This window comes from Euprymna scolopes, chromosome 1 (genome assembly GCF_053919585.1).
Source record: "Euprymna scolopes isolate OS-2025 chromosome 1, ASM5391958v1, whole genome shotgun sequence".
NCBI lineage: Eukaryota > Metazoa > Mollusca > Cephalopoda > Sepiida > Sepiolidae > Euprymna > Euprymna scolopes.
In genome coordinates, this window is record NC_136482.1 from 8,259,604 (window position 1) to 8,388,400 (window position 128,797).

The 128,797-nt window shown below is 34.0% G+C and overlaps 1 protein-coding gene and 1 long non-coding RNA gene across 3 annotated transcripts; both read left to right on the forward strand.

Moving 5' to 3' along the window:
* Positions 1–8,993: 8,993 nt before the first annotated feature.
* Positions 8,994–12,684, forward strand: LOC145277541 (uncharacterized). The gene is made up of 2 exons (XR_013868156.1): positions 8,994–9,128; positions 12,373–12,684. It is a non-coding gene; the product is annotated as an uncharacterized LOC145277541 (long non-coding RNA).
* Positions 12,685–12,984: 300 nt separating this feature from the next.
* Positions 12,985–107,533, forward strand: LOC145277299 (protein phosphatase 1H-like). Of its 2 annotated transcripts, none has more exons than XM_080128807.1 (11): positions 12,985–13,039; positions 50,313–50,493; positions 67,404–67,499; positions 68,634–68,753; positions 72,168–72,280; positions 76,364–76,448; positions 81,982–82,100; positions 83,669–83,732; positions 101,334–101,441; positions 104,220–104,368; positions 105,280–107,533. In XM_080128807.1, exons 1-11 carry the CDS (start codon positions 13,014–13,016, stop codon positions 105,455–105,457), a joined length of 1,239 nt encoding a protein of 412 aa, XP_079984933.1. In that variant the 5' UTR covers positions 12,985–13,013; the 3' UTR covers positions 105,458–107,533. The 2 variants fall into 2 exon arrangements, with proteins under 2 accessions (XP_079984933.1, XP_079984916.1); XM_080128790.1 differs by lacking the exon at positions 12,985–13,039 and adding an exon at positions 14,204–15,525.
* Positions 107,534–128,797: the final 21,264 nt, after the last annotated feature.

Below are 128,797 nucleotides of genomic sequence, written 5' to 3' on the forward strand. Positions count from 1 at the left end.
TTGCAACTATTCTTTATTACAACTATACTGTCACTATTTTCTTACAACTAAACAACTTTAACCCGTTGACAAACATAAGAACAATTGTAGTAAAACCAAGACTACTACTACTACTACTCTCTATCCGTCCCTTTTCTTTCCTTCCTTCCTTTTTTATTTTTTTTTTTTTACATTGCTAGATACAAAATAGTTGTGAATTTGTTGACACATTTACTAATCTTTTTCAATATTAGTTTTATTTTATTTATTTAGGTTTTATTTTTTTGCTTCAGGTTTTATTAATTATTTTGTGTTTTAGATTTTAAGTTTCTCTAACTTGGTTGAAGGATTCCAATATGAGTTTTTAATTCTTATATTTCTCATTGGTAGGTTCATGTGCGTTTTTGCTGCTAAATGACTTTCATCAGCGTTCGATTCATAGGAAAATCATGTTTAATTTTCGATTTTTGAGCGATTATTCCGAAAAATAGGTAACTTTACATGAATAGGGAGGATTTTTTTTTTTTTTTTTTTTTTTCATGTTTGAGTGATCGTCCGTGATTTTTCATTTTAATATATTTTCATAGAAATGTTTCTGTTATGTCAAAAAAACAAAAACAAACTATTTTCTTTATGTCACAAGTGTCACGCTCATGCATGAATTCCATAGCTAATATAACATACTGACCCAACAGGTTACCGGAAGTCTAGTGTATATATATATATATATATATATATTCAAACATTTTTTTTGGGGGGTACGGAATTTAATAATGGCTAAATACAGACCAATCAACATGATGATTTAAAAAAAATAAAAAATGAAAAATAAGTTTAGCTAACCAGGTTTTGTTCCTTACTCAACAGAGCTAAATCGAGGAATTGTTGGAATTCGCTTTCCTCCTCACTCTCCAAAGAAAGGAAGTTTTCACAAGAACATATGAACTCAAAATATTTTCACTCAATGAAAATCGTTTCAAATATCAAAAAAATAACACATATATCAGTAAGCGGATGTGGAGTTAAAAACTCCTCTAAATAAAAACAAAGACTAGAGAGAAAGAGATGACACCAGCTAACCACACCTAAAGGCACCCAACAGTGTCGCTGAACAACACTTGCTCACATACGTATATGTCATCTAAAATGGCCCTACCAACGTCAGGGATGATGCCACATTTCCCTTGCTCAGTTTGTGAAAAGGAAGTCAGATGCAATTCAATCTTTTAAATGAAATCTAACCAGTAAAGTTTGAGGATATGTGTTGCATGGAGAGAAACAATATGAAAATGATACAATGGATGTGCAATACGAGTCTAAAAAGGCTTAAATTTGATGACCTCAGATGATGGACAGTATAAGGAGATGAGTGTAGAATAGTAGACTTTGATGGTTTGGCCACATTGAAAGAATGGATAAGTTCTTTGGTCACTAGATGTTTAAGATTTTGTGGGGAGATTTTGTGTGTGGCATGTATATCTGATTTTGTCTCTCTTTGTCTGTATCTATATATGTAATTGTGATAAGTCTAGTGTCTATCTATGGCTGTGTTCATAATGTCTTGCGTGTCTATAACCAAACGTTGACATACCTTTTTTTCTGCCTCTTGGCTTCGTCGCTCGTAGCTGCAAAGGGAACCACATGCACAAAATAACAAGTCAAAGGCTTCTTTTAATTAATGCTTTATTTCTTTCTTAGTCTTGGCAGTTCAACATTCTTTCTTATCGGCAGTTTTTAACTCTTTTTTGCATTTCTTTCTCTGACGCATCCTTGCACCAGTCTCAACGCATCTGTCCCAATCAAAATCGGAAACCAGACTGACTTGCATGCAAGAGAAAAGATATCATCCTCTTTCTTTTATGCTCTCTTTCTTTCTTTCCACGTTATCTTTCACACACGCCCTAATGACCCATTTCAGGTGTTATCATCGATCCAACTACAGAGTTTGACATACTTCAGCAACTTAACCCTTGAACTCTTCTTCAGCCTTCACAGCAAAATCACAATTTTCAACATGCTGGCATAACTCGGGATAGATTACATATCAGATGTAGAACAGTTAAGGTAGCAGGTCCAGTTCACCAGAGAAGACCAAGGAAAACATGGAAGTAATGACACATTTAAGAGAAAGGGGAATAAAGGGAGACTTAGCCAGAAATAGGTTAGTTTGAAAGTCAATTTTTTAAAGCCGCCGAACACATACCAGCATGTAAAACAAATGTTAAAATAAAGATGATTATGATGAAAACAAAAGGTGGAGAGCTATCGTATAGCCAGAAATATTTTATTTTATTTTTTCCAAAATTTTCAATTCCAATGGTTTAAGCTAGATGTGGTTTTAAAATATAAATTAATTTGCATATTTTTTTTTTTTTTTTTTTTTTTTTTTTTAGTGATCACCACTTATCAAGGCCCGGAAACCACTCCGGGATAAGGGTTATTGCAAGTACATTATGTTAGTGTGGAGATTTGATGAAGTGTTTACTTAAGGGGGTGGTTCATTAGGAATTTGTTAACGTTGGACTTGAACACATCCAAGTTGTAGTCAGGTGGAAAGCAGGCAGACAGAACATTTCCAATCATAGCTGCATTAAGGACAAATGGAGGAGGGCAGTATGTAGTAGGCTGCTGAGAGAACACATCGAAATGAAAAGGTTGTAGCAGACGAAATTGCAACAAACACAAGAAAGAGCAAATTCTCATAGTTGAAGATTTTGAACATACTTCCTTTCTGGCTTATCCAGAGTTTATAAAAGGTTAAACTGGCAACACACTCTCTCTCTTCCTTCCCAGATCTTGGACTGACAACAACTTCATGTGGAACGAACCTGACCCCACCAACTTTTCACTTGGGACTTAACAGAACTCACCCGGCCTTTGGGCTTGGGGTTCGACTAAGACGTGAATACAAACAAGCCAACATTGCTACATACAGACCTCAAAGCGGCATACACACAAATTCTTTCTCATCCTACAGTATTGTCTCTAATCTTTCGTGATGCACGTTTCTACTACTAATTTCTAAGAGACAAATTATCCATCATGGTTACGAACCATAACTTTCACACATGAACATAAACTTCTCCCACAGGACTCTCTAATCTATTGTCCCTGTTCATACAGTCTAATCTTTAATTAAAGTCTCCACACTGGAACACTTTCCACGACTAACCCGTTTCCTTATTCTTATTAATGAGGATCACCAATGGAATTGTTTTTAAATGCTAGAATAAGATTTCTTATTTTCTTATTCTACAAGGTGGTGCAAGTTATGGTGTCAGTGAAAAAGTGTGCTTTCAATTTTTACTTAGATTACGAGATATTTCGATGAGAAAAGTAAAGTTGATGTGACTAGTTAGAGGCGTGTGGTTTAAAAATATAAATTCATTAATTTGTATTTGAGAGGAATAGCCACATTAAGGACGAATTGGAGAGGACAGTGAGTCAAGTGTTGGATAGCTGAGAGAAACCATCAGAATTGACCATTTATGATCTGGTGATTGAACTAATTCGTTCATTCGTAAATAAATAAAGTGGGAATTGTATGTACTTTTTTTTTTACAAATAATTCACCACTCATCAAAGCCTGGAGGTCACTCGAGGATAAGGGTTAATGAGTGAACGGTGGTTGTAGTCACCGTTAGTAGTGGAAATTTGGTAAATTGGATTACTGAAGGGGATGGCTCATCAAGAACTTGTTGATGTTGGACTTGAAGATGACCATTTTGTAGTCAGTTAGAAAGCGGGAAAACAGAACAGATTCCATAGGCACGCAGTTCTAAGAAATAAGCTTTGTTCATGGAATCTATGTTTAGGTTAAGGCAAAGATAAAGAGTGGAGGAAATTATTGATAGTGATTTAGACGAGTGTTTTCCATGAAAGTCAGAACAAAGCGGACCATAGATTGGAGCTCAGATGAGCACTTGCCATGAAAATAACAATAAAGCAGAGACAGGCTCGCAGCATCTCTTCTGTGGAGAAGAAGTCGCAGGGAAGAGAAAAGGGCATCCCAACTAGGCTACAAAGTCTATTTTGAAATCTTTCAAGGAAGGATAAGCTGGTTCTAGCAACTCCTGCCCAGATGTGGCAACAATACTCCATCCTTGGCTCTTGACTTGACTCTTATACAAGTAGAGAATTGCATCAGCAGTGAGATATCTACTGGAGCGGTAGAATGATCCCACTATTTTCCCAGCAGCCCTGGAAACAGATTTGATGTACGTGTTCCATCTCAGATCAGGAATAAAAGTCAGATCTAGAAGTTTGTCAAAACATGAAGCCTCGCTAAGATGAGAACCATTCATTTTGATTGATGCCAGACGAGGATCAGAGCATTGATGATGGAAAGATAGAAGCTTGGTTTTAGATGTATTAAAATTAACTAGCCACCTCTTTCCCCATTGTACCACGTGATCAAGATCATTTACGGCCTTTGAAGTGTTGCCATCAATGGTAGTGTCATCAGCATAAATGCCTACAAATTATCTTAGGATGTGATTAGGAAGATCATTAATGTAGATCAGGAAGAGAGTTGGGACTCCAGCATTAATACTACGAGCTTCTGACTTCTGCCCATCAACCACTACTCTTATGAACCTATCAGAAAGAAATGATTTAATAATTCTGCTAGATCTACAGCTGATGTGCTAAGTTATATCCCATAGGGTTAGTGAATCTCTCAACAAAAGCTTCCTTTCTAGGGCAATTGCTCTTGACATATCAAAGGCCTTTGATAAGGTATGGCATAAGGGCTTACTTCACGAGATTCCCAGCTACGGTATAACTGGAAATGTTTTCTCAGTAATTAAATCATTTCTCTCTGATAGGCTCATAAGAGTAGTGATTGATGGTCAACAATCAGAGGCCCACAGTATTAATGCTGGAGTTCCCCAGGGGTCCATCCTGGGCCCAACTCTCTTCCTGATCTACATCAATGATCTCCCAAAACACATACTTAAATCATTCGTTGACATCTATGCTGATGACACAACCATCTATGGCAACACATCAAAGGCCGTAAATGACAAAGCTCTGTCTGATTCTCTCTCCTCTGATCTTGAGCACGTGGTACAGTAGGGGAAGAGGTGACTGGTTACTTTTAATGCATCTAAAACCAAGCTCCTGTCTTTACATGATCAACGCTCTGTTCCTCATCTGGCATCAATTGAAATGGATGGCTCTCGTCTTGGGGAGGCTTCATGTTTTGATAAGCTTTGACCTTTACTCCTGATCCGAAATGGAACACGTATATCAAATCTGTTGCTTGGGCCGCTGGGAAAATGGTGGGATCCTTCTACCGCTCCAGAAGATATCTCACTACTGATGCAATTCTCTATCTGTATAAAGCCAAGTACGTCCAAAGATGGAGTACTGCTGCCACATCTGGGCTGGAGCTTCTAAAAACAGCCTATCCTGCCTTGACAAAGTACAAAATAGACTTTGTAGCCTAGTCGGGATGCCCTTTTCTCTTCCCTGCAACCTCTCTCCCACAGAAGAGACATTGCGAGCCTGTCTTTGTTTTATTGTTATTTCCATGGCAGGTGCTCGTCCAAGCTCCAATCTCTGGTCCCCCCTCGCCAATCTTTCACGATAAACACCCGTCTAACTAAAACCACTGTCAGTAATTTCCCCCACTCTTTATCTGTGCCTAAATCAAAACATAGATTTCATGAACAAAGCTTCTTTCTGAGAAGTGCACGCCTGTGGAATTCTCTTCTGTTTGCCTGTTTCCCACCTGACTACAACTTGGATGTCTTCAAGTCCAACATAAACAAATTCCTGATTAATCACCCCCTTAAGTAAGACACTTTATCAAATCTTCAATACCAACTATTACTACGATATTATCCCATTGATTACTGTACACACAATAACCCTTATCCCCAAGTGGCTTCTGGGCCTTGATAAGTGGTGATCTCCCATGTAAAAAAAAAAAAAAAAAAAAAAATTGAGAAGACATTTCCAGCTATACCGTAGTTGGAGATTTTGTGGAGTAGACCTTTATGCCATACCCTATCAAAGGCCTTTGATACGTCAAGGGCAATTGCCCTAAGGAAAGGATGCCTCCATCAAAAGATTCGCTAATCCTAGGAGATATAACTGTAAGCACATCTGCTGTAAATCTAGCAGAACAGAAACCATATTGCATGTCACTGAGATGGTTATTTTTGCTTTAACACAGATTCTGGTAACTTACTCCTGACACAGGAGACTTATTAGTCTGCATTGAGAATGAGCAATCACCTGAATTTTTAAATACTGATAAGATTTTCAAGGGTGTTGGGAAGCATTTCTCCATCAGACAACGCTTAAATAGCTTTGTAAGTATGACAGCTAGTTCTGGTTGAAGCTTCTTGAGCACTATAATAGGAATGCTGTCAGGGCCAGTGGCTTTACTGGAATCAAGGTTTCTGATTAGTTTGGCAACATCATGCACAGATATTTGTCAGTTGCATAGCATGTTTTCAGATATAGGAGGAAATATTGGGGGGGGGGCTAATCGCATAGGGTAGAATTAGCTGCAAAGTTCTTGGCAAAGAGTTTGGCTTTGTCTGATGCTGACGAGATTACCTCAGATCCATTGATAATGGTTCACTTCTATTCAAGACTGTTATTTGCCAAAATTAATGAGAACCAAGCCGTTGCTCAACTCCTTTGGACTTGACAGACTGAGCATACAACTCTTTTGTGTTCTTTATTACTCTTTTACAGTGGTTGCTGGCAGTCCTGAAAGTGACTTTAATCTCAGTACATCTGGAAACAATGGAAAAAGTGATTTCTGAATGCAATGGCAACAGCACATTCTGGAGAGAACCATGGATGGCTGTTAGGTTTTTGCTAGAATTTTTGGGAGGTATGAAGCGGTATATACCTACAATACCCATTCTATCAGGTCTGATACTATGGAGGACATTCTTTTTAAATATGGACCGAAGAGGTAGATCTATTATAAATGTATGAAATCTATCCCAGTCAGCCATAGAGTATTGATATACTGTACAATGAAGAGGCATGTTGGCGGACTTATCACATTTTGTTTTTATCTTACCGGACACAACCGGATGGTCGGAAGATCCCAGTGGGGACAGAACGGAAGATGAACATAGCTCAGGGCAAGTTGTGAGAAAAAGGTCTAGAAGAGTTGCATACTGACCATCAGTGTCAGGCACACGGTTATGTTCGTGAATAATCTGAATTAAGTTATAAGCAATGGAGAAATCGTGATAGAACCCCCCTTCATCATCTGTCTTGTTTGAGTGGGCTAACCATTCCACATTGACGTGAATGTTAGCTGAAAGATGAGTAGACAGAATGTGGTCAATTTTCTCAAATATGCTCTTAAAGATAGTAACTCCACTGTTATGGAAGCAATAAAGAACAAATATAAATGCAGTGGTGTGAGCAAGTGCAATCCGAAAGCACATATTGGACAATTTAGGGTCTCCTCTGGAGATGTCCCAACCACATAGAATACCATCTTTAATGTAGGCACATATTTCATGCCCATGGCGATCTTGAGGGTCAGATTTGGATGTTAAATTAGAATATCCTTTAATTACAAACTCATCTAGGGAAATAATCAGTCTAATGCCAGTTTCGCTTAGGAATAATAGGTCTGATTTGGTCTCCTGTAATAGAGAGTGAACCTCTGGTAGGTTGGAACGAAGACCCCTGATGTTAGAGAAGGTGAGATGATAGTGGGGGTCCATGTTGGAAGTTGAAGTTCTGAGTTTTATCGTGTATTCTTTCTGGAGACTTTTCATGATGGAGTTTTAGGATTTGTGGAATAGGTCGACAGACTTGGCAAGAGCAGGGCAGAGAGGGAAAGTAAGGAAGAAAAAGAAGTGAAGAAATATTTTTGTAAACCATGATAAGGTAAAGCTGTAACAATTACCCACTAATATGGCATTGAAAAGCCCCCCTCCAGAAGCTACTGCATGGTCCAGAATCCATTCACCAAACATCAATATAGCAGCCCCAGTACTTTATACCTTTTGATAGGACAGCCTTCTTAGTGGTTAGTCCAAGGCTCAGGTCCCTGACTATCAGGCGGATAACGTCAGCCCAGAAAAATGTTTACTTCCAACACCCTTATTAGTGACATGGTTACAAGGATAAAAATAGAAACAGAAATTTCCAACATCTCAGGCTACTGCTAACGTAAAAATTCTGTCGACCTAGAATACAGCTTTTTCTTCTCCCTTTGTCAGAAAAATCAGTCATTCTAAACGAGAATTGAGAGACAAATTAGGAGAAGCAAAAGTTAAGGGAACTGCCGACAACGCATCCACAATGCATTGTCTACTCTCTATTAAAAAAAAAGAAAATGATAATAATATTAAGTACTTATATAAGTTCAATTGACATGTTTAGGGGAAAGTATGGCGATAAGGTCCCCTCTCACTAATTGAAATAAAGAAAGAATTAAATTGAGAAATTTAATGTAATTCTTGAGCAACTCAGCTAAATTTCTTTGAGTCATTTTCGACTTGATTTGACTGAAATTGTCTACTCCTTTTGCTTACATTTGACGCTAGGTGGCGCATTTATTAGTTTGTCTATTTGAAAAGTATACTTAAAAATGGAACGGTGTCAGCATTTTTTTTTTTTGTTTTGTTTTTTTCGCAAAAGGAATGTGGGAAGACGTTGAAATCAAAATTGGAGAACATGTTTATTTTGAGAAAAAATAGCAAGCGAATTACAAGCCACAAATTGACAACAATAAATTCCAATAATAAATTTTAACACTATTTGAAGGAGGGGTGACCGGAGGGGGGGCAAGTGTTAGAAAGAAAAGCAATTGGGTAAATAAATTAATACATGATTGAAAGAAAAAAAAACTTTATGAAATATTTTCTTTTAAATGCTTACCAGAATTCAGTTATCAGGTTTACATCTGTAATTCTTGAGCAACTCGGCTAAATTTCCTCGAGTCAATCCTGACTTAATGTGAATGGAAATTTTCTACCCCTTTTGTTTACATTCGATGCTAGGCGGCGTATTTATTAGTTCAGTATCTGAGTAGATGCCTGATACCTCTAGATTGTACATTGATTACATTCAGTATGCCGCGATCTGTCTCTGAGAGTGGAGGGTTTCGTTTGTTGTCATAAACACACTTTTTTCAAGAACTATGGATAATAATCAAGGTAAGTTTATGAAATGCAAAAATTCTCAGTGGTAGTTTAACTATTGAACTTCATAATTTTTCCAGTTTGAAGACAATCATAGTATAATTACCCTTTTAAACTAACCAAAATTAACAATAAATAGTTTTTTTTAATTATCTACATTATAATTCACATCATAAATGATAAACCATTGGTGAAAATTACAGCATCAGTAAAAAGGAGCGCAGCAGATTTCTATTTAGATCACACTAGGGTAGTCTTTATTTCTTCGTTTAAAACACTGCGCTAACGTTAAACTGGACATAATTTTACCTCTATGCTGTCATAAACTGGACATCACTATTTTACCCCTATGCTATCATAAACGGGACAATACTATTTTACTTTTATTTTTTTTTACATAGGCGTCACCACTTATCAAGGCCGATAGGTCACTTCAGGATAAGGGTTAAAGAGTGTAGAGTAGTCAATGCTGTCATAAACTGAACAATACTATTTTACCCCTATGCTGTCATAAACTGGAAATTACTATTTTACCCCTATGCTATCATAAATTGGACAATACTATTTTACTTCTATGCTGTCATAAACTGGACAAAACTATTTTACCCCTATGCTGTCATAAACTGGACAACCATATTTTACCCCTATGCTGTCATAAACTGGACAAAACTATTTTACCCCTATGCTGTCATAAACTGGACAAAACTATTTTATCCCTATGTTGTCATAAACTGGACAAAACTATTTTACCCCTATGCTGTTATAAACTGGACAAAACTATTTTACCCCTATGCTGTCATAAACTGGACAATACTATTTTATCCCTATGCTCTCATAAACTGGACAAAACTATTTTACCACTATACTGTCATAAACTGGACAAAACTATTTTACCCCTATGCTGTCATAAACTGGACAAAACTATTTTACCACTATGCTGTCATAAACTGGACAAAACTATTTTACCCCTATGCTGTCATAAACTGGACAATACTATTTTACTTCTATGCTGTCATAAACTGGACAAAACTATTTTACACCTATGCTGTCATAAACTGGACAACACTATTTTACTTCTATGTTGTCATAAACTGGACAAAACTATTTTACTTCTAAGCTGTCATAAACTGGACAAAACTATTTTACCTCTATGCTGTCATAAACTGGACAAAACTATTTTACCCCAGTTCTGTCATATACTGGACAAAACTATTTTACTTCTATGCTGTCATAAACTGGACAACACTATTTTATTTGTATGCGGTAATAAACTGGACAATACTATTTTACCCCTATGCTGTCATAAACTGGACAACACTATTTTACCCCTATGCTGTAATAAACTAGACAAAACTATTTTACCTGTATGCTGTAATAAACTGGACAAAACTATTTTACCTCTATGCTGTAATAAACTGGACAAAACTATTTTACCACTGTGCTGCCATAAACTGGACAATACTATTTTACCCCTATGCTGTAATAAACTGGACAAAACTATTTTACCCCAATGCTGTCATAAACTGGACAAAACTATTTTACCCCTATGCTGTCATAAACTGGACAAAACTATTTTACCCCTATGCTGTCGTAAACTGGACAATACTATTTTACTTTTATGCTGTCATAAACTGGACAATACTATTTTACTTCTATGCTGCCATAAACTGGACAATACTATTTTACTCCTATGCTGTCATAAACTGGACAAAACTATTTTACCACTACGCTGTCATAAACTGAACAAAACTATTTTACCCCTATGCTGTCATAAACTGGACAAAACTATTTTACTTCTATGCTGTCATAAACTGGACAACACTATTTTACTTCTATGCTGTCATAAACTGGACAACACTATTTTTCTTCTAAGCTATCATAAACTGGACAACACTATTTTACCCCTATGCTGTCATAAACTGGACAATACTATTTTACCCCTATGCTGTCATAAAACTGGACAAAACTATTTTACTTCTATGCTGTCATAAACTGGACAAAACTATTTTACCACTATGCTGTCATAAACTGGACAAAACTATTTTACCCCTCTGCTGTCATAAACTGGACAAAACTATTTTACCCCTATGCTCTCATAAACTGGACAAAACTATTTTACTTCTATGCTGTCATAAACTGGACAAAACTATTTTACCACTATGCTGTCATAAACTGGACAAAACTATTTTACCCCTATGCTGTCATAAACTGTACAAAACTATTTTACCACTATGCTGTCATAAACTGGACAAAACTATTTTACTTCTATGCTGTCATAAACTGGACAACACTATTTTACCCCTATGCTGTCATAAACTGGACAAAACTATTTTACCCCTCTGCTGTCATAAACTGGACAAAACTATTTTACCCCTATGCTGTCATAAACTGGACAACACTATTTTTCTTCTATGCTATCATAAACTGGACAACACTATTTTACCCCTATGCTGTCATAAACTGGACAAAACTATTTTACCCCTATGCTGTCATAAAACTGGACAAAACTATTTTACTTCTATGCTGTCATAAACTGGACAAAACTATTTTACCACTATGCTGTCATAAACTGGACAAAACTATTTTATCCCTCTGGTGTCATAAACTGGACAAAACTATTTTACCCCTATGCTGTCATAAACTGGACAAAACTATTTTACCCCTGTGCTGTCATAAACTGGACAACACTGTTTTACTTCTATGCTGTCATAAACTGGACAACACTATTTTACTTCTATGCTGTCATAAACTTGACAACACTATTTTACCCCTACGCTGTCATAAACTGGACAATACTATTTTACTTCTATGCTGTCATAAACTGGACAAAACTCTTTTACCCCTATGCTGTCATAAACTGGACAACACTATTTTAGCACTATGCTGTCATAAACGGAACAAAACTATTTTACCCCTTGCTGTCATAAACTGGACAAAACTATTTTACTTCTATGCTGTCAACGTATGAAAATAAGATTCTATTTTGTTTTGAGCAATTACACATCAACACTATGAAATAATTTAAAATAAACATAGCTTAGACTTTGTTGAATTTTTTTTTTTGTGCCAATAATACCAATTTTTTATTTTTTATCTGGTTCTTGTATTTGATTTTTTGTATTTTGTATCTGTTTTGATTCTTAGTTTCGTACATTTTGGTTTTGTACGAAACTCCCTTTAATTGGGAGAAAAGGGAAATTCTAACTCCATGATGAGGTCACAAGCCCAGCGCCAGATTCGCTCTCTTTTTTTATTCCAGCGACGTGGAGATTGGACGTGTTCATTTCTCGCCGCAGGCAAGGAATTTTGGAGCCTCCTCCAAAGAAGAAAACCCGGCAAGATAACCCCGGGCATGCGATGAGGCATGCTTCTGAAAACTATCTGTGTGTCTATGGTATGCACGCAAATATGGAAGGAGAGAAATTTCTAAAAGGACTTTAAACAAGAAAAAAAAAAGAAAAAGGCACGTGCCTGACTAGCTTTCAAGTTGTGAGTACGCTCCTAAAATTTACTACATACGATAGTGTGATTAGGAGATACTATTTTGAATCTTATTATTGTATTCGTTCATGGATATGACATCTTCATTATAAGAACCAGCGTTATTTTTTCATTATATGTTACCTTGGCGTTTTTTAAATTTAATGCCCGCAAAGGAAAAAATTTGCAACTAATTTTATTGTAAATAAAATCTCTTCTTCGTTTCAAAGTAAGACCTTTATATTTTATTCTTTACCCACCCCCCTTTTTATTTCATGCTGTTAGTTTTTTTTTTTTAGGTTAGTTCTTTAGCGTCGAATTTATCTGGAAACAAGATAAATTTCCGACAACCTTAGAGTGGGGGCTCACTTTACTCTAATGTAAAACGATAACCCACTTCCTGACCAGAAAGACCTATTGATGATCTTCCAGTTTTTGATACACAGGTATATTTATTTATTTTTTTTTTTAAGGGAGTGCGCTATTTTCAAAACACCCGCCATATTTTAATAACAAAAAAATTAGCATATTTTAGATTTTTTTTTTTTTCATAATGCCACCTTATTTGTGTTCGTATTATCTCTCGCAGTTTCTTTCAGTTGAATCTTAGATGAAAAAAAAAAACAAACAAAAAAAAACTTTTATTAACGTTAACACTAACCCTAAGTCTGGGATAGAAATATGAAAAAAAATATATACATCTTAAATATTCTAATTAGAAATTGAAAAAAATTAAATTCGCGGTCATTTTGGAGAACTAAACAAAAATGGTTATTCGTTCTGTGGTTATTAAATTTATAATAAAGTGAATCCACAACCTCCCCCCCCTCTACAAAAAAATCACATTTTAATTATTCCATTGATAGCACTGGTGGGGGGGGGCAAATTTTACTTTTTACTTTTAATATCTCGTTTTATGTACTTTTTTCACAAAGTGTTCCTAATCGCGTGTTTCAAAAGGATATTTCCTTCTGATGTGACATTTTATATGAGTCATAAGTGCGTGCGATGGACTTGCCAATATCGCGCCCCCACCTCCTCCGTCGTTCTTTCTTAAGACATATTCAGTATTGAACAACAGAAAGACAAAGAAAAATTTTTAAGCTAAATAAATAAATAAATAAAAAATATTATCAGACAGATTTTAAAAATAAAAATTAATTTTAATATTTATATACAGAAATCTTTTTATATATGAGCAAATAATTACTTTCCTTTTTTTACTTACCCCCCCCCCCAAAAAAAAAATAAAACAAAAAATAAAACTGGCACTTCTGCAGATTACGGACTGTGCTAAAGATAGTATTTTCAAATTAAATTCAATTTTAAATGTATTGCTCTATTTATTAAATTGTTGGGTGAAAGTACAAAATAGTAAAGTGGTTCTTGTACCCTTCGTAAGAATGGATTAAATAATAACGTTATTATTTCAGTACGGTCCGTAAACAGTATAAAAAAAAATATTCAACTATTTTTCGTTAATCAGCTGTAAGAAAGGAAAAACAAACAAAAACTAACAAAAATCGGGTTCGTTTATAAACAAAAGAAAAGGTTGTCATTATGTTTATCTTTGAACACAAAAGTAATTATTTAATAAAAATAGATTTTTTTTTCTTTTCTTTTTACTTTCGAAAAAAAAAAAAAAATTAAATCCGCAAATTAGAATGTGGAAACTGGACAGAGATCGTAGTTCACGAGTTAAAACATTTTGAACTTTATTTTTAAAAAAAGATAATTATTGCTTTCGTTGTCTAGGTTTTCTAGAGTTGAGTGTTGTGTTTTTATTATGATTATTTTCAAGTTTATTTTTAAAATGTTGGCTACGATTTGATAGTTTTTCTCTTATTAAATCTCAAGTGTTTTTCTTTTCTTTTTTGTCACTTTGCGTTAAAAAAAAAAATAACGAGAGGAAGAAAGAATAACGAAATAAGGAAACTTTCAAAAAAAGGGGGGAGACGTAAACAGACAAGGCGAAATGAATTTCGTTCGTTCTCTGCTCAGTGCGCGTCAGCGACAAAAAACATCAAATTTCTACAAAGTGTCCCTTACTAACAGCTGCTAGGAAGAATAACGTACGTTTTAAAGAAACGTGTTTATAATAACAAGCTAGCCATTTACAAGTTTCGAAATAACTGAGTTTTATGATGTGTCGAAAAAGGTTTGTTTTGTATTCTGTTTTAATTGTACTCACGTTAATGGATACTTGAGCACAAACGCGCAGATGTGTTTAAATGTGTTACACATTTTTTTTGTTACTTTATTGTCGAGAAACACTAGAATGACACGCGTAAACACAGTTGTTACAGCTGGATTCACACTGTGGACACGTTCAGAAAGTGTGATTAATGATAAAAACGTGGTGTAGGGCTTTTTCAAAGATAGTAAAAAAAAAAAAAAAGTCGGGCAGATTGAGTGCAAGAGAGAGGAGTAATTTAATCTCGACGCCTCGGTAGTTTTTTTTTTTTTTTTTTATCTCGTTGATTTTACGTTATCCCTAAAAGGTTATACCACCTCCTTTATTTATTTTGCTCTCAAATTAAAAAAAAAAAAACCCACAAAAAAAAACCCGCTGGATATACGAGAAAATGTTAACTAAAGCTCGCCAGTTTGTCAGCAATTTCATGGGTGGCACGTCCATTCTGAAGTCAGAAAGTTACCAACGTGTCCGCGCGTCACGCCGTCAACTGGAAAACGAAGAAGCTGATGATTGTTGTATCTCAAACGTCCAGACTTCGTCGGGATTTTTCTCCTCCTCGAAACGATCGGCATCCGGAGATGATGATCCGGACACCACGACCGCTTATCCGTACACGCGACCTACATTCCTGTTCCTCAGTCCGGAACAAATAGAGCAAACCAGGGACCATAATGTCAGACCCGTGATTGGGCCCGGAGATGTACAAAAAATCCCCCTCAAAGCTGGATACGCCGAGTAAGTTATAATTTTTATATCGATTTTGTTATATAAATTTTTATTTATTGATATAAAAAATATGAATACTTGTGCAGTTTACGGACTGTTATTTTTTTTATAGATGGGATTTTTAAGTTTAATTCAATATAATAGGATTTCCTATTTGCTTGTCTCCTCATGAGAACAAAGTAAAACATACTATAAGTTTGGTGCTTGGGCACTTTTGCCACCGCGCTATTTTAAAATAGTTTTTTTATTTTTTTTTTTGTTTTTTTTTTTTTTCAAGTTAAATTCAAGCTTCACGATATCTTTTTTATTTTTTACTAATACTAATTTTTTAAATCAAATTGTTAGGTGGAAGCACCGAATGGTTACAAAACACCTTCCTCTCCCAATGTTAAGAATGGCTTTCAAAATAACGTTTCCCCACTCTTTATCTATGCCTAAATCAAAACGTAGATTCCATGAACAAAGCTTCTTTCTTAGAACTGCACGCCTGTGAAACTCTGTTCCGTCTGCCTGCTTCCCTCCTGACTACAACTTGGATGTCTTCAAGTCCAACGTAAACAAATTCCTGATGAACCGCCCCCTTAAGTAGACACTCTAAAATATCCACACTAACGTACTGTACTTACAATAACCCTTATTCATGAGTGGCCTCCGGGCCTTGATAAGTGGTGACCACCTTGTAAAAAAAAAAAAACGTTATTATTTCAGCACGGTGGCAAAAGTGCACAAGTAACCAAGTTTTTGCTCCCTCCCAAAAGGAAGCTCTGGAATGGAATCAAATATTTAAAAAAATGCGTTAGTTTAGGAGCATTTCTCTATTCGAACTGACTTGGAATTATTTAGTTGTCAAAAATATGATTTTATAAATTTTAGTCCCTGTGGCTTTAGTCACTGAAGACTTAACTGCAAACAGTTGCTTTTTAAGGGTATTACTCCCAACCTCCCCATGTAAGGAACGGCTTTTGGAATAAACACCCTTGCAGGTAAGTCTTCAGTGGAACAACCAGGCCATATTGACCTAAATGGTTAACAAATTAACACAAGATCCCCAAAAGTGGGGAGGTAGGGTCGCTGGTCATTTTTCTGTCTGTCCTACTCTTACCTTGACTTTATTCACTGACACCACAATACCACATTTACTCTTGGATCCTAACCAAAATGTCGGATTTGTTTATCTCTTTCCATCTCTAATTTTTGTTTATATAGCTATTTTTTATTTGCCTTCCATGAAAGCTAAATTAGACACAAGGCCAGTTTTGATGAGTTACAAAATATGGGTATTTCTCTCTCCTCCTTGCAACGCCTTTTTCAAAGAAGAGACGATACCCCCCTCCCTGTCTTGGAGCTTCGTTGGCGTCCAACCACTGAGCTGAGTGTCGCAGTTGTTGTTAAGAATCCACTTATCGAGAAACGGGTCATTCTTGTTGTGTAAAAGAAGGGAAGATGACACTTCATAATAGTGTTTTTTTTGGTTGTCATTCAATTCGTGAGACACCAATTTATCAAGTTTTTTTGTCTTTCCAATCTCTCACATGTGGTTGGGAATCGTATACGTTACGTCTAATTCAGAAGCAAGTTCTCAAACAGTGGTGTGTGAATTGGCTTCAACTAAGGCTTTTCAAGACTTTTGTCGCCGCCATGAAATTTCTTAAGCCACCATTGTGTTATGCGTTCTGTAGTGGTTCCCAGGCCAAATGTTTCCTTGATATCGCGAGCTGTTTCAGCAGCTTTTCAGCCTTTTAGAAGAAACACTCATCTCGCTACAACCACTATCAACAATTTCCCCCACTCTCTGTCTGTGCCTAAATCTAAACACAAGTTCCATGAACAAAGTTTCTTTGATAAAACTGCCCACCTGCTCCTACATCAGATCTGTTTCCCAGCTGACTACAACATGGTTGTTTTCAAGTCCAATATAAACAAATTCTTGTTGAGCTGTCCTCTTGAATAATCAAATTTTACCCAATTTTCACCACTGTCAATCATTACATTGTTGACTTGCTGACCATCTTACACTCATTAACTTTTATCCTGAATGGCCTTCAGGCCTTTATAAGTCACGACTTCCTTGTAAAAGAAAACAAAAAATGGCATATTTCACAGAGAACAACGGCAACAACAAAATTGTCTAGTCGGATCTCTCCTAACAACTCCTATGACATAAAGAAATATCAGATTGGTAAGAAAGGTTTTGCGGTTTTTAACTTTTAAATTGAGATGAACATATCTCGGCTCAAATAAAAATTTATTGGTCGGAAAAAGTACCATCAGAATGAACACACTTTTGCCAAAACGAATGTATTTATGCCAGTCACCTAAACATCTTGCATTCTGTTGGTGATGAAGTCGCTGAAGGCATTTATGTTTTTGAAGCATTTCTTGTGCAGAAAGTTGTCAAGATGCCTGAAAAAATTGTAGTCGGTAGGTGAGAGATCTGGAGAGTATGGCAGATGAGGCAGAGTTTTGTAGCCCAATTCGTTCAACATTTGCAGAGTCAGTTTGGCAACGTGTGGTCAGACGTTGTTATGGAAGAGAATTGGGCCTTTTCTGTTGACTAATGCTACCCAGAAAAGGCCCAATTGTCAAACTTTTTGATGCATTTCATCTATTTGTTAACAGCTTTCGCCTACATTAAAAAGCTGTAATGGATGAGACCAGTTGCAGACCACCAAACAGTCAGCATGACCTTCTTTTGGTTCAACTCTGGTTTCGGGAAATGTCATGGAGCTTCGTCGGCGTCTAACCACTGAGCTGAGTAAGCTGAGAACCTACTTGTTGAGAAATGGGTTATTCTTGTTGCATAAAAGAAGGAAAGATGACACTTCATAACGGCATTTCTTTTGGTTGTCATTCAATTCGTGAGACACCAATATATTGAGTTTTTTTGTCTTTCCAGTGTCTCACAATTGGTTGGAAATCGTTGTATATGTTATGCCTAATTCAAAAGCAAGTTCTCTAACAATGGTGTGTGGATTGGCTTCCACTAAGGCTTTTAATTAATCGTTGTCAACATTCAATAAGGGACCACTCTGCTCATCATCTTCAAGATTCTTGTCACCGCCACAAAATTTCTTAAACCACCATTGTGCTGTGTGTTTTGTAGTGGTTCTTGGGTCAAACGCTTCATTGATATCATAAGTTGTTTCAATAGCTTTTCAGCCCAGGTTAAATTGAAATAAGAAAATTGTGTGAATTTGCTTTTTTTCCATCTTGTATTCCACGTTCTGAAAAGAAAACATAATTGTTTTAAAACGATTGTAATTTAAACGATTAGATAGAATGAAAAACTTTAAAATGATATATAAAGTAAAGGTGTTATAACGAAAACTTATTTGAAAATATATCATTTGAAATAAAAATTTAAAATTCTGCAAGAACTTGTCAACCTAATAATTAAAAAGAAATAAAGAACACAGTAATTATTTTTTAGCAGTTGTCATTATAACTATCATCTTTCCGTTCCCCACGAGGGCAGGATGTGACACAATGTAGAGCTTCTCGGAATTTAGGCTGGAATCAAAGTGTAGTATCTGCGCCAATGAAACATTATCTTTGTATATATTTGTTTCTAAAAAACGTTTTCAAATTTGGGTTTATCTTAAGTAGGACTACCCCTGAAGTGAATGTGGTATTGTGATGATTGAGATAGTTCTAGTTAAGAGTAGGATAGACAATGTTAAGTATTTATGACGAAGGATGACAATGTTAAGTATTTATGACGAAGGATGACAATGTTAAGTATTTATGACGAAGGATGACAATGTTAAGTATTTATGACGAAGGATGACAATGTTAAGTATTTATGACAAAGGATGACAATGTTAAGTATTTATGACGAAGGATGACAATGTTAAGTATTTATGACGAAGGATGACAATGTTAAGTATTTATGACGAAGGATGACAATGTTAAGTATTTATGACGAAGGATGACAATGTTAAGTATTTATGACGAAGGATGACAATGTTAAGTATTTATGACGAAGGATAGACAATGTTAAGTATTTATGACGAAGGATGACAATGTTAAGTATTTATGACGAAGGATAGACAATGTTAAGTATTTATGACGAAGGATAGACAATGTTAAGTATTTATGACGAAGGATAGACAATGTTAAGTATTTATGACGAAGGATGACAATGTTAAGTATTTATGACGAAGGATGACAATGTTAAGTATTTATGACGAAGGATGACAATGTTAAGTATTTATGACGAAGGATAGACAATGTTAAGTATTTATGACGAAGGATGACAAACGACACTTATTATCCCCACACTTTTGATTGGCCTTACGCCTAATATGTTCAATTTGTATTTTTATATATTTTTTGCAAATAATATTTTAAAGTGTAGTATTTGTTCTATCTGCAGTCAGCGAAGGAAAGGTTCTTTTTAAACAGAGGCAATTTCATCCCGATCTAGAGTACCTCTTAAGGAGAAGCTGAACGATCCTCCCCTCTAAAGTAAATAGGGACACAGTGTCGAGCTTAATGTGAAATGTTGCCATTTCTGAATGCCATGAGAATGACTTAGGCCATTAACATAAAAATTGTCCCAGTCAGAGAAGGATTTATATTGACTGAGTACAAAACAAATAGTACACTTTGAATTATTTGCAAATATAAAATCAATTTCACTTACAAATTAGACACAAGGCAATCAAAAATGTGAACAGTGATCATTGGTTCATCCTCTGTTTTTCCTATTCTTAACTAAATGCCTTTTAACTCATTCGTTCAGCAATCACTAAGATACCACATTTACTCTTTGGACTTAAAACATCCCTAATATCCCCAAAGATCTAAAATCGATTTTAATTACAAAAAGATATTTACGATTTTATGAATATACTATACCTTAATCTCAAAGAGTTTGGTCGTAGTTCTTCAAAAGTTCAATCAAAGTTAATACTCACTAAAAGCCGATTGCTCATCATGTGACCCAACCACCATTACAGCGTTCACTCTCTGTTAGAGGAGAGAAATATTCATTTTTATGACTGCTATATATCAAACTCAACATTTATCTCCCTCGCACAGTGAGAAAATGTGATATAAGGTTGGGAAAGTGGGATTTGAAAAAGCCAATGTCCTGGACAGCCTCATCAGCATTCCCTGGTAGGGATGCCTCAAATAATTAACAATAAATTAACTTCTCAAAGGATGAGGAAGCAAAGCCTGGAACCTCTTAGAACTTCACAGGATCATACCTATACCAATGGAGAACCTGCCATTTAGCCTCTGATGACTTTCAAAAACTCATATTGTCCTTGTTTACCAACATGAGGACTTTGTGCTGCATAAGGAAGGGTTAATGAGTGCACTTTGGATTAGACAGACATTTAAATTGCCTTAGTCTAAAAAGATTTTTCTCTTCCACCTTAAAATATCCCCAAAAGTTTAAAATCAATTTTATTTACAAAAAATATTTACAAAGAGTGGAACAACAACAACAAAAGAAAATAAATAAAATCAAAAAATCAAGATTGGTAAAACTTTCTCAACCTTTCTAAGAGTAAACCACTTACTGTTTTTCAGTATATTTAGTACCAAAGACAAGCAAGACAGTCTCTTAAGTAGGAGTGGGGCTTAAGTGGGAGCAAAAGAAATAGGGGTGGAGTTGAGGGGTGGAGTTGAGGGGTGGAGTTGAGGGGTGGATGATATACTTCCAGGATAAATATAATTCAAGGCCAAAAATTTAATCAGAGAGTGGGCATCTTGGAGAATCTCTATAGAAAAGGCTAAAAAGGGGGTAGGACTCCCTCAAGTAGCTGAGAAGTCACCTTAATAAGGATGGATTTCAAAAGGACCCAGAACCCTATGTATCATGCTCACATAGAGAATATATACTAATATTTGACTTTCTTTTTTATACTTTGCAACTTGTATCCATCTTTTGTTGAATTCTATAGAATGTAGTTTTTTCTGCATTTAATTTTGATTTTAAGCTGATGCTTGAATATAATCAGATTCTTATGAGAAAAAGATTCACACCGCATGAAATTTCCTCATAGTTCATACCACCTTTCTAGTTATGGCTAGGATCACAAGAAAACATTCATTATTCCCTATGGCATGTCAATATTGTCAATCATGTATGCTACTTCCAGCATGCAACAAACTGTCAGGGATTAATGCGAGTCATCACCTTGTTGACATACTTTCACCAAACTTTATTACAATTGAAAAAGCATGCTCAGTAGTCTCTTCAGTGCCATTCCAGCACGGACAATCAGGCATGTGTGCTATGTTTGAACTCCTTTGTATCTTGCTGAAGGATACCATGCTTTGAACCAGGTCAGACGTTTTTCAGAATTGCTGAGATATCTCGGACATGGTGCCCAACTTCATTAAGAGCATCAAGTCTGTTGCCAAGGTCGCTGGAAAGATGGTGGGATCCTTCTACCGCTCCAGAAGATATCTCACTACTGATGCAATTCTCTATCTATATAAAAGCCAAGTACGTCCAAGGATGGAATACTGTTGCCATATCTGGGCAGGAGCTGCTAAAAACAGCCTATCCTGCCTTGACAGAGTACAAAATAGACTTCGTGGCTTAGTGGGGGATGCCCTTTTCTCTACCCTGCAACCTCTCTCCCACAGAAGAGACGTTGCGAGCCTATCCTTGTTTTATCGTTATTTCCATGGCAGGTGCTCGTCTGAGCTCCAATCTCTGGTCCCCCCTCGCCAATCTTTCACGAAAAACACCCGTCTAGCTGAATCCACTGTGAAAAATTTCCCCCACTCTATATCTGTGCCTAAATCAAAACGCGGATTCCATGAACAAAGCTTCTTTCTTAGAACTGCACGCCTGTGGAACTCTGTTCCGTCTGCCTGCTTCCCACCGGACTACAACTTGGATGTGTTCAAGTCTAATGTTAACAAATTCCTAATGAACTGCCCCCTTAAGTAAACACTTCATCAAATCTCCACACTAACGTAATGTACTTGCAATAACTCTTATCCCTGAGTGGCTTCCAGGCCTTGATAAGTGGTGATCACTGTGTAAAAAAAAAAAAAAAAAGAGCAAATCTCCATTGAGTATCCAATCGTTCTCCAAGTGGATCTAAAGCAGAACCTTCCACTGTATGTAACCTTTTTAAACTATAAAAAATGTCTGGACCAACAAAGCTTTCAGAGTGTGGCTCAGCATTAAATGAGGAAATGCGTTTTGTTGTTCAGTCTGTGTAGGATACTGCTTATTGTCTCAAGTGTATAAACATCATACGCTGTTAGATAGAAAAGCTGTTGATAGAAAACTTACTGGATTTGTTTTAAAGGTTTTACTTAATCAGAACAAAGACAGAAAATGCTTGTGTACGAAAGAGAAAATTGAAAAATGCCAATAACATAAAAGACATTACCTGTACATCAACATCTTAACATCTCTTCTCCCTTCTCAATGAGGCTAACCAGGATGACAACATCTCGCATTTGTTTGGATTGGTTGTCAGTAGAGCAAGGAAAAGAACCAGTCTCCTGGGTGGAAGTTATGTGATGTCCAACTTCCCTTTTTAGGCTGCCGTCTTCATTTGGGGTGCCCTCCACTCCGGGCTCTTCTTCACTATCCAACATGTGACAGCCCGCAACCAAAGGGCTGAGGATAAGGTTGGGAAAGGAAATCTCAACTCCAAGCCTCTATGCATGACTCTTCAAGGTTTCACTTAAGTCAGTCTGTAAGCACATAAATGATTTGCAAAGTCAAGCAAGCACAAACCTCTCTCACACAAACATTGGGCTGTGAAGAACAGCCTTACTCTCATCTTAAGAAATGAACACAGAAGGTGCTGTAAGTCCTTTATATCGTTATACAAGCAGAAGAACTGCAGTTTGTCAATAAAGGATGAAAAGGTACATTATACATGCTTCATCCCTACCATTTACCATTTAAGGAAAGTTTCCTTCAAAACCAAGTCTGAGTCGATGTTTTGATCTTTGACTGTACCTCTAACCAATTCCTCTCAAGGTCCCAACCACATGTTGCATATTCATACGATTCATCAAAAAGGATTTGAAAGCAAAGCAGTACAACTTGAGGCACTGAACTTTCGCTACATTTTATTTTGGCATTCATAATCATTTCCTAAGATGCTACACTTTGATCCTAGAAAGGTTGGATGTATTCATAAAAACTTAAAGTATTCTCTTAGTTTTTATTTTAAACTTTTGTTCATCTCTTAAATTCTGATTACTAATTAATTATTATTAACCTTCCGCAGACTATGCCGGCTTCCTCCTCTAGAGGAAGTTTACAGGGAATAACAAATTCATAAGCGGTCTCCACCTGCATGTGTATCTCGGCTATGGAAAGATGACATATAGTGCTTAGTATTTCCAAATGGTCACCCATTTTGTACAGGCCAGACTCCATGTTGCTCAACTTTAGTGTGTCAACATGATTATGCTGTGTATTTATCACCAAATCAAACTGAAATTATTGATCCAATAGAAGTCTTAGTTCATATCAAAGGAAGAGTCTGTCAGGCACACAATGTGATGATGTATGATGATGTGAAACCTGGCCACTGATGGTTGAGGATCTAAGAGTGAGATTTATCACTTAGTTATTACTAGCAGGGCTACCCGGCGTTGCTCGGGACCGTATAAACAATGAAAAAACAAAAGCAGATATTGAATATATGTTTTATTCTTAGGGGAGAGGAATCTTTCATCTCTATGTATTATTTGTTTTATCTACCTTAGGACTGGTATTGTTCATGTTTTATCCCTAGCGTAGGTAATTTACAGCATGTATATGAAATTGTTTTACCTTAGGGAGAAGAGAACAGGTAATATACAACATAATGTGTCTATATTACATCCCTGGCAACGCCTAGAAACCAGCTAGAACATGTATTTCAGTCAATCTTTATTACATCCTGGGCTATGCCGGGAAACCAGCTAATCTCTATTTAGTGACTTGACCACCAAAATACCTCCCTAAGTGTGTCCTTTCTTTTGAACTTATTAGATATAGGTATCTAGAAATGTGTGTGAAATTTTGTTGAATGCATTGTTCACTATGATTTTCTTATTGTTCTACACAATATCAACTGTAGCGAAATAACACAGTAAACTTAGTGTAGTGTTAGAATAAAGAGCAAAGGAAAAAATTAGAATCATATTCTGTAATTGCAAATCTAAATTTGCTAGCGTGTACCAGTATTTGCCAGGTTGTGGAAATTTGGGGCTTCAATATGATAGCAAATTTGTCAAGTTTGGTTGTGTCTGTCAAAAGTTTTAGCGTTACATACAAACCTACATACACACAGATGTTTGGGATTTGGGGGGCCCCCCTTGAAGAAAACTGATCAGTTGACCCACTTCTAGTGGTCCGTTTGACGTGAAATTTCGATATTTGTCATCCAGGTGATGGAGCTTAAATATGATACCAAATTTGTCAACTCTGGTTGTGTCTGTCAAAAGTTTTAGCGTTACAAACAAACATACATACATACATACATACATACATACACACAGATTTTTGGCTTTTATATATATAGAAGAAGAAGAACAACTCGTATATTTTATTAGTTTGTAATAAAAACTATTGCACAAAATGAAAATCAAAACCTTTTATAACAACAAAATGATTTCTTTAAATATGGGGAAGAAAGTTGGACTGTGTCCAGTGAAGAAAGGAAAGATAGAATTTTGTTGGGGTGCCAAAAGTCTGTCCTCAATTATCTTTAGCCAAAGATAGCCGATGCTTGAACGAGCAATGGACAGGAGAAAGAGAGGACGATTTTTTCATTGCTTTCAGGGTTCTCTTTGCTCACCAACCATGAATCCCAAAGGGGCTAAAATAGTTAAGACAAATGGAATTAATGCACCCTGAAAACTGATTGGTCAGTGTGTGACCAAATTGCCCAGCAGGGACATTCCTCTGTGAGAAAAAATAAGATTTTATTTATGATTGCATGGAGCGAAATATAAGAATGATATGATGGAGGTATTATGTGAATTAAAGACAGGCTTAGATCTGATGACCTCAGAAGATTAAGTTTAGATAATATAGGGAGATATATGTGCAAAGCAGGAGACTGTTGGTTTGGTCACATTGCAAGAATGGGTGAAAGTTCTTGGGTTAGTAGATGTAGAGCAGTTTTTCAGGGAAAGGACAAAGAAAACATGGAAGAAAATAAGTTTAGAAGGCAATTTCTAAAGCTGTTCTTGCCAGTGTGTAAGACAGATGGTAAACTGAAGATGATGATTATCGTTTTACCTCCCGTCTTGACATTTAAGACTTGATTCTTATTTTGTTATTTTCTCATGAAGACAGTAATTACTGTTTATGACAAAGCAATAAACGTTTTTACTTATGACAGTAAACACTCAACAAATTGAAGAACGTTTCCTTTACTTGACCCTCAATTCAACTTTGAAGATTTTCACTTTATAAAATCTCTACTTCAAATTACCTTTACGTGATGTAGCATAAGACTTAAAACTGTGTGACAGTTTCATAATATGTCAGTTTAGTTTGGTTGTTTTGCTTTCCGACATATCAACCCTTTTTTTAATGCTGAATTTAGTAATTTTTGTTTTTTATTCCGAATTTAGTCATTTTTTTTTATAATGCCGAATTTAGTCATTTTTGTTTTTATTCCGAATTTGGTCATTTTTGTTTTTTATTCCGAATTTAGTCATTTTTGTTTTTTATTCCGAATTTAGTCATTTTTGTTTTTTATTCCGAATTTAGTCATTTTTGTTTTTATTCCGAATTTAGTCATTTTTGTTTTTTATTCCGAATTTAGTCATTTTTGTTTTTTATTCCGAATTTAGTCATTTTTGTTTTTTATTCCGAATTTAGTAATTTTTGTTTTTAATGCCGAATTTAGTCATTTTTGTTTTTATTCCGAATTTAGTCATTTTTGTTTTTTATTCCGAATTTAGTCATTTTTGTTTTTTATTCCGAATTTAGTCATTTTTGTTTTTTATTCCGAATTTAGTCATTTTTGTTTTTTATTCCGAATTTAGTCATTTTTGTTTTTTATTCCGAATTTAGTCATTTTTGTTTTTTATTCCGAATTTAGTCATTTTTGTTTTTTATTCCGAATTTAGTCATTTTTGTTTTTTATTCCGAATTTAGTCATTTTTGTTTTTTATTCCGAATTTAGTCATTTTTGTTTTTATTCCGAATTTAGTCATTTTTGTTTTTTATTCCGAATTTAGTCATTTTTGTTTTTTATTCCGAATTTAGTCATTTTTGTTTTTTATTCCGAATTTAGTCATTTTTGTTTTTTATTCCGAATTTAGTCATTTTTGTTTTTTATTCCGAATTTAGTCATTTTTGTTTTTTATTCCGAATTTAGTCATTTTTGTTTTTTATTCCGAATTTAGTCATTTTTGTTTTTTATTCCGAATTTAGTCATTTTTGTTTTTTATTCCGAATTTAGTCATTTTTGTTTTTTATTCCGAATTTAGTCATTTTTGTTTTTTATTCCGAATTTAGTCATTTTTGTTTTTTATTCCGAATTTAGTCATTTTTGTTTTTTATTCCGAATTTAGTCATTTTTGTTTTTTATTCCGAATTTAGTCATTTTTGTTTTTTATTCCGAATTTAGTCATTTTTTTTTTTTATTCCGAATTTAGTCATTTTTGTTTTTTATTCCGAATTTAGTCATTTTTGTTTTTTATTCCGAATTTAGTCATTTTTGTTTTTTATTCCGAATTTAGTCATTTTTGTTTTTTATTCCGAATTTAGTCATTTTTGTTTTTTATTCCGAATTTAGTCATTTTTGTTTTTTATTCCGAATTTAGTCATTTTTGTTTTTTATTCCGAATTTAGTCATTTTTGTTTTTATTCCGAATTTAGTCATTTTTGTTTTTATTCCGAATTTAGTCATTTTTGTTTTTTATTCCGAATTTAGTCATTTTTGTTTTTTATTCCGAATTTAGTCATTTTTGTTTTTTATTCCGAATTTAGTCATTTTTGTTTTTTATTCCGAATTTAGTCATTTTTGTTTTTTATTCCGAATTTAGTCATTTTTGTTTTTTATTCCGAATTTAGTCATTTTTGTTTTTATTCCGAATTTAGTCATTTTTGTTTTTTATTCCGAATTTAGTCATTTTTGTTTTTTATTCCGAATTTAGTCATTTTTGTTTTTTATTCCGAATTTAGTCATTTTTGTTTTTTATTCCGAATTTAGTCATTTTTTTTTTTTATTCCGAATTTAGTCATTTTTGTTTTTATTCCGAATTTAGTCATTTTTGTTTTTTATTCCGAATTTAGTCATTTTTGTTTTTTATTCCGAATTTAGTCATTTTTGTTTTTATTCCGAATTTAGTCATTTTTTTTTTTTATTCCGAATTTAGTCATTTTTGTTTTTATTCCGAATTTAGTCATTTTTGTTTTTTATTCCGAATTTAGTCATTTTTGTTTTTTATTCCGAATTTAGTCATTTTTTTTTTTTATTCCGAATTTAGTCATTTTTGTTTTTATTCCGAATTTAGTCATTTTTGTTTTTATTCCGAATTTAGTCATTTTTGTTTTTTATTCCGAATTTAGTCATTTTTGTTTTTATTCCGAATTTAGTCATTTTTGTTTTTTATTCCGAATTTAGTCATTTTTGTTTTTTATTCCGAATTTAGTCATTTTTGTTTTTATTCCGAATTTAGTCATTTTTGTTTTTTATTCCGAATTTAGTCATTTTTGTTTTTTATTCCGAATTTAGTCATTTTTGTTTTTTATTCCGAATTTAGTCATTTTTTTTTTTTATTCCGAATTTAGTCATTTTTGTTTTTTATTCCGAATTTAGTCATTTTTGTTTTTATTCCGAATTTAGTCATTTTTGTTTTTATTCCGAATTTAGTCATTTTTGTTTTTATTCCGAATTTAGTCATTTTTGTTTTTTATTCCGAATTTAGTCATTTTTGTTTTTTATTCCGAATTTAGTCATTTTTGTTTTTTATTCCGAATTTAGTCATTTTTGTTTTTTATTCCGAATTTAGTCATTTTTGTTTTTATTCCGAATTTAGTCATTTTTGTTTTGTATTCCGAATTTAGTCATTTTCGTTTTTTATTCCGAATTTAGTCATTTTCGGTTTTTATTCCGAATTTAGTCATTTTTGTTTTTTATTCCGAATTTAGTCATTTTTGTTTTTTATTCCGAATTTAGTCATTTTTGTTTTTTATTCCGAATTTAGTCATTTTTGTTTTTTATTCCGAATTTAGTCATTTTTGTTTTTTATTCCGAATTTAGTCATTTTTGTTTTTTATTCCGAATTTAGTCATTTTTGTTTTTTATTCCGAATTTAGTCATTTTTGTTTTTATTCCGAATTTAGTCATTTTTGTTTTTTATTCCGAATTTAGTCATTTTTGTTTTTTATTCCGAATTTAGTCATTTTTGTTTTTTATTCCGAATTTAGTTATTTTTGTTTTTTATTCCGAATTTAGTCATTTTTGTTTTTTATTCCGAATTTAGTCATTTTTGTTTTTTATTCCGAATTTAGTCATTTTTTTTTTTTATTCCGAATTTAGTCATTTTTGTTTTTATTCCGAATTTAGTCATTTTTGTTTTTTATTCCGAATTTAGTCATTTTTGTTTTTTATTCCGAATTTAGTCATTTTTGTTTTTATTCCGAATTTAGTCATTTTTTTTTTTATTCCGAATTTAGTCATTTTTGTTTTTATTCCGAATTTAGTCATTTTTGTTTTTATTCCGAATTTAGTCATTTTTGTTTTTTATTCCGAATTTAGTCATTTTTTTTTTTTATTCCGAATTTAGTCATTTTTGTTTTTATTCCGAATTTAGTCATTTTTGTTTTTATTCCGAATTTAGTCATTTTTGTTTTTTATTCCGAATTTAGTCATTTTTGTTTTTTATTCCGAATTTAGTCATTTTTGTTTTTATTCCGAATTTAGTCATTTTTGTTTTTTATTCCGAATTTAGTCATTTTTGTTTTTTATTCCGAATTTAGTCATTTTTGTTTTTTATTCCGAATTTAGTCATTTTTGTTTTTTATTCCGAATTTAGTCATTTTTGTTTTTATTCCGAATTTAGTCATTTTTGTTTTTATTCCGAATTTAGTCATTTTTGTTTTTATTCCGAATTTAGTCATTTTTGTTTTTTATTCCGAATTTAGTCATTTTTGTTTTTTATTCCGAATTTAGTCATTTTTGTTTTTTATTCCGAATTTAGTCATTTTTGTTTTTATTCCGAATTTAGTCATTTTCGTTTTTTATTCCGAATTTAGTCATTTTTGTTTTTATTCCGAATTTAGTCATTTTTGTTTTTTATTCCGAATTTAGTCATTTTTGTTTTTTATTCCGAATTTAGTCATTTTTGTTTTTTATTCCGAATTTAGTCATTTTTGTTTTTTATTCCGAATTTAGTCATTTTTGTTTTTTATTCCGAATTTTGTCATTTTTGTTTTTTATTCCGAATTTAGTCATTTTTGTTTTTTATTCCGAATTTAGTCATTTTTGTTTTTTATTCCGAATTTAGTCATTTTTGTTTTTTATTCCGAATTTAGTCATTTTTGTTTTTATTCCGAATTTAGTCATTTTTGTTTTTTATTCCGAATTTAGTCATTTTTGTTTTTTATTCCGAATTTAGTCATTTTTGTTTTTTATTCCGAATTTAGTCATTTTTGTTTTTTTATTCCGAATTTAGTCATTTTTGTTGTTTTATTCCGAATTTAGTCATTTTTTTTATTCCGAATTTAGTCATTTTTGTTTTTATTCCGAATTTAGTCATTTTTGTTTTTTATTCCGAATTTAGTCATTTTTGTTTTTTATTCCGAATTTAGTCATTTTTGCTTTTTGTTCCGAATTTAGTCATTTTTGTTTTTTATTCCGAATTTAGTCATTTTTTTTTAATGCCGAATTTAGTCAGTTTTTTTTTTAATGCCGAATTTAGTCATTTTTTTTTTTAATCCGAATTTAGTCATTTTTGGAAAAAGCTTTTACACTTCAAGTTCTTTTATGTCTTCAAATATTTATTTAGTGTTTGGTTTGGTTGTTTTTGTAAAGGAAAATTGTTGTTTTTATTTTTGGATTTGTAGAACATGATTGAGTTTTGCAAAGAGAAAAACAAAAAACAATAACATCAATGTTTGGTGTATTTTAGGTCAGGAAACTGGTAACTTCAGACAGCTTAATCTGGTTGCATCAGATATGTCATTTTGGAATTGCTTATTATTTACTAGTTGGTTTTTCTTCCCGATGGTGTCTGGGTGGAGATATTGCTGGGTGATAGATTTAAAGAAAAAAATCGATATGTATTTATCAAAGTTACATAGAGACGAAAAAATACACACACACTCAGATGCACTGTTTTATTAATGCATAGATGAAAAACAGTTTCTTGAAAGCTGCATTTAACTTTACAGCCATAACAAATAAAAATCTTCCGTTCAAGAAACTGGTCGGCTTTCATGCTTAGATCAGTGATTTTTAGTATCTATTCTTTTCTTGGTTGGGGGACTGAGGGGCGGACGTCTAAGAAATTGCCCCCCCCCCCCATCTCTAAATTCCACAATTTTCACTTTTTAAGACTCTTTTCGGTTTAATTTCGTCAATTACAGACTTAACTTTCAGATTAACAACAACAAAAAAAATTGAACCCCCCCCCCTCCCCCAATTTTTTATGAATTTTATCGGGGATCAGTTTTCAATTATAGTATTCTACTAAATTGAACACACATTTTGTGATCATCGAGAAAAAAATAGGAACTCTCTCACATGACCAGTGAATATTTCCATCTAAAAAAGAGGTTACGAAGGGAACTTTCTTAAAGTGTGTGTTCAATTTAGTAGAACATTATAATTGAAAGCTGATCCCCCGATGATAAAAGTCATAAAAATATTTTCAATTTTTTTTTTTAACCTGAAAGCTAAGTTTGTAATCGATGAGATTAACCAGAAAAAAGTTTTAAAAAGTGAAAATTGTGGAATTTAGAGGTTGGGGAGGGGGCAATCTTGTAGACGTCTGGCAACTGAGGCAATTTTTGATGCTTGTGTATGGTAGCAAAATATATTTATAAAACGAGTAAAAACAAAAATCTTCTCCACATCTGAGTTTTCATCCATCTTCATTCTCTTACACTTCTTACACACAAACCGGTTTTCATCAATTTGTCTGTAATTTCACAGTAAAAGTTTATTCTGTGTAAATCAAACTTCATTAAAATACATTAAAAACAAAAGTGATTCAACATTAAAAAGTCTCTTAAAAGAACATGTTCTGTCATAAGGCATACAAAACACTTTACAGAACTGTAACTGTTGATGAGCATGTGGCATATAACTGGACACAAAAGCAGATCTAAAAATAATTTTATATATTTTAAATGTGTTTGGGTGGTGAAGTTACATACTTTGAGCCAGAGTTGCCTACCTTGGTCTGATTTTTAATGTTAGGAAACAGTTAACATACACTAAAGATATATTAAAACTATAATGATCCATGTGGAAAAAAAAAAACAGATTAATGATCAGACCTGGTTTGTGTTACTTTTTGTGTTTTATTTCCAGTTTTTCTGGTTTATTTAAAAAATAGTTCCCACTTTCTCTGAGTTATTTTGTTAAACAACATTAACCTTGATAATCGTTAGCCTCGTAATTGTTTTTGCTGAAATGCTTTGTGTTTGAAAAGAAATTTGCATAAGTTATCTTCTGGAACAACACTCCTAAAACCACAAGTCATTTGCTATAGTTTCTTAATTCTAGGATATAGGTTTCTTTTTGGTTTTTTTTTTTTTCATTAAAAAGAACAAACAATTTCAATCTCAGAGAATTTAAATGTTTTGAGTGCGTGATCATCCAAATGTTAAGAAAGTTGGTAAAAGCTCTAAGAAGCACTATTTATTGAAACAAGTGAAGCATACATGGTCCCCCGTGAGTGCACAGTGAATGAAGCATAAAAAAATGACTAAGTTTGGTATTTGCCCCCCACCCCACCCCATTTAACCCCAAAGTCCCTAGGGGATGTCAAATCCTGATGAAAATGAACAAACGGTGCAGTTTTAGGCCTTAATATATGTAAATTTGAGTTCTGCACCATGCAAAAACAGAAATGACTGTCCAGCATTCACCCACACATTTAGCCCAAAAAGTCCCCAAGGCCTCAACATATTTAAATTTGAGTTCAGCACCATGCAAAACTGCTAAATAAATATCTAAAGAAAATTTTGGACAAATATGGTAAAATAGTCCCCAAAATAGTCCCCAATATTAGCCCTAAAAGAGCCCCTGGGGCACATCCAAGAGTTATCACGAAGTATAGACAAACAAAATTATATAGAAATCAGTTACAACTTTTCAGAAAGTTTTATAAAAATCCAAGGCATCAATTTTTTTAATGAGCACAAAAGTGTCAATTTTAGCCATTTTAACCCGACAGGCACCTCTAGGGCGGCAACCAGAGTTTACCTGGAAAATCTATTCTGTTACTTTTTTACTCATATCATGTTTAATGTTTGTGCAAAATTTCAAAAAGTTCCAAGGCGTAGTTATTGAGAAAAGTGCAGACAAACAAACGGACAAACGAATAAGGGTGAATTTACAGATGCACCCTCCTTTTGTCGGGGGATCAATTAAAAATTTTAGAAAATAAACAAACAGCTCACTAAAGAGTTGTTTTTTTTTAATATAAATCGCTTGAGACAAGGCATGAAACAATTGGTGTAAGAATTAACAAGAACAAAAGATGATTATTGCAAACACAAAAGATGTTGATCTTTGTCATGAAAAGACCAAATCTGTTGGTAGAAAGAAAACAATAAGCAGAAAGAGAGTTCCACAAATGTGCAGTCCTTGGAAAGAAGCTACTGGAATAGGAAACTGTATTACAATGAGGTATTAAAACAATGAATTGATGGAGATCTCTAGATCAATGAGTCAAATGAGCTGGAACAAAGGAAACAGGGAATAGATCAGACAATTCTGAGGAGCACATGCCATAATAATATTTGTAGAAAAGACTGAGACTATCAACATCACATCTGTAAGATAGAGTTTTCAGTGAAGAAGAAAATGTGGAGCCAATCAAATTGCAGATACTTTTCTGCAATTTATCAAGAACCTTCAAATGAGATACAGATTCACCAGCTCAAATATGACAATACTTCATACATGGTTTGATAATCGATTTGTAGAGATAGAGAATAGTCTCGCATGTGAGAAAGTGTTTAGAGCTATAGAGACAACTGATTTTACAAGAATCAGAAAGAGCAATGGATTCAATATATGGACTCCAAGAAAGATTTGATAAGAAACAAACACCAAGAAGTTTTAGAGTTGATTTCTGGTTGAGAGCAGATCCATCGATAAGAATCTCAGGAAAAAAAAGGGCACGCCTACAATTGGAAAACCCAAACCAAATTCTAGATAAACTGCATATCGCAGCTGATCCGAGGAAAATGGGCGAAAAGCAATAGCAGAATAGAAGGTGGTGTCATCAGCATAAATGTTGATTCTCTGGATAATATTCACGGGAAGGTCATTAATATAGAGAAGATACAGTGGTGGGTGTAGAATAGAACCTTGAGGAACACCAGCAGTGATTGGAAAGAAAATGTACATACTCCATCAAGAGTTACTCACAAGCTTCGATCAGAAAGAAAAGATCTAACAATGTCAAGAACATTACCACCAATATCATAATTTTGAAGTTCATGTAGAAGACCAGAATGTTACATTCTTTTGAAAAACACTTTTGAAATGTCAAGTGCAATGATCCTACTCTCGCCTGAATTCTCAATAAACCAACAGATCTGTTCATTTACAACAGTTAATAGATCAGCTGTTAAACGAAAACCATACTAAACATCACTAAAGAGTTCCATATTTTCAGAAAATTAACAAGTCTGCTATTCATGAACCTCTCAAATATTTTGCTAATAACAGAGAGAAGACTAACAGGGTGATATTTAGTTGGATTAGACAGATCACCAACATGTTTAAAGATAGGGACAACAGAGGACTCCTTCCAGCAAGAAGGTAAACAGGACTGAGACAAACAGAATAATTTTGAGAGGATAGAAGAAAGTTCAGGTCCACAACATTTGAGAACAGGAATCAAATCAGGATAAGAAGCCTTAGATTGGTCAAGACCAGCAATAATTCTAGCAAACATCTTCGGAGTGATAATTATAGAACAAAGAGCCTAATCAGTTTTCAAAGGAAAATCCAGAATTATGAATAGTGGTTACGGATTGCAGAGAATATCAGTCAATTGATCCAGTTCCAGAGCATTGGAAGTCTGGCAGGCTTGATGTCACAGAAAACTGGAGTAGGATTGCAATGGATGTATTCCATTTTGGAAATGGGCTATACCTGACGTTAATAGACAGTGACCTCAGATGCTTGCCATTTGGAGGCCCTTGCCTCACCGAAACTCTGAGCATTATCAAGTAGTTGAAAATATTGTGAACAGGAGATATCAATTGAGCTTTGCAACGTTTTGTGAAGAGAGGTTTGTGTGCAGCATGCAGAGAGGATTGTGCTATCAGTGACCATGTGGCTTCTTCAGATGATGAAGCTCTGATGATGTAAGAAAGATCAGGCGAAGAACGCTCTCCAAAGAGTGATGCACCTTATGAGCCAGGACAGGATACACTAAGTGACATTTCTGAAGAAAGTACCACAGAAGAGGTACCTGAGACCGTACCTTTAAGATGGAGCAGCAGACAGAAGTGGCCAACCCCACATGGTTATTTATGTGATGTTGAGATCATGAAGAAGTTGACAGTCATGCGTGTATGCATGCTATTATTGGTCACCCCTTGAGATACAGAAATGGACGTGCCCAGGAGTGATACAAGGATGACACTTGAGTCACTTCAGAGTGACTTTGTAGGTTTTCTGAGTCCATGTCGATGTTACCGTTAGAGTTTGTATGGCCATTACTGGTCAAGTCTACGTTATTGTTTGAGTTAGTATTGGTGTTACTGTTGGCTACATGTTGGCGATTGTTCTGAATCCAGAGTTCTCTGGTGTTTTTTTTTTTCACTCTTTTTCTGACACAAAATACATGACTGAAAACAACATCTGATAGGGAGTTTGTTTACATTGCATGCATAAACAAAACCCTGAATAAGTCTTGCAATTGTAGATAGTCGTTGTTGTTGTTGTCAAGCATCGTTCATTCATTTCATATGAATCAGATGTGATTATTGTTGGCATTTGTTTCCTTGACATCTTTCTAGTTAGAATTTTTTCTAAAAAGATATTAGATACTTATGAAAGGAACCATATGAACATTTCCAACATCCTCAATGAAAGTGTTTCTGTCAGTTTTTTGTTTTTTTTATTAAATTTTCACCCCAAACAAAGCAAGTGCTACTTTGACGTAAGGGGCTACTATCGGGGACAATTTGCGGGGGCATTATGAAGGGAGATGAGTAGAAAGATATTTGTTCACATTACACTTGAACTTCTGCATATCAGTACAGTTGGGAAAGCAGTATCCCGGAAGAGAGTTCCAAAGATTTACAGTTCTGGGGGAGAAACTATTGGAGTAAAAGGTTTTCTTACACCTAGAGATCTCTACTGTAAATGGATGGGACTTAGCTGCTTGTCAGGTCCGTCGGGGGTAGTCGCGTCGAGGAGGTACAAGTGCTTGCAGTTTGTCAGAGCAGCCACCATTAAAGAATTTGTAGAACAGGCAGAGGGATGCAACATTTCGTTGATGGAACAGAGGCTGAAGGTTAGATGACAGTTCAGGACCAATCAGGTTGGCGACTCTCTTTTGAACCTTGTCCAGGAGTGAGAGACAAGCAGCAGATGCACCAGCCCAAATACTCCATACATGGGTGAATGGTGGCCTTAGAGAGGTACAAGATACTTTTAGACGTAAGTAATTTTTTGGCATGGTAGAGAGAGCCCACCTTTTTTGCAGCAGCCTTGGCAATGCTCTCAATGTATCTATTCCAGTTCATGTTCTCTGTAAACGTTGCGCCGAGGAGTTTAAAGGAAGTACTTTCAGGCAGTGTATTCTTAGCCATTGCTATTGGTGATAGAAAAGGTTTCTTGTAGTTATTGAAGGGAACAAGCTTAGTCTTGGCAGTATTGAATGTGACCATCCATTTTTGTCCCCATTCCACTACGGATTGGAGGTCATCCTCTAGTGATTCTGCCATTTCCTTGGATATGTGTTCATTTGTTTTCCCCTCATGTCTGTTATAGAGGATGGTGTCATCGGCAAATATACCCACCTCGGAAACAATTTTATCAGGTGGTCATTTATGAATATCAGGAACAATAAAGGTCCAAGGATAGACCCCTGGGGTGCTCCCGCATTTATATCATTGTTTAGATATACGACCATCGAGGACAACTTGGATTTTTCTCTTACTTAAGAAGGATTTAATTACATTATGTATTCTTCCAGTGATACCGTATGATCTAATTTTCCTTAGAAGACCATCATGCCATATCCTGTCCAAAGCCTTAGATATATCAAGGTCTACCGCTCTACCCTTCCCTGTTTTGTCCAGTGAACAGTATATACATTCAGAGACTACAGTTAAGATATCTGCTGTTGAACGGGCTTGCCTGAATCCATATTGTTTGTCGGTCAGGAGTTTAGAAGCTGTTAGGTGTTGGACTAGGGCTTGATTAACTAAGGACTCAAATGTTTTGGCGAAAAGTGGGAGGAGGCTAATGGGGCGATAATTTAGTGGGTCAGTTCTTTCACCAGAATTCTTGAAGACTGATACCACAGAAGTGGTTTTCCAGCAGTCGGGAAAGCAAGATTCCTTAAGGCATTTATTGTAAAGTTTGGAGAGAACTGGAGGAATCTCAGCAGAGCATTTTTTATTAGCATAAAGGATGAGATCTGGTCCACATGCTTTTGAGGTGTCTAGGTTTTTTATGATACCATGCACCAGAGAAGGGGTGATTTTCAAATCGTCTAGTGTGGCATCTGTCTGCAAAGGAAAGTCGGGGAGGGAGTTGTGTGCCAGGTCCAATGTGGAGTTTGAGGCAAACTAACTACTGTCACCTTCCTGAAGTTGTAGTGGGTATCGAAAAATCTTATAACAATGGGACTGAATTGTAAAAAAAAAAAAGGAAAACAAATGTCTAGCGAATGAAAGAGATCATTAATTTTCAACTTGTTGGCTCTATTTGTCACAACCAAGCAATTATATAAATTTGATGTTCATGATACAAAGTATTTGCTTATCTTATTTAAATTAATCACAACTAATCTTTCATATGATAAAATTTTATAAACAATTTTATTTCATTATTATACAAGTTGTGATTGTATCAGGAGCAGGAGAATGATCCAAGTGTTTTTCCAGCAAGCTTAGACACAGATTTGATGTTAAAAATATAAACGCAAAAAAAAAAAAAGAAGGTTCTTATCGGACCACCAAGGTTAAGTAACGTTGATCTTAGTACTTTAATGGCTGACCATTTTAGAATACCAGATGCTGTGAAAAAACCGCTTGTGCTTAAACTTTTTGAGAATAGAGCGAGATGGCAAGAGAAGATCAGGAGGATCCATGACATTAGCACAACTAGATGATGCTCTGTCTATATTTTCAGGTTGACAGGTGTAATTCTCCCTTCTGGCACCGTCCTCTATCTGTACAAGAGCCAGTTCCATCGTATGACGAACTACCATTGCGAGGTCGAGGAGAAGGAGAACACGCAAAGTACTTTTTCTTGCTTGACAAAACTGGCTTTGAAATTTGGTGTGGGTGGGGTCTCTTTTCTTCCTTGCTGCCCCTTTTTCATATATAAAAGAGACATTGCTTTTCTTTACCCTATCCTTATTTTCAACTGATTTATGTTCTCTCCACCCTCTCGTCTAGCTGCAACCACTGTAAAAAAAAACCTTCTTTATAACTAAATAGAACTAGCATGAACAAAGTTTTTCTCAAGAACTTCCTATTTGTGGAATACAATAACACAGGGCTGCTTCCCAGCTGACTACAGCAGGATCGTTTTCAAGTCCAATGTTAACTTTTTTGGCAAGCTATCCATTTAAATAATTCTGACCATCTAATCCATTATTTCTAATCCTCTCAAAAGGTTTTATTCATTACCAACCGATAATCTCCTTAACCCCCATCTTTGGTCTTCATAAGCGGTGACTCATTAGTGTGTGTGTGTGTGTCCAAAACCTCTGGCCTTGATGAAGGGAAGACTAAAACTTGCGGCTGTGGCTGAAATAACAGCAAGCGGAGACTTGATTCTAAATATTTCTCATATGTTATATCTCCCCTCTTTGGTTTTCATACATAAAGTAAATTTCACAGTGTATAAGAATTATTTCATACTGAAGATATTCATAATGATACCCTATTTCCAAAAGAATGGAGATATAACATATGAGAAATATTTGGAATCAAGTCTCCCCTTGCTGCTATTTCAGATCATTTGAAACCCTAACAGCAAGTTTTAGTCTTCCCTCCATCAAGGTTAGAGGTTTTGAAGAAATTTAAGATATTTTGTAATCCATATGCACAATTAGGAAAATAAATGACTATGGTTGAAACATTTTATGGCTGTAAAAAAGTGCCAAAAGTAGGCTCTGGATGATTCCCTTATTGTGCGACCTTAAAGGCAAACGCCACATAGCCCATTACACAAACCTGGTCATTACCTTTTCTTTTTGCTTGGTTGTCTCCCCTGTGGCTTTGCCAGGCCACTAATATATATATATATATATATATATATATATATATATATATATATATATATATATATTTTTTTTTTTTTTTTTTTTTTTTTTACATTTTCACCCCAAATAAGGCAAATTGCTACTTTGGTGTAGGGGGCTACTATCAGGGGCAACAACTACTGGGGTACTATGTAGGGATTTGGGCAGTAAGATGTCGGTTCACGTTACACTTGAACTTCTGCATGTCAGTACTGTTGGGGAAGCAGGGACCTGGAATGGAATTCCAGAGTCTAGCGGTTCTGGGGAAGAAACTGTTGGAGTAAAAAGATCTTTTACATCTAGGGATCTCTACAGTGTGGGGGTGGGATTTAGCAGCCTGTCGGGTTTGTCGAGGGTGCTCACGTCGTGGGGGCACAAGTGATTGCAGTTCGTCAGAGCATTCACCACTAAAATACTTGTAGAAAAGGCAGAGGGATGCAACATTTCGTCGATGGGACAGAGGCTGAAGCTTAGATGCCAGTTCAGGGCCTATCAGGTTTGCGACTCTCTTTTGAACCTTGTCAAGGAGCGAGAGACTAGTAGCAGATGCACCAGCCCAGATGTGGCAGCAATACTCCATACATGGGCGAATGGTGGCCTTATAGAGGTACAGGATACTTTTGGGTGTTAGTAGTTTTCTAGCACGGTAGAGAGAGCCCACCTTTCTTGCAGCGGCCCTGGCAATGCCTTCAATGTAATTGTTCCAACTCATGTTTCCTGTGAACGTTAGGCCAAGGAGTTTGAAAGATGGACTCTCAGATAAAGAGTCGTTGGCCATTGCTATGGGTGGTAGAGAGGGTTTCTTGTAATTATTGAATGAAACCAGTTTAGTCTTGGCAGCATTGAATGCGACCAACCACTTTTGTCCCCATTCCACTACAGATTGGAGGTCTTCCTCGAGTGTTTCTGCCATTTCTTTAGAAATGTGTTCATTCGTCTTCCTGTCGTGCCTGCCATAGAGTGTAGTGTCATCAGCATATATACCCATCTCAGAGACAATTTTGTCGGGGAGGTCATTTATGAATATCAGGAACAATAGAGGTCCAAGGATAGAACCCTGGGGCACCCCCGCATTTATATCATATTGTTTAGATGTACGACCGTCGAGGACAACCTGGATTTTTCTCTTATCTAAGAAGGATTTAATTATGTTAAGTATTCTACCAGTGATACCGTATGATCTGATTTTACTGAGGAGACCCTCATGCCATACCCTGTCAAAAGCCTTAGATATATCTAGAGCTACCGCTCTGCCCTCCCCCGCTTTGTTCAGTGAATGGTATATACGTTCAGAGATCACAGTTAGGATGTCTGCTGTGGAACGGGCTTGTCTAAATCCATATTGTTTGTCAGTCAGTAGTTTAGCATCTGTAAGATGATGGACTAGAGCATGGTTAATTATGGTCTCAAATATTTTGGCAAAAAGTGGGAGGAGGCTAATGGGGCGATAATTTGATGGGTCTGTCCTTTCGCCAGAATTCTTGAATACTGGTACAACAGAAGCAGTTTTCCAAAAGCCCAGAAAGCAAGCTTCATTAAGGCATTTGTTGTAGAGTTTGGAGAGAACTGGAGCTACTTCGGCTGAGCACATTTTTAATAGCACAGCTGGGATAAGATCGGGTCCACATGCTTTTAAAGTGTCAAGGTTTTTTATGATAGCATGCACCTGAGCAGGGGTGGTTTTCAGATCGTCTAGCGTGGCGTCTGTCCGCATAGGAAAGTCAGGTAGGGGGTGGTTGGAAGGGTCCAGTGTGGAGTTTGAGGCAAACCGACTGGCAAGCATGTTAGCCTTGGCAGTTGCTGAGGAGACAACCTCGTGATTGTTGGTTAGTGGGGGAATTGTTGATTGCCCATTATTTACTACACTGTTGTAGATTTTCCAGAAGTCTCGAGTTCCTAGTTTTTGTGCTTCGATGCGCTTTTTAGTTGTTTCCGTAAATTCTCTCTTAGCTGTCGCTATTTCTTTCTTAACATTATCCTAGCTTCTATATACTTCAGTCTGTTTGAACTGGACTTATGTCGGTTAAACCTACGGTATGCATGCTGCTTTTGAGCAATGGCAGTTGCACAAGTCGACGTAAACCATTGGGGAGAGTGGGGCTTACTATGAAATTTCCGCATGGGAACATGCGCTTCGATTGCAGTTTTGAACCAGTCAGTGGTCTCGTTTGCACATTGTTCAGCAGGGAGAGAGAAAATATTTCTCTATGGGGCATCTCTAATTAGTTCCCTGATGGCTTCCCAGTCAGCCTTTTTATAATATCTCGTTGTTTTGAGCACTGGCTCTTCAATTTTGGCTCTAGAGTTTAGGGCGATTTCAACCATTATCACTGCATGATCAGCTTTCCCAAGTGGGCTGTGAGCCTTTGTTATGCAGTCATCGGGAACTGTGGTCAAAAACAGATCTAGAAGTGATGCGTGTTGTTCTTCCTGGTCAGGGAAACGGGTTGGAAACGTAACAATTTGTGATAGGGAGTGAGATATAGTGAAGCTATGAGTTGTGCTGCCCGCTGCCTCTGTGTAAGTAGAGAATCCAAGCCAGTTTTTGTGGTGGACATTAAAGTCACCAAATACATGTATTTGTGCGCTAGTGTCGAGGGACAGTGCCGTGTCTATGCTGTCAGATACTTTGTTTATTATGGTGCAGTCCTGAGTCGAGGGAGAGCGGTAGAGAAAATAATAGTAGCTAATATTGTGTTGCATGTTTAGTCTAAAGCACATAAAGGCTTGATCATCTGTTTCTAGGTTTGTTTCTCTAGTCAAGGGAAGGGTATTACGAATGTAAACTCCAAGTCCGTGCATATGTCTGTCAGAGTCCTTACGGCAGAGTGGGAGATATCCAGGCATGTTAAAGTGGTTAGAGGGAATGGAGGAGTGTAGGTTAGTCTCACTTAGTGCTAAGATATCCGGGGTATTTGTTAAGAGAAATGCTTCAACATCAGCTAAGTTAGGATATTTGTGAATGAGAGCCTCAAGGGAGGAGGCAAGTTGAATTTGTTTGTCCCTAATCCTGGTTTAAGCTTATTTTTAGATTGTACTGTCGTCATATTTTTTTTTAGGAGTTTCGGTTTAGGTAAGGGGGAGCTAAACGAGAGGTTATGCAGAGCTTCAGACATGCATCACAAGTAGACCCTCAGCTGACCTTTCTCCAATTAGGATTGTGGCCTCAGGAAAGCCCACCGGGGATGAGTGCAGGGTCCCTTTCCATGCGCGTCATGGCACTACAAACAACCCGATATTATTCAACTGTTGATGGAGCAGCCGCTCTAAGCGCTACCAAAGAGTTAGGGCTCCTGTACTACCAGTTAGGAACAGCAGCCAGGAACTGTCAATCCGGTACCCTCAACCCATTAGAAGAAGGTCAACCCAATCTAATTGCTCAGGCATATCTCATACTCAAGCACTCCCAAATGTTCAGTTTTAGGGGTGGGGCGTGCTGGGAATGGGGAAAAACGGCGTTCGTTGCCCTAGCCAGGAAACAAGATCTACCGCTGGGTGTTTCTGTCGAATCACTGAGATAGTGTCTCTGCGCTTGACTAATAGGCAAAGAAGGAGTATGAAAGCCGGGCGATAGACAGAGTCTATCTACTCCTTAAATGACTTACTAGTGTCATCTAACTATGAAGATTTTTCGTAATATTTCGGTTGTTTTCATCAGTGTCCTGTTTTTGTATATCATTCCTCCTTCTGATTCCAATTTCTTTTCATCTTTTTGTTTTTTCCAAGATTTTAGTATTGTTTTCAGTGTTTCTATAGTTATTCGTATCATAATAAATTTCTTTGTGTTCCATAATTTGTTGTAGAGTTTGGAAAGTACAGGGGCTAGATCAGCTGAGCATTTCTTAATTACTATAGCAGGGATGAAATCAGGTCTACACACCTTGGAGCTTTTATGTTACAGCAGACATGAGAAGGAGTGATTACAGATCATAAAGTGTGTCTTTTGTTTGCATAGGGAAATTTGGGAGGGAGTTGTTGGCTGTAGGGTGGAGTTGGAGGCGAATCACCAGGCAATCAGTTCCACCTTCTCAGTTGCTATGCATGCGATTTTCTGGTTGTTGGATAGTGGAGGAATTACTGATTGTCCTTTATTCACTACACTATTGTTAAATGTTGAGATATCCTGTTGAACAAAGATGGAGGTGGAGAAGCAGTGCAGTCCCGAAAAAAAAAAGAAAAGTAATTGCTAGTAACAAAGATGGCGGCCAAGAATCAAATGTGGTCTGTGACGTAGTTAACGGCGAACTGATTGAGTCCAAAATTCGACAATTTTTATAGTAACTTTGGAAGATTTTCATTGGTTGGTTAGCACAGCCGGTGGTTATAAAAACTACTGTCGAAATCATTGGTCTCATACCCCCCATCGCTCATGTTGGGGGATGTGTCTCCTAGAGGCTTCGGCTGCAGGAAGATAGGGTAGAGTACTTGTCAAGGATTCGTTCTTGACACTCAGCTCAACAGGTGAGGGACCGGGAACAGGCCCAGCACCTGTCAGACTGAGATACGCCGCCTGGGTAATACCTATGAGGTCCACCCTCCCAGGCCTTGTCACCAGGCTTTCTGGTGGAGTAAGTTCATTGCTTACTGCCTGAGGCGCCCCGACCGGGGCATTCCGACGGGGTTGCAGGAGTGCCCCTCATTTAGGGGAGCCTGCTTTAATCCCCACCTTCCGGCCTTGTGCCAAATATTGCTGTGGTGGGCAGCAATTAATAATCGGGAGTCAAAAACATTTCACACACACCCTTTTGGATTCAATTTTGGTTTGACTTGAGAAAAGGAAAGAAAAATAAATAAAAATAAACAAATAAATGAACAAATAAAAATAAACCAATAAACTAATTGTTTTTTTTTTTTTGTTTTTTTTTGGTGGGGGAGTGTTTTGGGGAAATTTGTCTTTATTCTGATTGGTCAAAAAGAATTATTAATATAGTGGTATAATGTGTGAAAAAGAAGCCTTTTTTTTTTCTTTTTTTTTTTTTGTAAATCGGATACATATAAAAATAAACACTTTTCAAATATATATATATATATATATATATATATATATATATATATATATATATATATATATATATATATATATAAGCATACAAATAAGACCCTATTCAAATACATATATGCACAAAAATTCACAAATATATATATTTTTTTTTTTTTTTTTAATAAACACTGGAAACATTGTTAGGTATCAGTTGTTTTTTTTTTTTTTTTTTTTTTTTATTCAATTTTCACCCTAAACAAGGCACAGTGCCACTTTGAAGCAGGGGGCTACTATCAGGGACTTAATTAGCGGGGTCATTATGAAGGGAGATGAGTAGAAAGATGTTTGTTAACATTACACTTGAACTTCTGCATATCATTGCAGTTGGGAAAGCAGAATCCCGGAAGGGAGTTCCAAAGACCCACAGTTCTGGGGAAGAAACTATTGGAGTAAAAGGCTTTCTTGCATCTAGGGATCTCTACTGTAAAGGGATGAGACTTAGTAGCTTGTCAGGTTTGTCGGGGGTAGTTACGTCGGAAGTACAAGTGTTTGCAGTTCGTCAGAGCATTCACCATTTAAAGTATTTGTAGAACAGGCAGAGGGATGCAAAATCTCGTCGATGGGACAGAGGCTGAAGCCTAGATGACAGTTCAGGACCTATCAGGTTGGCGACTCTCTTTTGAACCCTGTCCAGGAGCGAGAGACAAGCAGCAGATGCACCAGCCCAGATGTGACAACAGTACTCCATACATGGGCGAATGGTGGCCTTATAGAGGTATAGGATACTGTCAGGCATAAGTAGTTTTCTACCACGGTAGAGGGAGCCAACCTTCCTTGCAGCAGCCTTGGCAATGGTCTCAATGTATCTATTCCAGTTCATATTCCCTGTAAACGTTAGGCCGAGGAGTTTAAAAGAAGTACTTTCAGGCAATGTGTTCTTGGCCATTGCTATTGGTGGTAGAGAAGGTTTCTTGTAGTTATTGAAGGAAACAAGCTTACTCTTAGCAGCATTGAATGTGACCAACCATTTTTGTCCCCATTCCACTACGGATTGGAGGTCATCCTCTAGTGTTTCTGCCATTTCCTTGGATATGTGTTCATTTGTTTTCCCCTCATATCTGTTATAGAGAGTGGCGTCATCGGCAAATATACCCATCTCCAAAACAATTTTATCAGGGAGGTCGTTTATGAATATCAGAAATAATAGAGGTCCAAGGATAGACCCCTGAGGTACTCCCGCATTTATGTCATATTGTTTGGATGTACGACCGTCGAGGACAACTTTGATTTTTCTATTACTTAAGAAGGATTTAATTACATTATGAATTCTTCCAGTGATTCCATATGATCTAATTTTCCTTAGAAGACCATCATGCCATACCCTGTCAAAAGCCTTAGATATATCAAGGGCCACCGCTCTACCCTCCCCTGTTTTATCCAATGAACGGTATATACGTTCAGAAACTACAGTTAAGATATCTGCTGTTGAACGGGCTTGCCTGAATCCATATTGTTTGTCAGTCAGGAGTTTAGCAGCTGTTAGGTGCTGGACTAGGGCTTGATTAACTAAGGACTCAAATATTTTGGCGAAAAGCGGGAGGAGGCTAATGGGGCGATAATTTAGTGGGTCAGTTCTTTCGCCAGAATTCTTGAAGACTGGTACCACAGAGGCGGTTTTCCAGCAGTCGGGAAAACAAGATTCCTTAAGGCATTTATTGTAAAGTTTGGACAGAACTGGAGCAACCTCGGCAGAGCATTTTTTTAATAGCACAGCCGGGATGAGATCTGGTCCACATGCTTTTGAGGTGTCTAGGTTTTTTATGATAGCATATACCTGAGAAGGGGTGATTTTCAAATCGTCTAGTGTGGCGTCTATTCACAGAGGAAAATCAGGGAGTGAGTGGTGTACCGAGTTCAGTGTGGAGTTTGAGGCAAACCGACTGGCAAGCAGATTAGCCTTGTCAGTTGCTGTGCAAGCAACCTCATGATTGTTTGATAGTGGGGGAATAGTTGACTGTCCATTATTTACTACGCTGTTGTAGATTTTCCAAAAATCCCGGGTTCCTAATTTCTGTACTTCGATGCGTTTTCTGGTGGTTTCAGAGTAATCTCTATCACTCTCTTACAATTATTTCTAGCTTCTATAAACTTCTGTTTATTTGAGCTGGAATGTCGGTTGAATCTGCGGAACGCATGCTGCCTTTGACAAATGGCAGCTGCACAAGCAGAAGTAAACCATTGGGGAGAGTGGGGCTTGCTATAGTATTTCCGTGCGGGAACATGTGCTTCAATAGCAGTTTTGAACCATTCAGTGGTCTCATTTGCACACTGTTCCGCTGGAAGAGTAAAGATATTTTGCCATGGGGCATCTCTGATGAGCTCCCTGATGGCTTCCCAATCAGCCTTTTTGTAATACCTCGTTGTTTTGAGTAGTGGGTCTTCAATTTTAGGGCGAGAATTTAGGCTGATTTCTACCATTATCACAGCGTGATCAGCATTCCCGAGTGGGCTGTGGGCATTTGTTGTACAGTCATTGGGAACCGTTGTCAGAAAGAGATCTAGAAGTGAGGCATGTTGATCGTGCTGGTCTGGGAAACATGTCGAAAATGTAACCAACTGAGATAGGGAATGGGATATAGAGAAGCTATGTGTTGCGCTACCAGCTACGTCTGTGTGATTAGAGAATCCTAGCCAGTTACTGTGGTGGACATTGAAGTCACCAAATACATGTATTTGTGTGCTAGTATCGAGGGAGAGTGCTATATCTATGCTGTCTGAGACTTTGTTTATTAGGGTACAGTCTTGGTTTGAGGGAGAGCGTTAGAGAAAATACAAGTAGCTAATATTGTGTTGCATATTTAGTCTGAAGCATATAAAGGCCTGGTCCTCTGATTCTAGTTTTATTTCTCTAGTCAGGGGGAGGGTGTTACGAATATAGACTCCAAGTCCATGCATATGTCTGTCCGAGTCCTTACGGTAGAGTGGGAGATAACCAGGCATGTTAAAGTGGTTAGAGGGAATAGAGGAGTGAAGGTTAGTTTCACTTAATGCTAAGATATCCGGGGTGTTTACAAGGAGAAATGACTCAACATCAACTAAGTTAGTTCTAAGCCCGCGGATATTAGTAAATGCAAGCCTCAAGGCAGGAGGCAGGTTGGTTTTCTTTGAGTTTGGTCCTGGTTTAAACATAACTTTTGCTTGAGCTGTCATTTCATTTTATTTAAAAGTTTCAGTTAGGGTGAGTGAGGGGGTGATGGACAAGTAGTTGTGCCTGAATACCAGACATGCAATACAAGTAGACCATCGGCTGTCCTCACCCACAGGATTGTGGCCTCAGGAAAGCCCTCCAGGGATGAGTGCAGGGTCCCTTTCCATGCGCGACATGGCACTACAAACATCCCGATATTTTACAACTGTTGGTGGAGCAGCCACTCTAAGCGCTACCAAAGAGTTAGGGCTCCTGTACTATCAGTCGGAAACAGCAGTCAGGAACTGTCAATCCGGTACCCTCAATCCGTTAGGCAAAGCCAGACCAGTCCAACTGCACCGACATATATGGCATTGAAGCACCCCACTGTGCCCAGTTTAGGGGGATGGGATGTGACGGGAGCGGGGAAAAGCGGCGTTCATTGCCCTAGTCAGAAAACAAGGTCAACCACTGGGTGATTCAGACGAGTCCCTGTGATAGTACCTCTATGCCTGGCCAATAGGCAAAGAAGGAGTATGAAAGCCGGGCGATAGACAGAGCCTATCTCCTCCGTAAGCAGTTTAGGTTTGCCAACCGGTGATTTATTTGAGTCACCAGCTCTAGGAAGGTTGTCGTCCAGGACTGAAGAGGCCTCCCTCCCCTAGGTTTAGTTTCAAAGTTTTCTTTCTCCTAGACGGATGACCTGGGAAGACCTACGGGTCCATCAGCTCCAAGGGGGTTCGCATGGGTAGTTAATATTTATTGGTTATTTAGGTTAATATCTCCTGATTAATTTGGTTAGTAAGATAGAAATGGTCGCAGTTTAACGTCCTGCCTGGGACAATTTACAATTTTTTGGTGTGATTTCGACTGTTCAAGCTTCTCTTTTTGGGTTTATTCATAATCAGATCCCAAAATGTTTGGTTATAAAATGTTTTAATTTTATTCTTTTTATAGGTTTAGTGAAAATGTCGATTATATTATTTTCAGACGTCACATAAGAGTAATAGATTTTTTTCTTATTTCATCTCTTCTTTTCTTCATTTTCTTATTTCATCTCCTATTGTGGTCTGTGACGTATTTAACGGCGGACTGATTGAATTCAAAATTCGACAATTTTTATAGTAATTTTGGAAAATTTTCATTGGTTGGTTAGCACGGCCGGTGGTTATAAAAACGATTGTCGAAATCATTGGTCTCATACCCCCCATTAGGAGTCAAAAACATTTCCCATTACTATAGTAGGGATGAGATCAGGCCTACACACCTTGGAGATGTCTGAGTTTTTATGATATAGCAGACATGAGAAGGGGTGATTACAGATCATAAAGTGTGTCTTTTGTTTGCATAGGGAAATTTGGGAGGGAGTTGTTGGCTGTAGGGTGGAGTTGGAGGCGAATCACCAGGCAATCAGTTCCACCTTCTCAGTTGCTATGCATGCGATTTTCTGGTTGTTGGATAGTGGAGGAATTACTGATTGTCTTTTATTCAGTACACTATTATAAATTTTGCAGTTCCTATCTTCTGCGATTCTATGCGTTTCCTAGTTATTTGAGCATGCCTTCTTTTGGCTGTAGATATTTCACTCTTACAATGATTTCTAGCATCTGTGAATTTTTGTCTATTTGTTCTTGATTTATGACGGACAAACCGGTGGAATGCATGCTTTCTCTGTGCAATGGCGGCTGCACAATCTGTAGTGAACCATCTGTGTGGGAACATGTGATCAATGCTGACTCTGCACCATTCAGTTGTCTCATTGGTGCACTGTTCAGCAGGAAAAGAAGAGATATTGGTCCATGCGGCATCTCTGGTGTGGCCTCTTATGGTTTCCCTGTTGGCCTTTTTTATAGTACTTTGTTGTTTTGAGCAACGGTTCCTCACTTTGGGATGTCTACGGATATCATGACATGTTTTGCATTTCCAAGTGAACTATTGGCATTAGTTACACAATCCTTGGGTACTGTGGTAAAGAATAAGTCCAGAAGTGAAGCTTGCTGGTGTTCACGATCTGCCAGGTGGATTGGGAACATGACTGTCTGTGTAATAGGCTATAGAGAAACTATCAGTACAGCATCTACTTGAGAAATTAAGCTAATTTTTATGGTGGACATTAAAGTCACCAAACATGTAATTGGGCATTAGTATCTAAGGAGAATGCTGCATCTATATTATCAAAGACATGATTGATTAGTGTACAGTCGTGATTTGAAAGAAAATGGTAGAGAAAATATAACGCAGTGTTGAAAGGCTAGCTGAAAGCACATGAAGGCTTGCTTGTCTGATTCTAGATGTCGCTCTTTATTTAAGGTGAAGTTGCTATAAATATACTCCAATTCTGTGCATATATCTACCCGAGTCCTTATGGCAGAGAGGGAGGTATCTTGTCAAGTTACGGAGTGGAACGATAAAATTGTTGCCCCATAGAAAATGACCTGATTTAATTTCTGCTAGTATAAAATACATTTTCATCCAAAGAAAATGTGTTTGAAAGTTGTAAAATTTTTACATTTAAAATTCCATTTTTTTTTGTTTGTTTTTGTTTTTTATTTTTTACATTTGTACCTTCAGGGATGTGTCTATTTGTGAAAATGGTCACCATGTTTTGACTGTGGATATAGGATGCATATCATTCTGAGAATAAGGGATTAGGTAGAGGTAATTTCAAGTGACCAGAAAAGTAAAAAATTTTAAATAATTTTTTTTTTTTTTTTTTTTTTTGTTAAGATAAAAAAACTACTTCATGTAAACATTAATTTCTTAATAAATTCTAAAAATGTAAGTAAGAAAAGATAAGTCTGATTTTTGGTCGATTTTTATTTCAATCCGAAGTTAAATTCATTTTTAAATTATTTTTCACTTTCATTAACCATTTTAATATTAAACCAACTAAGAAATATATTTTTAGCAATGAGATCCACCTTAATCTGTTTTCTGCCTCCACTACATCTTATTTTTCCATTCACAAAACTAATTTACTTTCCTGTTCATTTATTGTTGCAGAGTTATTAACGCTGGTAAATCGGATCTAAATGAAGATCAAGCTGTTGCAGTACGCTGCGTCATTTCTCGTCACAGCAATACACACACATCAAATGTAATCGATGAAGCAATAAACAAAACAGAAGAAACCAATGGAAATAAGAGTCCGGACGAAGAACAACCTGCAGTCGAAGAGTTAAAAGTAAGAAACTAATCTATTTCTATTCATGCGCACATGCACACATTTTATGAAAAATGGCGGAAGGATGAAAAGTTTATGACAAGAAAATCTAATAAAATCTCTTAAAGGCCAAATTCAAGCGATTTAGGTGATAAGTTCTGACATTAACACTAAATCTATCCATAGATTATATATATATATATATATATATATATATATATATATATAAAATCAGCGCTTTTAAGAATACTTAAGAATGGGTACTGTCTGCAGAATTATAACTACGGTAGTCAACTAGCATTTATGCAACATTTACGATTTCTGCTCGTGCAAACACTCTAGATTGTCAAATGTATCTGCCCAAATTTGGCATTTAATAGTTCTTAGATTTCTTCACTCCTGTGACAATTGCTTGATGGCTCTGAGGTAGAGGCTTCGCAAATGGAGCAAAAGGTGGCTTCATGGCTGGGTTCAAATCTCATGCCAGCAGGAAATGTCACTCCTACACTGATATAAGCATGAAACACTAGTGTCCTTTAATTATAGATACAGATATATATATATAGTTGTACAGATAAACTCGTAAAGTAATGAACTAATCATTATGAATTATATTCTCAACAACATTGTAAGTCACATTATTCTTTTTGTGTAAACTTTACCATTTAATGTGTGTAACTAAAACTGTACACACTAAAGAAAAACCATTCAAATTTAGATCTATTGTCATGTCGATATTATAAATCAATGATTTTTATGAATAAAAATGCAAAGTAACTAAAAATAGCAAAAGGCTAAGATTTATAAATAAATGAGACTTTCAGGATTTGACCAGCGTTGACTTGTTTATATATACGTGACATATATCTATATTACAACAGAAAAATGCGAGCATAAAAAGTAACATGGTTAAGCTTAAACATGGAAAAGTAAAGGACTAGTTGTTAAAACTGGAAAAGAAAGGACAAGATATTTTAGTAAAAAATATAATAAATTCATAACTCGTCTGCTCCCAATAAAATCTCCCCAATTATCTCCCTTTCATGCTTTCATTAGTGAATTAGTAGCAACAGTAGTCGCTGAAGCGACGTGGTTGCTATGGAAACCAGTTATAAAAACGTCACTCACCTCCTTATATTTTATTACGATTTTGAAAACCAAAAAATTCATAACTTTTGTTTTACTGCACGAAAATTGAAAAAAAATTTTCACAATATAGCAGAGAAGGTGATCTATAAACTGTAATAATTGTTTGAAATTTGGTCAAAAAATGAGTGAGCAATGAAGCTTTAAAGCAGTTCTTAATGACTAAAACTGCCACTTAACCATATATTCAAGCACGGTAGTGTTTGAATGATGCAACATGTATATGTCTTTCATCAATGTTTTCTTTATTATTCTTACATACAAGTAAAAGATGCTTATTTTGAGATCGTAGACTGCTTCAGCCATTCCGGGATTGATTTCATATACCTCTGCCACTCTTTGAAATATATATGAAACAAAGTGATTTTGAGATTGTAGACTGCTTCAGCCATTTCCGGGACTGACTCCATAAACCTCTGCCACTCTTAAAGATATGTATGAAATTGGCATTAAATTTACATATGTTTATGATGACATAGACATACTCATGAAAATTAGATGATATTGGAAAAAGGCACCTTTCCTCTAAATGCTTCTCCCCTTAATTTTCTTCATTCCAATCTTATGTTAATTATTATCATATTAAGGTATTAATGTTCTTTTTTTGTTGTTAGATGTAAAGAGACTTTTGCCATCTATTTTACATATGTGTTTGCGGTGTGCACACATGTATCTAAATTAAATGATGACAATGAAAAAAGAGAGGCACTCTTTCTCGAAATGGTCACAGACTGTAAAAAATACTAGTGGTTCGATCAATATAGAGTGAGAGAGGGCAAGAAAAATATATGGATAGCAACGCGAGAGAAAGAAAGAGAGAGATGAATGACTTGTACAGTTTATTATATTATTATTACGGCTAGACAAAACCATTTAAAAAAAATTAAATAATAAAACTTAATTTTTTCTAACATAGCTAAATCCCAGAACTAAATTACCATGAATTTAGTGTCATTATTGAATATAGAAAAAAGGATTAATAAAATTTAATGTTGATTGACTTCCATTTAGTATTATACATGTAACCTTTCAATGCATGTCCTTTTTCTTGCTGAGATTTTCATGGATGGCTCTGCTCTTGTTTTTTTTTTTTTTCATACAAGGGAGTCACCACTTAATAAGGCCCGAAGGCCACTTGAGGATAAGGATTAATGAGTGTACAGTAGTCATTGAGAAAACAACGTGGTGTCTGTTAGTGATTTACATTGGGCAGAATTTGATTATTTAATGAGACAGTTCAACAAGAACTTGTTTACATTGGACTTGAAGATGACCATGTTGTAGTTAGGTGGAAAGCAGATCCACAGTATAGAGTTCCACAGGTGGACAGTGATAGGAAAGACCCTTTGTTCATGGAATTTACATTTAGATTTAAGCACTGATAGAAAATGGGGAAAATTGTTGATAATGGTTGTAGTCAGACAAGTGCTTGTTGTGAAAGTTTGGTGGGAGGAGACAATAAATTGAAACAGTCGAGAATTTGCCATGAAAATAATAACTAGAGTAGAGCTAGACTCATAACATCTCTTCTGCGAGAAAGAAGTTGCAGGGACAAGAAAACAGCATTAGCTATTAAGTTTCAAAGCCTGTTTTAAACTCTATCAAGGCATGATAGGGCGTGCCGAGCAGCTTCTTCCCAGATGTGGCAACAGTATTCCATTTTAGAGAGTATCTTTAGGCTCTTATACATGTAGAGGATGCATTGAGAGTGAGATACCTTCTGGAGCAGTTGAATGATGCAACCATTTTTCCAGCAACCTTGGCAACATTTAATGTAAGTCTTCTATTTCAGGTCAGAAGTGAAGGTTTTAGAAGTTTGTCGAAGCAGAGTGGCTCTTTGAGATGAGAGCCATTTATATTAATAGGACCAAGTTGGAATCAAAGCATTGATGGTGAAATAATAGAAGTTTGGTTTTGGATTCATTATAATTGACCAGCCACCTTTTGTACCACGTGTTTAATATTGGAGGAGAGAGACTCAGAGAAATCTTAGTATTGCTGGCCATTGAAGTCTTGCTATAGATGGTTGTCTGCATATATGACGACAAATGAACTTAGAATGTGGTTTGAGAGATTGTTGATAAAGAATATGGATTTTAAAATATGTAAAATAACTTTGTAAAAATAAGGAGGAAGGACAACATTCAACAAATTTATTCAACAACTTACAAGTGAAATTATCATAATTGAACCACTGGATATGCAACGATGATAAATCTCTCATTGAAAGCTGTGTGCGTTTTCGTCCTTAAGTGGTCATGGCCGACTTCTACTACTACTACTACATCAAAGAGTGATCACTTCCTTGCCAATCCAAGGGAAGTAACTTTAATTTTTCTTAAGTTGATCCTAACAGATTTTTTTCAGGCCAATAAGCAAGCATTTACTGTCTTTGTGATAATCATATTTCATTCTTGTCAGCTCCTTACATCAAGTGGCTTCATGCATTGTCTGAAGCAATTTCCATTAAAAAAATTCCATAAAATAAAACCTGAGAAGATGATGAGCAAAAATATCTTACATCGCCCTTTTTCTTAAAAAGGTGGAGATAAAACTTGGGTGTATGGTATTGTAACAAATTAACACATACTACTCTATCCCCTCTAAAGAAAGTAATGTCAGGAAAGATGCTATTATAAAGAACAATCATAGACCCTCTCCTAAGGAGTAGGTAATGCCTGGGAATATGGTTTTATAACAATAGGACAGATACTACAGAAGAATAAAAAGTAAACCATGGGTTTACTTTCAGCAGCCTTGTAACTCTCACTCTCTTATTTTTATCCTTTGGTCCTCACATTCCATGAGCAATGTTTCTGACAAAGGGGAAAGAATTGCTATTTTCTGGGTTGGAATCTTTAATATTATATAAAAAGAACTGTGTGTGAGTTTGTTCCCTGTGAACTCTGAAATGACTGGGCTGACTTTTTGTAAATTTCACACAGAGGTACTTGATGTGTCTGGGAGTGTTCTTATGTAGGCTTTGTATAGAAATGCATCTGATAAGTATCGAAAATCAATGACCGAAAAAAAGGAAGTCTGATTTTGACCAAAGTTATAACACTTTTATACAATTTAACATCACAAGTGCATTTGAGAAGTTTTATCCACACAGAAGCAGAAAGGCCAAGCCTATGAAATCAACTGTAGATTCTTTTATAAGAAAGAGGTGTTATTTTTTTTTTTTTCAAGCACAATTGAACCATAATATTTGACCTTTGTACATTTAGCATTCAAGTGATTATGTAAAGATAATTTTATGAAATCAACTGTAGATTCTTTTATAAGAAAGAGGTGTTATTTCTTTTTTTTCAAGCACAATTGAACCATAATATTTGACCTTTGTACATTTAGCATTCAAGTGATTATGTAAAGATAATTTTATGAAATCAACTGTTGATTCTTTGATGATCAGACAAGGATGTGTTCAAAATGAATGTTTCTGTTCAGAGCACAATTAGCCCATGATACTTGATTTTTGAATTTTTAACTTTAAGTGAAGCCATTATTTTTTTTTTTTTTTTTTTTTTTACAGAGGAGTCACCACTTATCCAGGCCTGGAGGCCACCCGAGGATAAGGGTTAATGAGTGGACAGTAGTCAATGGGAAAATGTTGTAATGGAAATTGTGTAAATTGGATTACTTAAGGGATGACTCAAGAACTTGTTCACGTTGGACTTGAAGTCACCCATATTATAGTCAGTTGGAAAGCAGGAAAACGGAACACAGTTCCACAGGCGTGCAGTTCTAAGAAAGAGGCTTTGTTCATAGAATCTACATTTAGGATTTATAAATAGCCCTGGCGAAGCATCAAGTATTCAGCTACGGACAAGATTGTAATTACACTACAAACTCGTGTAGTGAGTTTAATCTCGGCTGCGGCCGTGTTGGATGGGACATTTAGGTTTAGGCACAGATAATGAGTGGGGGAAATTATTGATAGTAGTTTCAACTAGACGAGTGTTTTCTTTCGAAAGTTAGACCGGGGGTGAGGGAGAGGTCATAGATTGGCGCTCAGACAAGCACTTGTCATGAAAATAATGATAAAGTAGAGACAGGCTCGCAATGTCTCTTCTGTGGGAAAGAAGTATCAGGGAAGAGAAAAGGGCATCCTCTACGAGGCTATGAAGTCTATTTTGAACTTATGTACAAATAATTTTATAAAATCAACAGTAGATTCTCTACAGTGCAATTTAGACAATGTATTCTTGACTAAGTCACTGCAGGGAGGTATATGAAGTTTCCTCCTGGTATACTGTGGGGGTGTGTGGGGGGGGTCCTTAACTAAAGAAGGTAATCAATGTATTTGATTAAAAAATGATTTCGATGACAATAAATGGAGGCGTGTAACATTTGTTGATCATCATTCAATCATGGACAACATCAGGTCTCCCTGCTAGTCTATTCATATGACACTTATTATAGGTTTGTTTTTGAACTTGAAGTAGTATATATATATTTTTTTTTTAGCTTCTTACATCAAGTGGTTTCATGCCTTGTCTCGATCAATTTCCATTTGAAAACAAAAATAAAAAGTACAATTTGATACAGCTAATAGTATAGATTAGTTCCCGGCAGATATCAACTCTATTAGTAAAAGATGATTTAAATATTGTTACAGGCAGAAAATGATGGTTCTCACAAACTTTGGGTGTGGCATAACATGACACAAAAAATTATGCAATTTTAATAAATTGGTGTCTGATATGTTTTCGGTCTGCTGAATCTGGAAATAACATGGAGAGAAAAACAAATGGGGAAATCCTTCAAGTTGCAATTTTTTTTAAATATCTAAAAATGTTTTTTGCTTAAAATTAACCAAATATGATCAGCTTTTGTTTATATTATTTAAGTAATAGTGATCACATTTTTTTTTACATCAATATGATTTTTGTCTGTCTAGACGCATTGAGATTGAACATTTTTGCAAAGGGGTTGGGCAAATTTATACATTTAAAATAATGTGTAGGTTTCTAAGTGCAGAAACACAATCTGATTCCATGCCTGATAAAGATGTAAATCATAGAGACCTAGTAAGTTTTAATTTTTGAATTTGTTTATTTAAAAAAATATATATTTGCATTGTTTTGACTTTTCAATTTACAAATTGTAATTTAAATTCACTCAACATTTACATTCAGAAAAAAAAATCATCTCTAATTCATTTCATTTTGACAATATATCATCCTTCTAATCTAAACATTGAAAAAATAATCATCTCTAATTCATTTCAGGTGACAATATATCATCCTTCTAATCTAAACATTTAAAAAAAATCATCTCTAATTCATTTCATGTGACAGTATATCATCCTTCTAATCTAAACATTTAAAAAAAATCATCTCTAATTCATTTCATGTGACAATATATCATCCTTCTAATCTAAACATTTAAAAAATAATCATCTCTAATTCATTTCATGTGAGCAATATATCATCCTTCTAATCTGAACATTAAAAAAAATTATCTCATTCGTTTCATTTTGGCAATATATCATCCTTCTATTCTGAACATTAAAAAAAATCATCTCTAATTCATTTCATTGTGACAATATATCATCCTTCTAATCTAAACATTTAACAAATAATCATCTCTAATTCATTTCATGTGACAATATATCATCCTTCTAATCTAAACATTTAAAAAAAATCATCTCTAATTCATTTCATGTGACAATATATCATCCTTCTAATCTAAACATTTAAAAAATAATCATCTCTAATTCATTTCATGTGAGCAATATATCATCCTTCTAATCTGAACATTAAAAAAAATTATCTCATTCGTTTCATTTTGACAATATATCATCCTTCTAATCTGAACATTTAAAAAAAATCATCTCTAATTCATTTCATGTGACAATATATTATCCTTCTAATCTAAACATTTAAAAAATAATCATCTCTAATTCATTTCATGTGACAATACATCATCCTTCTAATCTAAACATTTAAAAAAATCATCTCTAATTCATTTGATTTTGACAATATATCATCCTTCTAATCTAAACATTTAAAAAATAATCATCTCTAATTCATTTCATGTGACAATATATCATCCTTCTAATCTAACCATTTAAAAAATAATCATCTCTAATTCATTTCATGTGACAATATATCATCCTTCTAATCTAAACATTTAAAAAAATCATCTCTAATTCATTTCATGTGACAATATATCATCCTTCTAATCTGAACATTAAAAAAAGAATCATCTCTAATTCATTAAATTTTGACAATATATCATCCTTCTAATCTAAACATTTAAAAAATAATCATCTCTAATTCATTTCATGTGACAATATATCATCCTTCTAATCTGAACATTTAAAAAATCATCTCTAATTCATTTCATGTGACAATATATCATCCTTCTAATCTGAACATTAAAAATATAATCATCTCTAATTCATTTCATTTTGACAATATATCATCCTTCTAATCTGAACATTAAAAAAATCATCTCTAATTCATTTCATGTGACAATATATCATCCTTCTAATCTGAACATTAAAAAAATAATCATCTCTAATTCATTTCATTTTGACAATATATCATCCTTCTAATCTGAACATTAAAAAAATCATCTCTAATTCATTTGATTTTGACAATATATCATCCTTCTAATCTAAACATTTAAAAAATAATCATCTCTAATTCATTTCATGTGACAATATATCATCCTTCTAATCTGAACATTTAAAAAATCATCTCTAATTCATTTCATGTGACAATATATCATCCTTCTAATCTGAACATTAAAAAAAAATCATCTCTAATTCATTTCATTTTGACAATATATCATCCTTCTAATCTGAACATTAAAAAAATATTCATCTCTAATTCATTTCATTTTGACAATATATCATCCTTCTAATCTGAACATTAAAAAAATAATCATCTCTAATTCATTTCATTTTGACAATATATCATCCTTCTAATCTAAACATTAAAAAAATAATCATCTCTAATTCATTTCATTTTTACAATATATCATCCTTCTATTCTGAACATTTAGAAAAAAATCATCTCTAATTCATTTCATGTGACAATATATCATCCTTCTATTCTGAACATTTAAAAAAAAATTATCTCATCGTTTCATTTTGACAATATATCATCCTTCTATTCTGAACATTTAGAAAAAAATCATCTCTAATTCATTTCATGTGACAATATATCATCCTTCTATTCTGAACATTTAGAAAAAAATCATCTCTAATTCATTTCATGTGAGAATATATCATCCTTCTAATCTGAACATTTAAAAAATAATCATCTCTAATTCATTTCATGTGAGCAATATATCATCCTTCTAATCTGAACATTAAAAAAATTATCTCATTCGTTTCATTTTGACAATATATCATCCTTCTAATCTGAACATTTAAAAAAAATCATCTCTAATTCATTTCATGTGACAATATATTATCCTTCTAATCTAAACATTTAAAAAATAATCATCTCTAATTCATTTCATGTGACAATACATCATCCTTCTAATCTAAACATTTAAAAAAATCATCTCTAATTCATTTGATTTTGACAATATATCATCCTTCTAATCTAAACATTTAAAAAATAATCATCTCTAATTCATTTCATGTGACAATATATCATCCTTCTAATCTAACCATTTAAAAAATAATCATCTCTAATTCATTTCATGTGACAATATATCATCCTTCTAATCTAAACATTTAAAAAAATCATCTCTAATTCATTTCATGTGACAATATATCATCCTTCTAATCTGAACATTAAAAAAAGAATCATCTCTAATTCATTAAATTTTGACAATATATCATCCTTCTAATCTAAACATTTAAAAAATAATCATCTCTAATTCATTTCATGTGACAATATATCATCCTTCTAATCTGAACATTTAAAAAATCATCTCTAATTCATTTCATGTGACAATATATCATCCTTCTAATCTGAACATTAAAAATATAATCATCTCTAATTCATTTCATTTTGACAATATATCATCCTTCTAATCTGAACATTAAAAAAATCATCTCTAATTCATTTCATGTGACAATATATCATCCTTCTAATCTGAACATTAAAAAAATAATCATCTCTAATTCATTTCATTTTGACAATATATCATCCTTCTAATCTGAACATTAAAAAAATCATCTCTAATTCATTTGATTTTGACAATATATCATCCTTCTAATCTAAACATTTAAAAAATAATCATCTCTAATTCATTTCATGTGACAATATATCATCCTTCTAATCTGAACATTTAAAAAATCATCTCTAATTCATTTCATGTGACAATATATCATCCTTCTAATCTGAACATTAAAAAAAAAATCATCTCTAATTCATTTCATTTTGACAATATATCATCCTTCTAATCTAAACATTTAAAAAAAATCATCTCTAATTCATTTCATTTTGACAATATATCATCCTTCTATTCTGAACATTTAGAAAAAAATCATCTCTAATTCATTTCATGTGACAATATATCATCCTTCTATTCTGAACATTTAGAAAAAAATCATCTCTAATTCATTTCATGTGAGAATATATCATCCTTCTAATCTAAACATTTAAAAAAAATCATCTCTAATTCATTTCATGTGACAATATATCATCCTTCTATTCTGAACATTTAGAAAAAAATCATCTCTAATTAATTTCATGTGACAATATATCATCCTTCTATTCTGAACATTTAAAAAATAATCATCTCTAATTCATTTCATGTGAGCAATATATCATCCTTCTAATCTGAACATTAAAAAAATTATCTCATTCGTTTCATTTTGACAATATATCATCCTTCTATTCTGAACATTAAAAAAAATCATCTCTAATTCATTTCATTGTGACAATATATCATCCTTCTAATCTAAACATTTAAAAATAATCATCTCTAATTCATTTCATTTTGACAATATATCATCCTTCTAATCTAAACATTTAAAAATAATCATCTCTAATTCATTTCATGTGACAATATATCATCCTTCTAATCTAAACATTTAAAAAAAATCATCTCTAATTCATTTCTTTTTGACAATATATCATCCTTCTAATCTAAACATTTAAAAAAAATCATCTCTAATTCATTTCATGTGACAATATATCATCCTTCTAATCTAAACATTTAAAAAAAAATCATCTCTAATTCATTTCTTTTTGACAATATATCATCCTTCTATTCTGAACATTTAGAAAAAAATCATCTCTAATTCATTTCATGTGACAATATATCATCCTTCTATTTTAACATTTAGAAAAAAATCATCTCTAATTCATTTCATGTGACAATATATCATCCATCTTATCTGAACATTTAGAAAGAAATCATCTCTAATTCATTTCCTGTGACAATATATCATCCTTCTATTCTGAACATTTAGAAAAAAATCATCTCTAATTCATTTCATGTGACAATATATCATCCTTCTATTCTGAACATTTAAAAAAAATTATCTCATTCGTTTTATTTTGACAATAAACTATCCTTCTATTCTGAACATTTAAAAAAAATGATTTCTAATTCATTTCATGGGACAATATATCATCCTCCTAATCTTAAAATTTAAAAAAATCATCTCTAATTCATTTCATGTGACAATATATCATCCTTCTAATCTAAACATTTAAAAAAAATCATCTCTAATTCATTTAATGTGACAATATATCATCCTTCTATTCTGAACATTTAGAAAAAAATCATCTCTAATTCATTTCATGTGACAATATATCATCCTTCTATTCTCAACATTTAGAAAAAAATCATCTCTAATTCATTTCATGTGACAATATATCATCCTTCTAATCTAAACATTAAAAATAATCATCTCTAATTAATTTCATGTGACAATATATCATCCTTCTATTCTGAACATTTAGAAAAAAATCATCTCTAATTCATTTCATGTGACAATATATCATCCTTCTATTCTGAACATTTAGAAAAAATCATCTCTAATTAATTTCATGTGACAATATATCATCCTTCTATTCTGAACATTTAGAAAATAATCATCTCTAATTCATTTCATGTGACAATATATCATCCTTCTATTCTAAACATTTAAAAAAAATCATCTCTAATTCATTTAATGTGACAATATATCATCCTTCTATTCTGAACATTTAGAAAAAAATCATCTCTAATTCATTTCATGTGACAATATATCATCCTTCTATTCTCAACATTTAGAAAAAAATCATCTCTAATTCATTTCATGTGACAATATATCATCCTTCTAATCTGAACATTAAAAATAATTATCTCTAATTCATTTCATGTGACAATATATCATCCTTCTATTCTGAACATTTAGAAAAAAATCATCTCTAATTAATTTCATGTGACAATATATCATCCTTCTATTCTGAACATTTAGAAAAAAATCGTCTCTAATTCATTTCATGTGACAATATATCATCCTTCTATTCTGAACATTTAGAAAAAAATCATCTCTAATTAATTTCATGTGACAATATATCATCCTTCTATTCTGAACATTTAGAAAAAAATCATCTCTAATTCATTTCATGTGACAATATATCATCCTTCTATTCTGAACATTTAAAAAAAAATTATCTCATTCGTTTCATTTTGACAATATATCATCCTTCTATTCTGAACATTTAGAAAAAAATCATCTCTAATTCATTTCATGTGACAATATATCATCCTTCTATTCTGAACATTTAGAAAAAAATCATCTCTAATTAATTTCATGTGACAATATATCATCCTTCTAATCTAAACATTTAAAAAAAATCATCTCTAATTCATTTCATGTGACAATATATCATCCTTCTATTCTGAACATTTAGAAAAAAATCATCTCTAATTAATTTCATGTGACAATATATCATCCTTCTATTCTGAACATTTAAAAAAAATTATCTCATTCGTTTCATTTTGACAATAAACTATCCTTCTATTCTGAACATTTAAAAAAAAATGATCTCTAATTCATTTCATGGGACAATATATCATCCTTCTAATCTTAAAATTTAAAAAAATTATCTCTAATTAATTTCATGTGACAATATATCATCCTTCTATTCTGAACATTTAAAAAATAATCATCTCTAATTCATTTCATGTGAGCAATATTTCATCCTTCTAATCCGAACATTAAAAAAATTATCTCATTCGTTTCATTTTGACAATATATCATCCTTCTATTCTGAACATTAAAAAAAATCATCTCTAATTCATTTCATTGTGACAATATATCATCCTTCTAATCTAAACATTTAAAAATAATCATCTCTAATTCATTTCATTTTGACAATATATCATCCTTCTAATCTGAACATTTAAAAAATAATCATCTCTAATTCATTTCATGTGACAATATATCATCCTTCTAATCTAAACATTTAAAAAATAATCATCTCTAATTCATTTCATTTTGACAATATATCATCCTTCTAATCTAAACATTTAAAAAAAATCATCTCTAATTCATTTCATGTGACAATATATCATCCTTCTAATCTAAACATTTAAAAAAAATCATCTCTAATTCATTTCATTTTGACAATATATCATCCTTCTATTCTGAACATTTAGAAAAAAATCATCTCTAATTCATTTCATGTGACAATATATCATCCTTCTATTTTAAAATTTCGAAAAAAATCATCTCTAATTCATTTCATGTGACAATATATCATCCTTCTATTCTGGACATTTTGAAAAAAATCATCTCTAATTCATTTCATGTGACAATATATCATCCTTCTATTCTGAACATTTAGAAAAAAATCATCTCTAATTCATTTCATGTGACAATATATCATCCTTCTATTCTGAACATTTAGAAAAAAATCATCTCTAATTCATTTCATGTGACAATATATCATCCTTCTATTCTGAACATTTAGAAAGAAATCATCTCTAATTCATTTCCTGTGACAATATATCATCCTTCTATTCTGAACATTTAGAAAAAAATCATCTCTAATTCATTTCATGTGACAATATATCATCCTTCTAATCTGAACATTTAAAAAAATCATCTCTAATTCATTTCATGTTACAATATATCATCCTTCTAATCTGAACATTTTAAAAAATCATCTCTAATTCATTTCATGTGACAATATATCATCCTTCTAATCTGAACATTTAGAAAAAAATCATCTCTAATTCATTTCATGTGACAATATATCATCCTTCTATTCTGAACATTTAGAAAAAAATCATCTCTAATTCATTTCATGTGACAATATATCATCCTTCTATTCTGAACATTTAAAAAAAATTATCTCATTCGTTTCATTTTGACAATATATCATCCTTCTATTCTGAACATTTAGAAAAAAATCATTTCTAATTCATTTCATGTGACAATATATCATCCTTCTAATCTGAACATTTAAAAAAATCATTTCTAATTCATTTCATGTGACAATATATCATCCTTCTAATCTAAACATTTTAAAAAAATCATCTCTAATTCATTTCATGTGACAATATATCATCCTTCTATTCTGAACATTTAGAAAAAAATCATCTCTAATTCATTTCATGTGACAATATATCATCCTTCTATTCTGAACATTTAGAAAAAAATCATCTGTAATTCATTTCATGTGACAATATATCATCCTTCTAATCTGAACATTAAAAATAATCATCTCTAATTCATTTCATGTGACAATATATCATCCTTCTATTCTGAACATTTAGAAAAAAATCATCTCTAATTAATTTCATGTGACAATATATCATCCTTCTAATCTGAACATTAAAAATTATCATCTCTAATTCATTTCATGTGACAATATATCATCCTTCTATTCTGAACATTTAGAAAAAAATTATCTCATTCGTTTCATTTTGACAATATATCATCCTTCTATTCTGAACATTTAGAAAAAAATCATCTCTAATTCATTTCATGTGACAATATATCATCCTTCTATTCTGAACATTTAGAAAAAAATCATCTCTAATTCATTTCATGTGACAATATATCATCCTTCTATTCTGAACATTAAAAATAATCATCTCTAATTCATTTCATGTGACAATATATCATCCTTCTTATCTGAACATTTAGAAAAAATCATCTCTAATTCATTTCATGTGACAATATATCATCCTTCTAATCTGAACATTTTAAAAAAATCACTGTTTAAGACTTTGATTTTCTGGTAACACCATGTCATTAAAAAAAAAATGAAAAGCACAAACTCATACCATCGAAACTGAGTTGTTTTGTAGTTTTTAAGAAATAAATGTTTATATAAAAAAAAAATCTGTGTCGGTTTTACTTCTTAAATTACAAGATTATTGTTTCTAAGGAAAGTTTGCTTCACTTAAAAAGAGTTTTTTCATGTTTTTTTTTTAAAATTACATTTTCACCCCAAACAAGACACATTGCCACTTTCTTTCATGTAGGGGCCTACTATCAGGGACATAAGTATCAGGGGTACTGTGTAGGGAGTTGGGCAGCAAGATATCGGTTCACATTACACTTGAACTTCTGCATGTCAATACAGTTGGGGAAGCAGGAACCCGATAGGGAATTGCAAAGTCTAGCGGTTCTGGGGAAGAAACTACTGGAGTAGAAAGCTCTCTTACATCTAGGGATCTCAACTTTGAAGGGGTGGGATTTAGCTGCTTGTCGGGTTTGTTGGAGGTATTTACGTCAAGGGGGCACAAGTGCTTGCAGTTCGTCAGAACATTCACCGTTAAAGTACTTGTAGAACAGACAGAGGGATGCAACATTTTGTCGATGGGACAGAGGCTGAAGCTTAGATGACAGTTCAGGACCTATCAGATTGGCGACTCTCTTTTGACCCTTGTCTAGGAGCAAGAGACTAGTGGCAGATGCACCATCCCAAATATGACAACAATGCTCCATACATGGGCGAATGATGGCCTTATAGAGGTACAGGATACTTTCGGGCATTAGTAGTTTTCTAGCACGGTAGAAAGAACCTACCTTCTTCGCAGTGGTCCTGGAAATACTCTCAATGTAATTGTTCCAGCTCATGTTTCCTGTGAACATTAGGCCGAGGAGTTTAAAAGATGAACTTTCAGATAAAGAGTCATTGGCCATTGGTATTGGTGGTAGAGAAGGTTTCTTGTAATTATTGAAGGAAACAAGTTTAGTCTTGACAGCATTGAATGTGATCATCCATTGTTGTCCCCATTCCACTACAGATTGAAGGTTTGTCCTCTAGTGTTTCTGCCATTTTTTTAGATATGTGTTCATTTGTTTTCATGTTGTGTCTGTTATAGAGCATGGTGTCATCAGCATATATACCCATCTCGCAGGCAATTTTGCCAGTGAGGTCATTTATGAATATTAGGAATAATAGAGGTCCAAGGATAGACCCCTGAGGCACTCCTGCATTTATATCATATTGTTTAGATGTACGACTGCTGCGGACAACTTGGACTTTTCTCTTATCTAAGAAGGATCTAATTATGTTAAGTATTCTTCCAGTGATACCATATGATCTGATTTTCCTGAGAAGACCTTCATGCCATACCCTGTCAAAAGCCTTAGATATATCTAGAGCTACCGCTCTACCCTCCCCCGCTTTGTCCAGTGAATGGTATATAAGTTCTGAGATTACAGTTAGGATGTTTGCTATGGAACGGGCATGTCTAAATCCATATTGTTGGTCAGTCAGAAGTTTAGTATCTATAAAGTGATGGACTAGAGCTTGGTTAATTATGGTCTCAAATATTTTGGCGAAAAGTGGGAGGAGGCTAATGGGGCGATATTTTACCGGGTTAGTTCTTTCGCCAGAGTTCTTGAAAGCTGGTACTACAGAAGCAGTTTTCCAGCAGGCAGGAAAGCAAGATTCATTAAAGCATTTGTTGTAACGTTTGAAGAGAAGTTGAGCTACTTCGACGGAACACTTTTTTAATAGCAAAGCCGGGATGAGATCAGGTCCACATGCTTTTGCAGTGTCAAGATGTTTTATGATGGCATAAAAAAAAGGGTGATTTTCAGATCGTCTAGTGTGGCGTCTGTCCGCAAAGGAAAGTCAGGGAGAGGGTGGTTAGCAGGGTCCAGTGTGGAGTTGGAGGCAAACTGACTGGTGAGCATGTTAGCCTTCTCAGTTGCAGAGCAAATAACCTCATGGTTGTTGGATAGTGGATATTGAACAACAGAATCTAGCTTTTGAACATCTTCATTTCCAATGATCAATTGACTGCGAATAACAGTTCAATGCACATGGTAAATTACAGATTTCACACCTCCAAGAATTGGCTATCAACCAATTGGCAATCCACTGAATCATTTCAGAATTGTTAGCTTCATGACAAGTTGGAATATTATTTCCTCAGTCTGCATGAAATCATTGTCACAAACATCATTTACAAGACATGTTGAATGCAGCAGACATTTTCTTTCTCGCCACCCCATGTCTTCACATTACCCACTATATTATTTAGTTTAGTGGTTAGAGTAGAGTAAAATACTTCCCACACAAGCATCAAACAAATGAGTCATAGTTTCTTAACTGTTTTCTTTTTAAAGACCATTTTTTTAGCTTGTTATTATAAAAGATGCATTGTGTCCATCGATCTTCAGATGATTACCCCTGTACATAACTCACTTTTACATGGAGCTAGCTCTGTACTAATCTTTTGTTAATATATTGAATCAGGAAGGATAAACCATGCATTCTGACAATATGTAAAATATAAAGTTGAATGTATGAATATGTTTGTTATAAAAAAAGAAAATTATATAGAAAGATATAAACTGACATAATCAGTGTTTGAAAAATATGACTATTGATTTTTCTTTTCAGAACAAAATCGAGTTTACATATTTTGGCATTTTTGATGGGCATGGTGGATACGGTGCTGCCGTTATGGCATCACAGAATTTACATATTTATCTTATGGTAAGTACTCCTGTATTGTTTGTCATTTTTATTTTACTTTTTCTTTTGTGTGTGTGTGTGTGTGTGGAAATAGAATGACAGAAAAAAAAAGACAAAAAAGAGGACAAAAATAATGTATCAATCAGTGGGATTTTTTTTTTTTTTTTTTTTTTTTTCAGGTAGATGTTATTGTTACATATTAGAGACCCTATGATGATTATGTTACCTAGTGAGACTTTTGACAAGAGTCATATTTGGTGCATGTCAGGATGACCTTAATCTACAAACAACCGTTTCCAGAGACAGGTGATGTAAGGTTGAGGCAAAGGTCAAAACATGGTAGACAATACAAAGTTGAACAATGATAAATGATATCACATTTGTTAAGTGGCTTCATGCCTTGACTGGAATAGTTGCTATAAAAAAGGTGGAAATTTATGTTCTTCTTGCTTGTAGAAATGATAATTTTGTAAGCCTTACTACTTCCATGCTGGCTCATGAAAAATTGGAAGCGTGTTCTTCGTTTATGACACGAGCACTAGAAGATTACTCTTCAGGGCCAACAAGCTCCCTTTATCCAGTTTGTTTTACAACGGTCTCTCTTTCCCAAATCACAACTGAGGAACTCATTCATCCCCTATATGGTAATTCTCCAGAACATCAGAGGGAGACTACACCATGCTGGAACTGTGCAAAGCCGAGGCATTGATCTTTCTGGTGTATTATATATACTTTTTTATCGGAATATATGTATATATACAGCGCCTAGTATTCTTCCCTCTAAATGCTAGACTCCTCTTCCTGCTTCCTTGACTGTACTAACATGCAGAAGTTTAAATGCAATGCAAACAGACATCCCGCTTCTCAACTCCCTACATAATGCCCCTGTATACGTGGTCGCAAATAGTAGTCTCTTACATCCAAGTGGTAATATGCCTTGTTTGGGGTGGATAAAAGTAAAAAAAAATATTCTCTAATGATCACTAATCTGGTACTGGCCAGGCTCAACATTGCTTAACTTTGTTAATGTAGCAAGAACTGGTCGGTCAACTTGATTATAAAACTCTAAAAAAGTTACACTCCGCACTATGATAAAGCATTTAATTTTATAAAGGGAATCTTTACAAAGTGACCATTTCTTTTTCTTTTTTGCAGAAGCACCTGACCAAAATTCTCGACTTGGATTTGTTTTCTAACAAGTGCAATTCCTTCTTCCATACAATCAATACGGATGACCTTATTGTTGGTTCTTTGGAATCTTCATTCTTTGAAATGGTAAGTAAAATTCTATTATCTTTAAAAACAAAAATGGACATATTTTGTATCGTTATACAAGTTTCAATATCGAAACACTATCTTTGTTGCAATGAAGATTTTATGTTTGAAAAAAAGTTGAAAGTTCATTCTTGAAGATATTTTAAAGTGCCTGCAAAATTTGCAATAAAAACTTATTTAAATTTTATTACGTTTTTAAATTAAATTATTAGAAGTGTAGAACATTCATGGATTCTCATTCAATCTTAGACAAAGTGCTAGTATATATATATATATATATATATATATATATATATATATATATATATAAAGGCAAAACGTGCACGAGAGTTTTTGCATGTCTAACTGTTATGGCTTGAACATAATAAGCCGGATACAAGTTTACTAATTGTTATAGCTTGCAATAAGCCACAAAGAAAGCAGAACAACGGAATAGAGTTTAAACAATGTATTACTGGAACAACAACGTAAAAAGGTTACAACTGAAAAGAGTAGTAAACGTCACCAAGCAGGCGAAGGTCGCTCTGGTGTTTAATCCACACCTGGGATCAAAAGGTTTATGGTTTATATAATGGATAGAACAGTCCATTTGGAGGGTGATTCCTCCACAACACTAACAAAGGCATTTTATACCGGGCTTCTCGGGGGAAGGTGGGGTTACTATCGCTTAGAAGTGTTTATAACCCTCCCTAGATAATAATATCTAGGATTTGCAAACGTGCATCGCGTCTAGATTTATTTATGTTGACTTTTACACAATTCTAGCTATTTCGGCCCCTCTTGTGTTGATTCGGCTTTCTTGTATAAAAGCGAAACTAATGTGAACCTAAGGTGTGGTTCTCGGCCTACAGGCCAAGAGCGTCCAGAAAGCAAATGCAAGTTTGGTCAATGTCAGTTTTATCGTCATATCAGACAATTGCTTCATTTGGACACTCCCCTAATAAAGGCGAGCTGGTTTTCTTCAACACGTTGAGGAAACAAAACCAGACAAAGTTGGGTAAAAAAACAAACCTAAAAGAACTATCCCGCAGTTAAAATTAAGTGCGGAATTTCATTTTGTTTGACTTAATTAGATTTGCCGCACACCTGCCATTTATAAACGTTAAATTAAAACTTTTTTTATTTTATTTTTTTTTTATTGTACATTGTCTTTTTATATCATGTTCGGTGATTTTTTTTTTTTGATTTCCGATTCTTTTTTTTTTTTTTTTACAGAAGTTTAACATAGGGTTTGGATCTACCCCCCCCCCAACACACATACCTACAAAAAGATTTTTCACGGTTTTCTTTTTTTGTTTTTGTTCGTTCTTTTAATATTTGTTTTCAATCCTACTTTCCTACCAAAACTTTTTTCTTTTTTGATCTACCCCCCCCTACAAACACCTGGGCAACACCGGGTACCCCCTCTAGGCGATATATATAAAAGCGAAAATGTGTGTGTGTGTGTGTGTGTGTATGTATGTGTGTGCACTTTTTCTGTATGGCCGCAAAAGGCTTTTTTCGGCGGGCTTCTCAAAACTTTTAGAAACTTAAAACTTTTTATATGCTGTCTAAATCATAATATCTATGACTTAAGAATGGGGGGTCGCATCTATCTTTAATTTGCCCAACTTTTATGCACTATTTTCGATGTTTTTTTGGATTGTATAAAAGTGAAACTAATTCGAAGCTTAAGGCATCATTCCCAGCGCGATCGCCAGGAACGTCCAAAAGCAATCAGCTTTGATCAATGCAGAGTTTCTCCTTATATCAGACAATTGCTATTCAGTTTGGACAATCCCCTTTAAATGGAGAGCAGGTCCCCACCCCATCATCTTGGGGAAGCCAAAGTTGGGGAAACAAACCCCCAAAAACTGCCCTGCAGTAAATAAAAAACTGACCTGCAGTAAATAAAAAACTGCCCCACAGTGAAAGTTAACTCTGCTACTAATATTTGACCTCATTAAGTGTGGGCATCTGTCAATTGTTAATACTTAAATAAATTCAAACGTCTTTCAGTTACTATTTCTTGCTGGCCGAGCGGTTAACATCTCACGTTTTTTTCACTTCATTTTCTAACATAGCCTCAAGGCTTCGGGTTCGATCCTTCCTATCTACCAAAACTATTTTTTAACCCCCCCCCCCCGCCAACACAAACCGGCAACGATTTTTTTAAGAAGTTTTAGGGTTATTACTTCGCTTAATCTTTTGTTTTGATTGACCCACCCCCACCGAGCACACATACCTCTAAAAACTCGGGCAACGCCGGGTACCCTGCCAGTATATATATAAAGGGCAAAATGTGTGTGTTTGTATGTCTGCCAAAAACTTTCGACACACACGACGGTTCCTCACAAAACTGGTATTGTTTTGAAGCTCCATGTCTCGGACAACAAATATCGAAAAATTGGCCGAAAACATTCATTTCTTCACCTTCAACTCGGCCATTTTTTTACAAGGAGAGGGTCGCTTTTTTTTTTTGCCAACATTGGGTTGACTACGCTTAATTTCAACGCTCTCGATTTCCGGTTGCATGATGAAGATATCAGCTAAGACGTGAGGTTTTATTTTTTCTCCTTCGCGTTATGAGTTTGAGCCTGGCTGCCTACTGCCACCTTTTTTTTTTTTGCACCTCTCTCCACCCAAACTGCCTGTTGTTTTGATTTCACCCCCCCCCCCTCGCTACCACCTTTTTTATCCCATCTCAACATACCCGGCCAACACTGGAGATCTCAACTAGTACTATATAAAGTAAAGTCAAGTGTTCACCTATAGTTTTGTGATTAATGACATTTTTTTGCTACAATCTATGCAAAAAATCTGTTTTGTAGGTGATCTAACCCAAATATTTAACAAAAAAATTTTTAATAAATTTTATATTTAATCCTGATTAACACATTGATTTTTTTTTCTTTTTTAATTTGAGGCAGAATTTTTTTGTTTTGGTCAAAGCGAAAAATAAATTGAGTTAAACTTTTTCTAAATGACATCTTTGTTATTACTTTCTTTCCAACTTTTGACTTAGGTGTGCGAGTTCTGGAGAGTTCCAGAATGGATTGCTTTGGCCTGCTTAATTTTATGGACGTTTTACTTAAAATATTACCCAAAAAATGTATACAGAGTCACTTTTAACAGTAACAAAAACTTTGCATTTGCAGAACACGATACCACAGGACTGCCTCCGTTACTAACTACAATAACGTCAATAAACATTTTTAAAAAGCAGTTCTTTTAAGTAATCAAATCCTATTCTTTCTACTCCTCATTTTCAATCATCTCATAGTATTATTCATCAATTCAATTTACAACTTCGTTAACAATTACCCTCAAGTGGCATTTGTATAAAAAACAAAAATTAAATCTCGTTTTTAGAATTCCATGAAAATCTTTGATTAAACATATTTCGATGCAGGTGTTTCCTTTTTTATCTTTCAGGATAATCTGATTTATGAAGAACGTCATTCCTGTCCGAAAACAGGAGGATGTACAGCTTTAGTGTCCGTACTTCTACAAGATAAATTATATGTAGCACAAGCAGGAGATAGCCGGTAAGTAGTTGAAAATTTTCCATTGGATTGACACTATTTTGAACTATTGCACAATGCACATAGTCTGCTACTAAAACTTTGAATTGCCAGACTGAGTTATCTCCCTTATTACATAACTCTTATAAATTAAAGACACATAATGGCTTAAAATGGCGTTGAACAAATGTATAATTACTCAAATTCGAGCAGAAGATAGTCGGTTAGTCAAAAATTTGTAATTTATTTATTTACTAGTGTGATGGGGAAAACTAAATTAAAAAAAAATCATAATCACTGCATTCTCTTTATGATTAAGTGGTTGCAGGGGTGGGGAAGAATCGGTTTTGCATAAAGTATTTAAGTAGGGATGGATATTAAAAGTGAAAGTAATTTCAGTATTTGGTGTTTATTTATATTCAGATACTGAAATATCAGTTGAAAATAAAATAACTTCTGAATATACTTATCAGTTGAAAATATTAGTGTACACCATAAATTACATTTGTGTCAGAAAAGTTGTATTAGTGTACATAAATTACAGAAAATTATTAAGTAAAAAATTTTCAGTAAAAACATAAAATTTGTTTTTTGTTTTTCTAATTCTCCATTGGATTTCCGTTATTTTGAGCCATTACACACATACTGTATAGGAAAATTTTGAATTACCAAACTGAGTTATCTCCCTGTTTCTTGTAAATTGTGGGGGACCTGTTGTGCAGTTTAGTTACCGGTTGTATAGCTGGATCCTCTCTTTGTAGGCTGTGTGCATAAACCGGTTACTAGCATAGACTGCGTGTTCGATAAGATGGATAGTTGGAGATCGACATTGCTAGAACAGCATGATAAAAACAATCAAAAGTATTTGGGGGGGGGAGGGGGTTACAAGGTAGTCACCACTTATCAAGGCCCGGAAGCCACTCGGCCATAAGGACTATTGTGTGTACAGTACGTTAGTGTTGGAGATTTGATAAAGTGTCTTACTTAAGGAGGTGGTTCATCAGGAATTTGTTCACATTGGACTTGAAGATATCCAGGTTGTAGTCAGGTGGGAAACAGGCAACCGGAACAGAGTTTCACAGGTGTGCACTTCTAACTTCTAAGAAAGAAGCTTTGTTCATGGAATCTACGTTTTGATTTTGGCGCAGATAAGGAGTGGGGAAAATTTTTTACAGTGGTTTCAGCTAGACGGGTGTTTATCGTGAAAGATTGGCGAGGGGAGAACTAGAGGTTAGAGTTCAGACGAGCACCTGACATGGTAGTAACGATTAAACAAAGACAGGCTCGCAACGTCTCTCCTGTGGGAGAGAGGTTGCAGGGAAGAGAAAAGGGCATCACCCACTAGACCACAAAGTCTATTTTGTACTCTGTCAAGGCAGGATAGGCTGTTTTTAGCAGCTCCTTCCCAGATGTGGCAGCTGTACTCCATCCTTGGATGTACTTGGCTTTTATACAGATAGAGAATTGCATCAGGGGTGAGATATCTTCTGGAGCGGTAGAAGGATCCTACCATTTTTCCAGCGATCTTGGCAACTGACTTGATGTACGTATTCCATTTCAGGTCAGGGGTAAAGGTCAAGCCCAGAAGCTTATCAAAACATGGAGCTTCCCCTAGACGAGAGCCACCCATATCAATTGATGCCAGATGGGGATCAGAGCATTGATGATGTAAAGATAGGAGCTTGGTTTTAGATGCATTAAAAGTAACCAGCCATCTGCTCCTCTACTGTACCACATGCTCAAGATCAGAGAAGAGAGAATCTGAGAGAACTTTGTCATTTACGGCCTTTGATGTGTTGCCATAGATGGTCGTTTCATCAGCATAGATGCCAACGAATGATTTAAGTATGTGTTTTGGGAGATCATTGATGTATATCAGAAGAGAGTTGGGCCTAGGATGGACCCCTGAAGGACTCCAGCATTAATATTGATTTACAAGTACATTTAAGAAGACGTTAAAAAGAATAACATTAAGAAGGATAACGTAAAAGTCGAGTTACATGTATACATACAAGATGTTTTATTTAACTAGAGAAGGTGAGAACTTTAAGAGCGTTTTGTGTGCACACGTGCATGTGAATATATATCATGTGTGAAGTTAATTGTTCTTGTAAATATGAGCTCACGACACGCACACGTATGAAGTCAGAATGTTCGTTGAAGTCTGTGCGTGCGTGTATAAATACGAGAATTTGTAGTACATGTTGAAAGTTCCTTGTGTGTGTAAGAATTTACCTTAAGAAGGTAATGCCCTGTCGAGGCGTTGATGTGATTCACATGCCACTCACATTGGAGGTTCGAATCAAAGGAAAAAAACGTGTTGTCAACTCAATGTCTCGAGTGGGAAGAGAAAGAGAAAACAGAAGAGGAAATGGAGAGCGCCACCTGTTGGGCAAAGCAGAGGTTACCATAAGGGCGACAACCGATGCATTCTTTTGGATGTGTGTACGGTTTGCTTAAATGCATATTAGATTAAAAGGCATGTTCCTATAATACTCCCCCACCAATTAGTCAGAGACTAGAGGAGTAAAAAGGTTTATGATGGGAAAATATCACAAAGAGAGTTCAAAAGTTTGTGTAACTGTGGAATGGTCACAGAAATGATTCATGAGTTATGAGCACGAGTGTTGCGGTCATAGACTGTATTGCCACAGAGTCTATGAAGCGTGCACAAGGATTAACACAGTGGGTTGAAGTTAGTTCGTGTCGGCCGTGAATGTGTCGACTACATGCTTACGGTCACAAGTAGGTCTGCAAGGAAATTGGTGCATATGTAGAGAACTGTGTCGGCGTTGTTCAGGTAATCAGCGGGTCGGTACAGATCTGAACGCCCAGGAATGAATGTCTTAAAAGTATGCGTGATGCAACTTACTCATGTTGGCTGGGAAACTTCAGTGAGATGAGTCGTTGTGAGATCTAGAAGTTTACAGTGTTTGGTGAGCATCTCTGTGAGTTAATGTCAGAAAGAGTTGATATGCTGTAAGGTGTTGCTGAGGGTTGATATGCCATAACAAGTTGAGCTTGACTTACTTTAAACATTAATATGAAGTAAAAAAAAAACTCAGTATTGTTGAGATGATTTTTTGACGAGACAACACGAGTTGTGCATGTGTATATGCACATGCCAATTCTTGTTCCCTTTGTGTGAACGCATGGAGATGAAATTATTGCTTGTTTTTTTAAAGTTGCATGATTGCTTGTTGTTGCTTGCTTCTTCCATTTTATGACGAAAATTGGAGTTAAAACAGCGTGAGAATCGCTATTTAAGTTTTTCTGGTGGCTTGTTGCCACACGATTTCCATTATGAACTTGAAAAGCTGAATAATTTTTTATATATATATATATATGCACACATGGCGGAAAAAATATAATTATTTATATAGACAGTGAAAATAAAGTTTGAGGGTTGCACAAAATGTTTTTTTTTTTCTGCGCACACGTGCCAAAAAAAAATGTGTGTGTCTATTAGTGTGCATGATTTTGACGCCGTTTTTACTACACACGTGCGTTCAGTATAATGGAAAATATGAAGAAGAAATGTTTTAATTTATTACTAAAATTCTCAATTTTTGTGTACTGATATATTTTTGTGTACTCTTATTCTTTTCAAACAAGGCATATAGCCACTTGAACTTTGATGATGTAGGAAGTTGAGCAGTGAGATGCTCGTTCACATTTAAACTTCTGCATTTTGGTTACAAGTATGGGAGTAGGAAATCGAGGGGATTTAAAAGTCTAGAATTCTAAGGTAAGAAACTATTAGAGTAGAAGGTTTTGCTGCATTTAAAGACCTCAACAGTGAAGGGGTGGCATTTTGCTGCTTGTCAGGTTAATTGCGAGTATATATGTTGAGGGGGGCACAGGTGTTATGAGTTCATCAGAAAAAAAAAGATTGTATTGTGATAACACAAATTGAGATACTTACAGGTATGAACCTGTTTCTTATAACCTATGTGTGAACTCAACCCAAAAGAAAACAATGTTAAAAAGTGGGATAATATATTCATCTTTTGCAGGGTGTTTTTTCGATTGCCGATATATGTGTGAAAGTATATTGATGAATAAACACTATATTTGTTTATCTTTTTGTTTTGTCTTTTGTTTTAGGGCCATTGTAATTCGGAAAGATGAAATAATTTGTTTATCCAAAGACTTTACACCAGAAACAGAACGAGAACGAATTCTTCAAGTTGTAAGTGAAATCTGTTTTCATATCATGAAATGCAGTTTGTAGTTTGCAAGAAATCGGATTGCAGCAAAAATAAGTTTAAAAATGGAAAATTTCATGTGAGTTTAGATGAAACAAATAAATAAAATTTTCCATTAAATAAAAAGTTAGGGGGTGTGCATACAGGAAGTTGCATCATAACAGGAAATTGACATGGAAGAGAAGCAAGATCTGTTTTCGATTCGAAAGAGGAAGTTCTTGTTCATCTAGATGTACTTGCTGAAAATTGTTGTCAAGAGTAAATCAAATCCCAGAGCAAATAATGGAATTATTTGTTGTTTTTCTTAATTATTTCCATTAATTCAGTCGCAATGAGAAAGTGAATTTTATCTTTTTCTTATTGGATAATTTTGTCTAAATGATTTCAAATAATAAATGTTGCAAGATTTGACTGTGGATCTTTCTTTTTGGGAAAGAGAGAGGGTTATTTGTTAGTGACGTGACTGTGTCGGTTATTGTAGTGATGTTCTGAGACATAGGACGAATATATAAAAAATAGATCAACAATAATAAGGACATAAATTAAAGAGCGATTTATCAAACCCATCCCTTGCAAACTGCTACAATATATCAACTATATTAAAAGATTTCAGCTGTCTACAGGATTAGCAGCTGTCCAGATAATCTACTGGGATCGGAGAATTGATTCCCATAGGGTTATAATTAGACATTATCCTTAAGTGGATTTTAACCTTAATAAATAGTTACTTATCAATTTAAAAAAAAAAAAAATTGTGGTAAAACTTAAAAATCAGGAAATCCTGTTCATGCTAAAAAGTGATTATATTTTAAGAATTACAAGTGAATTTTTTAACTTGTTGATAACAAAAATCTGTTTTTATCTGAGTCATGCTGATGATAACATATTAATAGTCATCATGGCACAACAACAAAAAAAAAAGGAGAGAGAACAAACTATTGCTACATGTTATCTACACAACAGGACCTCAGCTTGTGATGCTTCGTCATTCGAATAATTTGCTGGGATTGAAAAATTGATCCTCCATACTCTCTTTTTTATTTATTTTTTTTTTTTTTTATGTTTTAATTTCACATTTTATCATGTAGCAATTTGAAGTTGCATTTTTTTTTTTTAAATAAAAATATCAGAGGGTTATATAGAAATATAAACTTCAGGGATATCATTTAATATTAAATGAATTTGGTTAATTGAACCCCAACTAAAAATTGAACACATCTAAATATTTGATGCTCAATCGATAGCAATACAAAGATTTAAAAAATTGAACTAAGAAAAAAATTGCGCACGGGTTTATGCAGAGTTCTTTGATCCCCACCAGATATTTTGTTGTCTTGTTGACGTATAAATAGTTGTCTCATTGAGTGTTACATGAGAAGGGCTGTCCCCTTCTCATGTAAGTAAGAAGACAGACTAGATAAGTGAAAATAATATTAGGAAAAGGCTAGAATCGAACCCTGTAGGCAAGTGTTAAAAGATAATGGATAAACTGAAATCCTAGGAAAGCAGTTAATTATTTTAGAAATAACTAGATATTAAATATGCCAGTTAAAAGAATGGACAATGCAAGATAATGATTAAAAATAGGTTAGATATTGAATAATTAAAATTGGAAATTCTTTGTTTGCCAAAAGTGTGTTTTAACAGACATATGTAAAATCCACGTGAAAATTTAGTCACATTGGTTAAGAGCACAATTCTGATGTCACAAACAAAGAAGATTCTCGATATATTGAGATGAGGTTCTAAGTTAGAGAGAAGTGGTGACTACCTTGTAAAACAAAAAAAAAACAAAAATAGACAAGTAACCCTTACTCTAACCCTAACAATACACTGTTGTATAATTTTATGTTTTGAAGAGCAAAAAAGATGTGTTCCTCAACCAAACACCTGTCTTTTAAGGAGAGAGATTTAAGAGAGGAGACTAACAATGTTATGTAATCGTTGTGGCCGGTTGTTCAAAATGTCCAGTCTATATAATGTTAACCTTTATGGGTTGATAAACAGTGACTCCCTTGCAAAAGAAAAAAATGATAAAAAGCTTCAAACTGACCAAGAAACACAGCAAACTCAACATGACGAAGCATTCGTTCGGACTATGAGTAGTGAAGAACGTGAATATGCTTCCAAATTCAATTGTAAAAAAAAAAATGACTTTTAAAACAAACTAGACAAGTACTCGTCCAATAGTTTGATCCATGCACAAGTCTACTGAGACTTTAACAATACAAATAAATATAAACACAAATTCCATGGACAAAGCTTCTTTCCTAGAACCTGTGGAACTTTGTTCTGCTGGCCTGCTTTCCAGCTGACTACAATATGGTCATCTTCAAATCCAATGTAAGCAAGTTCTTGTTGACCCCCTCGCCTAAATAATTAATTTCTACCCCGTTTCCACCACTTACTAATAATATGCTGTTGTCTCAGTGACTACCGTACACATTAACTCTTATCCTCGAGAGGCTTTCAGACTCCCATATAAAAAGAAAAAAAAAGGCATAGAGCAGGAGTTATGGGCTGCATAGCATTTTTTCTGAAGAAGCAGTATTTACTTTTAATGCATATTTTTTTGTGCTCCACAAGCATTTATGAAAAGTTGACGTTTCTAACTACAAATAATCTAATAAATAATAATATAACCTTTTCTGAAGATTCCATTTAATAATACAGAACCAGCAGTGACAATAGAGATGTAGGCATGGAATAAAAATGAATGTTGAGAAGAATTTTTAATGATAAAACATTAAAAAAGAAAAGGAACAAGAGAAAAAAAACTGACTAGGACATTGAAATTATGTATTCATATTGTCACTACTAGTTTGGTATTGTTAGAGTGAGCTAGTTACATTATGGATGACTCTGTCAGATAACAATTACATCAGTTAGCTTTAATCTTGACAAAGGTTGAACTAAATGCAAATAGAAGTGACACAAAGTTTGGGAAATAAACCAGTTTCTCATGAACGATAAATGGACAAGAGACCTGAAGGTCAGTTAAAAAAAAACTAAAAACAAAGATTTCAGTTGACATGATGCATAGCATCACGGATATCAAGAGGACAGAGAAATGAGGGGTTTAGATCAGTCTATGAAACTCGTGTATGACACATTACCAATAATGCTATAATAACTGAAAGGAAAACTTTGATAATTGCCAAGAGTGAAATGACTCCCCCCAAAAGATCTCTTCACAGTGTCCATCTATTTAACCTTAATATGATAACAAATTTGTTAAAAGAATGCTAGTCTCTCTCTCATCTGTGACCACAGGAAAAAATAATAGAAGCATAAAACATTACTTACTGTCTAGCAAATATGGTGAAATGTGAAAGTTTATAGCTTACTAGCAGGGAGACCCGACGTTGCCCGGGATTGAATGATAGTCAACAAATATTTCACACTCCTATAGTTTTATTGTCATCAAAATCCGTGAAATCGCCAAGGAGAAAGCTTCACATGCCTTCATGCAGTAACTTAGTCCCAAAAATATGTTATTCTACATTGCACTCTAGAGAATCTACCATTTCTTTTATAAAATTATTTTATATAAACTTCTTTCCAGTTAACGAAAAAAAAAACATTAAGAAATTTACGTGCAGGGTTTGAACCTATGGACCACGTCCTGCAAAAAAAAAACAACAAAAAAAACGTAAATTTTCAAGTCTTATAAATTTTTTTGCAGTTAATGAAAAAAAAAATTAAGAAATTTATGTGCGGAGTTTGAACCACATCATGCAAAAAAAAAAAACACGCTATCAACTTACCCAAAGTAGAATTTTCACGGTTCGTTGTTCTCATTGTGGCTAAGCGCTTTTCTGATGATAGATAAATTAAAATAAGCTTCGATTATTGATTATCGGTAATTATTGGGGGTATTCTAAGACAAAACTTAACTAAGATCACTCGCAGACTTATACACTAAATTTCTGTAAATTTTGAAGAAAATCTGTTCAGCCATTTCGGAGTCTATAAGGAACGAGCTCACACACACAAAGTTGCATTTATAATTTATATTATAATTTATATTTTTTAAGGATATCCAATTCTTGTCAAGAATTCCCCCTTGTATTAAAAAAACAAAAATAAGGAAAAATCTGTATGATGTGCATATCCCTGACAAAACAAAAATATCATACTCCAAAAATCACATTTAAGTTTAACATTGTCCAGAGCATTTTAGTGTAAGTTCCATCTACCTTATTTTCAAGTTTTTTACAAACTATAAAGCAGCACCGTCTCTCCACTACGGCTTTAAAAGTTTTTATTGATCTGTACCGAGAAGGTAGATTTGCATATAACTTTCAGCTGATTAATTGCACTCCAAACCTTGACTATTCTGACATGGACATCTTTTTTGGTGGATGTAATGTGGTTGCTAAGATATTCAAAATCATCTACTTGTTTGAGTAGTGTTCTGTCTAGTGTTTCAATTGGGTCGTCGGGTTGGTGGAAGGACATTCTGTTTTAGTTGCAGCTGTATGCAGTCTAAGCATGAAAACTGACTTTTCCAGGATATGCAACTTTTGTGCATTAGTATTGTCATCAGCTAACAGAGCAATATCATCAGCATAGTCAACATCTTTGTTGGATATCGTCTGCTTCTTGCTGGCGACAATGTTAGGCCATGTTTCACATATTGATCGCTAGTGTTTCAGTACATAGTTGAGACAAATCACAAGTAAAAATTGAACCAGAATGTCACTTTGTAGTACACCAGCTTTGATTTCAAAGAAGTCGCTGTCAGTGTTCAGACAGCGCAACATAGCTCTAGTATTCTTATATAGGATCATTATGGTCAAAACGATTTCTTCTCTGAAACTTAAACTGAAAAGCACATCCAACCATTAGCCGTTTGTATAGTCGGTTGCCCATGATCTCTTCAGTAAAAAGAGAAAGAACATAATATGCTGAACATTGCTATAGGAGAAAAGATGAGGTTGTCAGTGATGTGGTACTGTGGAATCTGAAATATAAAACTGCTAAAGTAGGAAAACCTGTCAAGATGTATACAAAATTATTGACTGAAGATACTGGCTTACAACTTGAAGATCTTCCTAAGACCATGGAAGATAGACCTGTGGAGGGAAAGAGTTAATTTAATCTGAGCAACCTGCTTGATATGATGATGAAAAATCATGTAAATTGATCAAGTAATTTTATTTTTATAAAGAAAATACTTTTTTAGTGATTTATAAGAATTGTTAGGCATTACAACATAAATCTTGTCAGTTTGAATTATCTTCCTTTGTTTCTTGACTTAGTTTTAAAATGACAGGCAAGATAGTCTCTCTTTAGTTACTCATAAAATTTGATTTTCTTTTTTAAAAATAAAACTACTTGATCAGTTTACATGATTTTTAGAATATGATATTTTCGTTTTCTCATATGTACATTATGTAGATTTTTCTTTATTTTTGTGCCTTAATATAGGGTAAATTCTGGACAAAAGTTGGATATCCTTACAGTGTATATTACATTAAGTTTTTTTTGTTTTTTGTTTTTTGTTTTCTGTAGGCATTAGCCAATCCAAATTTACTTCACAATGAATTTTCTGCATCTCAATTTGCACGGAATGTCTGGAAGAAAGACCTTGGCAAACAAATATTATGTCGGACTGGATACATGAAAGGATGGTATGTAGATCAAGCACGTTGTTATTGTTGTTATGCATTCACTAACAGTTCTTACACAGATCATCATCAGAGATTTCTCACTGGTAACAACGGTGGTGTTCCCTGGAGTCTGGGTGATGAGAATATTGTCGCAATTTTCTGGGTAGTTTACATAAAATTCTGAAAGGTTCCAAATGAAAGTTTTGTGATTTCTTTTCTGATTTTTTTTTTTTTTTTAATACAAACACTGGTGTTTTTTTGTTTTTTTCAACAACAAATATATTATTACGAAGATAATTCAATGAAAGATTATTGAAAACATTATTCTTTTTGTTGTTACAAAGAAAATACAAACAATAATTATTGGACAATTTTTATGAAACTTTAAGAAAATTAAAATCCAAATCCAAATTAAAATCCAAATCCAAATTATCTTACAATAAGGGTTTTTTAACCCTTATTGTAAGATAAGTTTCATTAATAAATATTTAGTTTATGAATAACAAACAAAATCTTTTTTTTTGGGGGGGGGGGTTATGATTTTTTTTTTTCTTTTATGATTTAGTTTTGGTTCAAAATAAAATAAATATATATTTTTTTTTTTTTTGTAATAAACTAATGGTTGCAAATTAAAAAAATTTTTTTAATGACATTAGCTTCTGCAATATCATTGACTCAGGTTTTGGCATCTTTCAGCATTTTATGTAAACTACCTGGAAAATTCAGATGATAGCATAGTACTTATTCTGCATAAGTTCCCAATATTTTATTCTGGTTCCACTAAGTGTATAAAATTCTTTATGTCTACAAGTTTCTATTTCAGTAACTTCTTTGCAAGAATTGCAGACTGATAGAACTCTCTTTCTGCTGACTGTTTTCCTCCTACCAATAGCCTTGTTCTTTTCAAGACGAAGGTCAATAGACATCTGTTTTTATGATAATCATCCTTTGTTCTGGTTAACTTCTTACATCAAGTGACTTCATATCTTGTCTGGTCAATAGACATCTTCTGTTTTACGATAAGCATCCTTTAACTTCTTACATCAAGTGACTTCATGTCTTGTCTGGAGCGATTTCTATTTAAAAAAATCAATATTTATATATATAAAATATATTTTTATATTATGAATTGACTTTGTTATTCTTTTGCTATTGCTTTTTCCACTACATACAAATTTCACTGTTTTTGTCAAACAAAATTGCATTCCTCTCAGAATTATTTTTTAATGGTGGCACATTTCAATAATAACCTACAAGCCAATAGAAGCAACAACAGCACATTCTATTTATTAAAGCTTACTTTTATCATATAAGGAACCTATTGTATATAACTCATATGGTAGTGGAGCAGACTGAACATCTTAGTGTGTTATTATCGATCTTGACTTTCACTATCTGTGTTATTTTTTCTCTCTTTATCATTTTGGAAAATCTAATAATTAATATTAATGCATTATTTAATCCCGGGCAGCACCTGGTATGGACAGCTAGTATCATATATGGTCCATATACAGATAACTTCTACTGAAATGCATAATGTGTTTCTGTATATGAGATAAAGAATAATTGAGTTCACTCTTCTGTCATAGGAGTCCAAAAGTGATAACAAGTGATGATGTCAAGCCACCATTAATAAGCGGAGATGGGAAAAAGGTAAGTGGTCTTTGTATTTATTTTACATCTTTTTCTTTTTCTTTTGAAATTGGAGGGCTGAGTTCAAATCCTATCTGGTCTTATGTTCACTTATACAAATAACATCCAGAAAGTATGAACCCTGGCAGTCTATAAAGAGTGCCTCATCATAGTATGACTCGCACTAATATTTGGCAGTCTATTTCAAGTGATTATGTTTGTGTGTGTGTGTGTTTTTTGTTTTTTTTTTTTTTTTTTGTTTCTGGAATTCTAAAAAATTCAAAGAAGTTTGCTTTTTCATTTGTTCATGATAGAAATGAGGATCTTTCGGAATTTTGATTGAAAGTATTTAAAACCCATGCATTATTTACTATATACACAAATGCTGAAAAGTACTAGGGTCCACAACAATTATGGTAAATTTATTAGCTAGTCTGAGTCTGAAGATAAAAATAATCAGACGGAAGATATGCAGACATAATTTGTTTGTATGATTCAACTGAAGTAAATAATGACTTCATTTATTTTATTATTTTGTGGATATTGTAACAAAAACAAAATGAAATTTTCTGTAATTCAAAATTAACTACGAAAAATGTAATCTTTTAGCATTTTTAATTTAAGTTTATCTGTGCCAAAACGAAAACGTAGATTCCATGAACAAAGCTTCTTTCTTAGAAGTGCATGCCTGTGGAACTCTGTTCTGTCTGCCTGTTTCCCACCTGACTACAACCTTCGTCTTCGTCCAACATAAACAAATTCCTGATGAACCGCCCTCTTAAGTAGACACTTCATCAAATCTCAACACTAACGTACTGTACACGCAATAACCCTTATCCCCGAGTGGCTTTCGGGCCTTGATAAGTGGTTACCACCTTGTAAAAAAAAAAAAATTTAACACTCCAGCCTTTCTCGCTGTTGTTTGAACTATTGTCAGATGAATAAGAAAATGTTAAAAATTAACCAACTTTAATGTATAAATGTATATTTGCACATTACGCTTGCCAAGTGCCAATTATTTTTTCAGTTTTGACCCATTAGCAGCTAGTTTTATTAGACCAAATAAAGACTAGGTCAAATATCAAGTTTCAAGTCTGTAGACCAACAATTTCCAACTAATTTACGTAAAATGTTGAAAGGTATTAAGCCATTGAACCAATGAAATCTCAGGTCAATGAAATTTATTTGCTCCCATTAGTTTATTATTAAAACAACTAAATATTTATCTCAACTTGAATAAAAAAATCAAACAAAAAAAATGAAAGTTTTTTTGTTTGAAATCAGATTTTTTTGTTGTCCAAAATATTTATTCATCTCATTTACCTTACAATGAGTTTTTTTTTTTTAATTTTCTTAAAGCTTGGTAAAAATTATCCAATAATTATTGCATGTTCTTAAAAACAAAAAGAATATTGTTTTCATTTTTCATTTATCTTTGTAATAGAAATAATATATTATTTATTTAAAAAATTGGCCAACTTTTGTAAAAACAAAAAAAAAGAAAAGAAAATCATAAAACTTCCAACATCTTTCGAAATTACCTGGAAAATTCTGACATATTCTGCATAAGTACCGAAATTTCTAACTCCAAGACATTTTTTTTAATTCTTATCACTGAGTTTTTAGAACACGGTATAAATATTTTAATCTACAAAATTGATTCTTTTCTTTTGTATCAGCCAACTCAGGTGGACAGGTAAGACACTTTGATCTTTGATATATTTTATACATGGTATTCAAAAAAATAAATAAAAATAATGATAAAACTACACTTTAGGGAGTTCTGCTTTAATGCATGTTAATGGACTTGTACCAAATTGATGCAGGTGTGAAACAAAAAATAAAACAATACGAGATTAATCTTTTTAAAACCGGATGAAAATATACAAGTCACAACGATTTAAATGACCAATTGAGAAATATTAATAATCACTGATTATCTACCAATTACAATGACTAATAATATGTACCTGAAAGATCTTCGTTCAAACTCCTCGGCTTAACATTCATAGGCAGCATGAATTAAAACAAATACATTAAAGACATTGCCAAGACTGCTGCAAAGAAGATAGATTCTCTTTAGCATGCTAGAAAATTACTCACATTTGTATTTTTACAAAACCACTATTCACCCATACATGGAGCATTGTTGCTACATCTGGGCAGGTGTGTCTGCCACTAGTCTCTCGCTCTTAGAAAGGGTAAAAAAAAAAGTCTCCAACCTAATAGGTCCTGCACTATTAACCAAGCTCCAATTCCTGTCTGTTAGTACAGGATGCCCTAACTCCTTGGTAGCAATCAGAGCGGCTGTTCCATCATCAGTTATATAATATTGGGATGGTTGTAGTGCCATGTCGTGCATGGGAAGAGACCCTGCACCAATCTCTGGTGTGCTTTCACGAGGCCACAACCCTGTAGATGAGGGTTAGGGTTAGGGTCTACTTGTGTTGCATGTTTACTATTCTGCACAATCACTTTGTGCGGCACCTCTCACCCTAAAACTAAAACACTTCAATAAAATATAATGACAGTTCAATCAAAAATTATGATTTAAACGAGGCTTAAACTCAAACACCAATTTGCCTCCTCCCTTGAGGCTTGCATTCATGAATATCTGCGGGCTTAGAACTAATTTAAATGATGTTCAATCATTTCTCTTGACAAACTCCCCGGATAAGTTGTCACTAAGTGAAACTAAATTAACCTACACTCCTCCATCCCCTCTAACCATTTTAACATGCCTGGTTATCTCCCACTTTGCTGTAAAGACTCGCATAGACTTGAACCCTATATTCAAAACACCCTCCCCTTGACAAAACTAGAATCTGATGACCATGCCTTTGTGCTTTAGATTTAACATGCAACATAACATTAGCTACTTATATTTTCTATACCGATCTCCCTCGACTGGTGCTACCAGATAAGGCTGTCTTCTGACTTCCTGAGACGAAACACACCTACATTGATTTTCTGTTTTTGTTTTCTATCCTCTTTTGTAAAACTTAAATATGTTCTGCAAAAACAAAAACAAAAACAACAGCCCCTTTCCCCCCTCCCCCTTATCCCCCCACTTCCTTATTTCGCCCTGTTGGTGGGGCTTTAGAATAGACCATTTGCCGTGGGTGGCGACCCGTGACATCTTGGAACGGAATCCTGGTGGTTGAGGATTGCGAAGGATAGAAATGATTTCCTCCCCTTCCCAACACACCACTTTGGCCCTTACCTCGGCTAGACGGACGGTCGGAGAGGCCCGCTCCGATCAATTGGCTGGTCACGCCTAGCCCTAAATCAAACATAACAAGAAAACATTCTCGCACTCCCCACATTAGACAATAAACTGATTTAGTAAGCGGTGGCTGAAGGGTCAATCAACTTGCTGAGTACAGACGAAACATGGCTGGAAAACCAACATCCCTTCCAAAAATAAGGCTCTTGGAGGGGACGAAGGAAACACAGGTGCTGGAATCCAACAGTAAGAAGAGTATACATCTGCTGTATCCCTGTTGTGTTTGGGCGAATGGGTTTCCCCTCCAAACACTTCCCATATAGGGCTCCGAGGCGGGTGGGGAGTAGCAGGAGTGAAAAATAACCAAAAATAGAAATGGAAAAAAGAAAAAGCCCCCCAAAAGAAATCATGCGGAAATATTGGATATTTCCAGTTCAGAGGAAGAAGAAATACAAAATCAAAACTTTCCAAGATTTATTATCCTGAAAGCTGAAGATGACAACCTCTTGACAAGATTGTCACCATTCTTGATACAGAAAGAAATCGCTGCAAGAATATCACCCAAAGCTGTTAAGAATTTAAGAAATGGAACAATTCTAGTAGAAAATAAAAAAAACAGATGCCAATATCCTTCTAAAAATGGAAAAATTCCATAATAAAAAGATCAAAGCATATCCCAATGGTAAAATGAATTCATGAAAGGGTCTTATAAGAAGCAAAGAACTATCATACTGCTCAATTGATGAAATAAAAACCAAACTAAAATCCCAAGGACTAACAGACATAAAAAAAATATCGATTAAAAAAAAATGGAAACTCAATTTCAACTAATACATATATCATAACGTTTAACACCCCAAAGGCCCCAACAGAAATAAAAATTGGTTATGCAAATGTAAAAGTTGAACTATTTATACCAAACCCCCTTAGATGTCAAAAATGCCAAAAATTCGGACATCATGAGGATGTATGCTACAATCAACCTGTATGTGGCAAATGTAACCAAAGAAACCCAGAGCACAATTCAAACGAGAAGAGCACCGAGCCTATGCAAGTAGTTGTGACATATGAAAAAAAGAAAAAGAAATTGTAACAGTAAAACAAAATATATCATTCCACGAAGCAAGGAAAATTGTAGACAGATATATGACTGAGAAAAGTTATGCACAAATTACCAAAAAGGAAATTACAGAAAAAAAAGATAAATATGATATACTCGTTGAAAAATTAAGAGAACTTGGACCAAACGACTGGCAAAAATTCATAACTGAAATAAAACCAATAATTACAAATACCACAAAAACGAACACATACCTTGAAATAAACCAAAACAAAGAAAAGAAAAGCCAATTGAAAAAAGCAACACCAAATCAAACAGAAATAGAATCCGCACAAACCCCTAGCACATCCAGAATCAAAGAATTACCAATACAAGAAAGAATTAACAAAAAAGAGAACGAAACAAAGCAAGAACTAAAACCCTCCTACAGAACACCACGATCACGAACAAAGACAAATAAAAGCCCTAGCTCATGACCCAAAGATAAAGACAAACAAAAAAACACTATGCCTCCAGGACTTGAAAGCCAGGAAGTCATGGAGATTGAGGAATCCAACAACCCAAAACAAGAGAAAGAAACTATAAACCATGGCTAACAAAATCCTACAGTGGAACATAAGAGGATTAAAAATTAATATCAAAGAAATACAAATACTTATCAAATCCCTATGTCCTGCAATAATTTGCCTACAGGAAACACACTTAAAAGAAAATGACAAAATTAACATAAAACACTACTCAATATACAACCACATAAACAAATTATCATGCAAAGCCACCGGTGGATCATCAATACTGATAAATGAAAACATTCCACACAGCAAAGTGAACTTAAAAACAAATATGCAAGCTGTTGCAATAACTGCAACACTACACAAAACAGTAACCTTGTGTTCACTCTATATACCACCAAACGAAACAATAAACGAAACAGAATTAAACAATATAATCAAACAACTACCTATACCATTTCTGCTGCTGGGAGACTTCAATAGTCACAATGCATGGTGGGGAAGTAAAAAAAACAACAAAAGAGAAAAAAATAATTAACCAAAACGAGCTGTGCCTACTCAACAACAAAGAGAATACATACATGCACTCAGCAACGGGAACCCTATCAGCAATCGATATAAGTCTGTGTGACCCAACTATATACATGGATTATAGCTGGAGAACACATAAGGATGCATGCGGAAGTGACCACTTCCCAATCATAATAGAAAACGAGAATCCCAAGCTAGAAGACAAAACACCTCGTTGGAATGTATAAAAGGCAAATTGAGAAAAATTCCAAAATACATGTCAACACAGATTAATACCTGAAGCGAATCCTAACTTAGAACACATCACATATTTCAGCAATACCTTACTCATAATAGCTGAGGAGAACATACCAAAAAGCTCCACTTCTACAAACTATAACAAACCCTGGTTCAATAAAGAATGCAAAGAAGCCATAAGAACCAGACGTGAAAACCTAAGAAAATTCAAAAACAGTCCAACGAAAGAAAATTTGAACATATATAAAAACAGCAAGGCCAAAGCACAAAAAACTATGAAAGAATCAAAACAGAACATGTGGAAAGACCATGTAAGAAAAATTAATCAAAACACAAAACACAAAAAAGTATGGGAGATGGTCAGAAAAATAGCAGGAAAAAATACAAAGAATCCTATTAAACACCTTATATGCGACAACACGAAGATTACCGACAAACAAAATATCGCAAATAAATTAGCAGAACAATTCTCAATGAACTCACCATCAAAAAAAAAACAAAATAAAAAATTCCAAGCTATAAAAAAAATGAAGAAAAAATAAAAAATAAACTTCAAATCAAAAAATGAAGAAAATTACAACCAATTATTCAATAGTGCAGAACTAGAGGAGGCAATAAACAAATCTCACGATACAGCAGTCAGCCCTGATGAGATCCACTACGAATTTCTCAAAAAACTACCAAAACCATCACTGGACTACTTATTACAAATTTACAATGAGATATGGATAAATAACAGTATCCCAAAGAACTGGAAGCAGGCAATTGTAATCCCAATACCCAAACCAAAAAAAGATCATACAAACCCAACAAACTACCGACCCATTGCACTCACTAGTTGCTTGTACAAAACATTCAAGAGAATGACTAATGAAAGACTAAATTGGTACTTGGGAAGCAAAACTCTGATTACAGAAAGTCAGTCGGTTTTCAGGAAAAATAGAAGCCCCACCGACCACCTAATAAAACTGGAAACGCGCATAAGAGATGCATTTGCAAAAAAGGAACATCTAATAGCAATTTATTTTTGACATGCAAAAGGCATATGACACTGTTTGGATATACGGAATCCAAAAAGACCTGTACAAACTAGGCCTTAGGGGCAGAATGCCAGAAATTATCAGAAATTTCTTAACAAATAGAACCTTCCAAGTACGGATGGACAACACTTATTCAGTCCAAAAAGATCAAGAAATGGGTGTCCCCCAAGGCAGTATCCTATCCGTCAACCTCTTCAACATTAAAATAAACAATATCATAAAAAACATAGACCCAGTTATTGAAAACGCCCTATATGTGGACGATCTACATATATACTACCAATCTAAATATATACAAACAGCCGAATGCAAACTACAACTCTGTCTGAATAAAATAAACAAAAAACAGATTTACATTCTCAGAGGAAAAAACTAAATGCATCCATTTTTGCAGATTACGAAAATTCCACCACGACCCCAACCTGAAACTGGACAACAAGAACATCCCACTCACCGACCAACATAAATATTTAGGTATCATATTTGATAAAAAAAAATTGACTTTCATACAACATATAAAATATTTAAAAACAAAATGCCAAAAGACAATGCAATTGATCAAAGTCCTAGCACATACTGATTGGGGTGCAGACAAAGTCACATTATTGAAATTATACCAAACTCTAATTAGATCTAAAATGGATTACGGCTGCTTCATCTATGGAGCAGCAAGGAAGTCCTACATAAAAGAACTAAATACAATCCATCATCAAGGATTAAGATTGGCCTTGGGAACATTTAGAACCTCTCCAGTAGAAAGCCTCTATATAGAGGCTCATGAGCCTCCACTGATACTAAGACGACAGAAGTTAGCGCTACAATATTACCTAAAGCTGGCATCATGTCCATCAAATATGGCATACCAATGTACCCTCCATCCACAATACATACATCTCTTCAACAGGAAAGAAAATATCATCAAACCTTATAGCCTCCGTATAAAAAAATTTCCTCACAGAAGCCCAAATAGACATAACAAAAATACATATAACAAATCAAAAACTCCACCCTGGATGATCAAACAACCACACATAATATTAAAATTAAATAAATATCCCAAAATGAAAACCCACCCACCAATCTTCCATGAAGAATTACTAAACATCCAGAATACATATAAAGAATACCCACAGATTTACACTGATGGATCAAAAGATGGAGACAAAGTAGGATGCACAGCCATCCACAAAAAAATAAAACCAAAGGAAAGGCTCCCAAACGAATCTTCTATTTTCAGCGCAGAAGCAACAGCCATAGATTTGGCACTAAATATAATAACCAACGATGACCATCAAAAATATCTCGTACTTACAGACTTGCGATACTCATAACTGATATAATTCCAGTACAAACAGACAAAAGTTTATAGAAGCTAGAAGTAATTGTAAGAAAAAAATAGTGACAGCTAAGAGAGAATATACCGAAACCACCAGAAAATGCATCGAAGTACAAAAATTAGAAACCTGTGATTTCTGGAAAATCTACAACAGTGTAGTAAATAATGGGCAATCAATAATTCCCCAACTATTCAACAATCATGCGGTTCTTTGCACAGCAACCGAGAAGGCTAACATGCTTACCAATTAGTTTGCCACAAACTTCACATTGAACCCAGCAAACCACTCCCTCCCTGACTTTCTTTTGTGGACAGACGCCATATTAGATAATCTGAAAATTGCCCCTTAAGTGCATGGTATCATAAAAAAATATAGACGCCTCAAAAGCATATGGACCCAATCTCATTCTGGCTGTTAAAGTGTTCTGCTGAGGTTGCTCCAGTTCTCTCCAACATTTACAATAAATGCCTTAATGAATTTTGTTTTCTTGACTGCTGGAAAAATGCTTCTGTGGTACAAGTTAACAAGAATTCTGATGAAAAAAATGACTCATTAAATTATTGCCTCATTAGCCTCCTCCCACTTTTTGCCAAAATATTTGGGTCCATAATTAACCAAGCTCTAGTCCATCACCTTACAGCTGTTTAACTTCTGACCAACCAACAATATGGACTTAGGTAAACCCGTTTTACAGCAGATATTCTAACTGTAATCTCTGAACATATATACCATTCACTAGACAAAGCTGGTAAGCAGGGGAAGGTAGAGCGGAAACTCTAGATATATCTAAGGCTTTTGACAGGGTATGGCACAATGGTCTTCTTAGGAAAATCAGATCATACAATATCACTGGACGAATACTTAACGTAATTGAATACTTCTTTAATAAAAGAAGAATCCAAGTTGTCCTCGATGGTTGTTCATCTAAACAATATGATATAAATGCGGGAGTACCTCAGGGGTCGATCCTTGGATCTTTATTATTCCTGATATTCATAAATGACCTTACTGATAAAATTGTTTCTGAGATGTGTGTATTTGATGACACCACGCTCTATGACAGGCATGAGGGGAAAACAAATGAACACATATCTAAGGAAATGGCAAAAAGCACTAGAGGAAGACCTCCAATCTGTAGTGGAATGGAGACAAAAATGGAAGGTCACATTCAATGTTGCCAAGAAAAAGCTTGTTTCCTTCGAAAATTACAAGAAACCTTCTGAACTACTAATTGCCATGACTAAAGGTACATTATCTGAAAGTACTTCTTTTAAACTCCTCGGCCTAACGTTCACAGGAAACATGAGTTGGTACAAATACATTGAGAGCATTGGCAAGGCCGCTGCGAAGAAAGTGGGCTCACTCTACCATGCTAGAAAGCTATGCCTGAAAGTATCCTGTACCTCTATAAGGCTACCATTCGCCCATGTATGGAATATTGTTGTCACATTTAGGCTGGTGCATCTGCTACTACTCTTAGAGAGGGTTCAAAAGAGAGTTGCCAACCTAATAGGTCATGAACTGTCTCATCTAAGCTTTAACCTCTGTCTTAACAACATAATGTTGCATCCCTCTGCCTGGTCTACAAGTATTTTAATGGTGACTGCTCTGACGAACTCCCTGCCCTTGTACCCCCCTCAACATAAATACCTGCCGATAAACCCAACAAACAGCAAAATCCCACCACTATACAATAGAGATCCCTAGATCTAGCAAAGCCTTCTACTCTAAGAATTTCTTCTTCAGAACTGCTAGGCTTTGGAACTCCCTTCCGGATTCCTGCTTCCCAACTGTACTGACATGCAGAAGTTCAAGTGTAATGTGAACAGACATCTTGCTGCTCAACTCTCTACATAGTATCCTTGCAACTTATGTCCCTGATAGTAGCTCCAATACCCCTCACCCCATCAAAGTGGCACTGTGCTTTGTTTGGGGTGAAAATGGAATTAAAAAAAAAATGTTAATGAAATATGCTCTGGTGAACTCATAGCACTTATTCCACTGTGATGTGTATACCTCTGACAAGCAGCAAAATCCTGCCTCTTCACTCTAGAGATCCCTAGATGTTGGAAAACCTTCTATTCTAATAGTTTATTCTACTAATTCCCTCTATATTAAAAAAAAAACAAAAATAAAAAAAAGGATGATGAATGTAGCCATGACAAACTGCAAAGATCATATTCCAAAAATCACATAAATTGATCAAGTAGTTTTATTTTTAACAAAGAAAATCAAATTTTATGAGTATCTTAGAAGTGACTGTCTCACTTGCCATTTTGAAAAAAATGTCAAGAAGCAAAGGAAGATATCTCAATAATTCATACTTACCAGATTTGTCGTAATACATAGAAATTCCCATTAATCGCTTAAACTTTTCTTTATAAAAATAAAACGTAATTTATGTGATTTTTGGAATATAGTGTTACATTATCACACAGATTTATTTTTGTTAGATAGGGGGAATTCTGGACAAGAACCAAATAGTTTTTAAAAATGCATGGTTTAATCGACTCCTTACAGTGCAGTTTTTTTTTTTTTTCAATAATATTGATTTGGCTTGATTTTTTTGTATAGGTTAGATTACTAACATCTTGATGTAGAATTTAATGGAACATTAAAACAGAAAAAAAAAAAAAATAATAATAATTATGCACTTATCATTTTTTTTATGCTAGACGGAGACTCCTGATGCAACTGAGGCCAATTTCAAAGGTTCTTCTTTTCACATTTAAACAAAAAATCAGATTTTTGTTGCATAAAATCTATTTAATGATTTTATTATTTTTAGATCTTTAGATAATTTAGAATATTCCGGCAACTTATGTTTATCTTGCTTGTTATATATGTTATATTTTAACTTAGGAATCTTTGAAACCTGTATAGGATTTTGAACTAAATCATTCATTTAATCCATAAAGTAGATTGTTCTCGTTCTATCAGCCATTTTTTTTTTTTTTTTTATAACTCATATTCACCCTAAACAAGATGTAAGGGGTCACTGTGAATTAAGGGACAGGAACAATCTAAGTAAGGAGTTGATCAGCGAGATATCTATTGACATTACACTTAAATTTCTGTTTGTTAGTATAGTTGGGAAAGTAGGATACAGGGAGAGAATTCTAGAGTCTAGCAGTTTGAAAGAAGAAACTTTCAAAGTAGAAGGCTCTCTGGCATCTGGCGACCTCTGCATGGTTGCTATTTGTTTGGTTAAATGTGAGGTATCTTTGTTGAGAAGGCACCAGTGCTGAGTTTGTTGAAATGCTTCCTATTAAAATACTTGTAAAACAAAGGGATGCAACATTGCAGTGATGTGACAGTGGTTGGAGCTTGATTGACACTGTGGGACCCTGTGTTATTCTTAGTTATTATCAGATGTAGTAAGGATCGAACCTTCAACCTCCAGAAGACTGTCATTTAGAACTGATTGTTAATCAACACGGCTATAAGTTCTAAGTGATAATCTTCTGGAAGTTGAATCCCTACTACAGCCGATAATATCTAAGAATATCATGAATTAACATCCAGGTATATGTTTACTTAAACATGCATAACAGCAGTGAACAGATATGGTGGTGAAACCCGCGAACGAATCAGAGATCTTTAGATGCGTTTGATATGTTTGCGCATAATATCAGCAGTAGCAGTAGTCCCTGTTTCTTCTCTTCACCAACAACACAAAAGATAGACCACTCTTGTCAAAAACGCATATGTACAACGTGGCATCCAAAACATCAGCAAAAACTGTCTCTTTTTATTTAGTCATTTTGTATTCCCCTAAAATACCTATTATGCATAATCACATTTTGTATTCCCCTAAAATACCTTTTATGCATAATCACATTTGCCTCGTAATCAAATGGTTCTAGGTTCATGCCCAAGTGTGGCCATTGTTCCCTTGCAGTGGGCACATGTTAATCGTGGCCACTTATCCCTCCATCTCTCGTAACTATAATTACAAGTATCGTAGGAAGGGGATGATGTAATAATGGGCCAACCTGTAAATAGTTGAGTAGTGTTTGTCTAGTTAGTCACCATAGCAACAAGGGTTTTATTTAATTACATATAGTTTTATTCAGCAGCAGTGTTTCAGATGATAAAACAGTATGTTTATTTTTGTTGTAGCTGACATCATTGAAGCTTAATCATAAAATCTGATAGCAATTTTTAAAATGTCTATTCATCTTCACAGTCAGTGAAAGATACGAATCTATACAATAATTGACAATTTGCCAAATATTGATCTGCTGGGTCATGAGTCATCTAATTTTTTTTTTTTTTCGTCTTAATCAGAGTAACAACTTTTCAAATTACATATGCTCACTAACATTTCAAAATTTGTTATTTTTCCGCTGTTCAGTAAAGTTTAGTGGGTGCTTATACAGTATAAGACATAGCTGAAAATTACATTTGCACAAGTGAAAATTGCAGTTCCAAATAAAGTAACAGGAAAACTCTTTGATATACTTATGTATCAGGCAAAAATATGCATCTGCACCAAAAATTGAGAAAAAAAATGATAAGAATAGAATATTAATTAAAAATCAGTTTTCTCATTTTGCTGATCCTCCATTGATAAACGTAGAAATACCCGTAAAACAAGGGGAGATAAGTCCATCTGTCATTTAACCAAGTAATAATGAATGGCAGACAGGCAAAATACGATAAAACTGTTTTTCATTTTTAATTAAAATTCTACTCAATCATTTTTTTCCTAATTTTTTGTGAGGATATTTCTTTTTGCCTGATAGGATACGAGGGGCGTGCAATAAGTAAGGCCCCTGGCCCACTTCTCATAGCAGTAGAGCAACAAAACTTGGAACAATTATTAGTCTTTCTCTACATAGGAACTGCCCAGAGTTATGCATTTCTCTCATCGTTTGCTGCAGCTCTGGAGACCGTTTTTGTAGAACACCCCAGGTTGGTCTTCCAACCACGACATGACTTCAGAAATCAAGGCTGCATTATCTGGGAAATGCTTTCCTTTCAAAAACAACTTCATGGCTGTGAAGAGGTGAAAGTCAGAGGGTGCAAGGTCAGGAGAGTAGGGAGGATGGGAGAGGATTTCATAACCACATGCCCGTGCTTCTGATCTGGCGACATGCGAGTTATGGACTGGAGCGTTGTCCTGCAGGAGGAGGGTACCTTTGCTGATCTTGCCCTGCCTCTTGATTTTTATAGCTTCCCTTAATTTCCTCAAAAGTGAAGCATAATAGGCTCCTGTAATTGTGGTACCCTTTGCCAGGAAATCTGCCATCACTACTCCGTCCTGGTCCCAGAAGACTGTGAGCATGACCTTGCCAGCGGAGGGCTGCACCCTTGCCTTCTTTAGAGGTGGTGAGTCCAAGTGCTTCCACTGCATTGACTGGGCTTTGGTCTCTGGATCATAGTGATGGACCCAGGTTTCATCCTGTGTAATCAGTCTTTTGAAAAACTTTGACTCATTTTCTTGGCACATCTCCAAATTCATCCTTGAGCACTTGACGCGTTCCTGCTTCTGGAATGGTGTGAGCAACCTGGGAATCCATCTGGCAGACACCTTATGCATATGCAAATTGTCATGAATGATAGTTTCCACAGACCCTGTACTAATCTTGACATCTTGGGCTATTTGGCGAATAGTAATGCGCCGATCTTCCAAAATGGCAGCTTAAACTTGACAGACAGATGCCTCATCAATGGCAGAAGGGGGGGGGGGGCGACCAGGTCTGGGAGCTGTTTCCACAGACTTCCGGCCATGTTTGAATTCATGATGCCAGCGTTTTACAAGGTCATATGATGGGGCATTATCACCATAAATTTCTTTCATCAAAAGTCTCCTGTGCGTCCTTTCAAATACAAAAATCGGATCACTGCTCGACATTCCACAGGCTCCATTTCACACCTCAGGTCAAACACCTGTAAAACAGAAACCACAATTAGTTCAGAGCTGTAATTTGCCACATAACCCATAGAGATATAAATCATTACACATGCAAAATTTCAGCTAGATCAGACAACTGGAAGTGGGTCAGGGGCATTACTTATTGCACGCCCCTCGTATCAAAGAGTTTTTACTTTGAATGTGATTTTCATATGTGGCCCATATTGTATTGGCACCATTTAGTGTAACGCTTTAGAATTAACATTTTAGTTGTCTTTTAGTGAATTAGTCTCATTTGAATTAGTATATTTTTCAAATATTCAAAGAATGTAGAATGCACACTTGTATATGCAATCAAAAAGATAAACTGCATGTATGTGCATCGATCACAGTTGTATTGATCACATGTTGATATCTTCTAATACTACATCTTTTAAAATGATGCATATTTTATCTGTTCTATAAAAAAATCGTATAAAATTTTGAAAAAATTATGCAAAAAAATTGAAACAAAATATTGTTTTTTTGGTTTTTTTTTGCTTAATATTGATCACATTTTCTAGCTATTTCTTTCTGACTTTTTTTTTTTCATTTTGGAGTTTTTATCCTTGCATTTTCAGTTTAACTAAATAGTCCTTTGATCTCTCCTCCCTCTCTTCTCCTACCGGATTAGGCTGCTTCCTGACCTAAAAAGCACCAAATATTAATGTTATTACTTTTTTCTCCTTTGTAAAATACGGTTATATTCTGCTAAGCCAAAAACAGAAACAAATTTCATCTACAAAACCAAACACCATGAAGCATCAATTTTTTTTACCAAAACGACTAAATTCAACATTAAATAACCTCAAAAAAGGTTGATATGCCATAAACCAAAACAACCAAACCAAACACCATGAATAAGTTATTTGAAGATATAAAGATCTTAAAAACAAAAAAACTTTTATCAAAATGATCGGATTTAGTATTAATTAACCTGAAAAGAGTAAAACAACCAAACCAAACATTCTCTTAAAATTTTTATCTATTGGGTAGTTAATTTATTGGTTTTAGCCAAGTAGTAACATTGTTTTTTCTTTGTTTTTCTTCTTTCTCCAGACAAAGCATGCAGCTACTTGATGTAAGAAATTATAAAAAATACTACTTAAAGGTCAAAAAACTAGTCAAACATAAGTGTTATATGTATAAATTTTGATCCAAAAAAGCAGCAATTCTTCCCACTTTGTCAGTAACATCTGCTATTATCAAAATTGTGAAACATAAGTTAAAATAATGAAATGCATTAGACATTCAAGGAAAGTTGAAGTGCTTTTTAGCCTTGGTGAGAAATCACCTCAATATGGTGTCTGAATAAAAAAACTGCCCCCCCCCCCCCCTCATCACTGAATTGGTGCCTGGAAGAGCATCTGACCTATAAACATTTTGCCTCAATTAAGGAAACTTGACCTGAGACAAGTTTGGAAGTCAACTTTTAAAAGTTGTCCAACACATGTCAGCATGTAAAATTGTCATTAAAATGAATATAATAATGATTTAATTTTTTATAAGTTTGGGCTCGTGATGGGCTGATTAATGTATATCTTAACTCTTAAAAGAAATTTAAAAAAAAAATGTAATTCTTTTAATCTAAAAAGAATCCGTAGAGTACAACTTTGGTGGAAGTAATTTAATTCTCATGTGTCTACAATAGTGACACAACTAAAAACAAGTCGATTATTCACATTTCACTATTCCCGCTAATTCTTACATATATTTTACCTCTGACCCCTTTAGTAGATCCCTTAAGGGAGAAATCTTCTAGATCAGTATAAAACACTTTGGATCATTTAAGGGCGAGTGGAGCGCTTTTGAACCTCAAGATGCTTTCTCAATAAAAACACTGGTCTCGAGTACATCACTGGGTTGCTATCAGCAATGGCATCTGGTCTATGAAAATCTTGCCTTCTTGAAAAGAATACTAGTTGCATGTTGTTAATGATCTGGTCAGAGATAAGTTAGTTTGAAAGTTCATTTTTAAAAGTTGTCCAACACATGCCAGCATATAAAACGGATGTTAAATCGAATACGATGATGGTGATGATGGTGATGAGGATCTGTTGTTTTTTGGGTTTTTTTACACAGGCATCACCACATTATCAAGGCCAAGAGGCCACTCGAGGATAAGGGTTAAAGAGTGTACAGTAGAAATTGGACAATATAGTAATCGATTCGGTAAATTTGTTAACATATGGAACGGCTCATCAAGAACTTGTTTACGTTAGACTTGAAAGCAACCATATTGTAGTCAGCCAGAAAGCAGGAAAATGGAAGACAATTCCACAGGCGTGCAGTTCTAAGAAAGAAGCTTTGTTCATGGAATCTACGTTTAGGTTTAGGTACAGATGGTTTAACTCATTCCAATAATAATAATTTATTTAATGATCTCAATTTGAAGGATTAGCTTAATACCAATTGCTTAGTTCAGTTGATAATATTTGAGAAACTTAAAAAAAAAAAAAAAAAAAAAGTATATGACATAAAAACAATGCAAGTGAACCGGTCCTTAGCCTGGTCGAGCAATCACCTAGAGATAGTGTCTAACACTAAGTTAGCACCATGAAGGGCATCCGGCCTATAAATAGCTCAATTAAGGAAATGACTTCCAAAGAAACCTGACCTGAGATAAGTTTGGAAGTCAATTTTTAAAAGCCATCGAATGCATGTCAACATGTAAAATGGATGTTAGACCAAAGATGATACTGATGATGATGATTATGATCATCATTATTATCCCTCATCCCATTAAGATGTATCACGGTGGAATAAGCTATGCAGATTCACCTTTTATTAATACAATGTATAATGTATAATTTTTTTAATAACATTGTACTGTGTTCATATTTGTATCAGTATGGTCTGATGGAAGTTCCATATAGTATGATATTTCGGGAACATTTCCATCTTCAACTGTGTTCAACTTTAGATCCGACATGCATTTGCTTCAGTTTGTGTCCATCCATTACACTTGTGCATTATATTACCTTCTATACACAATAAACAATGCTTCAATTACCTGTATACACAAAGAAACTCAATTAACCTCAATATAGATTTGTTGTTGTTTACATTTAAAAAGACATGACAATCAAGTGGTGTCGGTGCAAGCATACGGAAAAATCTTTGATGTATGTATCTATCACAGAGTGAGATGTCATATTCCAAAAATCATATAAATTGATAAGTAGTTTATATATATTTATATATATATATATATATATATATATATATATATATATATATAAAGAAAACCATTTTTAAACTATTTAAAGCAATTAATGTGAACTCATTAGCATTACAAGGCTGATCTCGCAAGTTTAAATTATTGTGTCTTTGTTAAATTATTGTCTTTGTTTTTTCAAGATGTGACAGGACATGTGAGGTAACATGAATCAGTCGCTTTTTGCTTACTTATAAAATTTAATTTTCTTAGTTAAAAAAAAGAACTACTTGATCAATTTATGTGATTTTTGGAATATGACAGATTTGTTCCGAGGTGGTTATGTACATCATAATGTTTTTTTTCTGCATTTATTTAGGTTAAACCATGGACTTCCGCTGTGGTGTCATACTAAACATGTTCTTTTCAGATGCGGATAAAAGTGGGTTGTTGAATTTCTACCTGGTCTGGTGATTGTCTCATTAAAATAGTCATTATGAATTTTCTTATGTTTTATTTTTATTTAATTATTTCTTCCATAATGCTAAAATTATTGGTTTGTATATTTTGCTGTTTTATTAATGGCTTTGTTTCAATTCATTTTTCTTTTCAAATCTTTTCAGGCCTGTTTGATGGGGACGATACGTGTAAGCCGAGGATTTGGTGACCATGATCTTTGTGTCATGGCTTCCAATATACATTTGAAGCCATTTTTGTCATGTGTTCCAGAGGTAAAATATCACACTGATTAAGTATCAATTTATAAAAAAAATCTAATCTCCACGTCAACGCAATGATCCAATATTAGCACCGTTATATTTGTTAATGGTTTCTTTACAACAAAATATAAAAACAGAAATGCTGCAAAATCAAAAACAAAAACATTTCCATCTATAAAACAACCAAACCAAACATCATGTATAAAATATTTGGAGATATAATTAAACATTTTTCCGAAATTACTGGCTTTGGCATTAAATAATCTGAAAGGGCTTAATATGCTGTAAAAGAAAACAACTGAACCAAACCTACTGCCTATCAGTTTTCTACCTCAACCACTCAATACTGTCACTAATGCAAAAGGCTTTGCTACAGTTGTGAACAGCTCCTTCAAACCACTCAATTTAGATCCTTTCTCAGCTGAACAACAAGCATTTTCTGTCTGCTATACATAATTGTTGTATACCCTTTCCCATGCATGTCATCCAAGCAACTATTTCTTATCTACAAATAGACACCATACACCTGCAGCGTGCTACATAATTGACAACCAGGATCATGACAGGACTCTCCATATTTACCTCGAAAATGCAGCTCCAAAGACTAAAATCTATTCTTTATTGAGCAGCGGATGATGCAGTGCCAAGTTGTGGTCTCCATGGATACCTGCAAAGAGGTTGTGACGATGACTATCATATCCAATTCGTCCATACATGGGGTATTGTTTTCACGTCTTAGCTAATACATCAACCACTAGCCAAGCTCCAATCACTGTCTCATCTGATGAATTTGTCGCACTTGTGCCCTCTCAACCTACATAGTCCCAGCTAATTCTACAAGCATCAAAATCCCACCCCTTCACTCTTGAAGTCTCAAGATGCCAAAAAGCCTTCTACTCTAATAGTTTCTTCTCTTGGACTGCTACCCTTTAGAATTCTACCCCTGTTTCCCACTTATCTGACTATACTAACATACAAAAGTTTAATTGTGAAGAGACATCTCGCTGCTCAACTCCGCACAGTCCCCTGTTTGATACGATCTCAAATAGTATTCCCTTATATCCATATGACAATATACCTTGTTTGGGATGAAACAGAATAAAAAAAGTAAAAAAGCGGCCTTGGACAAACGTTCAGATTGTAAATAGCTTCCACTTGTTTCTTTACATGGCTTGTTGCACATTGATATACTTGATATATATATATATATATATATATATATATATATATATGTGTGTTTTTTTTTTTTTCCAAATAAATTCGAGTTGATATTCATTTATTCTTGATTTGGTTGACGTCTGTTTGGAATGCAATCATCAAAATACAACTTCTAATATTTTTATTTTTCTGAGTTCAGAAAAAGCTAGCTTTACACATGGATCATGGTATTCATTGCTCATATGTTTTTCATACACACACACACACACACACACACACGCATATATGTAGAGAATATAAATGCCTACTAGACACTATCCTCGAGTGTCTAAGGTCTCTCTGTACAGAAATTTGTTCAGTTTGTTTTTATTATTTTTTTACATTTCCTACATTTTTTCACTCGTTTTTAAAGGACATGTGCAGCTTTTCAATTTATCGTTATAATACATTGCGATTTTATTTAATGCCATAACTAGCAAATTCTAGCATTGCTACAAATATAATTTGCTGATTTCTTTCTGTCTTCTGATGAGAAGAATAGCAAGTATAGCATAATGATATGTCGTTCATCAAATTCCGTCTGTGTTTGTTTACAATATCATGTCAGCTGATATTTGGGCTTAACGATGAGTGCCCTGGAAAAGTCACTTATGATTAATGTTTAATTTTAAAATTTGCAAATGCTGGATTTGCAGCAATTTTAAATGGTAGCTGTTCTTTTATCATAAATTGAACTCGTGAATAAAAAAAATTAAAATAAAATGGTGAGGTGTACCCGGGCTTGAACACGATCTGTAGTCGAATGCTCTACAACTAAGCTATATCTCCAGATTATAATAAATCTATTTTTTTAAGAAAAAATGATTTGCTGAGATTTTATTGGCCGGTGTAATGTAAAATATTCTGTAAAAATTATTCTTTTTTATTTATAAGAATAAGCATATTTTTAAGATTGAATTTTTCAATTTTCGACACTTATCAGATGAATTTCTGTACAAAACATATCTAAGAACACTGCCGGATATATAAATTAGCTTTGTGTGGAATTTGCAAAAGATAGATTCCAAAACAGCTGAGCCTATGAGGAAGGAACTCACACACAAAGTGACTTTTATATAACAGTATATATATATATATATATATATATATATATATATATATATATATATATATACTGTTATATATTTTTATATAATAGTATATATATATATATATATATATATATATATATATATATATATATATATACTGTTATATATTTTTATATAATAGTATATATATATATATATATATATATATATATATATATATTATCTCATCATAGTCCTTCTATATACAATACTGGCTATTTCCAAATTGTTACTTGTCTGGTATTGGCCAGGCTTAACGCCATTTAACTCATATAATGAGAACTGGTGTGTTACTGTGATTCTGCTTTTAAATAGTCAGTTGACTGTTTTAACCCCCCCCCTCCTTCTCTAATATCATATGATTTTGTTTGCCCAATCAGAACCATGTTTCTCTTTAAACTCTTAAACACTGTATATAATCTGTGTAAACTTTGCAAGCCAATTGATTTCTTTTTCTTTTCCTGTTTTACTGTTACTCATCTAATATATTGATTCGTTTCAGGTTCAAATCTATGACTTGGCCAAAAAAGATCTGTCCATGGATGACGTATTACTGATGGGATCGGATGGATTCTGGGATAGCATGACAAATGAAGAATCGGCAGAGTATATCCGTAAACGAATGGAAGACCTTGAAGACACTGATGACAAGTAAGTTTTTTTTTTTTTTTTTTTTTATTCCTGTTATGAAGTGATGTGTGTCAGTAGTAAGCGACAAATATGAAGAAATAAATGGATGAAAACGATTCTATGGACATCAACAATATAAAATGATTTATTTAACAATTTGACATCCACAATATGAAATGATTTATTTAGCAGTTTTATAACCGGGAGAATTACTATAAATGAGAATTTTTGTCAAGCTGATGTTAGTAAGCGTCTCCATTGAATCTGTTTGTCATCTGGTTAAAAGTAAAGGTAAATAACTTGCAGGTAGAAAAGTTATTTCCCTTTACACATTTTAAAGTATTATTTTCTAGGTAAAATTTGTTATTTAACACTTTCCATTTTCTTTCTCCATTCGTTTTTTTTTTTTTTTTTTTTTTTTTTTGTTAATCAGATTTTTGTCACACTAGTATTATTGCAATGGCATTTAGCTGACTTTTTCCCTGGCCTGCATTACATCGAAAATCTTGTAAATTAATCAAGTAGTTTTATTTTTTATAAAGAAAATCATTTTTAAGCAAATTTGAATTTTTCTAATGCCCCTAACCCATGTAAAGAATGGCTTTCTAAAATCTTGTAAAGTTTTTGGATTTATCTCCCTTTTTTCTTCAGACTGTTTTGAAAATGGTATAGCAAAAGCGTTGCTTGTTGTTTAGCCATAAATTTTCTTTTTTCTGAGACTGTTAATACCATCAGGAAAAGAGAAAAAATGTCATCTTTGAAGTTTCAGAAAAAAAAAAATGATTTTAATCCTTTAATAAAAAATGTATAAAATTATTTGCTTTTCTAAATTTTCAAATCGACCATAGGAAATAATGTTTTCAAAAATGTGACGAAACTTCTATTTAAAAATTGTTTTATTATTTTTCTTCTATTATCCTTTATCTCCTCAGATGGGTGATTCTTGCCAAGGAACTTGTTCTGAAGGCTCGTGGAGATACATCACCAGAATATGCCTGGAAAAGGAATTCTCAACAGCTCGGATCTTATGACGATATAACTGTATTTGTCATACCTCTTGGTGTCTACTTGCAGGAGAAAAAAGACTCTGCAAAAACATGGACTAATTGACGTGAACCTAAAATATTTAGGTCTAAAGATAAAAAAAAAACTTTCGATACAGCTGCTGCTTATTGCCATGGTGATTTATTTTGTTGAACGAACACTTCTAACATCTATGCAAGTATTTTTCAACTTTGGTGATTTTTCTTTATCTTTCTTAAATATTCTCTCAATCTTGCAGCTTTTGTTTACCTGAAACACCTTTTTTTTTTTTCTAAGATGAAAGGATAAATGGAACTTCAAGGTAATTTTTTTTTTTTTTTTGATCCGTAAAATGAAGAGTGATCACTGCTTACATCATATTTTTTATGCATCAGACTCAAGGAATGTTAACATAAATAATCAACACTAATCATATTGAAATATCAGAAAAACATCACCAATAAATGAACGATACACCGGAAGTGAAAATAGACTGGAAGACTGAGACAAAAATATAGTATAAAGATGAATATCAGCGTCAATATGGAGGATAGAGCTCAGAGGTTTTTGAATTGAATTATGGGATGCATAAAAATTATATCTTTGTTTTGAATCTTGCACCTATATGAAGCGATTTTTTTTTTTTTTTTTTTTTTGTACTTCTTGATAGAAAAGTGCATTAGGGGAAATAATTTGAATATTGTTCAAGAGAAATAAATCCTGAATTATTCTGAGCTGACAATGGTATAAAATGATAATTCACTATTTTTCTTGCGGTTATCAAAACTCCAAACTGATTTTTGCAATCGACTCTGATTGTAATAGAATCCCAGATAAATAAAAGAATCAGTTTTCAAGAGAATACATTTTATAGAAAATAAACTTTCCGGAATTATCACATATAAAATGTCTGAAAACACAAATAATCCCAATTCCCTTCTGGATCAAACCATTGGTTTTGGCTGCTATTTTTCATGAAGATTTATGCACATACTTGAGAAATATGCACACTGAATGGACAGATTATTTATTTTTTTTATTTTAACCATAAAAAATATTTTTTCTTTTTTTATGGCAATCACTCCAGACAAAAATATGAAGCTACTTGATGTAAGGAACTAAATCACTTTAAGGTCAACTAGTCAATGACAAATGAATAAATTTCAACCCAGAAAACAGTAATTCTTCCCCCTTTTTCAGAAATGTCGCTCATGGAATATGAGAATTAAAGTACAAAATAAGGGGAGCAAAAATTACAAGGCTGCCGAATCTAAACTCAAGTCCAAATTCTATGAAGTTGAGGCAGATGAATCTTCAAATAACAAAAGTGTATGAAAATTTTCAGTTAAAAACTCTTCACTAAATTTAACAGAAAAATGGAGGACGTCAAAATGTTATTAGTTTTATATTCTTAATGAGGACTATGATATATTGTTGATATTTGTGGGTGAGACTTGAAGCCGTTTACTGGATTCTTTTGGGGGCGAGTTGTTACATCTAGGAATAAGATGATAATGTTACAAAAAATAAATTTGTATGAATCGGCATCATATGATTTTTGACTGGCACAATTCTGTTGTTGAGATTGGTTTCCTCAGTTCTTTTTAGATTCAAGTACTCGCAAGAGAGAAGAGAACCACATAAAAATTGCCAACATCCATAAACGAAAGTGGTGCTATGAAACCAACTGGATTCGAACTTAACTCATCCAAGCCATCATTCTGCATCATTATTCATTTCGTTACTGCCATCTCCAATGACGACATCCATTTTTGCATTAAAATTGATGTTTTTGCTTACTGGCTTGACCATCTATAGAAGCGAAACAAGGACTCTTATTTCTCAAGATCTTGTTATAGGCTAACATGTTGGCAGAAACTTCATCTACAGTTGCCCTTCTGTCACATGATCAAATTAACCAATCAGCTGTCTATCCTTGTACAAAATTTAGATGACCCAAAGTCAAACCCCATCATACATTATATTGCACCTGGGAATCATATCTACACTTAACTTTGAAAGCATATTCTTGCTCAGTGAGACAAAAGCATTTGATGAATTGAGTATAAGTGTTTCAAAAACGTTGGTTGACATTTTTTTTAAGTTTATTAATGGAGAATTTTAGTTCATTAAATGCCACTAATCTGAAGTTGGTTAAATTTACAGAAATGCATATCTTTTTTCATTCACAGACAATAATTGATCCAAATCTAATTTGTAGGGCAAAATATTTTTTGTGAAATCAATAATTCCAAAAGCAGTTTTCAATGTGATCAAAATATTGTGTGCATGTAATTATTATTTTTTTTTTTTTTATGACCTTGATGTTTCAAAGAATTGAATATGCCACCAATTTACAAAAATGTTTTTTTCCCTAATGAGTCACCATATATTAAGGCTAAAAAACAGTCAAGGATAATGGGTAAATGAGATGAATAAATTTTCAGTTGAATGATGATAAATATTATTAGAGGATTGAAAATGAGCGATGGAATGAATAAAATCTGAATTATAGATTGTGTATAAACATTGAGCACTAGCTTTTTGAGCTACCAGGGAGCTGCATCGACTGATTTCACAAGGTATTTTCTTTTTATCTTTTTAATAAGTCAAGGCTAAAAAACACTAAAGGTTAATGAGATGGATAGATTGTCAGTAGAGTGATGAAGTATATGAGAGGATTATGACTCATAATTTACAACCTACTAAAAGAAAATAGCTAAGAAAAAGGCAATTCTTCCTCCTTTGTCAGAAACATTGCTCAGGAGAACTAAAAGACAAAATAGAGGAAAACCAGGATGTAAAGATACATAATGACTATGAACAAGTATATTTATTCATTGGATTTCAAGAATGTCAGCAAAGGTCATATTTCTAGCATTTTGTGCTAATGTTGGCATACAACTAAAAGCAGATTAAGGAAATTATTTGAAACAAAACAAATTTTTTTTAAATTAAAAAAAAAAAAAAAAAATTGTTAATGTGATCATGCAGGTTTTGGTAATTTTGTTATCCACCAAATTATGAACATTCAAATTTTGTTGGAAATTAGAAAAAATGTCATTTTGTGTCCAGAAACCAATTTTAAACAGAATAAGTGAAAAATTCTCATCAGATGGTAAATGAAAATTAAGCAATAATGAAATAATTCTTAAATCAATCCGTCCTAAACATTGGACAAAATCCTATTACTCTTCAAAAAATGTGCAAAAATGACATGAAAATTCAATTCAAGATTTATTTCAACAGCTAACACATTGAATCTTCTTAATATGATTAATAGCACAGTAGAGATCAAGTTAGATTTTTCTTTTAATAGATAAAAAAAACTCAGTCTTAGACCATGTAGAAATAGCCGGAAACACAATTTAATAATAGGGCAAATATTTCTGTACTATATCATTTCATTAAGGTTTGCAACTTGAATTGTGTGTGTGTGTGTGTGTGTGTGTGTGTGTGTGTGTGTGTGTGTGTGTGTGTGTGTGTGTGTGTGTGAGAGAGAGAGAGAGAGAGAGAGAGAGAGAGAGAGAGAAAACTTTAGTACACCAAAGTTACAAGTGGCCTTTTTCTTTAGGATGAGGCTATTTTTATATGCATAGAGACACACAATAGTATGCAAACTAAATTTGAAAAAAACACAAGTAAAAGGATCATAGATTTATAAAAAACAAGTTTTGTTTACATTTAAATTTTATCAAAATAATAAGCAACGTATAACAAATTGAAAATTAATTTCACTATATTTACCCATTTTTTGTGCAAAACAGGTGTCACTGTTCTCCATGATACGGCACTTAGTATTCCTAACTGGTAATTCAACAGTCTGTTTTATTGCCATTCAATGATATGTGGAGGCACTTTGGTGACCGTCTCATCAGTAATAGTTGTGATCCTGAATCGGTTTAATTCCACAGATTTTTATTTCAAACCTCTTACAGAGTTATTGTAAAGCTAATGTCTAGACTATTCCTGAACTAAAGATGGACAGTCGCCAATCTGATAGGCCCTGAACTGGCATCGACGAAACGTTGCATCCCTCTGCCTATTCTGCAAGTATTTTAATGGTGAATGCTCTGACGAACTGCAGACACGTGCCCCCACGGTGTAGACACCCTCAACAAACCCAACAGGCAGCTAAATCCCACCCCTACACAGTAGAGATCCCTAGATGTAAAAGATCTTTCTACTCCAGTAGTTTCTTCCCCAGAACCGCTAGACTCTGGAATTCCATTCCAAGTACCTGCTTCCCTAACTGTACTGACATGCAGAAGTTCAAGTGTAACGTGAACTGACATCTTGCTGCCCAAAATCCCAACATAGTGCCCCAGTAGTTGCTGCCCCTGATAGTAGCCCCCTACACCAAAGTGGCAATGTGCCTTGTTTGGGGTGAAAATGTAATAAAAAAAAATCAAAACCTGAACAATGCCAAGAGAAGAGTGTGATAATTGTATACATTGTATTCAAGTAAAGATGTAAACAAAGTTTAACCATTTTTTTTTTTTTAATAAATCTATAATCCTTTTTCTTGTGTTTTTAAGTTTTTGTTTTTTTCTGGTCACTATTTTCAGTGACGCTTGATTTTTGTTATGAAAAACATGGTATTTTTCAAATTTGGTGTGCATGCTATTGCTAAATTTGGTTTACTAAAGTTTTCTTTTCCAAAAAAAAAACCCTCCAAGTTGCAAACCTTAGTGAAATCAGATGTTTCTGATCCAGTTGAGATGATATTTCTTTTTCTTTTCTTATGAATTGGATAATAACTTGACGAACAGAGGAAAGTGGAATCCCAAGATTTGCAGTAATTGATTTTGCCTAAATCCACTTTCAGACAGACTTACAATACGGCCATTCTTAAACTCTCACAATCAATGCCGTTTATTTACTTCTGTTGTATTATATATTTCAGAATTTAAAATGGAGATATAAATATTTACAGATTAATTCAATCCAGATAAAAGTACTCAATATTCGAGAGATAGAGCATCAGTATATGAAGGAATTAAAATTATGAATTACAACATTTATTGTTCATACACAAGGTATACAATTATTTCCTTCCATAGAGTTTTAAAAATTTGGCTTTTTTTTTATAGAAATATTTTGAACATTACTTTCTTTTGAACTTTGAAGCTTTCAATTTTTTGTGCCAACCAGCAAAATTATAGCTAGTCTATATAAAACTTCTTTTGTTAACCATTTTCCTCTGACAAAAAAAAGCCAAATTTTTAAAACTCGATGGAATAAGGAAATATAGAAGATTATCTTGTATTCCTTAAAATTATAGTTTTCAAAATTTAAACTCCTTTCATGTGTGTGTCTGTGTGTATGTATATATATATATATATATATATATATATATATATATATATATATATATATATATATATATAAATTATTTGCTTATTTTGTTTCCAATTCTTTTGAATTTTGAATGAATTCAATTATTTATATAAAAAACATTTTTATCTTAATGCTAGTTGGGAATAATTTTCCTTTCACTAATCAGAGTGACATAAAAATTGTTTATGACACGTGTTATTTATGACACCTCAGTGTGTCCATGGATACTTATATTAATATATGAGCATACATATATATATTTTTTTATTATTATGTATTTATTAAACTTATAAAGCGATAAAAATTGGATACGCCAGCTACTTATCATGCTATTAGGAGTTCTATCCTTATTAAAGTTTAGCCATACTGAAGACAGGTGATACCAATAGACATGATTGTCCATGGATAACTTTTCTACACATAATAACATTTAATAGATATTTGAATAAAAGACATTCAAATGTTTAATAAATAAAAATTAATGATAATAACAAATAGGGACGACTAGAATATAAACAAATGGCGAGTAACTCCCTCAAGAAGCGCTCAGAGAGCAGAAAGAAATACCCAAGAATCGCTAATAAAAAATAAATAAATAAACAATATATATATATATATAGAGAGAGAGAGAATAAATGACAAAAAGTTATATTCCAAAATTAATGATGTTGATATTTTTTATGGCTTCCTCAAAACACAGCAGCAATTTTTTTAGTTACTTTATACCAGAGTTGCAGAGTTGGAACATATATGGTGAGACATCTAGAATTCCAAAATATTTGACTCTGACTTCTTGTTTAAAAGTCTTCCAGTATTCAGCCTATTGTTTCTTTTTTTTTTTTTTTTTGTAGAGAATAAAAAATTCAATGCTGACTCTTAGCATTCTTCCAATTCCGACTCCTTCCAAAATCTTCAACTTTGCAATTCTATTTTATACATTTGCATTTTTAAAAATTCAAAACACCATATTAAATAAAATCTATTCCGTTTTTATCTCAGTCATTATTTTTAGAAATGGACGTTTTGTAATGGTTATGAACATTTTCAGTGACCCTTCCTCATTTTTCTCAATGATAGCATTTTTCTATGATGACTTCATCATCGAAAGACAAATTGCATAACATGCACATAAAAAGTAGCAATTCAACGTTGGTATTTTCCAGAGGTTAAATAATCAATGAAGTTTAATGAGGTTAATACAAGAGTGCTCAATACCAAAGTAGAGCCAGGTATACTTTTTATTTGTTTTTACATAAGCAGTAATGTGTCGTTACAGTCATGATCATGTTTTGGCTTGTTTTTAGTAATTAGACCTCTTCAGGCGATACAGCTTATATGAAGGCAAAGTTTGCAATGAAAATATCAGATCATCTCACCAGGAATCAATATCAGGAGGTTCAGTAAATGTTATTAAAAAAGGGAAATAGGATTGATAGTATGAAAACAAGACTAAGAGGGTGTGGATTAGGGTTGGTGTTAAGGTATAGAAGGATGGGGGAGGGTAAAAAGTCGAGATGGAGACGGTGAAAGACTGGAGGGAAACGGTGTATGTATGTGACGTGCACAAATCTTCAGCATACAAGTGCGTATAGGGTCAATTAGCAGGGAAGTGCGAATTTTACAAACTATTTTTGAGTATCTATGCAAAAAAATGGGGTCAAATTCAACCGTAATCATTCCGTTATGCTTCTAAATATAACTCGGATTTGCAGCAGTCAAAAAGTGTATACTCTATGTTTCCTCCTGCCCATTTCACCACTATCAAACCCACATAGATCTGTAAAGTGATAGGGAAGAAAAAGAAGAAGAAAGTGACCTAAAGGAAGAAAGGGGAAAATAAAAGGAAAAGAAAAAGGGCAGAGGGAGGAAAAAGGAAAGAAAGGAAAAAAGGTTAAAAAAAAACAAAAAAACTAATCAATTTAAAACATTTCTTTCCACTTGTTAGCCATTTCACATCCCTGTCCACTACATCCACCTTCTTCTTCTGTCTGAGAACTGTGTACAAATAATAATTATTTTAATAGTAATTGCAATCGTGATTGTAGTAATAACAATGGTATAAGAATAATATATACTAGCGGGACCTGTGGAAATTCCACAGCGGATTCTTTTATATATAATATATTGATGTTAGCATTCTGTAGATGTTCAGCATAAATGAAGATGCCCTGATATTATTGTAGCTTTTTTGTTAAAATTGCAAAAGTATTTATTTAAGCTAACAGGGATGGCTGATGTAGCCCGGTCATAAAGTACACTTAAATATGATTTTAATTCTTGCAGATTTTGTGTGTGTGTATATATATATATATATATATATATATATATATATATAGAGAGAGAGAGAGTCAATGTTCTATCTATTTTTATATATTATAAAGTTGCGATTTCAAAAATAAAAAAATATATCCATATGACTTGGGTGTATCAGCCTGAACCGAAACCAAAACTTATGGAAAAAAATATATATATACAGGGTGACCCCCCCAAAAAACAAAAGCTAAATGGAGGCCATCTAGAACATATGCTGTAGAACGGAGAAAAAAAGGCCAAAGATCATAGTGTTTTGATGTGATATTTTGAATATAATAAACTAGTTATGACCAAAGTTTCATTTCATTCTGACAAAACACTAAGAAACGGGGGCCTAATTAGAGTTGGGGCCCGTTTTGTTTGGGTCACCCTGTATATATAAGTTCCTTCAGCTATAACTGAAACCAAAACTTAAGAATTTTTGATAAAATTATTTATAAAAAAAATAGATTACTGGAGTGCCATCAGCTATAATAAAAACTAAAACCAAAACTTCTTGGTAAAATTATTTATGACAAGAAATGGAAGTCCATAACAATTAAACGACTCGGATGTAAGCGTGACACAGAAAATAACACACACGCTATCATATTAATATACAGATATATATCAAATAATGATTGGATAAAATTTTTTTTGTAAATATAGGTTCTGTTATAGCGATATTTATATTTGACAATTATTTTATTTTGTCTTTTCTCATTTTTATTTCCTGTTGAAAATTTAACCAATCAGTCGAATTTTTTCATTCTATAATTGGTTAGAATTTATTTTGAACAATTCTCACCTAGAGATGTTGATTTAAAGAGGGAAAATATGTGAAAGTTTCAGAGAACAGAATTATATTTTCGCCTTAAATTGTTTTACTGTATCGTTTTTAAAAAAACAAAACTTCCAAACTTTCATTCCATATTGCGAAAGATCTCAAACTTTATCAATCATTTTGGTAACATGATTGATGTTTGCTTGAGATTAAAGAATCAAGACTTCATTCATGAATATTGCCTTTTCAAAGAATACCCGTGTTTTGCTTGGACTAACTCTGCATTCACTTCACATAGGATATTGTGACTACTTATGAACAGAATCACTAGTCTTTCTCTATTGGATAAGGTCTCTGAGCTGATAGAGCCAAAACCAAGCTTCAACCTCTGTCCCATCACCACAATGTTGCATCCCTGTGCTGGTTTTATAAGTGCGTTAATATACCTTTTATTTATGTTAATTCTTAGATGTTATTGACTGTAGTTATGGATTCAACTTCCAGAAGATTATTATTTAGAACTTTTAGCCATGTTGATTAACAATCAGTGACAGTTTTCTGGAGGTTGAAGGTTTGATCCTTACTACATCTTATAATAACTAAGAATAACACAGGGTCCCAGAGAGTCAATCAAGCTCCAACCCCTCTCGCATCAATACAATGTTGCGTCCTTTTGTTGTACAAACTCGTAGCTCGAGTGCCCACGTGATGTAAATACTCTTGACTAACGTGACAAACAAAATCGCATGCTTTTACTGTTGAGATTTCCTGATGTCAGAGAGCCTTCTACTTTGAAGTTTTCTTCCTTTGGACTACTAGACTTTGGAATTCCCTCCCTGTATCCTGCTTCCCCAGTCATACTTGACAGAAATTTAAATGCAATGTCAACAGACATCTCGCTGCTCAACTCCCTACTTAGATTGTCCTGTATGCCTTGTCCCTAATTCATAGTAGCTCCTTACATGTCAGTGGCAATTTGAATAGCTTGGGTGAATATAAGTAAAAAAAACTCATCCATCAATTTTTTGCGAACCTACAATGGTATGGCCATGTTGAAAGAATGGACAAGATTCTTGGGTCTGTACATATAGGTTCAGTTCACAAGAGAATGCCAAGAAAAACATGGGAGGAAATGATAAGAATAGGCTTGAAATAAAGACTTGGCCAGAGATAGATTAGTTTGGAAGCCAATTTCTAAAAGTTGTCCAACACATGCCAGAATCTAAAACAGACATTAGACCAACTGTAATGATGGTAATACAGAGGTCAGAAGATAGACAATTTATTTCAGTTATTCATTTTGTATTGCGAATACAATATTAAGTGACCCACTCAATAAAGCAATAAATGTTTCAATACTTTTTCAACCTTCTCTAATAATAAAGTTCTCATATTCACATGGTTGCGACAACATTTGATAAAAATGCTCCCTATTCTTCTGGGAGCTTCAATAACAAAATAAGATTTCATACATGCTGGTCTTTTACGCACATTCTGCTTCTTTTCACCATCGTTGTTTCATCTAGTGGTTGCTATAGAAATAAGTTTCTTTTCATGAAGAAATAGGACATAAGAAGACTTTGCTGAGTTTTCTTCAAGGTTTTATAGAATAGACTTAAGAAAGAGACTGTTTACTCTCAAACTGAAATAAGTGATGCATGCTGACAGAGAACATTAATATTCCACTTAGATTATCGAATTGTCTACATTATTGGCGTTGTCTCGTTCGTATGGCTTCCTTTGAGAGACTAATATGAAAACTTTTTCTTTTCTCAGCTTGAAAACATGGCGTAATTCGTCATCATTCAATTGTTTTGTCTACCGTTTGACTTGTTGCCCCCCCCCGCCTCAACTGTACGTTGCCCATGTATGGGAATGATTCAGGTCATATTGACATGCATGAAATGTGACCTTGTCAAAATTCACACTAGCTAACTTAATTGTCACTGACGTAGGGTCCATAATATGCAACATTTAGGCATAACTTTGTATCATTTTTCTATTCATGGATTGTTATATTCCAACTAATTAATATCCATTTTTATAATAAATTTCAGCCAAAATGTGCATCCTTTAAAAAGCAGTGTTTACTTTAAAATATGAATTTTGCAACAGTTATTTAGTTTTGTTAAACGAAATTTGATTTCTCAGTTTTACTATCCTGTAATATTAAAATTTGATTCTAGTAAAAAAAATAAGCTTCCATTTGTAATTAACATTTCTGTCCAAAAGAAAGATGTCTTCCTTGTGAAAAATATTCCTGGCAGGAATAATTGTATTTGCAAAGAAATCAAAGCGACTTACAATTTTTTGTTTTTAACAACATGAATCAACACTAAAAAAAAAAAATGACTATTCAGGATGAATACTAAACTGACTTATATATATAAAATTAATTTGTTGATATTTTCTTAAAAAATTTTAATTTGGTCTGGTACCAAATAAAATGTTCTTTTTCTTTACTTTGTGGGTTTATTTATGTTATCGCAAAATAAATCATTATTAAATTATTTTTACTTAAACTTGTTTTATTATATATTGTGTATTTAGGCAGCTTGTTTTCATTCAGAAAATTATTGTTAAATAGCACAGTGTTCTTGCTTAATAAGTTTTCTTTATACTTTTTCTAATTGTCTTTCTTGTTGCTTCAATTAGAAAAATTGAAAAACTACAAAGAAAACTTACTGAGCAAGAACACTTTGTGCTATTTAACAATACTGGTTTGAATATATATAAGGCCATCTTCTATCTTGGGAAACAATGACATGTGCCTTGGTGTTCCAACGGATTGTCTTCTGGCATCTTTGAGTGTGGCTCTGGAGCCCTATTCGGCTATGACAGTCTTTACCACATGGGCACAGGAAGGATGATGGTGTGCTGGGGTCTGCAGCTTTTTTTTTTCTGTTTCTGCATCATCTCCTGTCCTTCAGCATCAGATTTCTGTTGTACTTGCCTCTCCCCACCCCCTGCCGTACAGCAGCTTGCCAGGCACCACAGTCATCTGCCAGCTGCTTCCTATATATATATATATATATATATATATATATATATCAATCATTTACTTGAAACGTTACTCAACTTCTATATACCAATCTTAATGGATTAAAAAAATATTTTTCATAATTAAAAGAACAAAACAATATTGTCAGGGTTACCTTTTGAAAAGCAATAAATTTCCAACTAAGGAAACTTGATAGTTCTCCAAGTTACTAATATCATGTTACACTCCCGTGTGTGTGTGTGTGTGTGTGTGTGTGTGTGTGTGTGTGTGTGTGTGTGTGCAGAACGATCTCTACCAAACTATTCTGTCAATGTTTGGTCTACAGACTTGAAACTTGATATATAGCAAATTCAAACCTGTGGAACAAATTCAATTTGATTTTTAGCCACTAAAAATAGCTGGTAAGGAGTCAAAATTGGAACTTGGCAGGCATAAGTCGACTTAAAGTGCTCCTCTACACATGCACCAATATACATTTATACGTTTAAGTTGGTTAATTTGTAAAGTTTTAATATGCATGTGGACTTAGCTCAGATGATAGCAAATGATGCTGGAGAGCTAAATTTTTCATTTTGATCTTGGCTGATGGCATGCAAGTAAAAAAAAAGTTTTGTTGTTTTAACTTTTGAAATCACTAATATATATTCGGTACAATATAATAATGTATAGAGAATTTGCTCTATAATGATAAATACGAAATCTGCATAAATTAAATTATCACACTTAAGAGTATTTTGCAACCAGGTGGCCTGCTAGTATACACACACACACACACACACACGTGTATATATGTATGTAATGAGAGGATTTTCAATAAAAGTTATAGATAAACTAATGTAAAATATTTACGCAAAAACATGTTTCAATCATCGATGACTTTTGCTTCGTATAGTCAAATGCTCATGAAACAAAAACAAAACTATTCAACTGAAGTGGATATTTATACAAAGAAACGTTTCTGTATAAATATCCGATTCAGCCGAATAAAATTTTCTCTATCAATCTTGTTTAATTAGTTTGTTTGCATACTTATCAACTCATTTCATGTACTGAGCATTTCGTAGATAAACATGAAAAAAAATAGTCATTATTAATAATAATAAACAAGATTGACTTAGGCAAGATAATGACTATTTTCCCTCACTGATGAATTGAACAATCACTTGAACTGTGGGAAGCGGAATTGTAAAGTTTGCGACAGTTTCATGCAGATTGAGTTCATCTACAAACAAACCCCTAACCCAAACTTCTCTTTAGAGACTGATAATTCTAGTCTATACCAAAATCAGACTGCTAAAGTCTGCCATTTTTGAAGATGCTTACTTTGCTGTTTGAGATATGGTCCTGTGCAGTTCTATGAACTTCATATTCTCACTCTTTGAAAAGAGGTTAGTTTATTACTAATCACTTAGACGCCCTTACCAAGAAATGTTAACAGAGCTATCCAGGCAATTTTTGTTTGGCCAGAATGCTCTTCCTTTAGGGATCTGGTTTTTCAAATCCCACATTTCTAACCTTGTGTCACATCTTCCTGCCATGGAAGGAAGACAAATAACTTCTCTTGCTTTTTCGGCAAATTCATACAGTGATTGCAGAAGACTGACTTATTGTCAAAATAATTTTCCAACCAAAGACTAAAAAAAAATTTTTATATTTCTGTTGGTTTCATGCTGCCAAACACATTCAAATGGATAGAAAATAAACAAATTGTCAAAACTTGTTTCTACAAAACATTTTTTCCTCATATTTTTCTGCTGACACAAAAAAAACCCCAATAAACTGTGATATAACTGAATCTGTTGTTTTTATTTGCATGTGACATTGAAAGAAAACAAGAAAAAATTCAATAATCCGGAATTTTTTTTTTTAGATGAGGATATTTTTGATTTGAATCGTTTGGACTACTATTCTCATCCTTGTTATTTTTACAATGTTTCAATTGATGTAACCTCTGACCAGTGCAACTGTTCAAATTTACACATCTTTGTTGTATTGTATATGTATGTATTAGGGCAAACAAATGGCAGATGTTGCAAGTGATAGATGTTTGGAAAATGTATTGGGTGGGGGCACATATCCCACCACTCAAAAGATTTTTTGAAATGAAATAAGTATCTCATTGAACAGAGAGTCATGCTAGGACAAATTATTTGCGAAAAGTAATAAGCAAGATAATTTACAGATAATCCCCTTTTAATGGAGACTGTGTAGCCTTATTTTCAATGAATATCTCGAGTAGTCAATTTCTGAGGTCCACTAATGTAGACGAGAACCTAAGATTTCTAGTGATGGTGAGGAATGAAAAGATTCGAGAGAGTAAAAGTGGAAACAAAGCTAAGCCGCTGGGCAGGACACAGCTGTTTTTTTCTGAGGACTGCTGGCTGGTTTAGCTGAAGTGCCTCTCCAGGCAAGGTGAAAGATATTAACTGAAAGATTTTATTAATGGGACATATGTTGGTCAGATGAAAATCTCATTTTACAAATCTGCCATTTAGTTTGAGAAACTGAGTAGCACCTGGAATCGCCAAAAAAATAAATATCTCTTATTTTTTTATAAATTGGGCTTGTGATTTTTGTGTGGAGGAAGGATTCTTTTGTTTCAGCACCGAATGGATTGGACAACTTTTAGATTGGCACAAGTGAGACGATCATGGCCTGTGCATGTTCATAAGGAATCCCTCATAGAATATACATGCGCACATTTTTTTCTTTCTACAAACTTTATAAAAAAAACATTTTGGACGTTTTCTCTGGTGGATGCTTACTTTGTCACTTAAACCACTTTAAATCTGCCATGAAAAGCAATTTTGCACTTGTTAATAATTTATTTCATGTTTTGGTTGGGTTATTAAGACTTTCATTCTCATCTTGGATGAAATTCTCAAAGTTTCCACCATTGTAACCTCCGATTTTGTTCAGGTGCATCTTGTTGAACTCTTGAAATCAATATGAAATTTCAAATTAAATTGTTTCTAAACTCTAATCTCTTCCCTGCTATACTAATTAAGAAATGCTCAGCTAAGCTAGCCCCATACTTTCTAAACTACAACAAATGTCTTGCTGAATCTTGCTTCCCTAATAGCTTGAAGATTGCCTCTGTGGTACCAGTGTACAAAAGATCTGGTGAAAGGATCAACCCTCTCAGTTATCAGTCTCCTTTCTCTCTTTGCTAAAATCTTTGAGACACTAATCAACCAAATACTAGTCAACCACCTAACAAAAGCTAATCTTCTCTTTAACAATATGGATTTAGGCAATGTCATTCTACTGTAGATATTTTAACATCTCTGAACGCATATACCATGCACTGGATAAGGCAGGTGAAGCCAGAGCTGTAGCCCTCAATATATCCAAGGCCTTTGCAAATGGATGGTAACATTTAATGCTAATAAAACTAAGTTGCTCCCCTTTAACAATTACAAGATGCCTCTCCAACCATAGATATCCATGACAAATAACTTCCCACCTGAGAATTTTTCCTTCAAACTCTTCGGTTTTTCACTCACAGAAAATATGAACTGGAACAAATACATTGAGGACATTGCCAAAGCTGCTGCAAGGAAGGTAGGCTCCCACTTTCATGCCAGAAAAATATTCACACCTGAGACTATCCTGTACCTCTACAAGGCCACCATTCGCCCATGCATGGAGTATTGTTGTCACATTTGGGCTGGTGCATCTACCACTAGTCTCCTCTAGATAGGGTCAAAAGTCTCCAATCTAATAGTCCCAATTCATCAACTAGGCTCCAACCCGTCCCATCTACACAATGTTGCATCCGTGCTTGTTTTACAAATAGTTTAATGGAATGTGCTCTAATGAACTTGCCCCCTCAATGTACATATAGCCAACAAACCTGCTTAGCAACAAAATCACCCCCCTTCACTGTTGAGACCTTTAAATGCCAGAAAGCTTTCTACTCTAATAGCTTCTTCCCTCAGACAGCAAGACTTTGGAATTACCTTCCTGCTATCTGCTTCCCTGACTATACCTATATGCAGAAGTTCAAACCAACATCTTGTTAATCTTTCCTAGGCATGGTCTCAATACGTCCAAGTGGTGATATGCATAGTTTGTGGTGAAGGTGGGTAAAAAAAAAAAAAAAAAAAAATTCATTTAATCCATGTATTTGTTCCATCAGTGTGAAGTAACTTTGTATTAATTCTTGTTTCAACAGGAAATTGAAGGAGTCTGGTCTTTTTTGCAGTCATTCTTTCCAGCCAGCTAAACGGTAAAAACTAAAGTTTGAGAAGTGCAACAGATTTCGCCTGTCGACATATCTTGCTTTCGATCACTTTTCTCTCACAATCGTTTTTAAAATTTTTTTGTTAAACTAGAGTGGGGAAACTTAATAATTGTTGTAGCTAGATGAATCTTTTTTGTGAAAGTCTGGCAAAGAGTGAGGGGCATAGATCGAAGCTCAAACAAGCACTTGCTATGACAATAACGATAGAGCAAACCCAGGCTCACATCTTTTCTGTGGGGAAAAGGTTGCAAGGAGAAAAGGGTATCACCTATTGGGTTTCGAAGCCAGTTTTGAACATTGTCGAGGTAGAACACGATGCTCTTAGCAGCTCCTGCTCAGATATAGCAACAGTACTCCATTTTAGGACATATTTGGCTCTTCTACAGTGAGTGAGGTATCTTCTGGAGATAGAATAATGAAAGCATTGTTCCAGCAACATTAGCAACAGATATGATGTAAGCCTTCCATTTCAGGTCACACCAAGAAGTTTCATATCAAGTGGGGATCAACCAGACTTTTTTTTTTTTTTTTTTTTTTTACACCATTGCATCACATTGCTCAAGATCTGAGGAGAGAGAGATCTTGGTTGTTGTTGGCCTTTAAAGTGTTGCCATAGATTGTAGTGTCGTCTATGTATATGTTGACAAATGAATTTAGAATGTGATTTGGGAGATCATTGATGAAGATAAGGAAGAAAGGATCTCTCAGGTACATCAGCATCGATACTTTGAATTTCAGAGTTTTGCCCATCGATGACTACTTCTAACGATAAATTTGTCACCCTAAAATAACACTACAGCTTTATTTTAAAACTTGTATTGAAAAAATTCAATTCAGGTAACTTGATTATGTAGTAGAGCTGACATCTATTCAATGTAGCTGCCTTCAGCCTCAATCACTGCCTCGATACAGGTCCAGAACTAGGAGCAAGCCTTTTCCACAAGCACTGGTGGAAGCTTGGCGGATGGCAGCGATCAGACTGGCTTTGGTGTTGTAGGCGGTCATGTTGGTGATGTTCTCGACGTATGACCAAACAAAGTAGTCCAGCGGTCAAGGGAGAAGGAGGGGCCAGTGAGAGAAGGGTACAAAGTCGTAACATTTCTTCTGAAGCAGAGTCCTGCTGCCACACCCAGGGTCTGTCAGCAGCCATCTGATTGCACCAGGGGTCACCACATCCAGGTACACTTTGGTGTTGGCTTTCAAGCTGAAGTCGAAGATGTGAGGTGGGATGATGTGGTCCTCACTTGAAACCATACCAAAGACGATATCCGTAGCCGAAAACTTTGTCTTCATCACTCTGGGCATGTCCCTGTTATTCCTAGCAATCCATTTTGAGGGTGCTGGCAATGGTCCTGTTGTCATAACTTGGATCGGTCGAGAGCACGAGTTGTACAGCAGCGCATCTCCGATCTCACTCGTTGGACATTGTGTCACTTTCAGACATAATAGAAGATTCCTATCTCTCTTGAGATTTGTACACAACTGGCAAACCAGTAGATGGTCTGCAACAAAAATAGAAAACCAGTATTCATCAAACAGAAATGAAATCATGCTTTCCTAGGGCAACAATAAACCTATTGGAGAGAAAAGATTTGATGGTTGAGAAGACATATTCCATAGCAGGAAATTTTGTGAAGACCTTTATGCCAAATGCCTTTAATATGTCAAGAGCCATTGCTCTAGAAAGGAAACCCCAGTCCATAGATTCACTGACCCTATGTGAAATTACAGTCAATACATAAGATTAATCTCTTTGTTAAATGAAAAGCCCTGTATCAATTAATCCATTTAAAAAAAGATGAATTCTAACGTTGTAAATTATATTTCTGTACCACTAATCAAAGAATTCAAATGAAAAGATTAAAAAAAAAAAAAAAAACTGTAGAGAACAAACAATATCTTTATTGTCACCAATTTACAACTCTCACGTCACACCCAACCATAATCCAGAAAGAGTTATTTCCCTTAGTTTCTAATACTCAAGAAAATTAAAATTCAATGCCAGTTTAATTCATTTTAGTTTTTAAAAGATAATAAAGACCTTGAAGAAAAAAAAAAAAAAAAAAAAAAATTAAGGCAGAGGCAATATAAATATTTTTTTTAAATTCATTTATTTCCATTTTTATTATACGATATGTATATAATCAGAGATGTTTCGTTGTTTATAAATTTGTTCACCTGCTCAACTATTGAAATTTTTTAAAATTTCAGGTAAGCTTGCTTGATTAGACCCTCTGCATCTAGACAGTTTTTCTAGTATGTACATTGTCCTAGTAAATAACCCTTTGTGACAATTCGATGTTCTGTTTTAATAGAGGACTTTTTTCTTTTTTTTAACTTTAGAATTTATATCATAAAGAATCTCTCTACTCATTTATGTCATCCACTGTGCATGGAACTGAAAGTATTCACTTTTCAAGAGTTTAGTGGTTTTCAAAATTTCAACTTTAATATTAAGAGATCAGAAGAATTGAAGCATTTAATCAACAGATCAATACACAAAATTGGTAGAATTATTATTTATTAAATCAAACTTTGAGAAGATTATGCTTAATAAATATGCACACACACACACACAAATTCAACAAAATGTCTTTGAAAGTAAAGAATATGTATAAATCTATTTAATACAAGAATATATAATATAATTTAATATAAGAAATATTGTAAAGAAAAATAAAACATGAAAATTTACAACATGTATTAAATCATTGAGTGATCAAATAAAGAATAACGCCCCCCCCCCAAAAAAAAATCCATGGATTTTCAAAGATAAGTTCTCACCAGGAGAAAATCATTTGATTATTTAAATTTTGTAAATTTTCCAATTTAATTTTCATTATTTCAATATTTTTTATATTTATGCTAAAAAATATCGAACATTCTCCATTCTCACAATAATATCTAATATAAAATATTTAAGTTTATATTACCCAATACACACACACTAGCACAGCACCTACTGTTGTCAGGGGCGATACTGTCTAAAGTGCAATGGTAAATTTCTTACTGGCCACATTGTGAGTAGCATAACAAGGGGAGGGGGTAAACGTTGCCATTTTACTCTTGTAAAAGTCATTTTAAAAAAGAAAAAAGTCAGAAAAAAAAATCTACCTTATTTGAATTGAATGCCAACAGTTGATTTGTTATTCATATTTCTTTGCTTCCCCATGTGGGCAGAGTTAGACACAAGGTCGGTTTTTAATGTGAGGAAAATCCAGCTCCCCCAAAAGGGGCACCCTGGATAGGAACAAAAATAAAAATTGCCTCAATCTAGAAAGATTTCTCCTCCATTGATCGAAATAAAAAAAAAAAAAGGTGAAGTATCAGAACAGATACCAACACTTTGCTCCTAGCCAATAGGCCAAGTTGATTTGTTATTGTCATCAGCATAAATTATGACGTAAAAAATAAAACAAATTAACTTGTTCTAATCCTTATTTTGAAAATTAAGATCTTAATTTTAGAAATGGAGAACATTGTATTAATAAATTTCAAATAAATAAAACAGATGCTATAACTGTAAATCGAAACAAAAACCTTGAGATCTTCAGTCTGATATCCTACCAACTGAGCTATTTGGAATTTCTTATAAAATAGAGCTTAAACATAAAATAATGATAGCTTTTGCGTGACGTCATAGATTTCTGATTTACGTTACATTTCAAATTTTGTTCAGAAACAAATAAAAAAAATGAATGGCCAAACATTGGGAATTATTTTAATGGTCCAAAATAATTTTGCTCTAACTATAAATTATTCTTTATTTTTTGTATATAGAAGGAATTTTGGATTTTTTGATATAGAAGGAATTTTGGATTTCATTATTATATATACTAATATAAGTAACTGCTTATGAAGGCTAAAAAGCCACTTGAGGGTAAGTGTTAATGAGATTGTCAGTTGAACAATACTAGGAGAGGATTGGAAACAATGGTTAGTGGGTGACTCAACAAGAGTTAACGTTGCACTTAAAAACGACCATGCTGTAGTCAGCTGGGAAGCAGCCCTGTGGTATTGTGTGCCACAAATGGGAAGTTTTTGGAAAGAAACTTTGTTCATGATAGTTTCATCTAATTTTAGGTACACATGGGAAGAAAACATCTTCATGATGGTTGACACTGGAAAGAGTTTTATAGGGAGGAACCAGAAATCGGAGTCGAGTTGTGCACCCACTATGAAAATAATAGAGTAGAGAAAGGGGCTGTAGTGAACAGAAACGGAAACATGAGATTGTTAATAGCATTATAATAATAGAATTACATTTATCCTTCTATCAAGACAACCACCTTTTTGGCTTATTCAAATATCTATTCTCATCTTGGTTGTTATTTTCACATTTTGATTGATGTAACCTCCAAACTTTTTCAAGTACATTGGAAAAAGGGTTAAGGGTTTTATATATGATATATTCGGCTTTATTTACATTTCCGTACAAACCAGATTTTGGTTTAGTTCCACAGAAGGTAAGGAAAAAAAGACACTTTAACCTTGTATGCCAAGTCTTTTTGTTGGTAGTAACTGATACCACCATGCTGAACAAATTCGATGGCTAAGAAAGATCTGTCAAAATTCTACTGAATTTCATCAAGAAAAATCCGCATCGTCAAAAACGGACATTTGCACAAAATGAACACACACAAAAAAAAAGTATTTAAAAAAAAGATTCTTGTGCAGTATAATGGAATTTCAAAGAAATGAGTTTCACATTAAAACGCTTATGTACTTATGTCGAAATTAGTATAAATTCCAAAAATTGATTAAATACAGGAATAATTACAAGTAGAAATAAGATTTATCAAATTCTTGGATTTTATCGTATGTTTTAATGTAAAAAAAAAGAGTTAAAATTCAGGGGAGGTAACTGCAATCTATCACTGACTTATCTCCCTGGCTTTCTTTGCTTTCAACAAAAATCTGGCATTTCAAAATAAAAAGGTTCTATTCGCTAGTGTGTGATTTTTTTGTAAAAAAAGAAAAATAGATCTAGCACATCTACTAGATGATTTTTGTAATTTTTATAAATGATAATTTTAACATGACATGTAAATATGTAAAATACTACTTTTACCTGAAACGCATTTGTTTGAAATTCTATTGTATTGCAGAAGCACCAAATAATTTTAATTCTTTTCTTTCTAAGCATTTAGTATAAGCAAAACTAAGATTATCCCATACTCAAAGTTAAATTTTCTGAAACAGAATTGTTCTATTTTAATATCAATACTGATATAAATTCCATTCAAAACAAATAACGTTAACATGCAAGTTTTATTATATATTAGAACAAAAAAAATGTTTTCCAGAGTACATGGAAGGTCTAATTTTCAGCATGGTTTTAATAAATAATTGTCTGCTATTATGAATTTCTAATAAGATAAATTTCGTTTAGAAATTCTTATGCCTAAAATGTTTTATATACACCGAGAAATTTTTTGCGTGCAGAGGATAAACATCTGTTAATAAAAAAAATGATTTTTATTTTGTTCATAAAAATGTTAAAGGATGATCCAAATGAAAATGATCAACTAAATGAGAATATTGTAGAAAAACATGATCGTTTTAATGCGAAACGACCAAGAAAGCAATCAGAACAAATTTATTGCCATTTGTTTAATGCATAAATACAAGTGGCTGTAAAAGCAGCACTTTTTGAAGTGACGTCATGCTAAATAAATTTAAAAAATAAACGGTAGTTTAAGATTGCAATAGGATTCTGCCTAATTTGAGCTCACATTCACATGTATAGACGTGTGGGATAGAAATGCATGCCTGATAATTGGATTTACTGTGAAATTACAATAAAGTGTTAATATAAGTCACTTTTAAACGTATTATTGTTAGATATATCACTCAATTTGTGGTTCAATTAGTTACTTCCCATGCCCCTCCCCATGAAATTTACCTTTTTGTTTATTCATCATATTTAGGTATCGATTTAAATATTTTCATTTTATGCCTTTTCACATTGTGCAAGTCTTTATTTTATTAACATTTCTTCAGTATTCACGTTATCGCTGGCATTTTTTAAAAAGTTTTCTTTAAATCTTTTTTTTTAAGTCTATGTAACCCCAAAACAAAAAAAATCTGGTATAAAGCAGACAGGAAATGTGTCACCAACCTCCCACTACTAGTTTATTTTTTGTTTACAAATCAAAACTGATGAGTGTTACGACAGATCACATTCAGCATGATTTGCAGTCATGAAACAATATTTATTAGGAGACTAAACTAAAAAAAAAAAAAAAATCATCCATAAATAAATATCAGTGTTAGAGAACTCTCAAGCACTATTAGATTTCTTTCCACAAAACAGAACTGATTAATAAACATTATTTACCCGTCTCACTCCACTTACCTACTAACATTATTACATCACATTTTTTTCTTTTGTCTCAAACGTTTTAATGTAAAGTAAACTTTAAAATAAAGAAAAATGGATTATTTCTTTTCTTCTGCTGAAGTAAAAACGCAGGTAGGGGTGTGGTGGGTGTACCAAATTCTCCCATCCAGTTTTGTGTGCGATTGCGAATATTAGAATGACCAATGAGTCATTACATCTGTTTATTACCAAACATCTGAATTAACTTTTCCCAAATAGACACTCATTACACACTTCTCCGGATTTCAGTGATACACATCAAATTCATATTGCTAAAATGCCTTTGGCTTTTGTTTAACCATATTTTATACCAAAACAATATTTTGAGAACATTTAATTCAACGGTGCAAAGAGTCACTAAAAAAAAAAAATTAAATAGAGATGCATCCCTCCCTCACACACTCTGAAAGAACAGAATATTTTTTTTCTTTTTTTTAAATAACTCCAACAGTTTCAACTAAATAATACTGCTGCATCAGTGACAACAATCGATTCATCCCAATTGATTGTACCTATTTACTATGCCTCCCCACGGGACAGAGTTAGACACCAGGGTCGTTTTTTAACGTGGAGAAAAGGTACAAAAATAAAAAATTGCCTCAGTCGTGAAGGATTTCTCCTCCACCGAAAGAGAACAAGAAATAGAAGTGCAGCATCTGAAGAACAGATACTACACTTTGATCTTGTCCCGAAGGCCAAGAACGATTGTAGAGTTTATTACTCATTAGGCCAATTAAAAACTCACTAAATCGATTTTTGGATTTTCCAACTGGCATTCACCAAAAAAGCATCAAATTAACATTTCCTGTCTGTTCAAACTTCCAGAGTTTTTTTTTTTTTTTAACAGAAGTCTATAAGCACAGAAGAATCATGAGTCGGCATTGGATATCCATAAACAGGAAATACATTCATTTTATAACTCAAGAATTATAGAAATTAAAAAACAGAAATAGTTTCATGGACAGGAGGAAATGCCAGATATGGGTTAAAGCCTAGAAAATCATGAAAAATTGTCAACAAACATCACTTACACTACTAACCAAATTCAATGCTGATTACATTGCTTCACTCACCCCACCCCCACCCATCGAATATTATAAGATAAAAAAAAAAAACGTAATGTGATGCTATCGGTTGGAGGCAGGAGGACATAGGGTTCCTTTTTAAATCCTGGGCAATGCTGGGTCTTTTGGTTTTTTCCCCCCAAAACTCATGCTGTCTATTCTTACAATATCCCACAGATGGAGGTAAGTTGAAAGATTTCGGATGTTTTTTTTTCTTACATAAATCTTTTTTATTTTGGTGAGGAGCATAACTAACCATTGTAATAGCATGTCTACATTTTATGCAAATAACATTTGTAAAAGCAAAAGTGAAAGAGT

Excerpts from the sequence above, each read along its gene's own strand:
- LOC145277299 (XM_080128790.1), top strand. The coding sequence starts at position 15,179 with ATGTTAACTAAAGCTCGCCAGTTTGTCAGCAATTTCATGGGTGGCACG. Across the intron at positions 82,101-83,668 it reads ACTGGATACATGAAAGGATG|GAGTCCAAAAGTGATAACAA; the intron begins GTATGTAGATCA and ends CTTCTGTCATAG. Across the intron at positions 101,442-104,219 it reads TTTTGTCATGTGTTCCAGAG|GTTCAAATCTATGACTTGGC; the intron begins GTAAAATATCAC and ends GATTCGTTTCAG.